The following is a 142,313-nucleotide window of genomic DNA, read 5'->3' as shown; positions in this document are numbered from 1 at the left end:
TTTTCTCGTAAATCTCATTCTCTGCAGTAAGGTGTGATTTTTGGATGATAAGTAAACAAAGTAAATCCATTTTGGCTGTAAAGTTCGGTGCTAAAAATAACAGAAATCGAAGAGAAAGAACTGGAAGAGGTTTTGATCAATAAGGATAAGAACTATTTCCACTTAATCCGATGAAAGCTTTACAAGGATTGGTAATATTTTTCGTATCTATTTGAAAACATCTCGAAACAGAAATAATAGATGCTGCTAATGCTTAAAAACATTACTCAGATCGGCAAGTTTAACTTAACCCAAGTTACATGTTATAAAACGGAGACATGTCGATCAAGAGTGAAACTTTTGTCGATGATTAATTGAGCTTTGACTTTTTTTTATAAATGCCAATTTAGATACCATTTCAAATGATAAACTTGATAAAATTTTAAAGAAAATGATTTAACGTAAATAGATATATTAATTCAAGCAAGATCTTTCATTCAAAATAGCTTTTTTTAAGATATACTCTACAGATGATACTTTTTAACTTTATAGGAGTTTTAATCTCGAGATATCAAAATGTTAAATTCATTTTGGTAACCACTAAAGAGGGATTTATAGACGAATAAACAAATTTTTATGTCCTTCTAATCAGACGTTCACCAGTAGAAGGAAATAACGAATTCGTTTATTCGTCTATAAACCCCTTTTTTAGTGGTTACCAAAGTAAGTGATTATATTGCTAATTTTAGCTTTATATTAAATGCTAAATTCAATTTTTTTTAAATGAATTACGAGGGTTTATACTACTTTTGAATTCTTAGAAAAGAAATGTAATTTATTTGGTGGGGCAGGTTAAAATTTTCTACCATCCTCAAACACGATTTGGGTGACAAACATATTCTTAAGTCGAAGAAAACGAGATTATCAAAGATTTGGATCGGATAAAAGAGACACACAGATGGCTGATTCAGAATTATACGCATTCGTCCTCTAAAATGTATCGGAGCAGAAGGATAGTGTGGTGTTCCAAATATTCGAGCCACGCTTGATTTCCGCCCTGATGCACTCCCTTTCGCCTGTAGTGTGTTTCTGAAAAATGCTCGCTTTTCCCAACCCACTTCACTGACTTTCTCTATATTTTCTTGCAAACTGCGGTCATAACTCCCGCAAAAGAATTGAACTCCTCCTGGAGAATACGAGCGTGTTTAAATTGTATTAGAATTCTTCGTAGGAAACAGTCGAGGATTGAAGCTTCATTGTATCTAGAGTTTTGAATATCCCGAGTGAACGAATATTGAAAAGTATTTCCGGTGAAGAAACTTTAAGATGTTTTTACTGTAGAAAAGAAATTGAAACACCACGGGATGAGATTTAACTTTATTTTATTTTATTATTATTATTATTTTTTAAACAAAAACTTTATTTGTTTATAAAATAGAAAGAAATCTTTAAAATATTTAATTTATTTTTATTCGATTGTCAATATTTGATTTGGAAGATAAACATAACAAAGTTTTTAAAGTCTGAAAAAAAGGGACTGGCTAATAAAATAAAGCCACAGTCAAACAACTAAAATGATTTATACAAGTGGACAAAAGTTTTAATAGTATTTCGGATAGGCGATTTTATTTTTGTGGTTAAAAAAAAAATTATATAGTGGATTAAACTCGTAAGTTCCTGAATAGGATACGACCGATGCAAAAAATCTCAACACCTGTAAGTTATTAGATTATTGAATTGTGTGTACTTAAGTAAAATTCTGAAGTATCTCGTAATGCAACATACATCTTGAAATCAAAAGAAGAAACAAAATTAAAAGGTAAAAACATTTACTGGAGCTTATTTTTAATACAAAATTAAGCATGTATAATGGAGTTCTTTTAAAAAAGAATTTGAAGATCTTTCTTGAAACATATGAAATTAATAATCTACATAAAATAATGAATACAATTTATTCTTTTTTCTTAATTTCATTAATTTACATTCGACTTATATTCTGCAAGATGTTGAAGAATCACCAAGAGAGAATCATTTCTTCATCGTTCTCACTCAATCTGTATTACAAGTATTGCTTAATTTTGCAAGCTTATGATCATCTAAATTAGTTTTAGGTAATTCTCATGCAGTTATCGTAGAAAGTGTATCAGACGTGTTTTGACTGAGGACAAGATATATGACACAGGCACCATAAAAAGAAAGAATAAAAATATATAAAAAAACAAAGAAATCGTTACATCGTTAGGTCTGAACAGCCATAATTTAGAGAAGATGCATAATTATAAGCAAGGAATCGACTGTTAGAAATAAATTTACAATAATAAATAAGTTTAGAGTCGAAGAAAATCGTATTCTAAACGGATCTGACACATGATGAGCACTTATTTAGCTACAGGTGCGAAGGAAAGGTAGCAAAAAAACGATGTCCTCCCCTCTAATCAAAGTGATAGAATTGTGACTAACTGGTTGCAGTATCATCTATCTTCTTCGGAATCTTTCTTCTTCATTCGACGATGGGTTCTTGACAGTCAGACCGGCATTCAGTTCACGCTGTTACAGTGCAACAGTAGAATGAGAGTGCCATTACTTGCTAAGGTAGAAAGCGACAGCTGGTAGAAGCGCTACAATCTCCACGTCGAAAATCATCTGACCAGCTGGTGCAGTCTGACTGCCACATGTTAACAACGTGAGGTGCATGAGAGTTTTCAGTAATTTCGTAAGGTGCAAGTGATGGAAAAGGGTGAGTTAAGTGGTTGCAGAGTAAGAATGACAATAGCTAGATAGAAAAGAGTAAACAGTTATTACTAGTTTTGTGGTGCGTATAAGATGGCGATGTATAGAGCATCAAAAAAGTTTTTTTTTTTTTTTTGAGGCGAAGTTTATTTTTTTCGGGTAAAGAATATTCACTTAGAAAGTTTTCGATTTTTCTCGTTTTATTTTCAGTTCCTTCAAAGAGCAAAGTTTATTTTTAGTATTTTTTTATTTTATTTTTTCGCTTTTATAGGCGAGAGCACTTCGGTAATATTGGCATTGCATTGAGATGAAAAATTCATTTTACTATCTACTTAAAATTATCTATTATTTTTAAAATATAATAAAGTAAATTGAGTTTAAAATACATATATTTCAATCATAAAATTCTATAAATTATAGAATAATTGAACCGTTTTATATGATGAAAATGAAAATTTTAATTTGCATTTGTTATAATTTATAGCATCTTTACAACAAGAGAATCAATAAACGAATTTGATTAAAACTTTGTCATACGAATTAAATAGCTCACGAATCAATATGAATTTAGATCAGTTTAATTATCTGTATTAATAATGATAATAAAACTAAATAAGGCAAACTTATGCAAAATCTCTTACCAATTTGAACTAAATCCATTTGAAATTAAACATGATTGATTACTCTTTAATACAATTAATAAATCTACTTAGATTAAAATTATTAAGAATGAAATATAATTAAATTACTGTAAACAATTCAACAGGTATTACTTGTAATTCGAACTGTTGGATTATATCTTTTCATTTACCTTTTAATGAAAGTAAACTTCAACTCGACCAATTCATCTTCAAAGGAAAACTTTACTTCTGTTTTTTTTCTAAATTTACTAAAAAAAACCCACTAAAAATACAAAATAAATTTGATTTAAATAAATTATATAAAAGATTTTCAAACTTTAATAAAAGTGTCTTATATCTATATTTCTTATTTAATAAGAAAGGCATTTTACAGAAGCGATACGCCTTCAAATTTAATTTAAAACTATCCAAGCAAAGAAATATTGGTTTACTTAAGATTTTTACCATGTCGCTTACATTTACAGAAGTAAAGTGGTGGAAGGAATTGAAGCAAAGATTATTAGAAGTTATGGTAGCAGAAATCTCGTACTAAACATTGTACTCGTATATATATCGAACATGGTATGTCATGTGTACGTCGTTGACCCGATTGCGATGGTGTCACGTACTAAAGTTGTGTCGTGACAACGTTAGAAAGGTAAAGAGCTTGATGACGTCATAACTTAGTGACGGAATCAGATTGTGAGAGTATTGGAGTAGAAGACTTAATCTAGAACCTGCTTTGACCAGCTCGGCCGTTGTTATAATTGGGCTGTGACAGAACCAGACAGGAAATTAGGTACTGCGCTTTCGGAAGGTAATCTCCGTTTTAACTCGTACTACGTGAAATGCAAGGATAAGATTTTGTCTAAAACTTCCGTTAATGACGAAGGATCATATTATATTTTTCTTATCTGACGCTTCTTTAGATAGACCAAAGTAAACATTCGCTATCTCCAGTACAGGATTTTCAATTGACAATAATAATGCACTGACGAACTTAATGAGTGACATTATACATTTCGTTTATCGATTAAACCTCGATAAATTGTTCTTAATTTTAACAATACATGCGCTTAATTCTGTTATATCCGTGTTAATTTGTAAATGTGTTTTAACAACACAATTTATTTTTAATTATAACATTTATTATTATTATAATTATTTAATTTTTTAGCCTAAATTAATTGAAATTAGGTAATACATTTTGTAAAAAAGAAAATTTAAACGCTTTTGAATAAACTTGTACTAATTTTTCAAAACAATTCGCACGCTCTTTCATATACAAAATTTCACTCATCCTAATTAAATGTACAAGTGTTTACATGTAATTTCTGCAAAATATTGCTTAAATATTCAGAAATTTTACCTCCATATTCACATAATAAAAAACATACTTAAAATTTCTCATGTATAGCCACCTTTTAAACTTTGACAATAAAGCATTAAGCAAAGGTTCTATGACGAACATAAAATTTCTTTATCGGATCTAGACCGCAGAATAATTCCCGAGCACGTACTAGATAATTGGAAAAGGGAAGAACCCCGGATTCGTGATGATTCATCTAATTATGTGATTATATAATCAATTTTTGCAAAAGTAAGGAGCGAGCAAAAAACCGAAGAGAGCATTAATTATGCAAAAACAATTGATACTTGTGGAAAAAAAACAATTATATTAATCTAATTAATCTTTATTCTCAAATATATATTACAAAATTCCGAGCGTACAACAAATTGTTTAAATTGAATTACCGCTAATGATACCTCATCATTACGAAAAGATAAATATGGAGAAAAAGTTTCTTGCTCTTCAGATGTTTGCTTTAATAGCATTATAATTTTTTTTTATAAAAATAAAATATAAATTAATAAGAATTTAAAAAAATACAATAAACCAAATATTAATTTATTTTTAAACATACTTTTTACGAATATTAATTTTTATTAAAGATAGTTTTTGTCGAAATTTCTTCAATTCTTTGACTTCGCATTATCCTCCAGTATCCAAATAAGTACAATTGCCAATTTTTAACTCCTAGTAGTAGTTTAGATTTGACAAATTCTAGTTGTAGAGTTTGAAAAGTTTTTAGGATTGATGCTGCTTTTCTAAATTCGCGTGTGATCTAGTGGAAAGAGGGAAAAGAGAAATCCATTTCCTCAATTTGAACAGCTTCCGATCAACCGTTAGAAGTTTGAAGCCAGATAGAAGAGTGTAAAGAGATTGACTCGCATGGAAAATACATTGTGAGACACGCATACCACTTTACAACCAAAGATAAAATACGTGGAAAAATTCTAAATAAAATAAACACTATAAATTAATCCAAAATATTGCTTATTATTTAAGGAAAATTAGTCCATTTTCTCATAAACCATAACCCAAATGGAATTTTACACGATTAAATTAGTTTTGCACGTTTATTTACATATTTCTTTTTAATTGAAGCTTGGAATATAGTTTAACTTGTTACTTACGTAATATATAATTTCGGTTTTAACTGTAGCATTAACCGTAATGAACGATTTTGTGTTCAATTAAGCTTCGATTTAGCCGAACACTGAGTCAGAGAATCAAATTAAAATATGGCTAATTAATGCCACATTTTGGCTTAACCACTTTAAAGATTTCAAGAAATTATAGTTAAAGTTGATTCCTAAAAATCTCTATACGTATACATACAGTATACAGTTTTAAAAATTGCATTCTTGAAGATATAACTTCAAGATTTAAACACTCATTTTAAAATTTAATCACGATTATACTTGTACATAATTTATGTATTTGAATTCCTCCACGCCCGAGACTCTCTCTCTCTCTCTCTTTCTTTCTCTTTTTTTTAAATAACATAAATAATTTAACGGAAGGGATTAATTATTAACAAGGAATAACCTAAAAATAGTACTCTATTTCTTGCTTCCTGGAGAAAAAATTCTTTAACTAAAGAACTTAACATTTACACCGAACTGTTTGCAAGATGAATGCACTTGTAGAAGAAGAGTTAGGAACCAAATTTCGGTGATAGTGAAACCAAGTATCTGCAACTACTCTATTAAAGTATTACAGTAGCAGAAACGATATAAAATACGAAACTTGGGGTTGGCATTAGCCAAAGGCACTTTTTCTCGGTTACTCGACCGTTTGTAATTCTAACGTTTGAGATAATGTTTCTCTTCTAAATGTAAATGTACTCGAAAGTTAGAATCATTTCTTTCTCAGAGTATGTCAAGAGTATATCTAGGAACGATTCCGTCTAGAATTCCATTTCATTGAAGCGTTGAACTGAATGAAAGTCACCGAGGTTTGTGCTAAATCTTACTGACAGGCAATTTTTTTGATCTTGATGATATCGCTTTCCTAAAAGTTCTTCGATTGAAGATAAGCTCAGTAATAGACTCACAGTCTAACTATTCAAAATGGCTGATAGATTATATTATGATAGGAAATTTAAAAAAAAGAACTTTTAAAACCAAAAAATTTCGAATATTAATAGTTGTAGTTTGAAACTATTTACATCAGATAAGTCTAGAAAGTGAAGATTTGTATAACTTAATTCGGATTACGTGACAGTGATAAATCAGTTTAATCTATATTAAGTTGATTATTTAGTTGGATTTATAAGTAGTTGGCTTAATTACAATTAATTGGAGAATTGTATTAAATATTTACGTAGTAAGCAGGGATTGCTTCCTTTATCAGAAATCAATGCTTCGTATGACAATTCCAAGGATCTCATTCATTTTATTATTGTAATCATATAAAAAAAATTTAGACAAATCTTTGCAGTAGAATGCAAATTATGTAGTTTATAAAGGAAAAAAATAATTAATTAAGCAATTTTTCAGTCTATTGATTTTCTAAAAAGTCAAAATGATTGGTTCTGTTACTGGATTTCCATCCGTCCTCTATTTTGGAGGACAGTCCTCCATTGAGCTACATTATCCTGCATTTATCAGCAATTTTTTTTAGATAATTTATCAGGCAAAGTAAACTATTCAATTTATACAAATAAGCCTGAAATATTCATATCCATCATCAAAATATCTCACATTTATAAGTTATTTTGATTATTTTTCCTAAAACATTTTATCATTATTAAAGCTATTTTTTATGAAAAAATAATATATTAGCATCAATAGTTAATGTGCTAAAGCATCAAAAATTTTTATAAAAATTTATCTTTTAATAAAAATATTACACTTAATCGCTTAGAGAATGATGTTTTAAATATAGTAATAAATAATTCTATTTTGTTTCACGTAGAAAATTATACGACTCGACGAAATAATCATCAAATGAAAAGAGACTGGAAGAAAAAATATATATATATTTCAGAAGAATTTCAAAATATTACAAATTTTTAAAATTTGCTAAAATTCTTTAATCTTTAAAATTCTGTGAAATCTTTAAAAAGCCAAATTCTTTACACTTTTAAAAAATGTTTTTAAAATTCTTAAAGTACGTTGAATTAAAAGAATATTTTTAAATCTCTAAAAATCCTAATATTCTAGAAAGAATCTACTTTAAAAATTTTTTATGAGAATTTCTAGAAATATTTAGAATCTTCTCAGAATCCTTCTCAAAGGTTTGAGAGATGAAACTTTGCTTGAGGATTTCGATTGTTTTTTAACGCATTAAAAATTAAGTAATAAATAATTTTGTTTTTAAATTATTAAAAGATATTTTATACAAGTAAATTAGTTGTGTATATATATATATATATATATATATATATATATATATATATATAATATTTAGGTTTTTCTAACCCAAACAAAAGCCAATGACATATTTTTTAAAGGTATGATTGATCTAAACTCATTGATTATATCATTAGACATTTCTTCTCTCTTCTTTACTCAAATAATTTGGTATATAGAAAGTTAAATGATTACAAAAAACTTCTAACAACTTTATTCAAATGGGAATAAACAGATAATTACCATCGAGTTTCGTGCTTATTACTTTAATTAACAGGCCAAAAATTATTTTAAAAAATGTCAAAAATAGCCTTAAAACTTTCGTTAAAAATTAAGTTCACAAGTGAATTTTCCGTATACTTTTCAATTTAAAACATTATTTAAATAATAGAAAACTGTAACAACCATTAAAATATTTAAAGATTTACATTTAGGAGAAACATTTTCGTACGAAACAAAAAAAAAACAAGAATTATGATAAACATTTATTTATTTTATTTTTATTCCTTTCCCCTCTTTTCCTGAATACATCTTTTACAAAATGAAATTATTAAAAGTTGTATAGATATGTTTCATTTGAATAATTTCCCTAGAGGATGAATAATTGTAAAGAGGAATGAAAAATTTCGTAGAATAATAAACGATATATACATATATATATATAATAGAAAAAGAATATTAATTTGTTTTGTCTTATTTTTATTATCGAATGTCAAGTTTTTACATTTACCCAAAAGATTAAAACTTTATTAAACAACGAAACTACACCGCAATAATATATTATATCAATATATTAAGCGGTTAAACTATTGGAAAAAGGTAAAGGAATTTATTTAAATATATTTTTTAAACTTAAAAAAAAATTTAATTTTTTTAAACAAAAAAAAAATAAATAGTTTATATAATTTATAAAATGAAGAAGAAGAAGAGGAGGAGGAGGAGGAGGAAGAAGAAGAACAAGAAGAGGAAAAAATACTCTACAGAAATTAGCATTTCTAAAATTTTACTTCTTGATTAATAAGACAATCTAATGGGATAATCAGATAAAATTTCAAACAAATTTTGACGTAAATTCCTTGGGTAAACCCCCTTTTTTTATTCAAGAAAATTGATTGAAGTATGGAGAGTGTTTTTTTTTCTTTTGTTTTTTAATCCTGCGTATGATGAAATATGGCCATTCACCTTAGAGAGTGAGAGATAAAAGAACAAGAAGGAGAAGATTTTAAGAATGATCGCTGGCAGATTTGTCATAAATGGGTAGAAGATAATTAAAACAACATTAAAACATTAAAATAGTGGTAATGTTCCTCATAAAAGCCGTATAAGCATTAAAAACGAATTAAGCCACGTTATTGATCTCTGTCATATATATCTATATATATATAAAAAAAATCACTTTTAAAATCGTCTTAAAAGAAAAATAATCATCAAAATTTTATGATATCGAAAGCAATTATCGGTTTTCCAAATAACGTTTCGAAAGCAATGTGATTATTTAATGTTTTTAAATCCGAAAAATTTTCTTTTAATATTTTATTCATTTTATAATTATTATATTATTCAATAACTTAAAGTAACGATATGAATAAATGTTTATTGATAAAATTAGCCGAAAATAGTAAGAATATTATTATAATTTTATTTAAAAAAAAAAAAAGAAAATGTGTGTAGAATTTTTATTCTTAATTCTTATGCTGTTTTTAAAAATAATAATAATAAAAATAAATTATGAATTTTTTTTATATAAAAAAGAATAAAACACTAGAAAATACAAATAAAAATTTTTTTTAAAAATATTTATTTATTTTTTATTTTATAATAATTGCTTCACAGAGAGTCTTATCCTCTGGTAAGAGTTATAGATCGAGACAAAAATAGAAATAAAATATACAAATAATTAATTTCAAGTATTTAAAATAAAAATAAAAATCTAGTTATAAGATAATATTATTTTTTAAAATAATTTTTAATCTTAAAAATAAAAATTTTAATATTAAAATTATATTAAATATAATTAAAATTTGATATATATATAAAATTATAAAATTTCTTTATATTTAAATATTTAGAAAGTTTATAAATTTTAATATAGACTATTAAAAAAAAACATAAAATTTAAGCATAACAACATTTAATTTTTAAAATATTTTCGCTAAAAAAAAAGACTTTTAAACAGGAGAGTATTTAAATAATTTATTAAAGTGTCATGGAAAATTTTTTAATTATATACATTTTTAAATTAAAAAAAATTTAATTATATTATAATCGTGACTTATTCATAAATATAAATAATGAATGTTCACGAAAAAGTAATTCTTATCGAGTTAAGAGATAAATGAAAAAATTTGATGAACATAATATATAAACATGGGTCTACGGTTGTAAAAGTCTTTGGTATTTACCATTAATCTCTTCATATCTTTTTCGTACTACATTGCATGATTAATGTACTTTTGCGATTAGTATCTCCCATCTTCGCTTGTTTTTTCTTTACCTTTTACTGTTTAATAAACTGTCAAAATTTGATAATTATTGTACATTCACCCATTCTTCCGCCATTGATCTTCCTCCCCCTTAACTAACTCTATACATTTTCGATGTTTATGCCTTTTATTACACTTCCTTTCTTATCTGGACTTCTTCAACTTTAACCTCATTTTATTATCCTGTATTTTCTTTTTTTTTTAATAGTTGCCAGAGTAAATCAAAGTATCTACGAAGTAAAATAAAAGAAAAATGTGTTAAGAAGGAAGCGATTTTGTATAAGGGAGTTGAATTTAAATTAATTATCTTACAGAAAAAAAAATTATGCCCCTTTTTTCATATTAATAAATATCGATTATATTCTTAATTAAGATCGAATTTATGAGAAGATTATTTTAATAAATTTATGATTGTTTCACTAAGATGTACTGTACGAGAGATTAGAAACTGAAGCTGAAATGATGTAGAATAATTCATAATTTTCACGAATTATTTCTTAAAATTTACATGTTAATTATTTGTTTCTTATATTTACTTTCTTTTCTCATCGCTAAGTGAAATTTATTTGGTAAAGAAAGGCAAAAGAAAAGTTATGTTTAGTTAGTTGATATGAGAAGAAATATTGAATATTTTTGTGGAATGATAGAGAATCATCAATAAATTACTCACGAAAGCTTTGTTCAATTAATGATTAGATCATTTATGATTTAGGTTGATGATCATAACACATATTTCTCATTTCATACATTAGTTATGGATAATATCAAAAGATAATGTTCCTCTATGCACATATACTTCCATTATATATCTTATGCAGTTACATAACAAGAAACTTAACTGTAAATAAACTGTAAAATTTGGAAGCTTCTTAGTATATTAGATTTTTAACAATAATAACAATAAAAGATTTTTTCAATTAAACACTTAAGAAAAAAAAATTATAAGCTTTTATGTAAGCGACCAACGTTGATTAAATGTTTAAAAAAAAATTTAAAATTGAAATAAATTTTATCTAATTTTATGTTAAGAGTAAATATAAATGTTTATAATTTTAAAAAATATATAAAAATTAAGTTAAAAAGTCTTATTTTTAATGAATAAAAGACTAAACAAATGGTCGAATTTCTTGATTAAATGGCGAATTTTATTTCGTTAATTTTTTATGTAGTTTAAAATTTATAAATAAATTATATATATATATTATATATATTTTACACTGTTTATAGATTGGAAAAAATGCAAATTTTTATTTATTTATTTATTTTTTTAATCATTTTTATTAGAGGGAAAAATACATTTAAAAACGTTTATTATTTCTGAAAATAAGAAAGCTATTATCTTAAAGGAAAATAAGAAAAAATTGAGAATTTTTTTTAAAAAACAAGTAATTTTTTTAAAATAAATTTTTATGCAGTCATTTAGAAAGAATATTAAATTAAATTTATCAATCTTTTTAGATTTACAACGTTCATTAAACGCATAAAAAATAGAATAAAAACGATTTATTTCAAAAAATATATTACGTAAAATTTATAAAAAGATATATATTATATTCTTTAAAAATTCACAAAAAAAAAAAAAATAAATAAAATGTAGAATAAATATTTTAATTCAGTCAAACGTTTAACCAAATCAATAGTTCTTATACAGTTTTATAACAGTTATAAACATGGAAAAAGTACTAAAAATTGAATGTAATAAAATATACAATACGTGAGCTACTAATGCTTATATATATGCAGTTTCTGGATAAAATATCGCTATTTTAAAAATATATATATATTTATTGCAACGAAAACAAATAATTATATATATATAAGGCAAAAGGAAGAGTAAGTATCGTCATTATTTGCTATTGATATACTCTCTCAGTCTTGTTATAGAAGCATAAATATATATAATATGGAGATTACAAAAGCTTTACTTTCCTTTATCTATCGTATAAAATCAGCGAAAGATATATATATATTTGGACAAAAGCTGCTTTAAATAAGAGTTAATCTTATTTTCTAAAGAATAAGACCTACCTGTAGATTTTATAAAGTATAAAAGTACATTATATTTATAGTATTCTTTCCAACAACCATCATTCGTTGCTGCTGCCAAAGACAAATGTCCAGTTCTTTTTATTTCGATTTTCCTCCAACCTTTTTACTGTTGTCATCATTTCTTTGCCCCCTTTTTTTTGTTCCTAGTGCAGCCTTAAGCTGGAATTTTGATGCAATCTCCGCATGCGTTGAGATGTTCCCCCATTCTCTCTCTTGGTCTTCTCTATCAAATCAATAAATATTGTATTATTTTTGCTTCTTTACTCAATTTTTCTCATAAAATGTATATTAAGGAAGATAAATAAGTCACGGTTTATTTGATAATTCAACTTTTAAAACATTTCGGGATTTCGTTTAACCTTCAGAAATTTAATATAGAACAGTTTAAAACAAGACGATTTTACACTGCAGATGAAATTTTAATCAGGTAAAATTCTATTTTGTAATTTAAACAGACTCCACAACTTAATTTTATTGCATAAACAATTTGAAATTTGCACGGAATTCCAAACTGGATAATGGAGTTTTCTTACGATATTTAAACGCGGATATTTTCCCTTTTCTTTAAGGAAAAATATTGACAATCCCCGTAAAGAATTCGAATTTTCCACGAATTTATAGGGTAAAATTCAATATTTTTTTTAAAGCATTTTTTATATTACTTAACCCTGTTTACACTATACTTGGATTAAAAGAGTGAAATCATCGAGTGCTATTGAATGACTCGGGATAATTTTAATTTCTTTAATCTAAAAAGATCCAATATCAAGTTTGAGTAAATAATAAACAAGTTTTGCTTTACAAATTGTGTTTCCTTCTTAAAAATTCTGAATTATCGGCATATTTACTTCATAAAGACAAGAAATTCCTAAATATATCCAGTAAAAAATAAAAGCATTGTTACTTAAAGTGTCATATTTAAGTTAATTTAGTTTATGGCTGACTTACTGCATCAACCTCTTATATATTCACATATATCAAGATATATATACATATATTTTTTATTTCTCTTTGAAATCCGAACTCCTTTTTAACTGCCATCTGGAAAATCACAATTTCAACTAAAAATGTTCAGAACCGATTTGATATCGAATCTTCCAAGAAAACATTTAAACTTTCGGATAAGATATGTATTTTTATATCGATTTTGATATAAAACGTTAAAAATGGAAGATTAAAACTAGCGGTTTGTAACGTGATTACTATTATTCACCGAGAAGTAGTGCATTAGCCATAAAATAACACTATAATTTATATATTTATATCTATCTGATATATATAAAAAGAGGAACATAAATCTTTAATTATTAATTTCTATTTTTATTTTTTAATCAAGCAAATTATCTGATTACAATCGTCAGTTCTCGGTTATCAGATCTTTGATAAACTGCGTACGAAAAATTAACTCACGACTATAAATTTATTTCGAATTTTATAACAATTTTCTTCTTAATATTTTGTAGATAGTTAAAAATTCTAAGATAATTAATTTTACTTTTATCTGTATCATCTGCCTGATTTGAATTGCTTACAGTAAAGAAAAAACGAATCATTTGTTTTATTCAAAGAATTTTTACTTAATAAAATACTTTACTAAAGGAAATATGGCTAAAGCTTTTATTTCCTCCCGGCATTTTTAGGTTTATTTTTTTCCTTCTTCTGCATTACAAAAACAAAATTCAGAGTTCATTTGTTATTTTGTACGTTTTATCTATCGATTGAATTTTTAAAAAAAATTCAATAAATTTTTTTTCTCATATTTTTAAATTAATAATGAGAGAGAGAGAGAGAGATAAGATTTTTATGTGTTCTACTCTAATTAATTCATATAATCCTACTTAATTTGTTGTTTTACTTAATAATAAATATCTTAAATAAATATATTTTTCTTATTTTTGCACAGCAATTTGAAAAAAAACTGTAAACCTATAAATTTCAACTGGCTGTCTGTCTTTTCTTAATCTATAGAATGGTGTTAGATAGATGAAAATTGAGACTAGAAATGAAAAGGGTGGGGATAGTAAACCCTGATTAACTATATTTCGGTCTAAACTAGAAGTTACGTTAAAGTTTTAATTCAAAATTTTCCCCTGAAAAGAGTTAGATACATGGCCGGCACGACTCTATTGCTAGCAGGAAAGTATGATGCACAGGGGCAAAACACTACTAATTTGAGATGCAGAGCATATATTTTAAATTAAATAAATTAAAAATATAATTAAACATTGCAGCCCGGCATTGTGACGATATCACAATAAATAATTGCTCGTTCTTATTAACTTTACATGAAACGTGTGTTTTAAATGTTAAATTATTAATTTAGACATTTAAAAGGATCTAAAGAGAACGATTTTATAAGTTAAATTATATCAAAAATAGGATAAATCTTTTTTTAAAAAAACACAATTATTTTCTATATAATAAAATGTAGGCTAGTTTAGTGGACAAAAATGTATGTCCAGTTCAATATATAGTGAAGTGAAGGAATAAAGAAATGGAATCATATTGAAAGACGAACTTTTTCCTATTTGTTGGACATAACTCGCACAATATCTTTTTGGACCAGTTCAAAAATTTCATTCTGTGCATGTTATTTCTGATATACGTAGATATTACTGTTTATTCATCCTCTCTGTATTTTCCATATATATATATATATATATATATATATTCTATAGGGAGTCTTCTGGATATGTAAATGCATATAGGAGAAGTTCGGGTTATAACGGGATTTTCGAACATACGCTCTAGAAAGAATTCTATTTTCTGAAGCGAGTAATATCCCTTTATCTGGAATGTTTATAGTCAAAAGTTTTATTACAAAAGGATATATATATATATTTTAAAAAGGATTTCTATTCAGTCTTGTCTTAATTAAAAATTTTAATATTTTTAAATCGAATTAATTAAGATATTTTTAAAAATATTTATTATATAAATTATATATATGCCTCGTATAATATAAAGTTTGATACATTAAAGTTTATATTTGTCATTACGGCTCTCGAACTAAAGATACAATCGATGTTACAGATTTGAGCATAAAATTCGTAAAGTATAAACATAAAGATAATATTCAGAGGATTGTAGCAACGTATAGACAATACGATTTCTGGTTTTAATGTTATACGATTACATATAACTCGAAACCATCCTGTTCTGATTCTCTGCATTGTGCTGATATGCCCGAGAGGAACAATCCATCTCTCGGATAATTGTTTAATATTTGCATATTCGTAACGATTGTTAATCCAGTAGATAGTCCTATCCGGTGAGGAAATTAGATATATAATTTCTATACATTCAGAAAGAAATAATTGTTTATTTATTGCTTCAATTGTAATGAATTAATATGTAACTTTCAGTGATTAGTTTTCATGCAAGAGCAATTTTTATCTTCGAGTTTTAATTTCTTTCTCAAGTTATATAACTTTTTAATATGATCGAAATATAAAAGAATTATTTTAAAATATTTAAATCGAATTTATTTATCTAAAAGTAGTATTTTTAAGCTATTCTTTAATATTTTGATGAAAAAAAAATCTAAGTTTTGCTTCAATTTTTTATAACGTTAATAGATACTTCCTTCGATACTAATAATTATAATAAGAATTATAATTATTATATATAATTTACATAATTATATATGATAAAAAATTTAGTTATTTTAAAATCAAGAAAAACCATTTTACAAGACAAAGCGGCTCTAAGAAACTATCCAAATTCCAAAATACATTGTAAAGAATGAAAGAACGTACTATACATTCAATGGAAGAAACAGAACAAAACTACTTTATTATGAAAAAGTAATGAATAAAATGTAATTATAATTTTTAATGGAGAAAGAATTATATTTAAGATAATTTATTTTAAAAACATTTTATATCTAAATATCAGTACTTCGAATGGAAAAAAAAATAAATATATTTAGTCAGGCAACTAGAACAAAACAAAAATTCCATTAGAGAACCACTAATTGTTTCACCGTAGAAGAAGATTAAAATTTTGATTACTTCTAAGTTTCTCGATATTAAATAAACTTAAGAGAAAATTATTCTTAAAAGTAATTTATCAACAGATATCAGCGAACGGAGTAGAGAACCTTAATGCAAAGTTATTTTAAAACTATTCAACATCGTCGAAAGTATTTTATTGAATTTGATCATTCGATAAATAATTCAAACGAAATAAATTTCGTAAATAAGAAGAGTACAAATTCTTGTTTGGAACTAAGTTGCGTCTAAAACAAAATGATTCTTTGCCGGACGGAAAAGTAATTGACTGAGAAGTCACATAGCCCACGTCTTCTCTAGACTCGGTTCTATGAACTTTGTGATTGGTTTACACGGGTAAATATTTTAGTGCAAAGAGCATCGATCCAACCTAGTACAAGAATTTGAGAGAGAAAGCTTATGTCTTTTGAGAGCTAAGTTGATACGGACATTGTAAAGGCTTGTTTGTACTCAGTTTGTTTTCATTTAGTAATCTAATATTTATTCTCTGTTAAGTTTAATTTTTATCTAAATTCTTTTTCAAACACAATTCGTTTTTTTTATACTTTCCAACACCGCACTAAAAGAAAAAACGAGAGAGAGAGAGAATATAATAGAATAACTTATTAAGAATATTTTCCTCCTCTTGTTCCTCTCGATTTTCTACAGAAATCACTAATTCCTCTTGGCAACCGAGACACGAGAGAGCGACATAAAGTTTTTCAAAAATGTAAATAATAAATGAGTTAACACCAATCGAAAGTATTTATTTAAAAACACAATTAAATATTAATTTTTTTCGTAGAAGTGATTACATATTTACGATTTAATCACGGTGAATAAAAATGAAGCTAATTCGAGAACGTGTGAATGGAAGAAAAATTAAAAAAAGAAGAGAAGAAAAAAATTGTTGAGAAAAATCTATAAAGTAGTCGTAGCGTGAACGGAACACAATATAGATAGATGTTTAGATATATTATGCAGGAAAAATAATTTGCATATGTTAACATTTTCAAAAATATATTCTTCGCCTGTTCGAGAACGATCTTACGTGTACATATTGTATTCCAACAATATTAGATACTTATATTTTTCCTATTTTACAAAACTCAAGAATAAAAATTCCAAAAGAAACAATTATATTTATTCAGTAAAGTTGTAAATCTTACCAAGCGGAAAATAGAATATAAAATGAAGGCAATTGTATGCAAAACATTTAACTCTTCATATTTAAATTCTTCATTTTATTTATTTATTTTTTTTCGTAAAAATATCTCTTTCCTAAATGAATTCTTACCTACGATCAAAAACTGATTCTTTATAAATTAAAAAAAAAATGTATAAAACAGACAAAACCTTAAATAAATATTAAATAAATTCGTGTAAATATTCTTATTTTTCATTTTGAATTCATCTCACGCCACACATTTATATCTTAGATATTTTTCTGTTTTTTGATGTTTACACTTCTTCATAAAGAAGTTTCTTAGCTATTTCTTTACGCAACGTTAATCACCATTAAAAATTTCCTTTGCTAAGCTCTTGAAAGTAAGTAGAGCCGATTCAAAATCAATAAGTGAACACGTGTTACTTATCTACAATTTTCGGTGAGTTTCGCTATTTCTTCTCAGTTACTTATTCAGCAGATGATGATCAAACAAGTTCCACAATTACTCTTTCTATCACAAAAATAAATAATTAAAAAATAAATATATAAAATAAAAATATAGAAAATTGGAATGTGATACAGACCAAAAATTAATGGCAATCAATTAAGTCTGTAATTAACTTTACACGGCGTAAGTTGTAAACACGTAATAAATTATTTTGCGTGGAATAAAATTATGAAATATTTACTAAGTTACTACTTTACTATTAAATCATTAATGAGTATTTTTAATGTTTTAATATTTTTAAAAATGATAAATAAGAGAAAAATACCACGTTTCTGATTCTAGAATTATTCAGTTAATTACGTTTAAACTTATCGAATGAATTTTGTACGAAAATATTGATTAAAACTAAGCACTTAATAATATATTAGTCACAACGTTAGAAATTGGCTATTTTATACGAATTTTATATCAAACTTTTAATTATTAAACAAAAGAAATCAACTAAATTTGATTAAAGTTAAGTGTAATGATCAAATTTATCAATAAAATTTGAACAGTTATTTGATTTAGAAACTAGAAAACATCATTAAATTGTTACATTTTTATTAATTGCCAGAAACACTTAGAAAAGAAAAAAGAAAGAAAGGAAAGGGGCAATAAAAGAAAAGTATAGAGATAAAGAAACAACAGATTTTTCTCTCTTCTCGAGAGAATGTCTCACTTCTTAAATTTTAGAAGTGGATTCTCGAGAGATTCACCTCTTCTTTAGAAAAGCCTTTTTTTTGGATACTTATGTATATGATACAGAGAAAAGTCCGAGGGTCACAAAGAGTAGTAATGCTTTATTCCCCACCCGGTAACACTATTTCTAGCGAGCCTGGATAATTCATATTTTAACGCCCGAAAAAGTAGACAAAATAAAAGAATGCCTACTTAAATGTTCTAGAATAAAATTCTTTCACACTTGGATATCTGAAAAAGAAAAAAAAAAAGAAGCCATGCTGCATGAATAATTTACAAATTGTAACCGCAAATGCGAATTGCAAGAAGTTGCCAAGATAAGAATAGCGCATACTTTCTTATATCAGAGTAACAATAGAAAAATTTAATTTTCTAACAAGTGCTAGTTGATTCCCGAATGCAAACTCCACTAATTCTAATTAAGAAATTAGAATCGTAATGAGGTGCTTAGAATTGTCATCGATGACGTCGTTCTTGCACTCGCTTGTAATTTTAAAAATTAATTTCGAATTTTAAGTTTTAATAACACAGAAAGATTTTTGTAATTAATTAAGTTTTTTAAAAAATTAATAAATATAATTAAAAATACACAGAAAGGGAGGAGTAAAAAACTAGAGTAAATCGGACTAGACGAAATTAATAAACGAAAACATTCGTTCATCTTCATAAAAGCTTTCTATACGCAATTTTATAATTTTGATTCGATAGAATCAAGAATGAAAAAATATATTGAAAAAAAAAGTTGTATTAATTAAGAAGACGTGGCATAAATATTCATACGTGCCAAAGAAGAATTTTTTTAATTCAAAAACAGTCAGAAAACTTTGAAAGACTTTATCCAATTAATTCTTAATTTAGAAGATTAAAAAATATATATCATAAAATCAAGAAGCGAATATTTATTAAATTTATGAATATTATAGTTTATAAATTTAACATTTCACAAGTTAACATCTTAAAAAGTAATTTTTATATTAATTTAATTATTTATATTAAGCAAGTATTTTAATAGTCGAAGGTGATAGAATTATAGTAAAAGAAATTCCAGATTGTCTGTTATTGGAAATAAGCTACAAGTTATTATAGGATCGGAACTATTGTTGACGTAAGCGGGTAATAACCGATGCCGAAAGATATAGACAATAACAAATCCTCGGTGATAGACTTAAACAACAATTATGACATGTTAATATACGTTATATTAGAGAAGGGTTGACAAAAAGGACATTTGCCTCCTTCCTTAAAGCGACCATATCCATAAATTCTTATACTCCAGAGCTATTAACGGAGATTAATAGAGTTGTAAGTAACAGATAGCTAAGGTGTATTTTAGCAACAATTATTTGTTATTAGCGTTTAAATCAACCTCTAATTGGATCGATTTTTTTAAAGCTAATTCGACGATTCTCTGCTATTAAATTAATTCCTAAAGAGTTCAATTAATTCTTTAATTATTATCATCGTTTCCAAATGTCAAAATTCGATTTTTTAAAACAATTAGACACGTAAAAGATGTAATTTTAGAAGATTATCGTCTTTTAGTTCGAAAAGAATGGAAAAAATGAGAGTTTATATCTCTTTGCATTTGCATATTTTAAAACGCTTTTAAACGATAGAGAGTTTATGTTAAAAGGATTTAAATCTACGATTTCTTTCAGTAAAAGCGCATATTCGACATCCTATACGAAGGATTTTCTTCTATAAAGGTGAACAAGTATAATACTTTTCGGAAAAGTTGCACAAAGCAAAAGTTACCTTTCGAATCGATCTAATGCTCACGCGAAACTTCCTTTCCCACCTCCAACGAAGTGGAGCGACTCGATTGCCTAGGCTGATTCAAAACGGCTGAATTCAGAAGGTGCCACAGATCCGGTACCAGTCAGACTGTCGGAACCAAGAGAAGAGCAGACGTCTGACGAGCTGATCGTATTAATCAGAGTCCAAAGGATCGGCTTGTTGCACGTGGAGGACATGTCACGTTGTCAGCTACCATTCATGGCTGTGCCCAAGTGGTTTCCTTTGATGATAGGATCGTTTCTACACATTGTCGGTAAGGCAATCCGCTTATTTTTCTTCGATAATCGTAAACGCGCCAAAGATAACGTAACGATATCTTCGTTTCTTATCCTATTCATCTTTTAATCAATGGAGTTTTCTAGAGAGAGCATTCGAATGAAAACACAAAGATTCAAAGTAAATTAATCAATGTTCTTTAAAAATTAAAAATATATATTAAAATGGTCATTCTCAAATGTACAAAAGTTTAATTGAATGAGAGCAATTTGAAATTTGAATAGGAGAAAAATCAATTTGTATTAATAATTTTGTTTTAACGTTTAAGTAAAGAGGAAAAACCATTAAAATAAATGTAAATTCTTCTTAATGGATTGCTTCTGTTTAGTGATCTTGTGCTACCCGATTTTAACGTTTAGCGATTGTATTTCTGCCAAACGAAGTCATTCAAAGTTCTTCCTTAATATTGTTAACGATTTGGGCATTAAATCAGATTTATTAATCTTCTTAATCGATTAAGATATGGTCGACCATTAAAAAACGATTAGAAAGTAGCAAATTCGGTCCGGTAAATTACTTAATGCGATAAAGTCGGAGTAACATTCGGTGGTTATGTTATTACCAGATTAATAACTATAAAATGTAAGCCAAGCGGAGGGATGCGACGTTTTAATTTGAACAATTCTAAAATTTCGCCACCAATACAGGTTAATTATAATTGAAATCTTTAGTTTTAACAAAATTTCGCTTAATCATAAATTATAAATAGTTTGAGGAATCGTTTTTGAAAGATTTTATGTGAGATTCCGCGTATAATGCGCACTCAATACGCATAATCTACGATATCAAAAGATACGCAAATTCTGATCTATATCCTTTTGAATTTAATCTAACGACTCAAAAGCTATTTATAAAATGTATTTATATGCAAAAATCGTGCGAGTAAGAAAAATTTCATCGATCGAAAATCGAAAGTTGAACAATTAAAATACCAAGAAATGTAGAAAGTTGAAAGAAGTATATATTTATATGTATAACAATTACCGAATGAAAATTGAATGTTTCCAAGAAAAGTTTTATCGCAACCGGACCACAGGTGTTCGTAAATGCTTTCCAATCTCTGCTCTTACCTATTCTTGTTCTTTAATATTTGAAATGAGATTATTTTCTTGTACTGATTGGCATGTCATAAACAGAATGATGGCTGTCAATACCATTCGCCTTTTCTTACTTTTGGCCACATATCTTACATTTCTGGATCGTTTCAATGAACGAACGAAATGAGATATGTGCAGGGCGTAAGAAAAGACCTTAAATGAATTCGTACAGAATAAGTTACCTTCTCGAGATACTTTACATTTTACTTTAATTCAAAAAAATCTATAAAATTTCCTCAATAGCTCTTATGTTAAAAAGTATGATTTGTGGTAAGAAAATCGCATTAATCTAAGACGATTTGGAATTTTTTTCCTTATTAAAATACATCGAATTTTTTCAAATTTTATCTTTATATTTTTGTTTAAAATTTAGTCAAACGTAGATGAGAAACTATTAAAAAAAACAATGTATAAATATATATAAGAAATATATTTTCTCGTCTATCCTACTCTCATTTTGCTAAGGAAACTATTGTGGTAGATCGTTATCTGCTATTTTGTTATAAAGGAATGATTCTACTGCAGAAAAATAACAAAATAAGCAACATTAGAGCGACAGAACGGACAATCAATTGCCAATCAGTTTCTTGCTGATCAGCCTATCCAACTTCTAGTTATATGTTTATGTTGCAGGTGTAACACTAATATTGCACCGAAAGTAAATAAGAAGTTTCTCAGGAACCATAAACTATATTCTAATCAAAATTTAGTATACAAGTTTATAAATTTTTGAAGCAATTTTTAAATATTTTGTCGTAACAAATTATAACAGAATTTATTGAAGTTTAAACAGAATTTTAATGAAATAAAGATTTTTTTAAAATTGTTTATTGGGCACGAAATTTAAAATACGAAACTATTATTCTTATTTATTTATTTGTTTATTTTTTAATTTTGAATAAACTTGGTTTACTATTATTTATTAGCATTTCTACCAAGCAAACGACGTATAGAATTTGGATAAATTTATCACGATGACGGCTTGTCTCTGGTGGTGATGCCCTGAATAAAATGTTAGCAGTAAACGAAAGGCATAAAAAATACACAAGAAAGATAAACAAATGATTGAATATCTTTATTAGAAACAGAACAAAATTCAAAATTCAAACGAATATACTTTATATACCTATATACATCTTGAAACACGTAAAAACGAGAAAGAAAAATTTCAAAATGAAATATAAAAAAAGTTGCAGGAAAAAAACTGTTAAATTACGTTTCCAATTCAATATTAAAATAAGAGACAAAAATTCACGAATAATTAATAATTTTAGAAAGTAAAGATTGATTTTTTCGAACGTGAACATTTCACCTTCAACATAAAATTTCAATAAAAAGATTAAACATGGGTGGTTCTAATAGGAAAATTAATTATATAGAACAGTTAAGTATGTTTATTTTAAAATATTTTCGTGATATATATATATATAATATATATATATAAGATTTTTTTCATAGAAAGTTGTATGTGTTGCACGCATCACGCTTGCATCGTGAATACGTGAGAAATAAAGTAAAGGTGAATATGTAATAGTACTTTGCAATAAAAACTGTCATGCCAATATAATAATTGGCATGACATTGAATTAATAATATTTATTTATTTATTTATTCGTTCTTTTCAAATATTGAGCTCACGAACGAAGAGGAACACGAAGATTAACTCACTGATTTCAATAAGAAATGTTCAATGTTTATTTTTTAATTAAATGATATATTAAATTAATTCTGGTTATCAAAAATATATCTAGAACAAAAAGCAGAAATTGTGGAAATAAAAAAAAAAATTGAAATTCAAGTACATTAAATAAATATAATTGTTATGTTTTATAATTATACTCGACAGATAATAAATTATCGATGTAATTTAGAAATGTTCCAAATTTTACTGGATATTTTTTCCTTGCAAAAATAAAAAAAAACTCATTGCTCTTTGATCTTTTTAAAGCTTTCAACCAAAGAAAAGAAGCAAAAAAGAGGGTTTTTACTGTGTACAGTCACAGACACGTCTATTAAATAAACTTTCTTTTATTTTTATTCTCCGTAGGATTTATTTGATAAAAATACAACTCATCATTTTTTTTTCTTTCTGAGCGAGAGAAAACTATAATTTTTGTTGTGTTTTTATGGATTAATTATATGATATGATTTATAGTAAGTCAAAGTAATAGTAGCTGTTTAACATTAGTAAAACACTTAACGTAGTTTAATTTTTTTTTTAATGAAAAACAAAGAACGGATTTTTAATGTTAAAATCTTCAGTTTTCCAATATTGCAATTCAGAAACTATAATGAATAAGAAAGAAAAAAAAAAATATATTCCAAAAGCTGTTAGTAGAAAGGAAAAGAAGAAGAAAAAAGATTATTCAATATTTTTTCTAGGTTACGTGACTAGGTATTGGACAATGTCACGACAGCTTAAAGTTAAAAGGATTGGATCGAATTTTGACCATTTCTCCAAGGCAGACTTTGTATCAAAACGTTGTTAAACACTCAATTCATTTCTGTTTGAGTTGATTAATATAGCTTTAATACTGTTATAAATTTCGAGTTAAAAATAGAGGCAAAAATTCCAGAGTTCACTTTGATTTTTGAGGATATATATATATATCATCTAGGAGCGATGCTTGAAATTTAAATTATTTATCTTAGTCAGAGATGGAAATTAGGAATAGAGCATAGTTAGGTGAAAGGATGTAAATACGTTTAAAGAAAGAAAAAAACATTGACTCTGGTGTGTTTTTGTTGATGTAAATGACTAAAAAGAAATAAAACATTTTTTGTCCTGTCAAAATAATTTAAGAACTCGATCCGACTCGATAAGTCGGAAAATAAACCGATTAGATCGAGAATAAGAAGAAGAAGAATTCCCTAACTGGCGAATGGAACAGGCCCTGAGCAGATTGAAAGTTAAAACTTACAGAAGGAAATATACTTTGTCACAAGAATGTCTCCTGTCAAACTTATCTCTTGTAAAGCCGCAGAGGTTCAGATCCAAACGTTGTTGTCACCAAAAAAGATGAAAACAAAGCGGTGTTGTCACAAGCCGTTTGCTAAAAATCTCATCTGATGTAAAAAGTGAAAAACAGCTCGAATCTTTCGGAATTTTCCAGAAATAGTTGGCTACTTTTGTCTTATGTATACATACAATAGTAACCTTTTAGAATAGACGACTATTCCCTTTCTAACAATCGATAAGAGAGACGTATAAGATCTCGTTGCACAATCTAGAGGTTGTTTACTAAACCCTGGCACGACTATGTTCTCTTATTTCCTCTGTAGGACCAAGTGGTTGAGGTTTGAACCGAAGAAGCCGTCGTATCGATTTATACCAACCTCATTCTACCTAATCCTTTAAACGACCCCGTTTCGTTTCACTGGGCGGTAAAGCTATGAAAATGAAAGCATCTCTGTCGACTAGTCTCCTTCTTCTCTTATACCTTCTGTGATCCTAACACGCTGTTCTTTTCTCCAATATCTTCTTTTGTATTATTATATTTTTCAATCTTTAAAAGTTGTCAAAGAAACCTATAAATGCATTTGTGTAATTCGTGGTTTTTTTCAAACCTTTCATCTCTTTCCATTCTTTCGATATATGTGTATACGTATAGACAATTTAAATAGGAAATTACTTCTTTTCTAAAGGAAAATATTCTGATATTTTTGAAGAAAATACAAATACCTTTATTCGTGTTTAGTAATAACGTTTACTGCTATACTTCGAAAAGTTTTTGACAGTAATAAGCAGTGGAAAGTTTGATAAATTATCACTTTTCTTACTCGAGAGATTTCAAACTTGTATACATACCAAGGGACATAAATATTTATATAACTGTTATGAATAGCTAAAACGAAACTAGAAGAATATAAAATCATTTTAACTATTAAAATTATATACATTTTTATAAAAGACAATTACCGTAAAAATTACTTAAACGATACAATCTATAATCAGATATATAATTAAATCATTAATTAGGCGAAGACCCTTATCTTATTATACTTATAACTCCCACTTGATCATGAATTTCTTAAAAATTCAAAGATAAAAATAATTTAATTAATTAAATTCTTAAATATAAATTTTAAAATAGCCTCTTTAAATTATTATAAATAACATTTTAATATTAAAACAGCTAGACGAAAACAGTTAAGGTAAGTATTATTCATATGATAAACAAAATATTTAATAATTTTAAAACATTACGGCATTGTAAAGAGTAAGATGAGGATGAGAACGGATGCTGCATCCAAAAGGAAGAGATTTATACAAAAGGAACAAAGTAAACACGCATGGATATAAAATATGTACAAAGCAATCTAATTTTATTATATAATCGAAACATGTACTTGTTATAGGATAGAAAATCTCGTTTATAAATGTATAACGAATATTTTTTTTCCCTCCCGTATCAACATTTGTTTTAGCATTTGATCTCGTAATGTGTACCCAAGCACAGTTCTGTTATTAATTGTGCACAGAAAATTGTTGATACAATGAAATATTTCAAGAAAAATTGTGTAAATAAATAAATTATTTGTAGTGTTTTTCCCTTTTATATATTTGGAATAAAGTTCTAAAATAAAAGGTAAAACTTTCCTTTTATTCTCTTAGGAATTATTGGATTATGAGGATGGATCGAATCAAATTGTTTAGAAAAAAAGCCGAAAAGTTTAAAGTTTTTTATAAAATAAATGAAGAATGAAGCATAAATTATATTAAATCCATCAAGATTCTAGAAAAATAAAAAAAATCTGCTTATTTTAATTATAGATTATGAAAGAAATATAGGACTTAATACTTAATTAAGATGAAATGAGATCACTAAACGACTCTATAATGATTATAATCGTGTTTCGTAATTTTGTAACGAGCCAAAAAAACGAAAATTATTTAAAATTTTTATTATTCTTGTAGTCATAAGTATTTAATATAAGAGAGATGATAATATCTGTTGATTATTTTATTATTTATGAGGAGGGGAAAAAAATGAAAATTTTCCGCATAATAAAATTAAATAAAATCGATTATAAAATATTTTTTAAAGGAGAATAATTAAATATTTTAAATAATAAATTAATTTTAGGAACAATCATATAAGCTTGAATTTTTTCTTACTGAAAAATAAATTAAAAATTTTATTCTTCGAGTGGAGCGATGTTATCTTTTTTCTCTTTTCTTAAATTATCCAATATAAGTTATGAGGAATAAATATATTTTTTCTCTTGATATACAAGTACTAACGAAATTTAAGTTGTTATAAACAATAGCGAACTTTGTAACAATCTTATAATCTCATTTCACACGAAGAAACAGTTGAAAATTTAAGTATAGAACGAAAAAAAGGGAACATTTTTTGGGGGGAAGTACGCGTAACACCGTTTCTGACACGAAGCATCTTTCCCACTACGACCAGTAGAAGATGCTCCTCATTCCCAGCATCAAATGTAATGTCACCTTTTGAGTTTCAAATGTATTTTCTGAAGTATTCCTTTCGTCTTCTTTCATACAGTCAAGATAGTTTTCTTTCCTATTGACTTTTCTTTGAATTCATGAATATATAGTGAAAATATCTACCATATTCGAGTGCGTAACGTACTCTATTCAACTAAAGAACGTATTACGTTTACGGATCAATGGTTTTCTTCTAAGAAAAGACTTGTATCGCTTCTAGCAATATTCCCTCGCTAACTATTTCGTACGCAGTTTCGACACCGTGACAAAGCTTTGATAGCTCTATCTGATAGTAATTGTTTCCTATAGTTAAATTCTAAAAATCCTGGATCTATCCTCCAGATATTGCCGAAATTATCTACATATTTTAGTAAACACATACGTGATATTTGTTATTTATTCTTTATAACGTGTAATAAAAAGGAAAGGGATGAAAATAATCAAATTTCTACATCTTCAAAATGTATTTTTTCCCTTTCTTTTATATTAATTTTTTTTGGAAATGTTTGGTCCAGCTATAAATATGATTTAAGAAAATATTTCAATATTTCGTGAAGAAATGTTAAAAATATCCAATCTGAGAAATATTGCAATAGATGGCTTGATGGAACCATACATATATTTCATAGTGTCAAAAATGGATACTTTATACCATTTTTACTGCCTATATAGACATATAATCATCTGTATAGAATCACGTAAAGATATTTAGAATCAAGATCTACCATTTGGATGGAAGATATTTTTACTTTTTACTTATTTTTTCTTCTAGGAAACATATTGATTTTGTTATTTTAAATCCGAAATATATCTATATGATTTATTTAAAAGTAAAATAAAGCCATAAAATTCATCCTCATCAAAATTAAACGTTGAAGATTTTCGAAATTGGATGGGAATATTTTTTATTATGTTAAAGTTTTAAATAATATTAAGTTTCGAATTAAATATTTAGAATTTATTAATTAGATTATTGCCAATCGTAATTATTTATAGTTAAATTCATTACTTGTTTAAGCTTTAGTATGATGTAGGAAGTTATATTTATTTTCAATAATTAAAAATATATGTTAGTGAAGAAAGTAATTAAAGATAATTTTGTTTTAATTGCCTATTCAAGATTTCTATAAATTATATTTTTTAGAAATTTAGATGAGAAAGAAGAGAGAGGAGCATTTTATTTATTTACTTATTTGGCTCTCAAGAGAATTATGAAAAAACTTTTCATATCAATTTTTGGTGCACGTATTAAAATTCATGAATTTATACTAAAGAAATTCAAATAAGTCAACTTATATATATATATATTTATATAATCATTTCTCGTGAAAAATTACAGTATATAAGCATGTTTTTTTTAATATAGGCTACAACTTTAATGTTTCTCTAAAAAAAATAAAATAAAGAATTACTTATTTCCGAAAAAACGTATGTTAAAACATAATTTATATCAATTTACTTAAATTTAATTAAATAATAACACCAAAAAATTCTATTGTAAATATCTAAAACGTAATCATTAATATACTTTTATAATTCACTAAGCACACAACTTTACTGCAAATTAAAGATGTACTTAATAATTTAGTAAGCAGAAAACAATTATAAACATAATTATCTAGAAAATAACAATCTATGGAGAATAAACTAATAATTTTCTCCTCTTTAATTAAGCTTAATTAAATAGAATTTAAAAAAAGAAAACAAAAATTTACTCATTTTCTAAATTTTGACTAATTACATAAAAGTAAAGTAATAGGTAATAATAAAAGATTAGTCAAAATAAAAGAGTTATAAATAATGATAACAACGTAAATAAAGCTATAAACGGAGAATTATTTTCAGTTAAATATTCTCTTATTCTCTTTCAAATCATTCATCTACTGTAATTCCCTCTCGCAAAGGGAAAACTAACTTTTATTCGTTTCTGTCATTAAAGAAGGATTATCAAACAAACTGTTGCTGGAATATAAAAATGTTCCTTAATTATGCTCAAAGTACAACAGTTTAAATACTGTCTTCAATACAGACGATAACAAAACTGTAATGTTATTACATAATTATTAGTCTCTAGTATGACAGAAAACAAGGAGCAATTCAATCTGTTTAACCACTAACCTAAAGGAGATATTAAGTATGTAGGGAAAAAATTCTTTTTATCCCTGTAAAAAAAAGAAAAAATTAAATAAAAAAATTAAAAGAAAGACAAGATACGCTGAGAAAGAAGAGAAAATGAAAGTAAGAATAAATGAATAATTCATAATGCGAGTATGTTTGCCTCAAGCTTTAAGATATGAAGAGGATAATATTGAAATTGGTGTCGCAGTAACTTTTTGATGATAAATTAAACGCTCGATTTCTTTCTCATTGTGAACAAAATAAAGAATAATCTATCTGAATATAAGCATTGAAAAAATCGCAAATCAAAATAAAACTCCATGTTTATTACATATATTAAAATAACAAATTAGATGAGATTTTAATGCAATAGTCTTTTCCATTTTCCCCCCTTTCTTTAAAATATTAATAATAATAATAATTTAATTTATTTCCGTTAACACCCTGGAGTATCTTACTTGATTTTTTATTCACCTAATAAATTTTAAATCAAAATTTTAAACGAAAAAAAAAAATAAATAAATAACACTTATATATATATATCCTGTTTAGAAAAGCTAATATTAAAATCTACAGGGGAAATTGAGAGAGCTTATTTATGTATTATTTATTCGTTTTACAAGTTGAAAGTGTATATCTTTAAATCTTTCAAGTAATTTAGTGGTGATTATTCTGTAAATTTTTACTATAAAAGCACTTAAAAGCTTATATATATATTTTTTTTCTCTTTTTTAAGTGCTAAATTTATTTTTATCTACATTTATAAAATTATTTGTGCATATTATTAAATATTAGTTTTTATATGTAAACGTATCCAGTTTATTTATTTATTATTATTTTTTTAAAGAAGGAAATCTTATATTGAAAGTAACTTTTGTTGTAATAAAACAATGTACTCGTTTCGAATTTTTAAAAGTTATTCTCATTGCAAAATAGCCTACAAACATATAGCAAATAAATAAATAAAAAGTTTCTATATAAAGAAAAAAAAAATATTCTGAAAAGATACAAGAGGATAAGGGAAAGGAGAAGAAGAAAAGAAATTAAAATACGAAAAAAGAAGCATCTAGTACGATGTTACATAAAGAAATAGAACCAATATCGATTCAGAAAAGATAATGAAAATAACAATAAAGTGAACAAAATAAAATTCACCAAGAAAATTCTGTGAAATATTCAGATTCCTTTGAACGATGCTGTTAAATCTCCAAAGAGAGAAAAAGCAACTTGAATAATTTTAACAGCATATAATAATGTTGTACTTGTAAAAATAAACGTTTTCGCTCTTCAAATGTATTCTTGGTATTCGTGAATTTTTTAATTTTTTTTTATTTATTTATATTTTTATCCTTCATCTCGTGAAATTTTGTTCATTCCTCCTGACATCTACGACAAAACGATAAACCAAAAATAAAATTAAATTAAAAAGAAACAATTTATGTAAGAAAAAAAATGAGAATAAGAAATATTCTAACCAGGATTTTTCAAAAATGAAATTACATTTGCGTGACAAAAATAAATGTTTGAATCGAAAGATTATCGTGTCTCAATAATACTGAAAAATTATCAAATGTGGATAAAGATGTAATTTAATAAATATATTCGACTTGATAACATTAAAAAAAATTGAATTGGATTTAAGTCGTATAATAAATATTTGTTATTCAGCTTAAACTTATTTATTATTCTGGCTTTAAGAAGTTAATGCTATCAGGGATATCTTCTAACGTATCTAACGTCGTTACAGATAATTTTGCATGCAAACGTATGTTAAATAAATTATTTTACAGAAATCAGAAATAATAAAATGTAAGATTAAGCATTAGTAATAAAGAAAAGGGGCCAAAAATTTACTAAAAATGCTGATATAAATGTTTCTGGTAGATTCTACATCTTAATTAAAGTTTATCACTCAGCAGGAGAAGCAAAATGAGTAGTTATATATGATATATGATCAGTTTTTCATCCAAGTATGATCCAGCTAAATCCTCAAAAATATCACCTCGTTTGGTTTAATTATAAATGCTACATTTCTACGACAAAAGGGAAAAAAATCTCATTGAAAATTTAAGAATTTTAGTATTATTCATCTTGAAACATTCATAATATATATTTAAAGAAAAAAAAAAAACTAAAAATCGTATGAAATTAGTAACAATTTATTGAAATCATTCAAAAAATTCCCATTTGTCTTCATTTTCTTTTCAATAAACTTCATATCTATTCTATAAAACAGCAAAAAAATTAATTTATAGAAGATAAAATAAGATTTAACAGAAGAAAATTTGAAAAAAATATTAATTCTGATTAGTTTATCACACGGATATTTGAATATATTCGGATTGTGTAATAAAAATTCTTATCTTCATTTATTTAATTATAATTAAATAACGGTAAAATCAGTAAAATATTGTCTAAAATATAATAAACAAAAGTTTAATATAACGCCTTCCTAAATAACACTACCCACGTAAAGCGCCAATGAATACTTGTTAATGGATCTTTCCCATAAACATTTCATAGAAATTCTTTCAGTATCTTCGAATTAATAAATGTACGATTTTGTATTATATTGCACTAAATCACATTTCTAAACTCTAAATTTGTGTAGTATTCGTTATAATATATAAATTTTATTGTTTTGAGATGCTTCAGTTTAGCTCCATATTCGCTTCAATAGTAATTTCAAAAAACAAATGGTGGCACTAAATCAAATCTTGAATGCATTTCATTTTATTATATTATTTAAATTTCTGTAATTTAGTTACAAAAAAATTTGAATATCTTATCATAACTTTGAGTTATTTAGAAATCTCTAGAATTGGATTGGATTGATAAGATAAGGCAATGCAGCACAGAGACAATTTGCAAAGGAGTGCCTCCCGAGAGAACTTTCTATGAGAAATTTTCCCATATTTAGGTAATAGAAACGTGAATAGAACCTCAAAAAGTCCACGTGGCCAGCCCATTGGTGAGGCGTGAACCCACGACTTCAGTGGTTTTATACGCTCGGCTCTAAAATTGTTTTACATAAATAATGTTACATGAATTTTAAAGATTTTTAAACTTAAGAAACGTTTACGTAGTTTATATTTACTAATTAATTTATAATAATTTTTAATTAGCTAAATGATAAGGTATGAATTCAATCGTTCAATGTAAAATAATGGAAAAAATAAAGGAACAAAATTATAAATGCATTGAAGTAAATCCATAAGTATAAGTAGAGGAAATATAGGTCAAAACTTCAATTTTCCTTCATTTGATTAACTGATAAAATATCGAGTAAGCCATTAATCAGGATTAATTAAAACAATTAATCACGATATCATTATTCTACTTCATAACAGCGGTTCGTTATAGCTTCATGGGCGCATAGGAAAATTTGAATTAGGGGGCCTCATTTGCGGTATTAACTTCAGATATTTTTCTTCGGGGGAATTTTTGGAGGAAAATATTTTCTTATAAAAAAATTGGTTTAAAGTACCCTATTCGTGGGACCCCAAGAATTTTCCTTTTTTGCCCATAGTGCCACTGCTTCATAATAAAATTTTTTAAAGAATTATTGCTTTATTACGATTAAAAAATATTTAAATGATAAAGTTCAGTAGGGAATTCTTACTAAAACATTTCTAAACGAATTTTTTAAACGTTAACTAAATAAAGGAGTATTTTTATAAATTATATTTACTGAGGAATTAAATAAAAGAAAACAAAATAAATACATTTAAAATTCAAAATAAAATTTTAAGAAATTAATTTCATGGCGGTGAGTTTCAATTTTCTATCCATTATCGTCAAAGTGATTGAAAGAACATTTTTACTTAAAAATAAAAAAAGGAAAAATAAATTCTGATTAGACCACTTGCAAGTTCGCACGATGCTCTTGGGAATAACGTGTAGATCCATCATTGAGCATCTAAAAGTGGAACATTTCAAAAGCAGAGAAAAACAAAACATTCCTAGACTAATTTATCAAAAATTTCTAGTTTATTTTCTTACGCTATGGCACCTACAATAATAGGAATAAAACCTTTTCTACCCTTTACCAATACGAATAAAACAAAGATTTTATTCGCGAAATGAATTTTTATAAATGGAAAATAAATCGACAGTAGATACTGTAACGATCAAACATACATTATTATGCAACGAAGTGAAATAACTTCAAAATGAAATGCTCTACTGCCCGCATCAATAAACCCGTATCATACAGGATAACGCGAATTTATAAAGGATATATAAACTAGAAAAATAAACATAGAACGTAAAATGAACTCTTAAGTGAAAACTCCTGTTCGCAAACATAATGCTTCCATCATAGAAAAAAGAAAAAGAAAAAAAATTGATAATGTAATACAAAACTCCGAATTGAAATTCAGAGCAATGGAAGTATATATATATATATAAGTTATATATATCTGTATACAACTCTATATGTGAAAATACGTGAGAGTTAGCACTTTACTGATAATATATAGCTTGTATCAGTCGACGTGGACTATCAGCCTGGATCTGTTCTACCCCAGGGTACACGACTGGCATCCGGGATGGAAAGCTCACTGTGAGCCAAAACTCTGAAATTCTAGTCAGATAGGAAATACAGAGAGAATAGTAAAGTAGAATTGAGTGAAGAATGATACAAGAAGCGTGAATAAAGGATTAAAGGAGCCCTTTAGGATTTCAACTTTGGACCACATACTGACGACAAAATTGTATCTACCATATTTTTTAATCAGAGATATATATATTTTTTAATATTCTCTTTGATGTAAGGTTAAAATAAATTCTGATATTAAAGTATAATAGCAATGGGAAATAAAATTCGATACTGGCCATACATGACTCCATTACGTCCAGTCACGGAGATTAACGAATTTTTCTAGAAAGATAATAAATCATCTTTTGTCACGTATCTTGCGTGTGACTTTTTTTTCCCCTGTTCGTAAAGTAAAAAGAAAAAAATAAGTTTGTTTGGTTTCAACTTCCAAACTTTTCCAAATAAGTTTTGAATTTTTTAACTTATTTTTCTAAGTCGAACAATCTTGACAAAAATCGAAGAAACATTTTTTAAAGTAAATATTGAATGAAATTATAAAAAGTAAGTTTCTTGTATTTGTTCTATTTTTGAATGTGATTTTTTTAGAAAAAATAAACAAATAAAAATTGTATTATTAAATATAAATAAGAAATTATATAAGAATTTTAATAAGAATTCATCAGAATTTTGACAATTAAAGAAGAATTCTCTTTCTTTTTTTCAGTTTTTCAGTAGTAATTTAAAGAAAGTTTTCGAAATAACTTAGTGGAGGAATTAGTTAAATAATATCATAAATAACAACGTAATTAAATAGCGTTCGATTCTGTGGTAATTGGAAAGGCTGTGAATACGATACTGAGAAGGAACTGTGAAAGGAAATAGGGAACAATGACGAAACGGTAGAGATAAACAACCTGTCCATCAGAAAAGAGCAGAAAGAGATAGTGCAGCGGCACCTGTCAATTTAACCTCTAAATCAAGACACTACTTAATCCTAGCTGCGGTTACTTCTTGATAAATCTCGGTCAGATTACATTGGTTTGTGGTTCTTGGTTTAACAATTCCTGATACAGAAAGTTTGCTATTATCTTCAGTAAGTGTATCAAGATAGTCGTATGCCAAAGACAGGTGCAGCAGTGCAAACTTAATCGTGTTATCATATGCATCGCGATAATGTCCATCAGATTGCCGAACTTCTTTCCATAAATATTTTAATAGATTATTTGCTTTTCGTAAAGTGAAAACAAATGAATTCGTTAAAATTATTCGAGCGTTTTCTTTGTTTCAATTTACAAATTATGCTGGAAGCGATATAAATTTTAATTAATTCAAGAAATTTCGTATCCAATAAATTATTTTATTGATTATGATATCATTTCTAATACAGATATTTGTTAAACTATACCCTAATATTGCATGTAATGCATTTTATTAATGTAAAATGTGTATTTTACACATAGAATTTCTAACAAAACGTAGAATTTCTAACATAAAACAATTATTTTCATTGATATACTGTGAATTGCATGCTTTTAATTCGTCATTATTATAGTTTAAATGGTTAGTAATTTGAAATATTCTTTAAATTATTACTTTTAAAAACTATTACTATACATTTAATAAGCTTTTTCATGCAAAGAACTATAAAGAAATCAAGAAAACTGTGTAAAAAGTATCATTTTTGAAAATTTTTTACGTAAAAGATACTTAATTTTTCTTAAGATTTAGTATTTTAACATAAAATCTATGAAATAATTCTTTTACAAACATAAAGTCTTAATATTTAAATTATTATATATTGTGCTTTTAAAAATCACAAATTTAATATTTGTCCTTTCTTTGATTTTTAATTTAAAAAAATAAGCTAAAAATTAATTTTTACATCTTCAAATATCCAAAATATATTTACTGTATACGTTTCATTAACTTAATAAAATGCAATTAAATTTTTTAATTAAAACAATACAAGTTAAAAAAGTTGCTAATTAGCAGAATACAATTACTTGAATATAATTAGGTACAATTTAAGTTTTTATCATTTCCTCTTTGATTATCACAAACATTAAATTTCTAAATAGTAATAAATAAAATAAAGGAAAAAGAAGCATTTTTTAAAATTAATATTAAATTCCATTTAAACATTATTTAATTATAATTAACAGTGTGTTTATTTACAGATAGAAAGTATTATTTATCACATGATGTTACGAAGAAATGTATTTTTGTAGCTTCAAAAACAAGATCGTTTTTTTTTACAATTTTCTTTCAAATTTGAATTAAATTTGTAAAATATTTTTTCTATTATTATCATCTTTTAGCATTTGTTTTATTCTCTTTTTATTATACAAAGGAAAGAAATGATAGCTGTACAGCAGTGTAGAAGACAACGATAAATAAGCTTACAGAATTCGGGTGCATAATTAATTTGACATATAACAAATCCCTAAAAACAAATTTTAAATATGTTTACAGTAAACAGATCTTACTATTCTAACAATATTAATTATTTATTTTTATTTTATCAAACTTTACAAACGTTTACACACACAAAAATATATTTATAACTTAATTTCGTTAATTTTTTAAATTATGTTTAGAATCAATACAAATAACAATTTAACGATAAAATTCTCAGATAATAAATTACATGTTATATACTTTTAATTTTGTTTTAATGGTAGAAGTATTTTTATTAATGATAAATGATTAACTTATTAATGGAATGCAGCAGACAGTAAATATTACAGTGGATTGTTTGAAAGGTAAAAAGGAAAACAAATACAAGAAGCATAAAAGTTACTCTGTTTCCTCCCATAAAAGCAGCAGTTAAATTGAGTTAAAAATAAATCCGAAAGAGAAAAAAAAAACTACAAAGAAATCTCTTTGGCGAACATTTCAAAACACTTACTGCCCCACATTCTCCATCAAACTGTATAGAGGCTGGTGCTCCACCAACCTTACCACATACCGCTGATCTTACAGCAATAATATTGATTTTTCGTGAGAGAAATATAGAGTTTCTGGTCACAACTGTCTCTCGACGTTCGATTGTAAAGTAGGTCAGCCAGAAGTCATATTAAGTTCAGCTCAATCATGTCAACGCTTATGACAATAGAAGAGTTTGATGGATAAAAAACGTCACCCCAAAATAGTCTGGTATGTAAATTTATTCAGGGGAAAAATATATATAAATTCTGTTTTCAATTTTTAGATTATAAACATATAAATATGTATGTTGAATCGCGTGACAATATCTAGAAAATGGGAAGCTTAAGTGTGTGTGCATTGTATCTTATCCAACCAATTTAGGATGAGAATAAGTGTTGGCCTGCAGGTACAGCTTCACTTTTCTTGTTGACTCTAGTTTCATCAAGTGGCCACTTTTACCTTCTTGTACGTTCATTCGTGCTATATTTCCGGGTCGTGACGGTCATTTCATTCCTTTCACTATTGCTCGGATGAAGTCTGAAGTTCGGTTATAAAAGTTGTAACAACACTCACATATCTATCAAAGTTCTGCCAAAGTATTATATTTATTAAATTTATTTTATCCTTCTAGGTATAATTTAATAAATTTTATTACTAATCATTTTTTAAAAAAATTTCAAATGATTACTTTATTACGATGTAACATTTTCTAAAATTCTTGGAATAAATTATAATTATTCTAAAGGGAATATAAATTTTTAATAAATATAGGCCTATGGTGTATTATATTATAAATTCTAATCGCTTCGAATTAATTAAAATTTATAAATTACGCTAAAAACGTAGTTTAAACACTAATTTTTTAATGCCTGTAACAAATTCTTAATAAAGATTAATATACTCAATTATACATAATTGTATACTTATATCACGTAATGTATATACTATATAGAACATTTTTAAGTTGTAATTATCACGATTAATATACCTAATCATTTTTTTAATTGGTATTATTGTAAATCCGAAGTTAATCTCCTGGATAGATCTTTGTGTACGAAAGAATATACGAAAGAAGAAAGTTAATTTAAGAATTCTCAGATTATATATAATAGGACATTAGATTTTCTGGAACAAAGAAAGATGTTTAAAAAGAAACGTTAAGCTTATCAAGATTCTTCATAATGCGCAATGGTTTGGAAATAATTTTCTTCGTTCACTGTTCAGTTTTATATAATGGCATTTACAGACTACTTCAATTGTAGCAACCGAGTGAATGAAATATTAACTGTTTAACAAATATTTGATAATATTAAAATTTACAAGAAAAATTCCTTTATGTTATAATTGTAAAACGTGAATTTATTACATATAATATATGTTGTGAGTAATATTTAATTTAGAATAATTACTTATATAAAATAATATAAAATTTATAGTAGAATATACAGCGAGTATATCTCGTATAAAGCATCGTTGTCCATAGGGAAGAGCAAGAGTTAAATGATATTAAATCGGTTATAAATTAAAAATTAATATAATAAATAAATAATTATTGTATTTTTGAAATTTATTTTGTACTATTTTTTATTTTTTATTTTAATATTTATTACAAAAGAAATACAAGATGGAGAGTACGAAGTTTCTTAGCTCCGATTAAAATGATTTCTTATACTTGCGTTTATATTTAATATTTAAATTAATAATATGTAAAATTATTAATACTGTGGTAATTCCTATTCTACCAATTTGCAGTGATTAGTCTGTTGTTAATTATATTAATATGATAGTAATTATAATTGTAATTATGTCTAATTATACTTATTTCTAAAAGAAAGAACATAATTTAAAATTTATGAATAGATTTAATAAATATTTACTTAAATAATAGATGATAATAGTTTTTATAAACATTATTCATTATAAAAATTCAATGTCTATGTATAAGATAAAGGAAGTTGATAAAGATAATACTTTATATAGAATTTTAAAAAATTGTAAGAATAAATACTGTATAGAGTATTTTTACTTAACAATGATTAGTTATTTGTTAATGTCATTTACTTAGTTTTATTAAAAATTTATAAATAGAAGACAAAACAAACTCTGAAGTCTTGATAATTCGTCCTTTTTACACTACACGAACAAAAGATCATACAGTGAGTCGATTCTCCTTTATAGGCTCTTCCTCCCTCCCTAAATATGTAAAATTGCTTAAAGCTTCTTTGGTGCAAGTAAAATGCAAAAGAAATTACAACTTGTATAACAACAACAAAAAAAAAAAAAAAAAAAATACCAGGACCAAAAAGAAAGATATGGAAAGAACGAATTACGAAAGCTCCAAAACTGTGTTTTTGTTTTCTATTTACGAATTTTTAACGTAAATTTCGGCGCTGGTATTTTATTCTTACATAATTTATTTTTTAGCCAACGTTCTTTACATCCCAAATTTTACAGAAATTGCATATATTGTTTCGGATAATTTTCTTGAAAAATATTTATAATAGTTACTCAATTATATATGATATAGGCCTATGTTTAAGAATAACATATTCATTATTTTATTCCAAGCACGTCGAATACGAGCACTCTAATAGAAGCACTCCAAGCACAAAAGTATGAACCATTTCCACACTAAAACTAAACACACAAATGTTGACAAGGTTTACTGTTACTTAATTATTCCATAACACAATATAAATATATTAATTTAAAATTAACAAAATACGATTTTTCGAGAATAACCTGTAAAAATTAAAATTAAAATTCTTTTATTTTCTCTCTAGCACATTTTTTAAGTGTTGTTTAAAGCAGAAATATTACATAAAATATCTACAGATGCATTTGTTTTCTATTAAATATGAAATTTTATAATTTCAAATTTAAAAAATTTTTCTATGGTGTCATTCTCTTATATAAAGATTTTCTTTAAGATATAAGAGACCACTTGCAATATTAACAGGGAAAGTTATTGCATAAGATGATAGTGAAAGAATGAAATCCATATCTCATAAACCAAACTTGCTGTCTTAAAAATGGAATATTCTACATGATAGTAGTTCTAATATAAAATATTGGTTATCTTACAAAACAATTTATCCTGCAGGAAAAACAGGTTATCCTGTAGATAGACAGTAAAATAGATTTTTCCTCTTCCAAGATAACAGGGAAAAAAAATCAGTAAAATAGACTTCCATGATGGAAAAAGTCTACTTTACTGATTATTATATTTTTTTTTTAAAGAAATGACATGAATTTCATTCTATTATTCTACTTTTCTTAAAATTTTAATGCATTTTTTTACATTTTATACAACAAAAATATTCCTATTATCTTTTAAACAATTTAAGTTATTTTTTTAAATGTTACAATTTCGAATTTAAATTAAATAAATAAGATATTCTTCAATTATATTTTACAAAATTAAATAATTAAAGTAACAAATATCGCTTCATTAATATATATATATATATATATATATACTCGTATATATCTTGTATATTATATAATACTCTTGAATGGGGAACAAGAAAAATAATTCTATTTCGAAATTACCTTAAAAAGTTGAATAAGTTACATAAAAAAACAAGTTAAAATTTACTTCACTTATATTTAGAAAAATAAACAAAGTTAAGCTGCATCTCATTCGTAGGAATATTGATTTTGGAATACTTATGTAAATATTTATTTGATTATTCTACATTTTACTATATTCTAGTATAAAGATAAAAACACATTGAATTGAAAATCTTTATTATTATTATTATTATTAATCTCTAAACTATTTTCCAATTGTACAGGATTTTAATTCAGTGTAAAATTTTTTCAAATCGGTAAAATTAATTTTCAAATTTAATTATGAATAGAAATGAATACAATATCAGATATTGAATTTTTGAATATAAAATAGCGATTAATTTAAATAAAAAACTTATTATAATACCGTAACCGTGTTTACAACTTTTTAAATTATTTATAAATATTATTAAGATTTTCTCCAAAAAAAACAGCATTTAAACAAATCAATAAGTTAATTTCTAAAAATTTAAATGATGATTATCTGAAAAAAATTATGCAAATATCCGCAGAAAAATTCTGTTTCCAAATCAAGTATTTCGTTATGTATCGGGTCAGAATTTGAATTGCATGCAACAGAATTGTATTTTAGTTTATTGCACAGATACTTATTTATTACCAAAAGAAATTCTACGTGTATATATATATATATATAAATTTTTTTTTTCGTCATTTTATCTCATATTAGGAAATAGTAATAAATTTTATGTTTCTACTTAAGTCATTTTTTTCTGTAATATAATCTACTAGAAAGAACGACGTAATATTATAATATAGAATAACAATTTTCATATTGAGATGAATGATAATCTGCTTCGTAACGTCTGTAGTTCTAGATGTAATTTAGAAACGAAGTTAATTTCTTTTTTTTTCCTCCCTTTTATTCCGAATATAAAAACGAAACGACGAGCTCATAACTGTAAGGAATTTCTATATGAGTTCAGATTGAGGATCTCTTAATTATATTCAGATATTTTTGGGAAATAAATTAGAGACAAATATAAATTTCTGAATATCTTTCTCTCGTTTAGTTTTCTAATTAAAGTTATATTATTTCTTTAATTTAAAATTTTCTTTAAAGAAGGAGCTCAAATTATTGAGAATCTTTAATCAACGAACCGGTTGTTAGGTTACATTATTATTAGAAATCTTGATGATTTTCTGAAAAATGAATGGTTATAATATTTCTTTTTATATCTTAAATAATGAAATTCTCAAAAAATAAATACATTTTTTGAGTTTCATTATTTTATACACAGTACTTTCAATACACGTACAAGACTTATCTCTGTTGAACTTAATTCCGTTAATTTTCTGAAGTAAAATATTTAATATTTTTATTTTAAATTAAAAGCAACTGTTATGTTTATTAATTATAAATGATTAAAAATGGCTTTGTATTATCTTAATGATAAGTTTTACAATTTTTATAGAAAAGAAAAAAACTTTGGAAAAATTTAATAGGAAGAAACTCTATTAAATCAGAACTTCTAAATTCTACTTCTAGTTTTTTTTTCTATTCACGTTGAACTTATTCAACTATTTACACGGATAATTTCTGCAAAAAATTCTTATTTTTATTTTATTTTAATGGAATGACCTGAAGATATTATTCTTTTGCACATATTTGCTTAAGAAATTCATAATAGTTTTTCCAAACAGAAATATCTTTCTTTTATTAGCATCAACGTATGACAACTTATCTTGTTACGAGTACGTATTGTATTACACTATATTCATACTAGAAATGTTTCTCAATACAATGGTTGAATTATGCAGTGTAACTTTATATAATTATTATAAATGAGACAAAAGTAAAGTTCTGTTAATGATATTTTAGAGCTTCATAAGTTTACTCTTAAGATTCGAATAATATATATATATATATATATTTTTATATAAACGTCTTAAGTTCGAATTTTATTAAGTCTTTTACAGTATTTTTGACGAGTTTTAACTAATAAATTATTAAATTTTTATATATTTAGCTTTTTTATTATGTAGTTAACTTGTGTACATAATTATTAAAATTATCGTATTAATATGGAATTTTATATTTTAAAAAATAGTTTAAATTCTATAATATAACGTTGTCAGAGATATATTTCGAACAGTTTTGAATAGTTGCTTGCTGTTATTTACAATTTATTTACTTCATTGATAAAGACTGAGACAAGAACAATAATATATAATAACTGACTTTTGGACTATTCTGTATATTTAACGAGAAAAACAGAATCTTATGTGAGATCGTTCATTACTACATTATAACTTATTTACTAGGATAACAATTAATTCCAATGGGAATTGCATTATTATGCCTTTTTTATAGCCTAAATAATGGAGATCGTTCCGATGGTTTATCTCATAAATGATTTTCCATCTGTTTTTTTCCACTAACTTTTATTATTAATTTTATATTGCAGAATTGCAGTATATTTTTAATTTTAGGTTAAATTGTTATAAAATTTCTACTATTCTGTTATGAAATTTTTATAGTAAGAAGATATTTAACTTCTATTACATGGAATTGCTATTTAATTATTTTTTAAATATAGAAAGCGGACATCTTTAATGTTTTAAGAAAATAGATTTAATGTACTTTGTTTCTTTGAAAATAAAATCTAAAATTTATTAACTAATTTTCTGCTGAATTCTTAACCATGCAAGTTGCAAAAATCAAATGTGCCATTCAAATTACAGAAAAATTATGTCAATGCATAAATAAATTATATTTATACTACTAACATTATGCTTTAGAATCATTAATTGAATATATTATATCATCGTTTTAATCTTTCGTATTCACAATTTACTACATTTCATGAGTTGTGATTAAGAATTTTACAAAGAGTTTATGTATTAAAAGTCTTACCATATTTTAAGCGTTTCTAAAATGTACGCAATTCTAATTCAAGTAAAATTCTAAATACATTCGATTACATTTCCATATATAAATATCTCGTAGTTATCTGATTATAAAATAATCCTATTTATATTCTAAACAAGTAGACTTTAAATTGCATGATCCAAAACAAGTTTTGAAAATGAACGTAATTTAATCTATTTACATTTTAATTTGATTAAAAATCAATTCTTTACCTTTATGTCTTTACTATCTAAGAATTTACAGACTATTTACAATCAAACAAGATCATCAAAGACCACTTTCCACATGATTTAGATAGGATTTGCATCAAATACAACCCTTTTCCTAACCCTTTCATGCATTACGACTCATCTGAAAATCAATTTCGTATATCGATTTTACATTTAAGATAAATCTTACTAAATAGTTTCATATATTTAAATTTTATAGCATTTTAGGAAGCGATATAAACCGCATTTCATATATCAAACACACTGCGGTAATTTCGAATATCCACCCATACAAGTACATGTCATATATAAATGTCAACTTTAATCAGATTAGTATCGAAAACAATGTTGTCACGATCTTTCATGGCACGCAAAGTACACATAGAAATATTAATCCCTCTATCCTCTTTACAAGAAGAATTGGAACATATGCGATGCAACTCGTTAAAAGCCATGTTGCACCATGTTAAATATATTCTAGATTACTTTCTGGATGACATGAATGATGAAATTTTCCTGTCTTTCTCGAGTATAACAATCTTTCATGCAAAATTTAATTCTTCGTTCTGTACATGTGTAATAATTTAACTTTTCTTGGATTTACAAGTTTGGTGCTGGCCGTTTGATCTTTATAACAAAGAATCGAGTAGTAAAAAAATTTTGGCTTGTTTTTTTTTCGTGTAGAATAATATTGAAAGTTAATTAACATCTGGCAACGATGAAAATTGTTATAAATAACGTGTGACACTTGGAAAAATGTACAGTAGTTATTACTTTCTTAGGGTCGATTGTCTTGTCCATTTTTTATTCATATTGTCTTACTCGACAAAAAAAATGGAAAACCGAAAAATAAAACTGTAAAATTTAAATTACTTATTTTATGACCATCAATTCCTTTTTAAATTGTATATAATAAACAAGAAAAAAAATCTTTTGTCTTTAGAACTTTTTAAGAAAAGTAAATCTTTTAGAACTGTTTATATATATATGAAAGAAAAGATAAAATATATTTTTACAGTTTTAGAAAATTTAAATCTTTGATTTCTTTAATTTTTGTAATTGAATTTAATTAAATATTTACACAAATGTTAATAAAACTCACAAAGACCTCGAAACTTCATTATGGGCGTAAAAAGATTTCTTTTTTTTTTGTTTTAACCTTTCTAAGTATATAAATATCCCAAGAGAAAGCAGAGAACAATAAAAGTTGTGTTACTTAAAGAAAAATAAACCAAAATTAGATTAAATTCTACCAATAAATAAATATATATATATATATATATTTTAGAAATTAAACTTCTTAAAGAAAAAGAAAAAAAAAAAAAAAATGGTAAAGAAAATTCTTAGAAACTTCCAAACAAATTGAATGTTCCGTTGTTTTTGTTGTAATTATTTCGAAATGGGAATTTAAATTACAGTAAAATATTACAGTTGACATACTAAGCATGAATAAATGTCAAAGAATTGCAAAGATATCTGGACAACATTCTCTACAACAATAATGAATATACAATGCTCAACACTTAATTTTATTCTTTCTTAAGAAATAATAAGATAAATTCTTTACAACTAAAACCACATTTTAATTTTTGTTTTTTAATATATCATTTAACAAACAGCATTAAAAGATTTAATTTATATTTTTTTAAAACTTCTTTTATATCAAACAATAACATAAATTTTTAAAATTAATTAAATTATTATATAAGCATTCTTTGAAAACAATCACTTTTTTATTTAATATTTATTTAATTAATTAACTTAAAACTTTTAACGTTTTAAAATTTTTATATTTACTCACATTTTTACGTTTAGGTTTCATAATTGATAGACGTTAAATTTTTAAATTTAATAACAATGTTTTAAAACTAAAAATTAAAAAAAAAATAGATATAATTTAACTTAATATGAATTTTAAAAGTACTTCCATTAAATTTTACTGTTTATTAAAAATTTTTATTAAAACTTGATGAATATTTTATACGTTTAAGAATGTTCACACATTATTAATATTAATAATTAAAGAAATATTTTACATGGAGTAATTTTATGATGTTTTCTTTTACTCTTATTAAATTTTTATTTTAATAACTTTACGTATTAAATTATAATTTTACATTCCTTTTATTACGTAAATGCCATTTTATTAATTAAAAATTATTTACTTATTTTATAAAATATAATTCTTTGTATACAGTTCAGATGTTGAATTACATTGTCGTCGTTCAAATATAGCAAGTTATAGTTACAAATGATACATTATCGAATGTATAACATTGGAAAGAGTAAGTTAAATTTACAACATTGGAACTGATAATCTTACATAATCTACAAATAAATAATTCATGTTTGAAGTATGAGCCGAGTTCATGAGGAACAACGTCTTATTCTGTAACTTTTGAACTTAGTAGGTATTGCAGGAAGCAACAGTCCATTTAGGAACACGTTTGTAGCATGACATTAGTTGTATTAATGCATGTAAGAGTCATTAAAATAAAATTTAATTATAGGCCGTCACAGATGTGAATAATGAGTCTATTCTAGCGTTAATCATGCTAAATGTATCTGAACGCGAGGTTTCATAGTAATATCGAATCGAAATCAGACAACCCTTTGTACCGAAATTTCCTAAGTGGCTAGTGTTTCGTAAATGCCTTTGTACAAGAGATGATGAAGCAAATGTTACAATGACAGCTTAACTAAGCAGCAAATTAGATACCAAATGTTTGCGATTGAAATGAATAATGAACTTCAAACAATATACTAAAATTATTAAAATCATTTTGTTAAATAAATAATACCTTCAGAGTTTGATATAAGCTTGTTTGATATTTACAATTAAATTATTTCCGATATTTATATATTTATTTTGTACAATTGCTATTTTGATATATTGTTATTTGAAACGTAATCCTATTAAAATGTTATATATCTTAAAGGAACTCATTGGGTAACCAATGAGGTCGCCAATTATAGCTCATTTAAGGTAAACTGTAAATAAATATAATGACCTACGAAAATATTAAACGAGATAATATTAAGTTTTTATTGAACATAAGCAGTCATCTGAGATTTATGTAAGATGCGAAACGTAAATATTTTATAAACGATGATTGGTTGGCGAAATAAAAAAAGGCGGAGACAAATTTATTTTTCTATTTCCTTATCAAATCATTGTTACGAAAATTATACTAAAATATTTGTTATTGTATCTTATATATAATATAAAAAACTGCCTATGCTCAAGAAATATACTTAAATTCATCTCCTTTACCATCGTATCGTGAAATTATTATATTTGTCATATCTAAATATTTAAATTAATAAAACTACAAATTAAAAACATGTAGCGATGTTTACATTTAAAAAAATATTTATAGATAAAAATTAATACGTGAATATGGTATTTGGATATTTTAAATGATTGTATGTAACACAGAGAAGATTATTCAGTCTATTATGGTTTCTAGTTTAAATCTGTTGTGATGTCTAATGACACGTGTAACGGATTTTAGTTAAGCGATCTAATTTGAGGTTCTCTCCATAACGAATATGAAACTTATACCTTAACAACAATTGTAAGTGCAAAGGGATGAATGAGCTTAAAGCCTGAAACAGAAACTAACCTGTAGGACTGAACAGACGGATATAGTCCCATCCTCTATAACTCTGTACATAATATAATTCAACTTCACCTTTAGAGATGTCTGTACAGTTTAAGTAATCATTAACGACAACGAACACTTGAAATATAGAGATCAATGAGCTATGCCATTTGTCATATCTTTTCGCCATGTTTTAATATGTAAAAGATTAGATCGAATGTGGGCAATAAATTATTTAAGTCGCGAGGGATGCACATAATGAAATTATGGACGTAAAAAATTGTTTCCATGAATATTGCAAGCGCATAACTCGACTTACGATGTTTTTTACCCCTAATTAATATGATAGCTAATATTTAAAGCAAGAAAATTTACAATTTACGCTATTTTTACCTTGAATATAATTAAGTAATCATAATTAAAAATCATATTTTAACGAAATGACACGAAACTGAAAGAAACCGAGAAAATAATGGAGGAAGATTAAGGTATGAAAGAACACTTTTATGGTTATAGTTGCAGCTAATTCAGCACTGTGCCTTAATTACTTAAGGCAACATATACAATTAGGCTTAGGGAACCATTAGCTCGTACCAAAGGCTATTAATCATCGGTATGAAGGACAACGCATTAGCATCTAAGCAATATTAATTCTTACGTGAAATGTTTTGACTTATGCAATTATAAAAGGTTATTTACTGGTGTTTAACTTTCGAAAAATTAATAAAAAAACGAAGAATTTTAGAATTTTACATATATAATTTCGTGTACTCTCTAATTAAATGAATTTTTTAAAGTTTCGCTTATATTAAATGCCAATTGAATTGGTAAATTTATAATTCCAGCAAGACTATAGACAACTATAGGTAAATTATTTAACAAATTCACGTCCCGAACTTTAAAGGAAATATTAAATTATATGTTTGTACGACTAATTATGCATCGTCAGAATGCCTTATCGGGATTCTAACCTTATAACATCGTTTCCGAATGACAGATTATTAAGTTTGAAAGCGTTCAGTACTTATTGCGTTGAAAATTTCAAATATTGGCCGTGACTAATTATTTCGTTATTAAATTATAAACTTTTACAACACGTTAACAAAATATCATAATTATTTAAATATAGCTTAATAATTTTATTAAAAATTTAGTAAATTCTTCTTCTTCTTCTTCTTCCGTACATCAGCAATGGACAAGAATAAGAAAGAGAAATAATTAAGTAGGGAAAAAATAGTTTTGAGAATCCATCGATATCGATAACTGATGTCGCAATGAGTACTCGAAACTGCTCAATAAATCTTAGAAGATGGGCGCAATTTGGTCTGTCGAAAGACTCGACGATGGTGGATATTTTTAAGGATTCTATCATTCGGAAATAAATGATGTATGCACGGTTAGATTCCAGAGAAATAAGCTTTGCAACGATGGATAAATTAGTCGAAAACATAAAAATGTAACGTCTCTTTATCTTAAGTTGGGTCATTTTTCATTCGACCACTAATCTTGCTTGCCCTGTTGCATATTCCATCTTCATAATCGCTGTAACTGGCGTAATATTCAAAAGTCGACAGTTAAATCAAGAGAATATGAAGAGAACAGGATAGAATTTTGAAAAGTTTAAAGTTAAATTTAGCTATTTTTCTAAGTTTCACTCGATTTATCTTCAATATTAACTTCGTTCTGTCGAACGATATTCAGATCAATGTTACCTTTGGTTAAATCTTCGGATTTTCAAATATTTCGTTTAAAAAAAGAGGGAGGGAGACTTTGCTATATAAGATATTTTTCGATTTTAAAAAATTACATAGTAAAAAAATCTCAAGGTTTCTTGCAAATATTATATAAATAAGTTTATAGCTTTTTGCTACCGAGATAAAATGGCATTTTTACATATTTTTCTTAACTTAAGCTACCCCTTTATGCATTACCCAATAATGTAATAACCTTTATTAACATGAAAATAATTTTTCAAGTAAGAAAAAATCAAGCTGTAGAGATCAAATTTGCGATTAAAAAAATAAAGCATTTTCACGAATTGATAATGTGTAACGTGCTTAGTTTAGATTCTACATCAACATGGTTCAATGCTCTAATATAATTTTATCAAGAAACATGCTATAATAGTTACTCGACTCATTTATCAGTCCAGTATGCATTATCAGACCTAAATAAGTCTACGTTAGAGATCCGACATAATTTATATGCGATAAATTTACTAAGAGAATACAAGAGATAACACGATAAGAATTCTAAGACTTTCCTTTAAATTATAATCAGAAAATTGGGATTAATTTTATTTTTAAAAAAGAGCAAATTTTATCGATTTTATATCAGTATTTTTCGTATAATTTAAAATATTGTAATACATATTTAGGGGATGGAAAATAGATCTTTCACTAAAACATCATTAGTTATTTTCTCTGAATGTCTTATTTCTTCTTGTTTACGCTTATTTACAGAAAATAATTAACAGATTTTGCTTAATTTAGTGGAAAACAATGTTTAGAACTTATTTTCTTTGCTTCTATCATTTAAAATTAACATTTAATTAGATAAAAAGAAGAAAAAAAATAGATGTTTTAGAGTAAGTAATAAATGATTCTTCACGATAACTATTTTGCATTTTTAAATTGTCGCTAAAATTAATTTGTTAAAGTTATTATAGAATTTTTACGATATCTTTAGCGAAGATTAAAAATTTTAATTAACAATATTATGCCATTAAACGATTTTTAAATAGATTTTTCAACAATATTATACGTTTTTTTATCACATTGCCTCCTGAAAAGTAAATTGCTATTGTCAGAATTTCGAAAATATTTTAAATATCAAAATATTTGATTCGAGGTTTTTTTTTGAGTGAATATTTCAAGAAAATTCGAATATATTTTTAGATATTTACGAATAATTAAAATTCTAATGTTATTAGCAATTGTTAAGTAATTTCTGATCAAGTTTAAAGGACCATATTGCTTAAAATATCAAAATATGTTCGACATAACAGGAACTTAAACTTTGTTATAACCTTAAGCTATAACATATAACAGGCCCGTCCTTTTTCAGTGGCGCATGTACGGTATCTACTTCAGATATTTTTCTTCGGGGAAAAATACTGTACTTTCATATAAAAGATTGGTTTGAGGCTCCTGCCGGTGGGTGCCCAGGCAAATGCATTGTTTTGCCCATAGGATAACACGCCACTGTCCTCTCCTCCAAATAATGGTATATGTAAAAATGTGAGGCCCTAAGCTGGGACTTGTTTAGCTTATATGCATATTCGGCTTTTATATTAGATAATATTGAAAATTTTTATATATTATTATTATATTTTTACAAGTTTTTCCGTATTGAAATGATATATCGGGTGTTAAATTTAGTGATTACAACTTTGACATTTGGAATATTATTATTGATTATATACAATTTTCCGAAAGAATTTTACGCGAATTTGTTACAAACATGACTAGAATAAAACAAGAGGCAATTTTAAAAGGGGGAAGTGGGGAAAAAACGCAAAAATAATGCATAAAGACCACGCGAAAGAGGATTGAAAGTTTTGGTAAACGCATAAACTATCCAACACGCCACATTTGAATTCGTAAAAAGTACCAATTTTCTCAAAGCGTGGAAAAGATCGCACGAATGATTTATGACATTTGCATTTTCAACGTTTAAATTTTTAATCTGTTCTATTTTAAAATCGTTCCATTCGACTTTAAATAAAGTGGCAACACTTCGAATTAGCTAGGAGAGAAAACTGCGTGTTTCAAAATAGAGATTTGAAACACGCTCTAATCACGTAACCTCGTTTTATCGACGATATCACGCTAAACCATTTGGTTACGTGTTAAAATTGCCAACCGTGACTTAAAGCTACACTTCGAAACTAATATGCAAAGTGGACTTGGTACAGCAATTACGTTTAATAATCTATCGAACGATAAGTTTAAATATCCGAATAAACCTCAAATTTTTAAATAAAATAATAACTTAACATTAAATTTAATCATTTGTCTTAAATTTTTAAAGATTACTTAAGAAATTTTTATAAAATATTAATATTTAAATAAATAATATACAAGTTATTTAAGAGATATTTATTAAAATGGTTAACATAAAAATTAAAATTACTTTTTATTTTATTATAAATTAAGCTTTATTTTTTTGTGAATAATTAAGTAAAATAAACATTCTCAAGTTAATTAATTATATATTTATGTAATAAGCGTATAGAAATGTATATAATTTTATCTAAAAATGAGATTTTTTTCGATGATTTTTCACACCAAATTTTGGACGTTTCTGTTATCTTTATTGACTGTAACAATTTCTGACAACTCATAATTCTTTTTTTCTATAATTTTTGTTTATTTTTTCTTCTATTATTTGATAGGAAACTAAGCTGAAATCGCATCACAAAAATTAAAAAAGGAAAAAAAAATATATAATAATAAAAGAATCGATAGAAAGGGGGGGTGGAAAATTACGAAAAATGATACACATTTGGCGAAATAAAAAATTATAATGTAACAAATAAAGATGGAGTATCAAAATAAAGCGAGGATTTAATGCAGTCGTTCACCGTTTTTTTTTATTTATTTTTTCCTTCTTCCACCCCTCTCACTTTATGCAGTTTCGACAAAAATACTTCAAGTAATATGATAACAGCATAATAATGCAACTACGTGGGAAAAACTGATTGAAGAAATCCACCGAGTGCACTCAGTCGCTTCTTACTCTGAAATAATTTACGACTTTTGGTGTCAGAATCTGTCGTTTTGTGGTATTATCTTTTTCTTCCCCTTCTCCTGATGGACGTGATGTCGTGTTCGTCCTCTAGAATGAGATTGACGGTTGTAGATGCGCCGCTTTACATTTAAAAACTTGTATCGACTGCGACCATTTGTTTTCTGTCAGCACTCCAGGAGTATCCGTCAATTCATGATTTTATTTAATAAAAAATAATATATATATATACATGGATAAATATTGTCATATATTGGTCAATTTGATTCGTATATTTATAGCTTTACGCGAACTTCAAACGTTGAGATTTCTATCAGGATGTATAGAGAAGTTTGAGATCAATTAAATATGGTAATAGCCTTAAAGAAATATGAAATGATAAATTTATAACCAGGGAAATAAATTATTAATTTTTATTTTTATAAAAAGATTTTTTCAGTTAATCTTTTATATATTTGATAGAATGAAGGAAGGAAATTGTTTTATTGCACCGTATGAAAGTTTCAGGACAATAAAACAATTATAAAAATTTCTCCTGATTTATCTTTATTCGATTTTCCTTAAGGTTTGTTATTTGTTAAATGAATATAGAAATTTTTCTTTCTTTGAATAAATTTTAAACATAATTTATTATTAAATTTTTAATTTCGAAAAATTATTCGTAGTTCGCGATCGTTTCTTTACTGTAAGTTTATTAATATTACACTTTAATTAACTTTATTAAAACATAAATAATTAAACAATTAATTAATGTATTATTTTAATTATAGAATTTATAATAATTAAATTTACTTTTTTTTTTTAAAAAAGTATAATTAAAATTCAATAGTTCAAGTAATTAATATAAGTTTATTTAATAAATAATAAATGCTTAAATGCTTGACAGAAAATTTATTTATTATTTATCTACAGTTAACAAACTTTTAATTTATTAAAAATAAATTATAAAGATTTAAAAATTAATAAATTATACATTGATTTTTATAGTAAAAAGTACTAAAGGTTGATATATTGAATATTAAATATGCCTTTACTTAAAGGCTGCATAATTGAACAAACGAGAAGTTAAACAAGATTATAAATGTTTGTCAAGAAATTCTTATGATGATAATAGATTTTGTCATAGTATTTACCTAACATATAAAGGTCCTAAAATATTTTTGAATGCTTTTTTCCTTCTTCGCTAATCCATTTTTGATAAGAATGTCGATAAGGTTCTATTGCTCTTAACTCTTTAATTTATTATTACTTACGTGAAAAATTGACTTTTAATAATTTATTTTTAACATTATCATTCATCAGTCTGAGTAAATTTATTAATTTCGAGCTGTAAATTATTCTTAAAAAGTAAAAGGAAGGGAAAAAAAGGGTGGATGAAAAGCTTCAATTATCTTTATTTAAAATTCGCTTATTAAATTAACTAAATTCTCTTTTAAATGAATAATTTTTAAAAGCAAAAATTTGAATTCATTTATTGGAAATTTTTTCCTTTAATATTTCGGAAAATAGCAATACATTTATTAATAATTTTATTCATTCATTACTTTAAAAAAATTCAATTTAAATAATTATTCAATTAAATATTGTTTAATTTTATAATTAAATTTTAAATTATTTCTTTTTATAAAATTTATTTTATATTAATTATGTATATTTTATTGATTAGAAATATTTAATAAGTTAAAATTTAATTAGAAATAAATATATAAGTGAAAAAAACAAAGAAATTTGCAGGAAAATTTAAGGAAATTAAAAAGAAAAGAAATCTTTAATTTTATAAATTTAATCACAACATTAATTTGCCTTTCGTATATAATAATCAAAGACAGAATCTGATTTATGATTAGTATATATAATAGTATTGGCTCTCAGCACATTCCTAAAGGGATTTAGGATGCTGCCTGATTATAATTAATAGCTAACATTAAAGGAAACATCGAAACACCTTATTATAATTAATTTATCGTGACCTAAACAATCGACAAGCAATTAACAAGCAATTAAATAACACAGTTTCTGTTTGCAACATATACAATAGTTATCTTCCTATCGGTATAATTATAATTCTGTATATATATATAACTAGATGCGCATTATACAATAGTACATTTTAAGAATCGATACTAAATTATAATTATCTGTAAGCTCAAATTTATCTATATATATATATAAATTCTCTATAATAAAATTACAGAGTGATTAGTATAAATAACTGCTATATTTATAGTTTTATTATGTAAATAATTCATTATAAAGATGGGCTACAATTTTAAACTTACAAGATCGCTTTTCTCTGCAATTATTACGAAGAAATAAGCATAAAATATTGAAAATTTTAAACTTAAATTTAATTTTGTTCAATTTACCAATACAGAATTATAAATCGATAAGAGAAAAATGATTGAAAAATTTAACTTTTGAAGAATTTAACTGTTTCGAGGGGGAAAAAACAAAATGTATTAAAGGAAAATGGACTATTTACGACTTGTTATTAAAATAAAATTGTCTTCAAATCCGAGATGTTCTGTAGGAAAAAAAAGTCTCGTATTTTTCGAATTGTTTTCTGTGAACTGCACTGATATTCCCCTTAGTAACGTATCAAATCTAAAATGAATCATAAAACGATTTATGTGTTCGTATTGTTATAAAAAGAATTGGCATAAAAGTAAGAAGAATATATTGCTTATATAAAATTACATAACAGAAAATATGTATATATATATATATATATATATTCTTATTTTTTATTATATTTTTCAATAATAAAATAATTTTTATTTTTAAATATTATTCTTTTCCATCCATTCATCCTCTTTATTGAATTCCCATCCTTTTCGGGTATGATTACAAATTAAAAATCTGTTAAAATGATGCTAATCATTTACTTAAAACGTAAATAATAATAAGTAGAAAATTTCCAAAACTTCAATCATTTGATACTTTACAATCTTTTGCAAAAAATAAATGATTATTTTTATATATTCAAATATTATTTATACTTAGATTGGAATAAACAAAATCGCGCACTCTTAATTAGAATCTTAATTGGCTTTTTGAAAACCATCTTCCGTCTCGCGATAATAATCAATGTTTATATTTATTTTTTCTTGTGGAATATTCGCTAGTTACCTTAGTTATTCTCGATCTTTTAGCTCCATTTACGTTGGAACAACATCGATTTATCTGCTTTTATCAATGGCCAGAAGTACGTAATTGAATAAGATTTCCATTTGATGACGTTCGTCACAGTTCTGTTCGCCAGTTAACAAATTCTCGTTTTCTTAAAGCGTTTAAAAAAATAAAGTAAGGGAATAATGCAGATTTTACTATTTTAATAAAGATTTTTAAAAGTAAATTGTATGAAGATATCAATTTTTAAAGAGAATAGAATGAAAATTAAGTTGTAGAAATCGAGAAAAATCTCATCCTGTACCTTTCGTTTTTCGGATATACGGAACATCAACATTATATACAAAGTCGAAAAGAGTCATTTCTCACGGACCCGAGAATACAACTTCATCCTCGAACGTCGAACGTTAAAGACGACATCATTTATCTCGGGCGACAAAGCTGAAGATAGCCAGCCAGACATTTAGTCTCAGACACAAGATTACTTCTCAATCGTCTGTAGGCAACCAGAGACAGGGTGTATTAGATTTGGCAAAGAGTAGAAAACGACGACAGTTCTTGCCTGCGGGAAAAGTAGATTATCTACTGTCTTCCGAGAATTCTGCCGGTTTGAATAATAACATTGTTTTGATATGTGGTCTTACTGATTCTCACGAGAAATCCACCGCTGGAAAACGTACCAGAAACAGAATATCCAATATTTTGGTTGCTCCTACTTTTCTCCCTGGCGATCCTATCAGGAGATAAGATTGGAATAAAGTTTAAAATGCAAATTTTATCCGGTATAATTTCTGTTTTCTCGATTCCCTCTGGCAATTTGTACAGACAGATCACGTTTGTACACATTCTACCATTCTTTGATAAACTGCAGATCTTATAAAGCAATTCAGTTTTATCGAAAAATACTACAGATTTATATATATATATATACATATACATACAAATGGATTTTTACTTTAATACAAAGGAGAATTCTCCCCCCCTTTTTTAATCGTTATCGTTCTAGAGTACACAACCCGTAACAGCTCAGCAAAACATAGTTTATTTTATTTTTTTCACGCAACATTGATAATTATCAGATTTTTAAATAGCATAAACAAATATGTATGTATATTATGCAAAAAATAATTTGAAGCGGATCGAACAATTCTGCTTATTTATCTTATCACAACACGGCGTTCATTAGTCGCTAGACCAAACTTGATCAACCACCCGTATATTCGATAATGAACATGAAAAACTTGGTATAGTTTGATTACCCGACCACAATAAATTTGTCTATTCTGTCAACAGATGCTTGCCATAGATTGATCCTGCCTCCGTCACTTCCTTCATATTCCAGAGGGGGAAAGATGTATGGCCCACTGCGTTCAATAATATCAGCTGTCTCTTTAGCTTAGAGCGCCTCTGCCTACTAGAAGTGTATATATATATATATATATATATATATATATTTTTTTTTTTTCTTTTCCCCCTTTTCTTTTCTTCCGAGATGCAGTTATAGAAAACAGTTTAGGTGTAGATAGGTTACCGGCCTAGAAGTGCTTCCAAAAAATAAAATCGAAAATGCTCCTAGACCGGACTCTTTCGATTGTTAGAGAATTGTATTTTTTTATGTTCAGTTTTCGCTTGATTGACGTAATCTGTCAATGGTTCGTGTGTATGTCGATGAAAGTACTGCACGTCACTCTTGATTGACGTTTTTTTATACCTCGATTTTATATATATATAAATTCAATCTCCGATCAATAAAATAAAATAAATATTCTAATTTTTGTGTATATTTTTTCATCACATGAATCATAATTTTAAAAAACTTTTTGATAATATTCAAATATCTACATTTGTTTTCTACCGGAGAGTTATTCGAGTAGTGCGGGTTATACACGGAATTTTGCATAATTTTATTCGAGTTGGGTAATTTCGCTTGACTTTTCCCACATTGTATATCGAATATCGAGTAAATTACGTAAAGTCGAGCGTTTTCGATAATAATAATAAAAAGGAATTTGGAAGGAAGAATTTATTGGTTTCGCAAACTACATCGTAAAAAGAAAATGTGATATCCTGTTCTAATGAGCGTTACGTCTAGTGGGTGATATATAGTTGCGTCTTAACCGCACATAGGAATAAGCCATTGGGGAAAGTCAGCGGGATTCCTCTTTTTATTTTGTTTTTTTAAAAAAAAATATTCCAAAAATGTATGTTATGCGGTTTGAAAAACGGATCGATACCACCGCTCGAATCCGGTCTCGATAATAATACTATTTAACATAAGCGTAGCGGTTAAGGCGGTCGAGTTGGCGTGTTACATTTGGCCCGCCTAACGGATGATAACATTTTTTGATACACCACTTACTACATAATACATAATTTCGCGCGTGACACTCCATTTATCACTCACGCTTAAAAACGCGCGGAAAACAGCGTGTACCAAATACATTAAAATTCTACTACAGCAATTTACTTTACAGCTCTTTCCTGCTACTTTTCTAATCCTTAAAGCTGTTAATTATACGTATATATATATATATATATATAAGATTAGCTTATAATTATGCTAATTATCTTTGTTTAAGTATAGTACACATAGATATTCTACAAACCCATTTTCTATTCTTCTTCTTATTACTATTATTTTATTTTATTTTATTTTTTTATAAGAGGATATCTTACTTTTAAAATATGTCTGGAAGATTTCTAAAATGTGATAATATGATTATCGTTTTCAGAAGTGATATTTTGGCACCATTTTATGGCCAGAAATAAAGTCGAGAAGTATAAGGTAGTTTGAAAATTCTAATAACTTCTCTTAACGATAATAATAATCCATCCATTTATTCATGAATTCTACTTATGGAATTTTTGCGAATTATAATAACAAAAATAAATATAAAAATGATAATCTAGCAATAATTTAAAATGAAATATAGAGAAAATGTAGATTATGAAGTACTGTCGTTTCATTGAAATATCATCTTCTAGAAGACATTTTTCAAATCAACTATCTTTGCACTTATTTGAAACGAAGAAAAATTTTTTGGTTTTAAAAATCAATATGTTGGCAAAAATATCAATCTTGACAAAAATCTGTCTTATTTTTTTCTCCCCGAGGGAAAACGCACAGAAATTTACAGTTTACCAAAGTGATTTGAAATTTGCATCTCTAGAAAATTTGCAGCTCTCTAGCTTAAGTTAGATGAATGATTGTTTTTTTCTCTTCCTCTTCCTCTTCTTCTTCTTTTTTTCTCTTCTCTGCGGCATCTTTTAATTCTTTTTACTTAAATATAGTTGAAACGAAGACGGATTTGCACGATCACTAAGTTTTTACTTTTATTCTTTTAAAGTCGAATAAAATTTGATGTAGAATAAAAGCAGTATATATAACTTTCTATATCGTTACTAGAAGGAAAAATATATATATATGTAACGTATATAAACTTTTAAAATACTTTGAAATATTTTATATAAACTGAAATTTAATAAATTCTGTATAGTCTGTGATATAAAAAAAAGTAAAAAATTTTGATTTAGAAGTGGATATTTTACTTTAACTTATCGTAAAATTGCATTTTTAACACCTTCTGGAAGTAAAAAATATTAATTAATAGCTATTTTTGGGGTAGAACTTTCATATTTTTGTACGATTACATAAGCAAAAATTATCCAAAAGTAAGAAAAATTATAAAACATATAAATAATTTTTCATTTTTAATCAAATAGAAACATTCGCTATTACTTAAATAGAATTTAATCAATTGTTAAAATAATTTTTTTTTAATAGAAACTATTTCTTTTATATTGGGTGAGGCATCTTTTCATCAAGCACTAAAACGGGATCCTTCACTAATTTATCGTCTAACAAAGAGGTCATAAATTTTCTACCAAGAACATTATGTCAGTGAATTTTCGCCAATAATAATGAGAATGCGAGTATGAAACCATATGTAATAATGAACAGTTTCATACTGCTTAAAACGTGTACAAACGTGTACATTCATTATAACTATTCGTTATAATGAATGATCATAAAAAGTATATGTACTGTACAATATAATTTCACAACTTACATGAATCATTTCAGGAAACAAGATTACCAGATGACCGCTTTATCTAAACAGATTGGACTTCTGGTAATCAAATTTCTAAGAGGAAAGATGTTGGAGATGACATTTTGTCTAGAAGAAAGTTAGAAAAAAATTCCATTTATCTCAGAAAATAACATTGATGGGGGAAAAACCTCTTCTTCTACTAAGATTTTTAACTTATTTTCAACTTAAATTTAGAATAAACTTTATTATAAACCACTAAACTTAATCCCCACACTGCATAATAACCGAGAAGTGGAGTGAAAGCACTTAAAGGCTGATAAAAGAAACTAAACTTGATACGTGATTATTCTATAATTGCTACATATACAATTGGGAGTACTCCTTACTGAATCTATAATTCTGATGTACTCGATTCACTTTAATAATTTAAATCTATAGAGTTAGCGTGAGAAGTTAATCGATTTTATTAAATTTTATTAATGAATGCATTATCGTTTCTCGATACTGGCTAAGTACAGTACAGTACATCTGTACAGGTATTAAGATTTACAGCTAAGTAACACGGTAATGATAAGAATAAATTTATTTTATGTTTAACAGCTTGACCATGAATGAAATTTGGTTACATACATTCCATAGATTCCATGATTAAAGACAATTGAATTTGTTATCTGCGGTTGCTAATTGATCACAGTTTTGTAAGAAATTTTCTTCTTGTCTGACATTCTGCTGTACTTTATCCAGAAGAAGAGGAAGAAAAAATTGTAAAAAAAATAATATATATATATATATAATTTTTCTACTAATATTAAAAATGTTTATTTGATATTTACGCTAATCAATGTCATTAAATAATGAAGACCTTTATCACTACTTCTTTGGCAATTATTCTCTTTTTTATGGAGCAGCATTCTTATCGCATTAACGAAGTGATAACAATTAATGAGCAATAAAAATAGTGAAAGAAAAAAAAATTCTACAAAGTTAATGTATTATTTTTAACGTGTTAATGATTTGTTTGCGGTTTTAGTCGAGAATATTTATGATTTTTACATCGTTCCAATGTCCAGAAAACGATATAGCCATAGTTTTTTTCTATACTTAAAACTCTCCTCCTCCAAAAAAAAAAAAAAATAATAATAAAACTAAAACTTACAACACACGTTATATAGAATAAACTTGTCAAAGTTTCATTCGAGGGGGGAAAAATAAATTTAATATTCAATTACTGAGCATGAAAAATCCAGTAGAAAAGTGGGTATTTTATCGAGTAAAGATCAAGATACAGTGCATATGCTGCAGTTTTCCCGTCTACAACGTAAATGTTACGATCGTTCAGTAGAAGTCAATATATAGCAACGTTTACTATTCGAAAATGCGGTCGGTTCTTCGTGACTCGACTTCATTTTGCTGATTCTACCAAGCATGACTTCTAAAGAAAAGATGCGGAGGATAAAGAAAAGAAAATTAAATAGAAAGACTCAAAAAAAGAAAAAAAAATCTTTTCAATGTTTTTCGGTTAGAAAAATACCTCTAAAAATATATAAATATATATATTATTTATACAGTTTTTTATAATATATATAAATGATTAAAAATGAATATATTTTCTTATTTATAAAAAAAATATACGAAGAAAGTTCTTTAATTAATTTTTTAATGGAAAAAAATGGAAATATTCTGTATAAATACTTATTTTTTAATTAAAATATTTTTAAAATATATAATAATTTTTATAATATAATCATTTAAGAATAACATTTTTCATTATAAATAATTATATATAATGTAGAATTTATTCATTTATTTATTTTTTAATATTTTTAAAGAAAGAAGTAAACGTAGAAAAGTCACGGAAAGCACTTAATATATATATATATATATATATATATTATTCTTATTTTATTTATTTTTTTATACTTTAAAGCATGTAATAAAAACAAACGAAAAATATTACAAAGTTTCTTTGATAAAAAGTAAAAAAATAAACACAAAATAAGTAGTATAAATGTATTGTATCTAGGAAAAAAAATAATATAAACTTTGTTATAAATCACCATTTTAGAATATATTTTTGAATACATTTCTTTATTACAAAACAAAAATTCTTCATAAAAATAAATGTTAAAAAATGTTTTTAATGTAATAAAATAATATAGAAAAATGACTTGTTTTCCATATACAAAGCCTTTTAAAATTATGTCGCTATTTATATAAATATATAAAAATATATATAAAATCGATAGAATTATACTAATTAAACGTATATAATAAATATAATTTTATAATAAGTAATATATCAAGTTAATTTCTTTAATAAAAGTAAAAATTCTTCATAAAAATAGATTAAAAAATTACTTTAATGTAGATGGTAGTGTTTGATTAAAATTTTACTTTAATAAAATTCTATATATATATATATATATATATATATATATATTTTTTATTCGATATATATAATTATTTTATTCGATATATATATATATATATATATATATATCGAATAAAAATAATTAAACAGATATATCAAGCGAATTTGCATCAGATTGCATTCGATCAAGTTCCCACTTTCCAAGTCATTTCTGAATTTTTTAATATATATAAAAAGTTTATTTTTTATTAATTTAGAGTAAAGTTTTTAACGTTTCGTTCCATTTTTATAAATTGATCAAAAGCATTAGCAAATTTAAAAATATTGAATGCATTAGTGAGAGTTAGCAAGAATAAAATGTTGTTAAAACCGAAAATAACGTGGCGTGGGATAATATATCTTAGTAAATAAGCCACGTAGGAATATTATATTAAAATTTAATTGTAGTAGAAACGTTATTATAAATTTTATCACCATTGACAAATTTACAGTTTGTTTTCTAAGTCGTGTTTTCGGTTATTTTATTTTAAATTTTTTAATCAACACGTTGCAAATTCATTCTTATCAAGTAACACGTTTCGGTTTTATTTGGCATTTGGGAATGTGCGTTATTTTAAAGTTTTAAGAATCGAAAAAAAAAGACTTTTGATATAAAAAAGAAAAGGAGAAAAATGCAGTGAAGATGAAGAAAATTTAATCAAAATCCAATCGAATGCTTTTCTTCCAAAAAAAAAAAAAAATTTGCTCTTTCTGTTCATCTGATACCTTTAAAAACTCATTCGATAACTGGATACTGGGCTATAAGATGATGCTGACTGGCAAAAATGTATTGTAATCCGTTTATTTCACCTTAAATAAATTAATTTCCTCTCACTCTATCATTCTAATATACAATAAGATATAATTTAAACATTAAACATCGAAAGTTTTCTTAATAAATATTAATGCTCATCAACATACTTCTTGATCTATAGAGTAAAATGACGTAGAGATCAATAATTTTGCATTACAAATCCCTATTCTATTCGATTTAATTAATAACTGAAGTAGAATGATTTGAATGAGTTCAAATTTTATTTATGACTATTGTATTCTGAAATTCGTAACATCATTCTGAAAGGAAAGGGAAAGAAATTATGAAGAATTTCATAAATATGGATTAAAATTATCTCTTTAATCTAGTCATTATCGTTTCGACTGACTGTTGTTTTAATTAATACAACAATTGTTACCGTAAGTAATTTATTATTCGATTATAGACGAGTTTAAAAGAGATTAAAAGTTATGTAGATGATCTGATGTCACGTATTTTATTCTGATATAGTGATTACTTCTCATCATTTAATGTAATTAAGACTAAATATCAAGTGTTAAACTATAAATTTAACAATTGATTCTGAACTTCGATGTATCGAATTGCTTCATTTTACAGTAATTATTTTAAATAAGAATAAATATTGTATATCTGTATACAGATATAATCGTTATCTTCAAGAGTAATAACGTTTCCATTTATACATTTTTCTTGTTAAATATTGCTTGAATTTTCGACTTTTTAAGGCGTAAAAAACTAGAAAAGTATATTAAATGACAAATATTAACTCGGCGCAAACTTTTATTATAATTAATTTTTTAAAAAAAGAGAGAAACGTAATTAACTCATTGTAAAAATCGTAATGTTTTAAATATTTTACAAGTAAGTTTGTAATATAATTATTGCAATTATAAATTTTTAAAAATATATACATATATATATATATATATATGTGGTAAAAATTGATGAATTTGACGAAAATATGTAAAGAATTTATAAAATAATTCAAAAGTAAATCACGTGTAGATTTTAAATACTTAAAACAAAATTTCTTTTGGTTATACGGATACATTGTAATTAAAGTCTTCTAATTAAAGTTTAAAGAGAGTCTTGAGGAAAAACATTCAGTAATTAGAATTTAAGAGAAAAGACGAACTTGTTAATTTGTATTTGGTATTCCAAGCATTTTAACTTGATTATTACATCGAAACAAAACGCAATTGTTAAAACAATGAGAATTTTTCTTTTGATATTTCTGTTTGTCGACGGATATTATCCCAACGACTTTCGTTCAAGTAGCATATACTTTGTATAACGCGCGATGATTATTAATGAAATTAAAGAGAGGAATTATTAAAGAACACTTTAATAATCTTACTTTTGTAATTGCTTTACCTTTCATCATCTTAATTTCAATAATTAATCATAATTAAACATAATTCTATTCGGTCTAAGAGTGTTATCGGATGATCGCTAGAGAACCCAAAATTTATTACTATTTTTTTAAAAATATATTTATATAAATGAATATACAGTAATTTATTGAATTTTTCGCACTTTATTAATTTACTTGGGAAAATAATTATTAAATTAAATTTTTAATGTTTTATCGTCATCCCTTCATATCATCTCTTCTTATCCAAAGGATACAATTTATGTAAAGAATTACTTTCCCATTAAATTAAATTTATGTTAACATATAACTTAATTTATCATATAAATATTGAAGATGAAAATAATTTTCTCATCTCCTCCGAATTCTTCAATTTTAAATGTCTTTTTAAATGCCAAATTGAAGTGGTTAGTTGAAGAGGTTGTAACTAAATGTTGACAGGGTATAAAGAAAAATAAATTAAAGACAAGTACAGAGGAAAATCTTTAAAGATTGGTAAAAAATAATTCATATTTTTAAAAAGGACGACAATTTCAACAGGAAAATATCATCAAGTTGCTCTTTAGGCAAAATAAAAAAAATGTATAAAAAATGGTGTAAAAAGCTATTGAATGCTGTATACAATGAGACAACACTAATGGTGAGTTCCTGTGTTTGAAGTTTTCTACTCGGAAAGGAACAATCGTTTGACAAGGAGGAGGCGAAGAAGCTTTGAACTTAATAGGAAAGTGGTTTTCTTCGTCCTGAGTGGAAGAACCGCGCCCCAGAAACTTGTCACTTTGCAGAACTGTGGTCTGTACAGTAAAGAAGAGTAGATGGGTATTGATTATTCCGTGAAACAACGGCAGTTGTTCAGTCGTCTTTCCTCCACTCGCTTGATTTATTACAGTCGGCAAACGTTCCAACAGACGGCCTCCGCCCCAGTTTTTTTAACTGTTCCTTCCATCTCTGTGTGAGAAGATTAGTAAGTAAAAGCCGACAAAATCAGCGCACCTACGGGGAAACAAATCGTTGCATCGCTTCCTAGGATACCGAATTTCTTTCACCATGGTCATCAGATAATATCCATGTCCCTCATTTTATCAATGATACCGTAGGAAATGTTTAAATTTGCATAATGTGTCACCACATGATAGATAGAACTTTGTTTTTTTCTTTATTCTTTCACAATTCTCAGAACTTTTTCCCTAGAATGTATCAATTTTAAACTTGTACGTGCTAGAGTATCGATTTCTGATTGACAATTCTATAATTTTGTGTTATTTTTATTTAATTTTAACTTTGCTACATGTTAACTTCAATGAGTTTATAACTTGAAGGCAAGGGAAAACATTTTAATTATATAATACTGAAAAGTAAGAATTTGCAAAAAATAGCAATTAATTAAACGCATGTAATGATAAATTGAAGGGAAAGATAAGAGATTTTTCTATTGAACATCGATATTAAACCACAGAACTATTCTTCCCATAAATCTATAAGTAATAATGTAAGACATAAAAAAAATTGATGACAATATCCAAAAAGACAATGTCAGGAATTCCCATAGAAGATTGCTATTTCTTCCTTACATTTCTATTACAACATAAAATTACAGGATGACGACACAGAGCTATGCTTTCTCTTCCTCGTTTCAATTGTCTTTGGATTATAAGTTTTACTCTTTTTTTTGCTACCCCCACGCAATGATAAGATTCCTATCCTTTATTGTCTTGAATTCGTCGTCGAAGATAATAAACTGCTCCATTTTATCGTTGTAATTACTCAGTTCCACCTTCATCCTTGAGATCTATAACGTTTCCAATTAGTTTACTTTGTAAATTATAAATTTAAATTTCCTTAAATTATTTGGTAATAATTCAATAATATCTGAACGAGAAGGTTTATTGTAAAAGTTAGTTTATTGTTAAAGGAATAACAGAAATAAATGTTGATATTACCATTAATTAATTAGTTTGTTTGACTCTTAGAAACTTAGCACATAAAAGTTTGAATCTTCAGATATTCTAGAAAAGATTATTTATTTATATTTTTCAAGTAAAGTAATGGTGCTTTTCCATACCTTAATTTGTGTAAAAATATCTTTCATTATCTTTTATGTATGACTTACAAATATTTGCAAGTTCTAAACAGTGCTTAGGGGATTTAAAAGTTATAAAATTGTGGTAAATGAATCATGAACTTCCGAATATTTTTTCACGTAAAACTTTAGTATATTATAATATATTATATACATATACAAATATCCTTTTTCCTATCAAAATTACACCATCTCAAATGAATATTGCAAAAACTTTTGCAATATTTACTTTAATAAAATATCTCGAATTATTATTATTATTATTAGAAACATTAAATAATATTTTTTTAAAGATGAAAACTTTCTTAAAATATTTTAAAATAAATATAACATTTATGAAAATATTTAAATTATTTTAAAAATGGAAAAAATGTAAACATTTTCAAGCATTATTTCTGAATTTTATTCTTCGATATTCATTTTAAAAATAAAGAATTATTAAAATATTTTAAAAAATAACAATAATATAAGTGGAAAAAATAAGAAATTTTTATAAATTATATTTTCATTATCATTACAAAATTACGAGCAAAAGTTATACGTGATATCGTTATAATGCCGGTCTGTAATTTTTAATCATACTTTTAATTTATTTAATTTAAAATATATGCTCTCGATTTTAAATTAGTAGTGTCTTGCCCCTTACATCAAGCTTTTCCTGATAACAACAGAGTCATGCTAGTCATCTATACAAATTTGTTTAGGGGGAAACCTTTGAATTAAAATCCCGTGACTGCCGGTTTAGACAGAAATATAATTAATTAGGGCCTCAAATCCCTAAACTTCCCATATCTGTTCTCAATTTCTATCTATCTAACATCATTATTGATATTAAGGAAGGACAGACAAATAGTGGGAATTTATAAGTCTACAGTTTTTCAAATTGTAGCCCAATAATATATATGAAATTTTATATATTAACATACTCGAAATTAAATTAATACTATATAATTAAATACAGTACATAATATTTATTTTATTTTATTTTATTTTTAAACTAATTAAATTCTACTTATTAATATTTAGAATTATTAAAAAAAAATAGATATAGCATAAAACCTGTTTAAAACAGACCTGAACAAAACGAAAACCTGTCTAAGACGGAAAAACTTCGTTATCGTGCGAGTCCAGTTTACACAAGTTTTATTGAATTATATTTATTTACGTTGCATTAAAAAATAAAATTTTATTTTAAAAATATTAAAAATAAAATAATTTGAATTTTTATAACGTAAGTTATTATAAATATACGTAAGAAAAATATGTAAATATTTAAAATTTTTATAAATTATTATTTTTTTATTTTTAAATAAATGTTTTTTTCTTCATTTTTATATTTTAAACATATTTAATAAAAAAATAATATTTAAAAATAACTTTTCTCTATAATAATACTTTTTCTTTATAAAATAATTATAAATTATAAATAAAAAATTGTTTAAAATATTGAATATTTTTAAAATAAATTTATGTAATTTATTTAAATTAAAAAATGTATAGTGCTTTAGGAAAAAACAACTCATAAAACATTTATATTGAATCTCTTTTTAGAGAAATAAATGGCAGAAAATAAACATAAATATTTTAAAAAATAAAATAAAAAATTTTTTGTTATTTTTTTATTGGAGAAATAATGAGAGATTGCATAAATTTCATCATAAAATTGTAACAGCTTTGACTTAATATTAAGGAAAAGTACTGTACAGTACAAGACAATAGCATATAAACTTAAATTGGAGCGCAACAAGTTTATCAAACCAAGAACAAATAAGCTAATATTTTATATTCTTGGTAAAGAACTTTTTTTCGGCGAATAAAAGAAAACAAAGAGAAGAAAAGGAGTAAAGGAAAATCAAATAGTGAACTGACGACAAATTGCCATAGCGGACATCTGCATAATGTCGTTTTGCTTGGATTTACTGCATGAAAGATGTACGCCGTTAACAAGGCAATGTATAACAGCCGGAAAAACAGGCAATTCCTTTCAAAAATTGATTACCAAATCACAAAAAGTATACAGAAAGAATGAAATTTTGTGTCCGGGTGGTGACGAGACGAACAAGAAAAATAATAATTCTTTCAACCTACCAAGTACGTTTTCTCCCTACTCTTTTTTTATAATTCTTCTCTTATTTTTTTCGTAACGTTTCTAATCGATAAGTTTAAAATGGAAGATAATTTTTGAGTAGAATAATGAATGTAAATTCCTCTCGGATATATATTTTTGTTATTTTTTATTATTATTATTTTAGTTTTTTTTTGGTCGGTTGAAATGACTTTCTTGCTTTTTTACGAGTGCACGGTATGACGCCAGTTACCTTCATTTTAGATTTATAGAAGTTGATAGGACATTTTTCAAGTATTATCTTCCATTTTAAAATTAGCGTGCTTTCTAGGTTGGAAATTTATGTTTTTTCATATTTGTAAGTTCCGAATTTATTATTTTATTCTGCCTTTGTATTTTTCTATTTTAATATCGAGATGATTTTACTTTGAAACCGAGCAGAACTTTTAATATTCATCTTCTTGTACCCTTATCAATTTATGCAGGAACTACAAGAACAATTGATTATTTTTTAATAAATTTTACAAAATATTAGATTTTATAAAAATTTTTCTAAAGATTTTTTATATTAACTCCAACTTTACAACTGCTAGGAAGTAGTAGATATAGAAATGCTATATTTATTATTTGTTACTTTGCAAAATTGAATTGAGAACGAGCCAAAATTTTTAATTATATTTTTTAAATGTATTTAAATTAAAATATATGCTTTCGATCTCAAATTAGTAATGTCTTGCCCCTGTACATCACACTTTTCCTGATAACAATAGAGTCTTGCCGGACATCTATGCAACTTCGTTTAGGGGAAAATTTTTGAATTGAAATCACTTGACTTTCGGTTAGACCGGAATATAATTAATTAGGGTCTCCTATCCCTAAGCTTCCATATCTGGTCTTGACTTTTATCTATCTAACTCCTTTCTCAAAAGTCGGAAGGACAGTCGGAATTTATAAATTCACAATTTTTTCAAATTGCAGCCCAATAAGTAAATTTTTCGAATGAATAATCGTTATAAAAATATGTTTACGTATACACAATTAATAAAATTAGATAATATTGCTAAAATTTTATTTAATTTTTAATGTATTTTACTGTCATTCAGAATAAATCTGAAGAAGGAAGAAAAATTGATTTTGAATTTTGTATATATATTATATACAAAATTATTTTATTTAAGAATTTTAAGAGAGACGAAACTGCATAATATATATTTATTTATCTATTTATTGACAAAAAGTGTACTATTTTGCATTTAGATCATTAGAATCACTCTCGTAAGTTAGATTCAGTGTCCATTAGATGTACAGTATTTTCATCTTAGCCGGAGGATTTCCATAAGACATATCCAACGTTGGCATTCATTTGAAAGACTTCCTTATTCGCCTTTAAAATACTTGAAGTTAGAAATAAATATCGATCAGTAGATAGCAAGAGCCTAGCAATTTTTCTTTGTACATCAAAGTTTGCATCTTTCACTTTGCAAGCTTAAGAATTCATGTCTACTCCTTTTGCAAGTAGTTTCGACAGCTCGTCTTGGATACTTTGATGGCGGGTTAAAGTTAGCTTTTACAGAGAGGAAAAGTTTTTGTTTGCCATTTACCTGATGGAAACGAACGAAATTCTTTAAGTGTCGATGCTAGTCTTTTTCCTGTTATATGCAAATATGGTAAAAATCCATTCGCCTTCAGAATATATCAGTCTGGATAGAAAGACGAAACAGCTCTTAAATATAAATATATATATATAATGTTAAGTTTAAAGAAACCTTGTAAAAGGATTTATATGAATTAAAATTTACTAATAAAAATGTAAAATATTTTAAAAACGAAATTGTTTATATATATTTTTAAAGAATTACTTGTAAAGTCACCTCTGTATTTAATATTTTAAATGTACTTGGTCATGTATAAAACAGACATCAGATGCATAGTGACACTTTATTGGATCTTACTGTACAACATGGACTTGGGATGCAATTCGGGATTTTTATTCCCTCCTCATCCAACCATACATACTATCCCTGTATCAACTTACAAATTTATATTTAAATACCAATAAATCTAACATTTCTCTTTACAATTCCGGACTAGTTACATAACTCAAGTTATATGAATGGCAAACAGCACTTATACCTGAAATGCATCAGTCTAAGACAAACTTTAAAAAGACTATTATGCTTTTTAAGCTAGATGCTGCAACCTGTGAAAATAGAAATTTCCTTGTCATCAATATACAATTTTGGAATGAAAAAAAACGAGAAAACTGAAATAAAAATATTGGATATTGTTGATACTGAAGGAAGGCACAACTCTTTTTATGTGAAAAATCAAATTAAAGAAACTTTAAACAAATTTGAAATTGATGAAAAACAAGTACTGAGTATTTGTGTAGGTAATGCAGCGAACATGACGTGTTGTAAATAAACTTTGTGATCATGAACATATTTCACGGGATAAAAACGATGAAAAAACTGAAGGCATTGAAGAAATGAATGTAGACATTTTACAACAGTGGGTTAAAGATCCTTCCCTAATATTGCCAGTGTGGAATAATGATAATACGAAAATTCAAGTAATGAGGTGTAGGATTCACACTCTTCAACTGGCCATTTTTTTTTTTAACTCTTTCCGCCCTGTGGGCACTAAGAGGGCGAACTGGCCATTTGGGATAGATTAAAGAATGAACGAATAATAGAAATATTAGGGAAAATTCGATAGGTTGTGGTAAAATAACGAACGCCAACAATTCGTTATGTTTTGCTGAAAATGTATGGTAAAACTCGATTCCTAGATACAGTAACAAGATGGGGTTCTACATATGCCATGCTTGATCGTCGTCTTTTTTTCAAAGACTACTGCGACCAAGTAGCTGCTGCCGGGACAAAAGACCTAGAACTTAGCAAAGCAGAATGGGATGAAGTAAAAGATATCAGAGCTGTTTTAGAAAAATCAAATATTTCGACAATTGCCCTTCAAGCTGCTGATCTTACTCTGGAGATGTTTATGTAAACTAGAAAAATGTATGGTAGAATTTTGGAGAATATGTTGCATTAGGAATTCTGTCCTCCATGAAAAGCGGAAAAAAAAGCTCTTTCAAAACACATATTTTCTTGCTGGAGTGTATGTTGATTTTAGGTATAGAATTTTATTATTAAGTGCAGCAGAAAAACTAAAAGCGAGAAAAGGGCTTTCAGACACCCAACGACGAATCAAAAGGCAAATACTAATTGATTTGGCTGAAGAGCCAACAATTGTTGAGCTATCTCAGCCAGCCTGTAATGTAATAAATATAGATTCGGAAGACGATGATTTTGAAAAAGAATTGGCTAGAAGAGAAAACAGTCGTCGAATTTACAGTATTCATAATAAAGATGACAATGAAATAGACAAACATATTGAGAAAGACTGCAATGCAATAGAGGATGTGGGGAGATTAAAGGTGAATGTATTCGAAGCCATTGACCATTATCCGGAGCGCATCAGAAAAGCATGCAGAGTCGCTTCAAGCATGCCAACTTCTCAAGCAAGTGTTGAGCATCTATTTTCCGGAATAAGATTAATTTTAAGTGATAATAGACAGTCAATGAAGAACGATTTGCTGTCTGCCATTTTATTTATTAAAATCAACAAATAAATTTTAAGTTGTATGTTAATTTTTTTATAATAAATAATTTAGTTGTAAATAAACAAGTTTTTATATATATGTACTTATATATCAAATAAAAAATTAGTGTAATTCCTATAAGAATATTTTAACCGGAGCACGGGACGGAGCGGAACTGGAGCAAATACTTTGATGCCGAAGCGGAGCTGGAGCGGAGCAACTCAAAAAAATGGTCGCTCCAAAGCCCTGCCTGTAAGCCTAGAAGTTTGACAATGGTGTTTGGAAAGTCAGTGGAATCATGCTCGACATTCCAAACGCCATTGTCAAACTTCTAGGCTTACAGGAAAGCGGCGCTGAACGTCCGACGTACACGTTTTCGCGTTTAAAACTTCGACCTCAATCTCGCTAATTTCTTTTATCATATTTCAGTAATAAATATGCATTATTCCTTAATTATAATTAAACTTAATTAATTTAATTCTAGAAATTGAATACGTTCGGAATTTAAAATTGTTTATACTTTAACTAAAATGATAATTTTATTATTAATAAATAAAATTATTTTAAGAAAAATATTAATTTACAAATTTAATTATAAATATTTTAAAGAAATCGTATATTTTTAGAAATTGTTTATTATTTTGAATAAATAAATTTTAAAAAAAATATAGAAAAATATATTTGTTTAAATGAATAAAATAAAAATATAAGAAAATCAAATTAAATTATAAAAATACAGTCAACATATTATTGCAAGCTTATAATAAAATCTCTAAAGAAATGTTTACTTTATCTTGTTTCAACAAACAAAATTATTTTTTTTAAAATGTGTGTTATCTCTTAGCAAATTTGACATTTATTTATAAGTATATAAATTATAAATAGACTAAATAAAAATGATTCCTGTTGTAAGATTCCATTAATAATAATAGTAATGGTAATAATAATAACAATAATAAAATCCTGCATTACATAAGATAAATAATATAAAGAAAAATATAAATTAATAAGTATTTTCTTTACATCATTGTCAATTTTAATTAAATTATATTTTATAAAATACAGATTTATTATTATTATTATATATTTTTTCAATCAAATATTCTTTAATCGTAATAGGCATAACCTGTTACAAAGGGGGTATTATATTTTAATATTTTATTTATTTTTATATTTTACAAATATGTTTATTAAATGATGCATTTTAAAGCTTGTTATTAAACTAGTAAGATGACATTAAATTGAATGTTCTAAATTTATCAGTGAAGAAATGAAGCACTTCAAATAATCACTTCTGTCCTTTTGAAAAATTATAATTTGATGACATGAAATTGCATTTTTTTTAGCTAAAAATTAAATATTTAAGACTTGTTTATTTTAAAATGCTATAAGAGATATTTTCCTTAACTTTGTATATATACATTTATCTGAAAGACATATCATATGCATGTATAAAATTATGAACATATGAAGATGTAAAGAAGTTTTTCATCTGTATACATATATATACATTAACAAATTATACAGATGAAAATTTTATTCACATCTTCCAAAATTAGAATTTCAAATTAAATAACTCTTTTTATCTTTCACATTACCCGAAATGTTGGAGAGGATCACAAAGCCTGCTTTTTCGTTTATATTATTTATGAAAAATTCACAGAAATTTAATACACAGAAAGAAAGGAATGATATATATATGTAAAACGATATAAATTATAAAGAAATTAAACTACAGAAAAATGAGAAAATTAAAAATTAATGCTACATAATTGTTAAAATGTTTACTTTTATTAATTATATAATGTAATTATTTTCATAAAAAATAAAATATTAATTAATTTTTAGAAGTTATACAATAATATAGTTTTCTTCTGGGAAGTAATAAGTAGAAATAAGAAAAAGATAATTCTCTTTTATTGTTAGATATAATGTAATAAAAACCTGTTGTTTGATGAACTTTCGACTTAGATAACAACTTTCTTTACTTCTCTAATAAACCCTAACAAGTACAGAATTTCAAGACACTCGATACGTTTGTAAAAGTGTAGAAGAAATTAATCCTGGAGAGAAAAGAATTTATCAATTAATAGAAAATCATTAGTGCTATTTTTATATAAATTGTATTACTTTAACAATCATTATTATATCATTCTTCATTCATAATAAATACACTAAAATGCAGTTAAAATGAACATGCAGTTTTTCTGTTATTATCTGTTAAATTTTCTGTTTGCTTAGTTTATAAATACAAAAATTTGTATTTGTTAAAATTATAAATCAATTAATTAAATTGCATATTTTTATAAAGAAAAAATATAGAGAAAATATAATATTTAAATAATGTTAATTTACGTTGTTAAAAAAAGAGATAAAATGTTATTATTTTTGTTTTAGTTTTGGCTGTCGAGATAAGAAGATTTTCGGTGCCAAGGTACGTGGAAAACGGAACGGAGGATTCTGTGATTTTAGATTGTGAATACGTCTACAACGAGAACGACATCAGACTGGTGGTAAAATGGTTCTTCAATGAAAACTTGGAGCCCGTATATCAATGGATACCAGAACTGAAAATACGGCATACATCTGGGATACTTCAGGATCGTTTAGATCTGAATTTCAGCGTGAACACGGTCGACGCTTATTCTCGTTATAGGGCCCTGAAGGTCTTGGATCCAACAACGGAGCTGAGTGGCAAATACACTTGTCTCGTGACATCACTAGCGGGGCAAGACTCCCGGGAACAGAACATGACAGTTTACGGTGAGTCCCATGACACCATGCAAGTATTTGATAGAAGCAACCGATTAGAGGTGAAAGGATGATGCTTGCAGTTTACATAGCGAATTTTCAGACGTGAAAGACTAACAACGGTTCGTATCAAACAAAGAATTGAATTTCCACGAGTTTTCTCATCTCCAGTTGGGAGAAACGAAACCGGATTCTGCTTAGTTTGGCCTGGAACTTCTATTCTTAGATTTCTTTTCAGTTAAAGTACATTTCAAACGTGAGCTAGAATCGTCTTTCTGTGTACTTTTCGCATCTCTTATTCGCATTTTCAACTGTTTCGAAAAAAATCAACAGCGCGTTATACAAATAACCACGTTGTAATTTCCGTTTGTTTTCGATGCATATATCAATTCTAATATTTTTTTTACATTTGTCTTTTTATCCAGAAAGGCACCTCACTCTTTATAATTATCTTTTAGTTTATTGAGTAACTCTATAACATGAAATATATTAACAAAAAGCATTTACATACGTAACTATATATATATATATGTGTGTGTGTGTGTGTGTGTGTGTGTGGTGTACATTTTGCCAGATAAACACGTATGTATAACGATAAGATCATTAAAGTTTGCTCTCCATATTAAAAAATAGGAAGGAAAAAAAATGTAAAAATATTGAATTTAAGTATTTTCAGACAGGTAGATTTTCTTGGTAATACTTAAGCCAAATTTAATAACTTGCTCTTCTTTAATGATCTTAAAGTTTTAAAGTATTTTAAATATTTTTTATATTATTATGATAAATGACTTGTTATATCTTTGAATTATTTTTATTATGATTAAAGTAGCAATTAATAATAAAAATTTTCTTAATTAAAATAAACAAAACTCCTTTCTTTTGTTGTTTTATTTTGAAATTACTTATACAGTAAAACGAGAAAACATTGTAAATTAATTATAATTATTTTTATTTAAAAAATTATTGTATATATAAATTAATAACTGTTTATTTTAGTTCCAGCTAAACATATGGAATTAACATATAGCAGAACTGTAAAAAGTATTAATGTAAGTTGTCAAGCTTCAGGGATGTTTCCGAAGCCCAAGTTGCTTTTGTATAAGATGCCTCCATATTTAAGTAGTCCTGCTGTGGTTCAAGACGTCAGGACGGCAGTCAGCATGGACAATGTCACATATGATGTGCAACTTCATCGAAGTTTCGGTTATACAGAATTATCGATAGACGATGCAACCACATTCGAATGTGTGGTCGAGATACCGGGAACGAATTACAACAAAAGAAAGTCTATTGTATATTACACCAGTAAGTAATTAAGATATAATGATACTTTTAAGTTTATTTGAGCGTAACTTATTCGTAAATTTGATTAAAAAACTGATGAATTTAATATAAATATATATATATCGTACTATAAAAATGTAATAATTTCAACTGAAATATCTTCTTTATATATTGAAGCAGTTTCTTGTGTAAGTTGATGGTTAGAACACAAAAATCAATAAGATAATCTTGATAAAAGCGAATCCTAAATTAAAATTAAAATTAAACAAGGATGGTTGTTTTCTCCTTATGATCGCGTTTTATTGCAGGGAAGATTGCTTTACAGGAGAATAAAGAAAATTAACTATTATCTATATCTCGTCTATAAAATAATTTAAGCATTTAATTTTTTATTATTGTTTCAGTATTAATTAAATATTTAAAATGTTTTAATTTAATAATATAAATAATTTAATGAAAATTTTCAAGAATTATGCAATTATTTTCTCTGTAACGTTTACGTTCAAAATAATTAATTTTATTGTTTTCAAAATGTAAAAAAACAAAGAGAAAGAAGGAGGCTTATTAAAATTAGGAGAAAGAAAATAGAAATAAATCCAAAAATCTATTATATAAATAACCTTCATTATTGTTTTTTAAATAAAAAAAGTATTAAATTCCTTAAGAAGTATTTCGATTTATATTATTTTCTGAAAAAATAACCCAAAGAAACTGTAAATTTAAGTGTCTATCCAAGTTTAAAGCAAAATAAAGTTAATAATAATTTACATATCGAAAGAATAATATTTTTTCAGAACTCAGTTAAGATTAGACAAAGTAATAAATCAAACTTCAGTCATTCTTTCATATATATATATAAAGGACATTGACATTCATATCTTCAAGAATAATGTTTTGGAAACGAACATGTCATTACAGTTATTAATTATGAAGATATTAAATAAGGAAATATAATATTTCCGTTGTGATTTTTGTGTGTCGAAAATCGCTTTCATTTATTTCTCTTCGAGTGTGTCAGATTTGAAAGATTTTTAAAATATTCCTCAAATAACAGGATTTTATCGGTTTAGTTTCTTTTAAAATTTCAATTAAATGTAATTAGCGTAGATTAAAATCGGCAGTAAAGCGGAAAAGATAAAAGCTGTAAGAAAACAAACAAACAAACAGATATTCTTTCTTTAAATAAAAAAAAAGAAGGAAGCAAAAGATTTTTCAAAATAAGATTATTGGGAAATTTGTTTACCGTCAGACAACCGTAATTAAGTAGTTGTAAAATCCGTGTTTGTTGGTAAGAGCCCATCAATTGAAGTTGTCTACGAGTTTAGCAAGACCCAGTCACACTGATACATTATCTAATCAAAGAAAAACAAGTACAGATGCCAAAGTAATTAAAACAAATTGGCCTTCTGTCTCATCATTATTTATGTGTTTCGTAAAGATAGCGCTAATTGTCTAAGCAAAGAGCGCATCTCTTATGTTGCCCTTTTTTTTCTGTTAAACCTAAAAGAAAAGATCTAATTAGAAAGTGCATGACTATGATCTAAACGTAGATTAAAACTGGCGACTAGTCAAATCGCAAATGGTGATGAGAAAAGGAGAGAGATATATTGCTCATTTTCCAGAGTACTTTACTCTGCATCTTACACTTTTCGCTACAGTTGTTAACATTGGAAAGACTTATGCTCTTCTTTATCGTATCTCCATCCTATCTTAAGAAAAGCTCTTTTCTTTGCCTTATTGACACCTCCCTATCAAAAATGAAAAGTTTGTCTAACTGGTTTGAAAGCTTTCCGATTAAAAGAGATTAAAGTTCAACTAATTTGTTTGCCATAACGCACCTGACACATCTTATACAACAGGAAGCGATTGTTTAGAGAATCTTACGTTATTCTACTCTCAGGCAGTATTAATTCGTGGGCACTCTTTCTAGATTACACTTTCGGACTACACGGTCTTAAAGGATTTACTGATCGTAAATTTTAATCTAGCCATCCCAGATGTATTGAGAGGAGATAAATTGTTGAACTCTTCCTAATTTGTTATTTTGTAATATATTGTTGTAATTTTCTTTATTTATCTCCTCTAACCAAAGTCACTAATTTTTTTAAAATTGTAAAGAATTTGGTTGATAGCATCTTAACTCTATCTATGCTCCATGTAAATAGCTGTCATGTAAATTCAATGTAAATAATTAGTTGATTCTCTAAATTAGTTGTCAGCAAATGTTAATATTTTTCTTAACAAATTCTTAAATTTTCTAAAATTTTGTTTAATTAGTTTCTATAGATTAAACAAATTAGAAAAATAAATAATAATAATAATAATTCCAAACATCTAATTAGTAAACACTATAATTAGTTTGATTTTAAAATAACTTTTTAAAAAAATTAATTTTAAAAAATGTAAAACAAACTTTCTTTCTTCCTAACAAGAAATTTTTTCTTAAAAATGTATACATATAAATTAAATAAAACATGTTCCTATAAACAGTATATTAAAATCTTCACAAGAGATTATAATTAAGAACATGTAATAAATTTTAAAAAACTCTAGAATGCCCCCATAAAATCTAATTATTTATTTTTGAATTCCGAAAATATACTCTCTTTTTTTTCTAGTATAGAAAGTTTTCTTAATTCCTTTAATTAGAGTATCTTTGATCCTTAAAAACGGAGAAATGAATAAATTACAGACATCAATTGATGAAAGTTTTGACATAATTTGATTTTTGCAAATTAGATTCTTTCATCAAAACATTTTAATTTATCAATTTAATTATATAAAATGATGATTTTTATTACCTTTTAAGCTAACCTTTGAGAGATAACATCAATAAGTTTTTATAATCTTTATACTTTTACCTTTATCATTCATTATTCATTAATTCTTAAAATAATTTAAAGAAACAAAAGTTATAATTTGTCTTTCTAATTCTTTTGAATATCATTACATATTGCAATTAAACATATTTAATTATCAATTTAAAATTTCATCGTTTTAAATTAATTAAAATTATATCAAATAGAGACATTTTATATAATAACATAAATAGTCTCAGTTAAAATTACAGAGCCCTTTTAATACATTTAAATTTAGATCATTTATGATTAATTATTCCCTTAATTGTTTATATAATTAATTATATTTAAGTAAGGAAAAATTAAATTAATATCCATTATATCTATGTAATATTTAACAAGACAATAACTTGAAATTTATGTATTAGTAGTAGATACGTAAGCTAAAGTTTGAATATGTTTTTGCTAGTTTCAAGGGAAGAATATGAACAAACATATTATAATCAGATACAAAGAGGTAGAATAAATAAGTAGAGCATTAACTGAATTCATTTAAAGTCTCTTTTGTTTATTCCTTTGCTTATTAAGTCCAATTTTATTCTAACCTTTGGTGTTATCTCGTTAATTATCTAAAATTCAAAATTCGCCTCGTTGCCCTTTGCTAGATCTAATGAATGCATTTACATAGAAAATTCTTCATGAAAATACATTTATACTTCTTGACTTTTTATTATAAATAATTCCTTATTTTAAATTTTTTCATCACTTAAAAAAAATATAGTTTTATCTAATAAATTATTTAAATTTATTTTTAAACGTTAAACATTTCGACTTAAAAAAACTGGTTCATTTCTATTGGCTTTTAATTTTTAAAAAATATATTCTCCATTTTAATTGGTTAATTAACTAAAATTAATTATTTATTTTTTAAACATTAAAAAATCAATTTTTTAATATAAAAAACACGGCATTAAATATATTTCTTCTGCTTTAAAACATTAAAATATTCGCATTTACTATTGATATTAAAAAATAATGCTAAATGATTTATAAGCAAATTTTTTATATGTATAAATATAATAAAATTTTCTATTGTATTATTCCAAATTTGAATTTTATTTTTCTGCATTCTATCAATATATATTTTTTCTTTTTTTAGCAATATATTAAATTCTTTCGAGCAAGAAAGTTCCATTATGCATTAAAGAACTTTCATATATATATATATATTTTTTTAAATTTTCATATATGTTTTTTATGTTTTTATAATAATAAATCATAAATAAAACAATTTTTTACATGTAAAAAAATTTATTATTTCTTTACTTAAAAAAATAATCATCTAAATTCCAAGTTGATAACACTCACAGAAAAAATAATTAAAGGAAAATAATTAGAGACAAATTCCTCTCATAAAGATAAACGTATAAATAAATAAATATCTTTATTATTATTATTTTTTAATGAAAATTTTTATATCTGTGTAGCTTCTAGTAATTGGTATCGTCTTCGGAGTTAGTTTTAATAATCTAAACAAGATAAAATTAAGAGAAAGAGGGGAAGAGGAAGAGAAAGATGAAGAGAGAGAGAGTGAGAGAGAGAGAGAGAAGTATAACAAGTTAAACAATTTTAAATATGTTACAGACTATAAAAGCTTGAAAAAAATGTCTTTAATGTTCCTCTCAGTAATTATTATTAACTTAAATCTATTCAGTAATTTATACGCCTGAAGCCATATATCATTAAGAAAGTTGATAAATTTTTCTCATAAATTCCTTTAGAGAATATTTTAATTTTATGGATATAAAGAAAGGAGGAAGACAGAAAAAAACGTGCTTAGATTTTTTAATATTTAATCAAAATTAATATACACTTTAAGATAAGTATATATAACTCAAGTCTTTTTAAAATAATTTTTAAACATTGATACTAATTGAAAAACTCGAAAAAATAATAATAATTTTAAAAATTAACAGTTTAAATAAAACTTAATGGAGTAGGGAAGAAAACATTATTTTTTTTAAAACTTTATTTTTAAAAACAAACAAACATAAAAATATGTAAAATTTTAATTAAAAAAATGTTATCCGGAAGAATAAAAAGTGTATAAAAGACAATTTAACATGTTTTATTCAAGAAAAGAAGAAGAGGAGGAGGAAGAAGAATATGTGAACGACTGCAATAATTTATAAAAATTGAATAGAAAAAGTCGAGACGAATATGTAATTTTATTTTTAATAGACTGATTTTATTCATATTCGCACAAAATTGAACAAGGAATAATATTAAAAAATTTACGATAAAAAATAAAAAACGAAAAAAAAATAGATTCGATTCCTTCAAAATCTAAAAAACAAAACTTGGTTTCTTTCCCGTAATGCAAACAGAAATAGTAAATTGAATTGAATTTTTTTAAAAATAAAATTATAAAAAAATTGGTAAATTTTCTTTTTATATATTTATACAAAAGTTTGATAGTTATAAAAAGAAATAAATAAAGGAATAATGATACTTTAGTAATTCATTTTTTTTTATATGTTAATGATTATGACATCTTATTATTATTATTATTATTATTATTATTATGGAATTTATTTTTCTAGTTTGTTTAAGAAATTTTTAAATATTTATTATTGAAAATTTACTTATGTCAGAAAGAAAAATTTTTATTTTTATTTAAAGAAATATGAATTTATTTTTATTTTATTATTATTTCGAAACATTATTTACACAATATTTACTTTGTTATTAAGATATTTCTAAGATTTTTCTTAAGAATGTCTGATAAATAGAGAAAATTTTCTTTAATTATCAATTAAATATCTCTAAATTATTACTTAAGGAAACAAACTCACTTTTAACACTTGAAATATCCTTAAATTATCACTGAAGTAAAGGAAATTTTTCTTTTTAACACGTAAAAAATCCCTAAATTATCGCTCGAGGGAACAAAATTTTCTCTGAAAACTTCCAAGAAGTGAAGAAAAATTCCCTTAATACTTGAAATATCCCTAAATCAAATTTTCCCTATAAGTGGAAAGAACAAAATTTTCCCTAAAAGTATCCCGAGAATAAAGAAAATTTTCCTTTTTAGCGCTGAAATATCCCTAAATTATCCCTCGAGAAAACAAAATTTTCCCTAAAATTTAAAGTTCTAAATGTATCTGCTTTTATTTTTATATTATTATTTATTTACTTAATAGAATTATTTTCTAACTTTATATTGAAAGATGTAAACGCTATTTATGAAAATTTAATCATAATAATTTAAAAGTAAAACATTTTATTTTTCAAAACAAACTTCATCAGCTAACCCGATATACATTAAAGCAATACACCAACCAAAGCCGAATTATCGGCTAGAAACGGTTATATACTTATAGCCGTTTCTAGCCCGATAATTCGGCATAATAATAGTAATAATAATAATTATTATTATTATTTTATTTTTAAGTAAGTAACTTTATCAAGCGCAATTACCCAACCAGTGAGTCGCGATGCCCAAATGTTACCTGGTTTATTAAACTCAAGTGAATTGGTAGACTATAAAAATGTAGAAAAATGCTTTAATATTTTGAATATTTTATTAATTTTTGAGAAAAATTTCAATGATAAAATATTAAAACAGTAAAAATTTTTTATTATTACTTTTTTTAAAAAATAATTTTTATTTTCTTTTGTTGAAGTTATAAAAAAGTTTTTTTTTTAAAAAATAAAATTTTATCTTTAGAACGTATATTTTTTAAGATGTAGGACATATTTCTAAAGATATATTACCTTTCTCATTTAAGATAGAAAGTATAAACACCAAATTTAATATATATAACAAATTATTATTATTATTTGTAAAGAAAGATTGAGTTATTTAAACTAATAGGTTAATCTCTTAATTAACACTTAAAATATCCCTGAAACATCCCACAAAATAACAAAATTTTCTATAAAAATGTCTACCAAGTAAATAAAATTTTCCTTAATTATCACCAATTAACGTTTAAAAATATTCCTGAATCATCACTCAAAAGAACGAAATTTTCCTTTAAAATGTGTATCAAATGCAGATGATGTTCTTTAGTTATTAATTAACACTCAAAAAACCTCAAATCGTCGTTCCTTCTATATAGGGGGAATTTCATTAGAGTCAATTCAAAGTTCACACCTTATTACATTAAAGAACAGAAAAATACAATCATGCCTTAATAAATGTCACTAAAATATACTATTAAGTTTAGGTGTTTAAAATGTCACATGTATATTTATACGATTGCTTATAAAAAAAAAAGTAATTCTGATTGGACTACAGTTTAATATTTAAATATAACATCGAAAATATCTCAAAAGCAGTCTACAGCAAACTATATTAACGTATTAAATTATATATTTAATTACATTATTTATATTTTAAGCATTTAAAGGGTTATTTTTTTCTCAACATATTTATGTAAATTGTAAATTAATATCTATATTTACAAGTTATTATTATTATTTACTTATTTTTCTCTTTCTTATTCATTCTATCTTTCCTATTGGGGCTTTATCTCTTCTTTCTTATCCTTTTCTCATCCCCTCACTTTCTTCCTTTGTTCAGCCTACATATTTGAGTGGACTCGATCTCCTCCTCCTTCCTCTTCCCCTTCCCCTTCCCCTTCTTTTCCTCCTCCTCTTCTTCCTCTTCCTTCTCCTCCTCATAATAATAATATTTATGTTTATAATATTAAAATCTTCAATTTTTTATCTTAATTTCCTTGTTGGAAAATATATAATTTATTAATTTCGATTAAATTTTTCATTAAAAAAATACATAAAATTTTATTAGTGCATTTTTAAAATGTCGAAAAGTAAAAGAAAAAAAAACGTTATAATTATAATTATTATTTTATTTTAAAAAAATTTTTAAATTAAACATTAAAAAAAATTAAACCTAAGATAAAATTTTCAGGAATAATAACATTATTTTATAAATTATCTAATTAATGTATAATAATTGGTTAATATGAATTTTAAAATTAATTTTTTTAAATTATTTTTTTATATAAAATATTTAAATTTTATCATTTTTTATGCTTTAATTTATTTAAAACATTTTAAATATTTTATATTTTTTGGTCTAACATATGTTAGACAATATATATATTTTTTTATTTTTAAAGATTTAAAATTTTTTTAATATAATTTTTTTAGAGTTTAAAATATGAAAGAATATTTATAAGTAAAATTAAAAATGTACTTTAAAAACATGTTAATTTTATTATTTAAAAACGTGATAAAAAATTAATTAAAATTAAGAATAAAAATTTGTTTACGTCAATAGACACTTAATTCGATTTTTATACAATTTTATTTTATTTTTGTTTTAAAGAAAAAGTTAAATTTTATTCATTCAACTTTAAAAAATTTGCATAAAATTATTTAAATACGTACAAAATATATTTTTTATTTATTTCTAAATTTTTATACTAAACAATTTCTTTATTTACATAAATTATAAATAATTATAATTTATTCTCTTATTTTATTTCTAATTTCTCTTGATGTAAAATAATAAAATAAAAATGAATTTAATGCGTTTATTAATGCACTAAAAAGAAATAAATAAATGATTATTATTATTTTTTTAAATTTTAATTCAGAATTTTTATATATTTTTATAATTATTTTTGTATCGCAGTAGATAGAAGTTGCGCTCTTCATTTAGGGAATAAACATTTGGAATAAACGCTTAATGTATATTTAATCTATATTTTTTTTCCTTTTTACCGTTACTTAGAATGTCTGTAATGATTATTTTTACTCTTTATTCACGTATACATAAATACACAGAATTAAATTATCAAGAATTAAAATATTTCCATTTTTCATTTTTTATTTAATTTATCTCATATTAATACGGTTATAATTAATCTTCCTGTATTTATATATTTAATTACGTTATTAAAAGTAAATTAAAAAAAATACAAACGAAAATTAAAATAAATATCTCTAATGTCGTACGTGCTACCATCTGTTGATAAATTTTATAAGTACCAACTCGACTTATTTATCTAATTAAAGCGTTATAAATATTTATTTAATTAAAGAAAATTCATTTAAAGTATTAAATTAACATTTACATTTTATTATATTTTTAAGAAAACTTTAAAAAACGCGTTTGTTTTACCGTAAAAATGCGAAATTTATATTTATATAAGCAAATTTTCGTACCTTTAATAACAAATGCTGCATAAAAAAAAACCTTTAAATATTTAAAACCTATCATATACAATTCTATTTTGTATGCGATCATAAAATGCAATTTGGTATCTTTTTTTCCGCCGCATCTGCCATTCTCAACCAAGAATAAAATATTGCTGCTATAGTAACAATGTTTGAATGTCAAAAAGATCGAATGGAAGTATTTTGTTTAGGCAAAAATATTATTCATAAAAGAGTAAATGATACTTTGATACAAAGTTATTTTGCCATATCTTTTTTTCCTTTTATATAAAAGTATACCTCAACATTCAGTAGCCTGCTTCTGTAGGCTACCGTAAAACAGTTAAAGTCACTTCATAGAAACTAAATTTCTAAACTGAGAGCTGTAACAAGTGAGTAAATAATAATTAATTAGTGTTAAGTTAAGAGAATATTTATATATTATATATAAACTGCAAAAAATCTAAGGTAGAAGGGATCCTTTGACATAGGGATGATGAGACTTTGACACGGAGAAAACATCAATAATTCATTAATTTAAGAGAAAATGTGCTATTATAAATGGACATTTTTATTCGTTTTATTAATTTTATTATATATTTTTCAGCTTTTAGTTAATTGGGGGTGGTAATTGCCATTAATCTGGGCCTCATCTAATCTCATCTGTATCTGTCTATGGGTTTAAAATTTCCCGAAAAATTCTAAATAATATTTCGTTATTTGATTTAATTAAATTAAATTATTATTATTATTAATTTCGTATAAAGGTTTAAAACTAATTTATTTAATTTAAAAACAAAATTATAAAGTACAAAACTAGAAAATTCAATAATAATGCATAGGGAATGAAGGAGATAACATGACTCCTGACTAAATAAAAAGGATAGTAAATAAACATTTTAACGTATAAAATTAAAAGATAATCTACAAGATTTACAAGATAAAACTTTAAAAATAAATTTTCTTTTATAATTTTATCAATTATTAAAATTATTATGTAAAAATATATTTAAATTTGTAAATTCTTTCAATACTTTATACAGTGCCACGTAGAAGAGACGAGTAATTTGGCTCGGGCCCTGTATACAGGGTACTAAAATTTAGTCCTTCGTATATAAAATATTAACGTAAATATTATATAGATTATAGTTCTATTTTTTATTTGTTTTATTAATTTTTTTATGGCTTCGAAGAGGAGTGAGACCACCCTCTCTCTCTCTGTTCCTGGTTTAATTTATCTACTATTTACATATTATTGTTATGATATAAACAAAATCGATAAATATTTAAATATTAATTAGTATTTTAAATATATGGAATTAAAATTTGAATAACTCTACTAAGAATTCGAAGTATAATCAGTTAAAAGAATAATTATACTCCACTTTCTATCACACATATTCATTTTATTCGTTCTCGTAGAGAATAAATGAATATACATTTAAGTATAACATAATTTATAACATATATTTAATTATGAAGCTTCTATATACAGAACCACTCCTTCTAGCAATACACAGGAATTTACAAATGCAAAATATACAAATAAAAATTAATTTATTTACAAATTATCTTCATTTAAATGACAGATGGTAAAGTTATTAAAGTAACACAATAAATTATGCTTAATTCATGTTGAAACGGCATCAATTATACAAGAGAGTCATTAAGGAATATATCTGGAAAGTAATTTTAATCTTGTTTATGCAGTTAAGTTTGGAATTGTTATTATTATTATTATAAAATATACATTGTTATAGATGTACACTACTCTATACAAGTCTCTAATTATACTAAACTTGGGGTTATATATCTATTATAAGCTACAAAATCAATACACGTCTATATATCAAGTAGAAAAGATAAATTTCTTGTCATTCGATTAACTCTAGGACCATATAATTAGGAAATATATAATACAATCAATGGCCTTTGTATACATATATATTTTCCTATTTGGTAGCATTATCTAGAACATAACAATTAGGAAATCTATTATAGACTCAATTCGGCTAGTGCATTTGCTGGATTGTCTCTAGGAAGTTAACAATTACGATATATATAATAATCTGGACAATCCTAAAGGTACATTTTCCTACTCTCAACTTGTCTCTAGGCTATAGTAATTAGGAAATATATTAGTGTATAGTCTAGCAATCCGGTCAGTACATTTGCTAGGTTCTCTCTAGACGTAACAATTAGGAATTAAATTATAGACTTAATAATACATCCTCCTACTTACTAAGAATGAAGTAAAGTATAGTATAGTGATGCTATAGATTCATTATTAAGGTTTCTATCAAAGGAATATCGAATTTTAGTAAAGGAATCTTCGTTACGACGTCACAATACTTCATTGTTTTTTTACGTTGTTACGTTAGAATCCAATGGCTCCCAATGCTGAAAATTATCGAATAAATGTATATCAACGTCGTTTCTAATGGTTTAAAGTTCCATTAAGTAATTTTTTAACATTAAATTAAACGTCTGGGAGGGACGACATAGTTACGCTTTAATGCATTCCTGTATCATATATTATTTAAATGAGCGAAAGAGGCATTATTCACGGTAACTTTAAAAAATTTCATTTATTATCCACAAATCCATTCTCGAATTGAATTAAATTGATTTTTTACTCGAATCCATAAAATTCAATTTATACATACCACTTTAATTCATTTCTTCGTCTCCAGATGGAACCACCAGCGCTGTCCACTATTTAAATTTTCTTTTAGCGTAATTAAACGTAATTAACTTAATGAATGTGTTTAAGAGTAGTGATTTAATTAATTTATTCAATTAATTTGTTTGTTTTTTTTCTTCCAATTAATCGATTTAAGAGTCGTTTAACGGTTTAAATCTCTAAGTTGAAAATTTGAAGATTTTTAAACGGTTTAACAAGTACTTAGCGTTATAAATTATTCCGTAGTTAAAATTAAGGCAATTAAAATTATTCTTATTTAAGATAACGAGAAAAGTAAATTACGTAACGAATGGTGAACTATTATTCCTGTGTAATACTTAGAATTAAGAAGATAGGATAAGTTAATTCCCTAAAGGGAGAGAAGTTTTTACCTCCTTTGGTAGATAAAGGATTCTCATGAGAGATGAGATTTTGCTCTGGGAAAAATTATCTAATACAGAAAAACTATCCCTTTGTTATTAAAGATTAAGCCTCTTCTGATATTAATTCGGAGCTTATTTCTTCTCAGGAATCTTCTTTTTAGAAATCAAAGAGATGCCCAAACGTAATAACTTAATTACACTTTAATCGTAATAAAATAAATATATCTTGAAAATATTAACAAATTTCAATTACAGATGGCGCCACGTAGTTGAAACTGGTTATTTCCTATAATTTATAATAAATTAAATTTATATTTTAAAAGATTTTTTTTAGATTTTATAATTTAGTGTAAAATATTTAATTATCATCTAATATAAATTTTATTTGTAATAATTCATTTAATTAATTAATAAAAATCGGAATGAGTTAAAAATTCGTTAACAGATGGCGGCACATGTATTAACCCGTTTTATTTTTAATTTTAGTTAAGTTATTTTAGATTTAAGATAAAAGAAATTGTAATATATATATATTTATTTATTTTTAAATAAAAATAAATTTTTAAAATTATTTTTTAAACTGGAGAAACATTTAATATAAAGAAAGCTGGAAAAATTCAAATTTCTGATGGGATAAAATCAATTTTATGGGAGAAAGAAGAAAGAGGGATGGAATTATTGATAGCAAAAGTCGATGGCAGCAACTAGAATATTTCTTTCGTGCCGCCTTTTTTGACAGGAATGGTCAGTTAGCCACCAATGTCCAGCTGTTGCTAACTAAGGACCAAATCAATTCGACTTATAGCGAATGCCCCTATAAATCTAGAGGCATGTGACGAAAGCATGACTTCTATAGGGTACTATTATCGTTACAACAAACGGCCTGTGTTCTCCATTCTCTCCTTTCGGCTATTTTGCACCGTTATAGGACCTACACACGTCCTAACTTAGTGATTTGTAACAATGTTCCCTTTTCGACGTCACCCCGAAAATTCGTTGTACGTCAGCGATTGAAACTTGTAATTACTGATACTTTTTCCTCGACTAAATTGTACAAGTGTACGTCATTAGGAATTACGTCGACTCTATTTTTGCTTCGATCTGTGACAGTACATTTGTTCTTTAAGATAAATGCTTCCTCCGGTGTTTGCTGTTCTCTAGAGGATAGTCCAGTCGAGTCCATTTACCGGTCACTGTTAGACTTTTCTCAAAAGTTTAATGGTCATCGCTGTAAAGAAAAAAATAAGGAAAGTTCAAGGAAAAAAAAATAATAAAAACTTCTTTATAAAATAACAGAGTAATTCCTCTTTCGTTTCTCTTCCTCCCTTCATCTTTCTTACTTAAAAAAAATAATAATTTAAATTGTATAAGTATTAACTTTATAAATAAATCAATGAAATAATTAAATTTAAACAGTACTTTTGAATTTTCTAATTGTTAATTATACTTTAAAAAAAGTCTTCTTACGAAATAGAATTCTTTAACAAACTTCTCTTTACTTGTACAGTGTACAACACGCATTAAAAACTTAAACCATTACATAAATAAATGCTTAATTAAGTAATTAAATCTCAAATTTCTAAAAATTAATTTGCACTTAATTGATTTTGAGTATTATTATTATAAAAAAATAATTGGATAGTTTTTTTTTCCTTTGAAGCTAAGGAGAGGAAAATTCGAGTTGAAAAGGTTGAAAGATTTTCGGAAAGAAATCGTCGTTCTCTGAGAAATTTGAGCGTATAAAATTACCAGTTTCCAAATGATTTATAATCCAAGAGATAAAAACACGTTGAAAGTAAGAAAAAAATTGCATTAAACCTTCTTCACCGCATATAGCATCCTCTATATTAACTTGTAAGGATGAAGGAAGCATCCCGGTAAAATTTGCTTGGTTAAATGCATTAACAATAACTTGTTGAAGATTTATCTGAATCATTTCCGCCTAATCCATTCGAAAAGATAATCCTTCAGAGTAAGAACCTTCATCAAATGTTTCACTTAAGTCTTCAGGCGATTACTTTGGTTTCCGTTTCGCATCAATACTCCCAAACACTAAACTAAGCTCTGTATATAGTGCCCACTTATATATATATATATTAGAGACGGAAAGAAAATTATTATTATAGTAGAACGGATATAATCATTCTGGGTCTCTTATTATCGTAACCGGGAAAGAGATAAAAAAAAAATAAAATAAATAAATAAAATTTTTTGGAGTTGGGGTGAATGTGCGTTATCTTCCGGATCGACTTCACATAATCTCAGTTTTACTTACTATATTGTTGATCTCTTGGACAAACTCCTTTTCTATTGTGTTTTTACTTTTGTTTGTTGAAGTATACTTTTTTCTTTGGGATTTATTCTTTCAATCAGGTTCCGATTTGAAGTCTTACAACGGATAACAGATTGTCACGTAAGCTGCATTGGTAAATTATTGGTGTACCTTTTATGTTTCCATGTTATTCACACACGAGTTGAAGAAACTAAACTATGGCTTTATATATATATATATTCGATTTTATAAAGTTTAGAAAAGAAAAAAATATATATTATAAACTATTATAATATTTTGTATGGCTTTAAAAACTTTTTTAATAAGAAAATTAGAGAAGAAAGTTGTGTTTTTGAATCTATAAATGCAAGGTTTCTTTTTGTTTTCTATGGTGTTATTTACTTAATTTTTATAGAATTATATTTTAGATGGTAAAAAAATTCAAATATTTATAAAATATTTTATGTTATTCTATAGAAGGAATGATATATTTAGCTTAAAATTAATCAAAATGAATGTATTTATGCAAGTAGCGTAACAAGAAGAGGTATTCGGGAGTCCGAATTAGATAGAACGTGCAAAACTACTGTGGATGTAGCTCTGTAGATGAAGAATACGCTCTTAAATATTGTACGTTTGTCACATCCAAATCCTTTTATTGTACTTACTTATTTACAAAATTAAGCCTGGCCCTGCCTGGTTACGCTACTGGTCTATATGCGGTTCTAGAGTAAATTTGCCATAGATATAGTGATACAAAGAAAGAGTACGGTTATAATTATAATAATATAGAGTTGACGTAACCAATTTTGAAAATGGATTCTAGAAAATTGTATTTTATTATATTTTTTTCTGTTTTATAAAAGATCTAGTGCTGTGTTTTATAACTAAAGTAAATTAGAATAAATTACAGTGAATCTTTTCAAAAATCGATATCGGAGTGGGGTGCTTTTTTAAGACAAAAATCGACTCGATTCCTACTTAAATCAAAAATTTAAAATATAATAATAATAATATTTTAAAAATGAGAATAATTCCAAAGATAACTTTATTATTTTATTGTATTTTCTAGTTAAATTAAGCGAGTAGAAAGCTCGTTTCTCGCATATATACGCTTCCATTAAGTTTAAAAAACATTAGTAGATCCAAAATTAGCTTTTGTATAATTAAAACTATTGTAAATGATGGGGTTTAAGTTGAAAAATAGCGAGTTTTCAACTTTAGAAACGGATCCAGAATATAATTTTTGCATTTTCCGGCCTAACTCAATCTCATTATTTTCGACACGCTAGCGGGAATATTAATATGACAATTATACCTTTACTCATTATTTTAATGGTTAAGAGACATATTCGAATGATGCTATACATTATTATTGATTAAATACCGTACTAAACACAATAGTAAGAGATAGGAAGAGGAAGATGAAGAGCAGGAGAGCGCGACTGTACAAAACGATAAGAGAAAGGTAATCGACCTTCTGGTCACGAAATACAGCTAACGAAAGGTTTATTACGGTTTTATACTCGGGTATAAAAGTCAGCGAGACTTTCTTCGATCGTTTCTGCCACATACGAAAGAAAGATTCTTATTCTCGACGTGTCTTCTATACAATTCATTCGACCAGCACTACTGTTTCTATCATTGACATAGTCCGAGTTGAGGTGAGAGAATTTCGATTTGCCGCTACAATCAATCATTTTTGTGGAAGATAGTCACACAATCTCAGAATCCTTAGTCAGGGGGATCAGTTAACCGAGTTCTTACTAACCTCCTACTCATTCTTACCTCCTCCCTCCCTGCTCGTTCCTCGGGCTGTGGATCCATTAGTCTTTCCTCAACTACCTCTTCTCTGTACAGTACATTCTTATTTTTTTCCTCTTGTCTCCCGCGAGATAACGTTAGAATTACGAGACTTTTTTTCCTCTCTTCTCTTTCACCGTTTTATTTAAAAATGAATTCACCGCACTCCAGGACCATCTGCATGTCCTATCTGTCTTCTCAATGATTCTCTCTCTAGAGGGATGGACCATCTAGACTAATGTCTTTAACATTTTTGTCTCGACAGTTTTGTGCCAAGGTACATAAAATATTTACATAAATATTTTTATTTGCCGACGACTTCGTTATAACATAAATTTTAGTACGTTTCCCGTTTATACGATAACTCTCCGCCAGCGGCCGACTTATTACAGTGAGAAATGGCTTCAACTTATAAAATTTAAAGAGTGTACTTTTCTTAATTTCAATTAAGTAGAATAATGAGTAATTACCACTACAAAGTAGAATCGATAAAACTCCCACGAACTACAGAAATTACATTAACGGGGTGGAATCTCACATTACTAAGGTGATCGTGAGTAAAAAGGACACGTACAATGTAGACGTGGCTGTTTTATATCGCGTGTTTGTAGCACGTCGTATAGATTGCCTTTTACAGCAACCACCAAAACTCAATTTACAAAGTCTCCACAGGAACGTAACGCCCCATAAACCTCTCTACCCACATGGCTACTTTTAAACACTAGATGTAAAGATCCTCTATTCTCTTTCAATCGTTGTTTCGACTCAAACTAAAGCTTCTTACCAACTTTCCAACATTTACTGTTTCCCTAGAGGCTCAACATTTCAAAATTTACGGCCAGCTACTGACGAGTTTCGATCAAACTTTATACTTTTCAGCTTTGTTTTTTTTCTGTTTTCACAACTTTACAAGGATAATTTAAAAATAAACGCAACACCAAACGAAAATATATATATATATATATATATATATATACTCAACAAACAGGTGCTATTCTGTAATGCAACACTCATAGAACCGAATTTAATAAAGTAACAGTGGTTACTCCTGATCTGAAGCACTCTTTCTGCAGATATATGGTGATTATGAGCAGCTTAGCCCAACAGAATACTAATGAATTCTATTCTCTGGCCATTTCACTTGAAAAACTGTCCTTTGCTTCATAAATAATTGAAATTGTCGACAGATAAATACAATTTCGAATAAATCATATAATAAGAATAATGCTCTTAGGAGGATACTTTTTTCCCCTTGTTGCAAATCTACACAAAATTAATAAATCTTTCTAAAGTATATTTATCCTACAAGAAGTGACATTAAATATTTTAAATCAAGTTTTAAATTTGAAATTTTATGTGTGTAAAAAAAGGGGAAAACAAGAGAAAAAGTAAACAATGTAGCCTTTGTAAATAAAACAAAGCGAACGTGATATTAAAATTTTTAAAGTATAATGGACTTTAAAATAACGAAAAGCGAGAAAGACTTTAGTTATTTTTTTATTTTACTTTTCCAATTTTAAAAGAAAACTCCATAAAAAGGTAGAAAAATGCATTGCTAGAGATTGTTTAGCGTAGACAATTTCTCATACTCGACGATATTTGACTTTTGACTGTCACCCATTGATAGGAGCATTTTAATCTTTACCAAGTGATTTGTTTTTCTTGTGATTTCTTTTTAATTCCTTCGTTCTCAACACCAGTCGTTATTCTCCATTGTTTTTCTTACTCTACTACTTCTAATTTCCTGTTCAAAATAGACTTTATAAGAAAAATCTTATCCTCAGAATGTACATAAAACTTTTGCGCGATGAAACGAAGTTGAAAGAAGATGAAAAACGGAACTTGAAGTTTATTAAATTCCTGTAATAGCTTTGGTGTTTTCAATCATCTTTGTGTATTCTATTAGACTTTCTAAAAGAGGGGGGAGAGAACGTAAAACAAAATGAAAATAGGATTTTTCTCAAACCTACGTTACTTGTTATATCAAAATATCGTAACTATGGAAATTTTTCCCATGCTCATATTTACCGTTTCATCAAAATGCTAATATACTCCTTTATTAATATCATTTGCATATTTTATATTTAGAGAAATTGAAAATTTTTATCCGATATTTAAAGATGCTTTTTAAATTTTTATTCTTTACTTATCAATTAAATTATTCCATATATATATTTTAAAGATAAATTTTAACTGGTGGAAATGATTTTTCGACTAGGAGTAAAGTAGTAATGATGTTAATTTAATTAAATTTTCCATAAGTGATAAGAAAGATAAAAAAGAAAATAGCATTTTGAATTACTTATATCATTCGTAAATGCATAAAAAATTGAATTAATCCGCTTTTATAAACTTCAAATTTATAAGATTTTCAACGTGATTAGAGACGTCAGAAAAGTTGGATTTTTTTTTTTTTTTTTCATTGTTTTCCAGTCGGAAACACGATACTATATTTTGGTAATTGTAAAAAAAATTCTCAATTTAAAAGATATTTTTAACACGAAAATGAGAAAATAATGTAAAAGCAAGCGAAGAAAAGAGAAAGCTATCGACATTTCACTTCGAAAAGAATTTAAAGTGGTAAAAAATACGAAAGAATCACAAGTGTTTAATCAACTATAGATCCCCATTTTTGAAAGTCTGAGTTTAAAAAAAATCCTATATATATATATATATATATATATATATATATATATATAAAGACTGAAGTATAGCATTGGTGAGAAGCTTTCAACCGCTCGTAAGAATCGTATTCTACTCCGACTGAACCAAAACCAATCGATCTTCAACATCACAAGCACTAGCAAATGAATGGAAAGCATCAACTCGTGAGTCAGCAAATGCTCCACGCTCTCAGTCGTCGATAGCATTAATGGAGGTTGAGGTAAAAATTCCATTTAAGGAACCCACTGCTAACAACTACTACATGAAAATTGAAAGTAAAAATTGAAAAAAAAAAGACAGTAAAAATTGAATTCGAAACGAATGAAAAGACAAGATTTTTCCTTACAAATATATATATATATATATATATATGTTCTTCTTCATAAGAATCAATAAGAATCTAGTGTAAATCATATTAAATGAGATGGAAATGCGTATTTAGGAGTCTCGCTTCTGTTATAAAATTCCAACAGAAAAATTCTTTAAGGCCATAATTTGTGATAAAAACGTGTATATGAGTTCTAAATTCGCGAAGATACCGATAAGAATCTCTGATAGAATGCTCATAATCACTTTTTTTAAAAGATAAACTATGAATTTTTCTTAAAAAATTGAAACTAAAGTAGCTCATACCATGTTAAAAACGTATAAATAAAAATGGAATCGATAAAAGCATTTTTAATTCTTAATTAATATTTTAAGTTATGTTTTTAAACTGTAATTTTTCTCATAGAAAAGTACATAAACAATGTATAAATATTTTAACTAAAAAGGGTAATTTTGAAGAAAAATATATTTAAAAATACTTTAGTAGAGAGGGTTTTTTTAAAATATATTATATAATTAATGGTGCGTTAATGGAAGTTTTAACATAAAAATCACCATAAAGATTACTTGAAAATTTTATTTATTTATTAAGCAATTTATAAAGTTTTTAAAGCTTTAATAAGAATTTTAAAAGTGTGAAGTAACGTTAATAAATGGTAAATTTATAATGCGCTTAAATAATTTAAAACCATTAATTTATGTAACTTTTTGATGCAAATCATTAGTGTTTTTTAATATTAATTTTAATTATCCTACATAGAAAATTTAGTTAAAATTAAAAAAAAATATCTTATTAATTTTTAACTATATTCTTCTAAATTACTTTAACACAGATATTTTAATTTCGCTAATGGTTTTAAAATATGACTATTATACGCATAAATCACTCGTTATATTATTAACAAACCTTTATAAATTTATTATAGGTCGAGCCGTTGATGATTTAATTATAATTTTGCTTAATTTTCATTAAAATAAATGTAATTAAAATTAATAATTTGTTAATAACATTTAAGAAGAAAAAAGTCACGTACTGTACGGTACTTTTGAGTGCTTACACGACATTTTGCTATACTTTAGGAACCAGTAACTGAGATGAAGCACGCTTTACCAGAATTACGCAAATTATGTTAAGAATTTCGAAAATGGAATTCAACACACCGAATGAATTCAATATAATTATGATAACGTGTTTCAACAGCGCATATAAATCTCTACATTTATTAGGATGACTGTGTTCAGTTTTCTCTCCCCCTTATTCTCCAGGTTTGGTTTGCCTTAATTAAAACAAAATTGAGAAATAGTTGTGGTATTTAGTTCATTTTATATTATATAATCTTTCATTTTATTTAATTTTCTATCGTAAACATTAACAATTTTATCAATTAAATTATAATTAAACATTTAGAAAAAAGAATGGAGAAGAAGATGAGTTTGGCAGAAATGGCTGAAGAATTTGAATTAGTTGATAATAATATTGGGAATAGCTCGGATGTAATTTATATACATATATTCGTTCTTCTTTCGTAATAATAATCATGTTTCCTATTCTCCGAAGAGAAAAGTAGCATGGTTATTATTGTTAATGAACACCCATGTGAATATATTAAGATTCACTAAGTATATCTGTGACTCTATTAGTATGATTAAATATTGGTTTCCCATCTCACCATTGGAATTTACCTTATTTTCGGATTTAATATCTTGTTACTGTTTAAACATGTTAAGCGAAAACTTTTTTCGTTTTTAATGGATATAAACTTAATAAATTAAAATGTAAACGTAATGCAATCGTTTAAATAAACAAATAATTGCATATATTCGTATATAACCCGCACCTTTATCTAATGGAACATAGCAAAATGTAGCAGAGAAAAAAACACATTTTTTTCGCGTTGGAATTGAAGTTTACTCTTTTATTTAACAAAAAAACTGAATAAATTAATTAATTAAATGATATTTTGGAAATTTTTTTAATAGTTTAAATATAGCCTATATATAAAAATAAATACATAACATTTACATTAAGTTATTATTTGGTTAATAATCATTTTTATTCGTTTTAATCTTATAATACGATATTTTTCAAAAGTATTTATTATTTATTATCAATAGAAACTTTAAAATCAATTCTTTCAGTTTAACGAGTTAAAATATAAAACAACAAAAAAAAAAGAAGTTAAAATAGTCAATACAAACTTATAAATATTTTATGATAAAAATAAATAACTGATGAAAATAGTAAGGAAAAACAGCTTTTATCTAAGGGAGTGTATTTCTTTTCATATAAAAAAGTTGGAAATTACAAAATGTAAAATGGATAAACAACAGTAAATTTTTCATTATTTACTTTTTCTTTTTGTGCTTTATTTTTTCAATATTCCGAAATTTTCTATAAATTCCAGCATCTATACGAGAGAGAGAGTATACTTGGGAATTTTTCACAGCATCCTCTGGGTATCCTCCTTTATCAACTATTTCGTTCCGTCGAGAAATCATCAACATTGTCTTACTCCCCACGACTTTCTTGGGAAAAATGCAAACCGTTGACATTTTTACGCTAATGCTCTTCTAGATTATAAACGATCGCATCTCATTCTCAAGTGTGAAATTGTTATTTGACAATATAAACCCAAAAGAACATTTTGGAGATATAAATATATTTTAACTTATTGAATTGCAAAAGTATCAAATATAACTCGAGCATTATCTATACAACAATTGGGAATTGAAAAATAAAATACAAAATATAATATTGTACAAGGAGGAGTAATAAAGCAAATCTGTTACATTTTACATAAAAATATTGCTAGAAAGTCGAGTTGTAAATATTATATTTATCGACGATTGTCATACGTATTGATTTATATTTTTAGATATTATTTATTTATTTATTTGTAGAATTTTAACTTTATGAAGTACGATAGAAAAGTTTCCTGAAGATAAAGAGGAAATCTTTTCTTTTTAACCAACAGCAAAGGAAACATAAATAAATATATATGTTTGTTATTTATTTTCTTCTTTTATAGAAACGGTAGATTATTTCTTTCTTCGATTTAGGAAAAAAATCCTCTTTTTTTGCTCCGAGAAATAAAGAAAAATAAACTGAATAAAAGCAAAAACTAACCACCTCTTTAACAGTAGCCATTTAATTATATTTTTAAAAAATCAGCGAAATTAAGTAACAAAACTGAGGAAAAAAAAATAAGAATTTCCCTCTTAAAATAATTTTTAAAAATTCACTTATAAATGTTTAAATATAAACGAAAATAATTTTAAAAATTTGTTTATTTATATTTCATGTTTTGAAGATTTAAGTAACAAGTCATATAGGAACGAAGCTTGGTATATTAGACATATTTCCCTAATGACGTTATTAACTGCAGGAGCTCTCAGCAATAAGGTAAGTACACTTATTTATATGCTAGAAATTTTAACTGTTACATCAAATTTTTAGAAAATTTTCCCAAAAGGATTAAAGACTCTACTTAGTTAGTTATTAGAGATAGAAGAGGATTTTGTAAACTGGGCATTTAGTAGCAATTATTCATGATACCGGCAGGTGGGAATGTCTGTAGATTGTCTTTGTACTCGGAACGAATACAATGGAATTTTTCTAATCTAGCGCGATTTCTGCCACTCGTACATTAATCCCATAAGCCGTGATTAGATTCCATAATTGGCAGGGAATTAGCAAGGTGAAGCTGGCAATGTTTTTGTTGTCGGTGGTTCTGTAATTGGGCTCTTTGACTAACTAACTAAGTTCGACCACTCCCTATCCTTCTCGCTACGATGTCATTAATTCTAAATCATTCATCGAATTTAATTTTAATTTATAGACAAGTCTATTTTAGAGGTGGGTGTTGCATCTGGTAAGATTAACAAGGAATTGCAAAGAGTTATTACCTCTAATACTGCAGATATTATGTAAATGGGGATTAAATTCCTACTCCAGACTGCATCTTTCTATCTACAATTCTAGATTTTTTTAACAGTTCCAGAAAACATTAAATGTATAATAATAATTATTGTTATTAAAGGAATTTTTTGTTTAATTGTAATTGTAATTTTTGCTTTTTTTTCTCTGTTTGCTTCATTAACTCGGCTAATTGATTAACTCGAGTAAAATTTTTTTTTATTGTTGAACTAGAATTATTTTTTTTTCTTTGGTAGCAGCAATTACATCAGGATCAAATACTTTATCTCGACTTTCTTTTCTATTAGGAGATAAGCTATAAATCACAAAATTTGATCAATTTATTTCATGCTTAAATTAAAAATGTATATATTTATTCTGTTCAATGTTTCATTTTCTATATTTAAATAGAATAAAAGTTTTCTATTTCTACAAAATTAAATTTCCGCATTAAAAATTAAATTAAGCAATAATTCAAACGTACGTAAAAGCATAATATTAGAAAAAAAGTTTTTATTAGGAATTATTTTTAGAGTTAAAAGTTATTTAATTTTTTTTTCTTCTTTTTTAAAAATAGTTATAATTGTTTTATATTTAGTTTTAAGTAATATTATACACTCTTTTTATTAAATTAAAATTTTAATGTTATGCTTAGGGCCTCGGGTGTCAGACACACACAAAGATAAACTCTTACTGCTATTCAATCTAGATACATTATTTCTTTATTTAGGGCCTTATTTATGCGTAAACTGAACAAGTCGTAGCTTAGTGTCTCAAAATTTTAAATTTATTATTATGTGGAAGGATTCCTTTCTGTATGTGATAGCTTAGGCTATAACAAGTCTAAAATCCGTCCTTGCTTGTATATATTAAACCTTGTACAATAGATACAGTATGTGTTTGGATTTTACATTATATAAACTTATAAATCTAAGCTAAAGCCTCCTATAATTTAAAATCGCCAGCTATATTAAGAAATTAATAATATAAATTCATTAAATTCTTTTTCTTGGAGTTTATTCTGTAATAAATATTTATTATATTATATAATATATTTTACTTCGTCCATAGGTTCGTTTTCTTGGAAGAAAATCTTCCATTATCTATTGAAAAATCCTATACAAACCTATTAAAAAATAAATAAGGTTTTCTTCTATTATTTCTAAATAATATAATTATAGTTTAATAATAATAAATAATAATAATAAATTAAAAATAAACAGAAAAATATATTAATAAAGCTGTAGAACTTCATAGAATTCGTATATCTTTCTACATCTCTGACAAAGTTTGTTGAAATCAGTCCAAAGGTTGAAAAGTTATTGAGGACGAGCGGGCATGATCTTATAAAGTCTCACCATGTCAGAAAGATTTTATTAATTCTGATGTTCCTCTTTAGATCTTTCCATTTCGTTTAAGAGTAGCAAAATAAATTTTATAACTATACATGATTACTGAATAGACCTTTCATTCTTGATCTACTTTTTTTTTCTTTTATTTTTATCTAATTTATCATCCAGTAATTAATTTAAATTATCTCATATTATTGTCATTAATTTATAGAATTTTTTTTAAACAGAATATTAAAAAAATATAAATAAATCGAGTCTCATTTTATTTTTTACCATTTCTTTTACAGATACTCTGACTTTGTGTAAAAAACGATGAAGATTTTTCTTCTTAGGATATGGATTCTATGACAGATTTGGTCAGAATATCGTGAAGAAAAAAAAAATAAAAAATAAAAACACATATCTTGTTCTAATCCTGCCAAGTCTATGGGGTATGATTCAATTCCGTATTTCAAAAGCAAGAAAAGAGCGAACTGAAGAAAGAAGAAGCCATCTTATTTATTTCGTCAATACTTTTGAAAACTAATGAAATTTAAAATTTCACGCGATCGAACGTGTAAAATAATTATTAAAAAAAACAAAAATTATATCAAGAATTGTCATTTTTTATTAATAATTTACAAGAATATCATACACCGTTATAGGTGTAGACAGTATTAACAATGTACTTCGCTTCTAAAGTTCAAATTATAGTTAACAATACTCGAATGTTGGATTAATGAAAATAATCCGAAACATGTTCATGCAGCCTGTTTTTAATTATAATTTTTAATTACTGAACAACTTTTGCTTGAATTATGGAAGAGACTCGAACGAAGAAAGAAAAAAATAATAATAAATGAAAGAAAAATGTTGTCTGTTATTTGTTGTGTGAGCAATTTAGTATGCTCATGTTCTGGTATGTTGAATATCCCACAAGAAAATTCTTTCTCTTCCTAAAGTTTAGATGTAACTTGATTGTTGTTCGAAATAACAGAGAAAATAATTTCAGTTAGTGACAACGTAAACATTTTCATTGTACATAATTATTAAAGGAAAGAAAAGAAAGCAATGAATTTGTTTAATTCCAGATTCTTGTAATTGGGGCTGTTTTTATAATTTATACGAACAAAAAGGGAAAAAAAAATGTTGTACAGATATGTAAAATAATATTGTTGATGTAAATTCATTTTATTGTTTAGTGTAAATATAAAAATTATTAAATCTTTAGGCACTCTTATTTTATTATTAAATCTTTATTATATTTACTGATAATCAATTTTTTTCCACAAAAAACAGTCTTAATTATCTGTTAGAAACTAAATAAATAAATTAAAATAAAATAAACTTTAGTTGTAATTTTAAGAAAATTATTTTTAATTTTTATTTGTTAATTTATAACATAAATTTTCGTTTATTTAAAGAGTAAACAAACTTTGTTTTTTTTTGTATTAGATTAGTTTTCACTGTCGATGCTAAGTTCACGAAAATTTTTGCTGTTAGATTGATTTTCTTATAAACGAACTTCACTAAAAAACAAAAGCTAGAAAAATATAGGAGAATAAACATTTTTTTTTAACTAAGTGGACTATAAAAAAAAATTGTGATGAATTATTAAGCAAGTAAGAATGAAAAACGAAAACTAAGGGGGTGTTAAATAAGATTAAAAGAATAGAAAAGACAAAGAGAGAGATGAGAAATTATCTGAAGTATCGGCGCACTTATAAGAAAAGTAATCGTTACAACTCGTTTAATAATTCAAGAGTATCTTCTAAATCCAATTATTTCTTTTGGAATGAATTTATCCGTCTGAATCGACTTTGAGGTGCAAACGTCAATTTGACCCGTGTCCATGAGAAGTTGATTCGCTCATCCATCATAGGACCTTGACGTCAAACAAAGGTTTTCAGGTGAGTCAATGTAGCCAGCATCAATCAAACAGACACACACGACAAATAAGAAAGGATTGAGAAAGTATTGTTCACAAAAAAAATCTTCAGTTCTAATGACTACATTAATACTTGGAGATTCCTTTGATCTCTTGTCTGAAGAACTTACTACAAACTTTTGAGACAAGCAAAGACAGGGATGATGGATAATCTCTCAGTTTGTCTAATCGCCTCCCTTTCCTCATATAAATACCTTTAATAGCATAGTATTAATAATACTTATAGAGAAGATATTTTTTTTTAATATTCGAGATGGAAGCTCCCTTTAAGATAATTAGCTTTGTAAAGAAAGATAGTTTACATCTTTCAAGTTAATCCTCTTACAGTAGAAGATGGTACGATAAGTATAATATACATTTCTAAAAATAATTCAATGTAATAAATACTTGAAAATAAACTAATGGACATATTTTTTCTTCATTATACATAAAACTCGTATAATTTTTTTTTACCATTATAAACCGTAAACTCGGCACAAAAATCGCTCAATATATAATCTTAAAAAATTAATAAAATATTTTTATCTTTAAAACTTAATCACTTTTAATACATTTTAGTAATTTAATTTAATCAAACTGTAATTTGAATAAAATTTAAATTGTTCCACTAATTTTTTAAGAAAAGAATTATCTTATAAAACGTGAAAAAATAAGAATAAATTACTTTTTAATTATTTAAAAATCAATTTAATTCGTTATTAGAATTTAATGAACTAATTGGAAATTTGATAAAAATTACAATTAATAAGAAATACTGTTTTAAAAAAACATTTAAAAATATAATAAATACAAGTTATTTTAATGATAAATATTGTCTAAGAGAAACGATACAAAATAATTAGTCTATAATTATCTTTTAACATATTACTCCAATGAGTTATTAACGAAGTTTTTGTTTGTAATTTTTCCTAAATGATGTTTGACAAACCGTTTTAATGAGTGTAGAAAATATAATTTTTTTTTCTATATTTATTTTAACTAATTATTTCACTTAAATCCTAAATTTAATCTAGAAAGTTTATAAGTTTAATTACAAGAGTTACATTTCATAAGCACCAGTAAGAAAATTAATTTTTTTTCTTAACTTTCATTAAGGAACAGTTATAATTAAGAAAAAACAAGCAATAGACAATAATTAATTTATAAAGTAAAGTTTTTAATTGAAGAAAAGTTTACAAATACATTTATATATGTGTATATATATAAAAAATTAAGATAAATTTATCAGTATGTACAATGTAGGGTGAAGTTTATTGTATGTATCACAGCAGTGGATTGATGTTGGGCAATTATACTGTTCTTTTCTTATGCTCTTTCCCATATTTATGATTGTTTTTTTTTATTTTTTTGAAATTAATAGCTCTTAGTATTGCGTGACTGTAACAAAAGAATAGTATCTAAGTAGCTATTTATTGTTAGCTACGGTTATTTTGTTAAAATTTGTTACTTACTTTTTGTTATTCTGAATAAAAATTTGTTAAAATTTTTAAAAGAAATTCTAACACGTTCGCACAAAGAATAATAAGAATTTTAATAATAAAATGCGTTAAAAAATAAAATTTTGGGATATTTTTTGGTATTAAATTTATATTTTTTAAATAATATTTTCTTGATTTTTGTAACTCGTGTCTTCTATTTATTTATATTAAAACTTTAAATTTTTATTTAATTAATTATTAATTTTTTTGTTTATCTATATTAAAAATCGGTAGATAAAATAGTTGTAACTAGAAGATAAAAAAATTGTATAAGTATGTAATTTATTTATAAAACAACTTTTTATCTTACTAGAGGAAAAAATGCGCATTTTATATTGTATTCTAAATCAATTAAATCCTTCTTAGCGATAAATAATGGAGTTAAAACGTATCTCTTCTTGCAGATAGCCCTCTTATCGATCACAAAACTATCCAAAAGTATGGTTACCCGATTATATGAACCTTAGGGATTTCTCTCATGCAGTGTATAATACTGCTTTACGTGCCTGACATTACGTAAGATAAATCCTCTGATTCTGGTCGCTCATTTTCCTCTTTTTCTCAACATCATTGGCGATTATCCTGCTTTTGTTACTCGTCACAGAAAGTCGCTCACCCATCAATAGGCACATGGGAATAGTCTGGCAATTCCCGAGTCTTTGCTTATCTCTTACGCTTCACCAAACATCTACTGGTCAATAAAGGTCTGTTTTCCGAGTGCACCTCCTATTCTGCTTATGTCTGCAGTAAATAACATCTGTGCACAGTTAATCGGCTGCTTAGAAATTACTTCGGAAAGCAGAATTTACGTAAGCCATCTAGAACTTAAGAATAAATGAAACCTGATTAAAATAAAAATTAAAAAAAATAAAAAAAGGAGTAGAACATTACAGTTATTATCTGTTAGGAAAATAGCCTCTATTGATAAAGATGTTATTCATAAGCAATTCTCGAAGGAAATTATGCATAATTACAATAAATAGTTAAAGAATTTAAGTATCTATCATTAACTTTAAAGTTTGCTGATTAAAAAAAAAAACCTGTATATAATTACAATAAATAATAGAGAACGTTGTTGAATATAAGTACTAAATATTTACAATTTAATGAGAGTAAACGCAATTATTAATTATAATAGTAAAAAAAATTCAATTAAGTTTTAAAAAACATTTTAACATTCTAACTTGACACTGAAGAAAAAAAAACTTAAGAATTTACAACTTATAACACTTTAATAGTCTTTATTATATTTATTAAAAATGTAATAAAAAACGTAAAAAATAAGTCATTAATATTAATTGATAAATGCATTTTTAACGAGAATTTAATGTAACATCATTTTTATACATAGGAAAAAAAATCATTTAAAATTCAAATAAGTAAACACGTTCATATATTTTCCTTGATTACATTAGTAAATACTGTATATTATTTTATAAATTACAAATAAGGAAAAAGGTATAAGAAATAAGTGAGATAGAACAAAAAACAATCGCAAAACATAAATATTATCTCGAGCTTAAGCATCATAAAGCTATAAATATTATCTAAAGAAGGTAGATGCCTATTGATTTTTGTATCTTTAAATCATCACTCGACATTGCTATATCTAATAATGACAGAAAAAGAACAATATTATTTTTCTCTATATACTCACTTCATAAAGCAAAGGTATCAAATAAACATTACAACTTTCTACTTTATCTTTCTGGATAAACTCTACTTAAAACTTCCTATTTTTTTTTTCCTTTTTTTTTCTGTAAGTTAAATTTATGTTCAATAAGGCAAAAGCATTTCTATTTTCTCCTATTATTTATTGTATTTTTGGAAATATTGCTTCAATTTATCTTACAGAAATTTAATTTGTGTAAAAAAAAATCAATAATTTTAAAATAATTCAAATCTTATAATAAATACTCAATAAATTTAAGGTTAAGATTTAGTTTTAATAAATTGTAATAGAAATATATAAATATTTTAAATTTATTTTAAGTCAAAAATTCCTTATTTTCAATTCAGAATTTTTCTTTAAAGCATTTAATAAAATTTTAAATTCCTATTAAAATAGTATTTAAATTTATAAAACGAAAAATTCCGTATTTTGAATGTATAATTTTTAATATAAAAATTCAAATAATAATAATTAAAAAAATTAATTATATTTACTTTTTTAATTATTTAAATTACTTATTTACTTATTAAAATTAATTAAAACTATTTCATTAAATGTTTTTACTGAAGTTTTAAAAATTCTGGTTAATATTAGTCGAAAATAATTTTTTTTTTTAATTTTAAATTATTATAAAATAATACAAAACTTAATATATAACTTGATTATTCAGATTGAAGTATAAATATTAATAAATTTTTATAGCGTGTTTTAATATAATTTTCTAAATTTAAAACTCTAACTACACATTTTTATGATAAATAAACAAAACTTTCATTATTTTTTACTGTATCATTATTAAATTTTAAGCTTATTTTTTTTTTTTATTTTAGCAAGGAAAATAAGAAAAATAAAACTTTGTTATTAATCATAACCTTTTTAGTTGCAAGTCCAATTATTTTATTTAATTCCAAACTTTATATTTGTAAATTTTAATTAATTTTTTTTTAGTTGCAACAATCTTGACTGTCAAGTAAAAAAAACCAGGAATCTAATTAAAGATTAAAAAACTTAAGATGTAAAAAATAATAATGCGCTTTTGTTTTATTACGTAATAAATTATAGAATTTATTCCAGAAAATGAACATTTTAAGATGCAAAGATATAAAGTTTGTTAGACAATAATTGCATATTAATATATTGGGATACATAGGATGGAAAATTTTATAAAGATATAAATCTTTATTAAAGATAGGGAGTATGAAGTGATAGAGTAAGATTTAATCGACGATAATTACATATTATATGTATATATAAAATATTTGTTGATGCAGAAAAGTCTCATGTAATTTTTTGGAAGTTATTCAATATTATGATTTTTACCTGGACTAATTTATTATCACTAAAAGTTACAGTGGATTGAAATATTATCTTTATTGTCAACTTTACGCGAAAAAAGCAACATACGCTTCTGAAAGGAAACACCTGTAAATCAATTCCCTTCATTAGCCACAGCTGGTATCTCTTAGTGGTTTTCTAAGTTTACTAAGGCAAACTTAATGCACGTATTTAATGCGATATAAACGATCGAACAAAAATGCAATTTTCAATCTACTACACTTTTCGCATTGTGCGGTCATGGCATCCGTTTCACCTGTTTCCTGTCTGATGTAACGGGATTTGCTGTAAAAATAAAGGAGTCATGTTAACAATCTGTTGCAGACTATTCTCTTAGAAACATGGAACCCAGTTGTACAACATCGTAAGATAAAGGATGCTAATGGTTTCGGTAATACAAGTTGACTGCCGTCTTGTAATTTGTTAAAACAGAAAATAATGAAAGTTCTTCCTTTTTTGGTTAAGAACTTAAGGTAAAATTAAGAAACTAAAAAGATAATCCTAATATTTCTATGTCAACTGCACGTAAAATGATTACACTGTATATACATAAGTTATTTATTTTTGTTGTAGTTATACAAAGGAAACGAGTTAATGTTACCGTAAACAAATTTCTTGATAGAAAAATCTGAAGTTCAAAAATTGGATTATGAAAGGATTACTTTTATAACATTGATGAAATGGGATTTATAAAAGATTTATTGCTTGATTTTTCTTCTAGATTAATATTATTTATGGGACATCATGATAGAAAAGGTTGCAGATTTATATAGAAGGAGCTTCAATTTGTAGTTTATGGTCTGAGATTGAAAGAAATGAAAGATATATGAAGTTTCACACCCCATGTTCTATCTGATGTTAGACATTGATCCCGTAAATCCTTGTTAAACTATGATATCAATCAGAAGTTTGGCCAATCATCTTTATACATATCGTAGATTGATAAAGAAATAATTTATTAAGTCCTCATAAGTTACAATTTCTTCTGTAGATAACTATAATAAAATTGTTTATTTATTAATAAAACATTTACCACAAAAAAAATTCATTTCATTTTTCAGGAATTATATTAATTTTGTAAAATTAAATAGAAAATTATTTAAATTTTATATTAATAACATTTAAATCTCTTATTTTTAAAATTTACAAAGAGCGCAATATTCTGAATTCGGGATAAAAGAAAATGACGATGATCAAAGTTGAAATGATTTAAAAATAAATAAACATAAGAGTTTTGTAATACTAATTAATGTCAAATTAAAAATTACCTTTATTATAATTACTTTCGGTGAAAAGACATGATAAATGTATCGTGTTTGATCTGGCATCAAACCTTATTGGAAAAGATGAAATGAAGTCTCTCGAGAGTTGACTTTAGATACACTAAAGAGAATAAGTATATTGTATAAATCAAATGGGAAATGAAGACGTTAGCTGATGATTCAGCACTTTTCTTCTACTTTTCCAAAAAGAATAAAATAGCAGGGTATCATCTACAACCATGTAGATGAGGCTTGGCTTCCCCCAGGAACAATCTAACAAATCTGTTTTTTTCCCTCTTATTCTGTTTCATTCCTCTTCCGACTGGAAAGACTTCCTTTTATGTAAAAATGATTTTGCCACAGCCTCTGGTCTTTTTATCAAACAGAAAAAGAATTTGATGCGAAATTGATGCTTTGGTAAAATAACTTTAGAAAATGAAATAAGTTTTTTTATTCTTTAAAAAAACAGTATTAAAAAGCAGAAGTTATGTTCAGAAATTGCAGTCCCTAAAATCAAAACAAATCTAGTAAAAAATTGCCTTTCTTACTATTAAGTTGCCCTTTCAATATATTTTTATTGTTGTAATACATGTAATAAATTCGATATCAAGTTTAATACGTCGTAATATAGATATTATGATTAGTCATTATTTAATATTCTCTAAATATATTTTATTTAAAGATTTAAAAAAAAAACGAAGTATTCTGTATAAAAATTTCACAAATTTGCAGAAAAATGTATGCTTTAATTGCAGAATTTATCTAAGTTTTTCAATTAACAACTTTATAATTTTAGAGTTCGAAGCGTTACTTTAAAAATAAGAATAAAGTTTAATAGTTCTTAATTAGCGAAGTTTTAACATAAAAAAGTATAATATTGTTAACTTAACCTAAATAGCAATATTCAATAGAAGGCTGAAAACCTGATTATCATAATTTTTCGCTTATAAGTGAAGATTAGAGTAAAATTAATGAAGAAATTTTTTAAAGAGTAGAAAATTTCTGATTCATTTAATAGATTAAAAGTTACTCATTTATAAATATTTAATATTTAAAGTTTTTTCTTATAAAAAAAAATAAATTTTAAATTTTCTTAAAAGGATAAAGTTACAAACCATTTTCTACATCAGAATTTTTTCTTTTTTTTTTAAAGTTAAATCCATAACTAAAATTATTACTAAGTTATTCAAGATAATATGCCTTAATATAAGTTAATTTTGTCAAAAGATAGAGATATTTTCTTATTTTGTGAGCTTTTTTTTAAGTTTCTAGTTGCAGAAATTGTCTATAAATTATATTAAATCAGTAAAACGCGCAACTAATATGGCGATAGAGCAATTTATCATTTGCAGGAAGGGATTTTTATTTTGAAATTCGATAAGGAATTACAAAAATAAATTTTCTTTATTGGCAAAAATATATCCAACGAAAGCGATATGAATATCTAAAAGATGCGCTCTTATACGCGCGTATATAAAATATATAAAGATATAATCTTCATGCAAAATTCACTTTGGTAGAGATGAACGAGAGTTAAAGGAGAAAAGGAAAAAAATATATATATTATTTATTTTTTTTTTACTTGAAGATTCACTAGTGCGTTACGAAAAGTTAAAAGTTGTCATATTCCTTCTAACTTCTTTGCATTCAGAAATCGGGACCGAAAGGATCGTTGACGTTATCTTTTCTTCAAGCCACAATCCGTTCGATGGTGCAATGTGGATCACGGTCGTAGTTGAACCATAAACGATCATAAAACTACCTAAAGCCATCTTGAAATTAGAAGCACGTAGAAGTTACATTCGTGTCCATCTCTCAAAGTGGCAGTCCTAAATATTGAGGAGGAATGGCAGAGTCTAAGGAAATAGCAGAAGATCGCACAGTTGCGGAAAGATAATGGATCTTGGTCTTCGATCCAGGGAGAGAGAGAGAGAGACAGAGAGAAAGAGAGACAGAGAATAAAGAAAAAAAAAAGAAAATAAGAAGACAGATAAAAACATAAAGAAAAAATAACTAAGGAAGGCGGAGAAAGACGAGGATAAATCACTAGACTTAAGTAGTCCAAAGAAAGCAAAAGATTTATTTTAACCCGATCATAAATTAGGAAATTTGGTTATGTCATCCGAAAAATCGACGAGCGTCGTATGGAAAAGAAAGAGATTTATATTCTTTATCCTTTCTTATAATTTAACTTAAATTTAAACTCCTTTGCATGAAAATTTTGTCTTAAGTTAATATCATCCGCGCTATACTTGTCTAGCATCCAATAATAATTTGCATGTTATAAATGTCTGGGGAGGTCAAAAAACGGTTTTTGAAAAATTCGAATCGACCCGTACGACATTAATTAAATTTTTAGTCATTAATTTATATTAATTAAAAGAAAAAAATTAAGGTTAATTATGAAAAGTCTCCTCTTCTTTTCCCCCCTTCTTCCTACTAGAAAATAAGCGAGCCTGTTCGTTTCGTTAATGCAGATGCAGCAAGTAATATTTTACTTTCCGATTCCAATTTTATCTACTTCTAACTCCATTTTAATGTAAATCTTCGAACGAAGTGTTTTTTGTACAGTAATTGCGATGTTGGTTTAGACATTTTAGTGCTTCTTAACAGCCCTTTCCACTTTTAATCGATGCAAAGATGTAGTGAGGTTTATAGGTATCCTTGATGGCTGCTCATTTTATAGAAATATTGTCAACTTTGCACTCTCGACAATTAATTGCTGACATTGATTGCTAAGGTGATGACTTTAGCTAAATTTTTGACTGGTTTAGCTAAAATAAATCGTTAGTGTCGTTAAGAGCACCGAGAGATAAGTTAGAAAAGGATATATAAAAAGTTTTTGAAGTTAATTTTGTTATTTTTATTCTACAAAAATTAATCGTAATGTAATTATTTTAATTAAATATTTAATAAACTTAATATAAGACAAGAATTCGAATAAAATAAGTAAAAAGAAATCAGTAATTTAAATAATTCTTTACTGATATTGTTTCGTATGATTTTTACTTTGATTTTTTTTTTTTTGGTGTGTCTTTTAGAATTCACTATTAAATATTTATGTTTTATAATAATTTAATTTTTCTATTTATATACATAAAAAATATTAAATTTTTCCATTTACTGGATCTTTTTTTTCTTTTTTAATTTTCTTCTTTCCTTTTTTTTTAAATAATATAAAATTAAGTTTGTTCAAAAATGTAAAAATAGCTCATAAACATTATCAACTTTTTACAAAAGTTAATTAAAGTAAGTTTTGGCGTATATTATTTGAGTAAAAATTTAAATTCATTTACTGCTCTAAAATTTATTGTTTAATCAGAAAAAAAGAAGAATAAAAAAAGTAAAAAAAAAGGTTTCGGCAATATAAAAGAGTTAGGAAACATAATAGAAGAAAAGAAACATTTCTCTTCTTGTAATTCGTTTCACTAAAGGTGCAACGTTATACATTGCCATTATGGAGCGGATTTTCTTTACTTTTCAGAGTGTTTTTGACATTTTTCAGTTTTGTAGAAATAGCTTTGGAAAAAAAAATATCAAATAGAATTCCAAAAATTGAGAATAAGTAATATTTTTTTTTCTTTGAAATTTTTTATGAGAATGTACTTAAGATGATCGTTTTGTATATTTTTCGTTTTAAAAAATTTAAAAAAAAACTCTTACTTTTTAGTTTTAAAATTAATGTAAAGTGTTCTTTTATTTTAATTCTTCAATTATTTTCTTGTTTTTTTTATATGAATAAAAAGCTAAAAAGATTTTTTATTAAAATTTTTTATAAACGTATTCTACATTTAGACTTTTATAAAATAGAAACTCGAAAAAAGAACGTAGATAACTACAGTGTAAATTTAATTAATTTCTATAATAGCCATAAAAAATTTATTAGTACGAATTTTATATTAGATAATTATAATCGTTTTAGTATAAAGCATATAAGTTAACATATAATTAAATATTAATAAACTAAAATATTAAACGATATAAGAGAAAGTATATGATTGTAGGAAAAAAAAAAAATAGTTACGGTTTGATTTATAAACATTCTCACGAACTGGAAAGCCTTTCCAGAGTTTCTATTTACCTTCTATCTTTTGGGCTTTAAGCGTACACACCAATGGGATGTGGAAAATACGATGCGACTCTCCATAGCTGTTAGATAGGAGACTTTGGCAAACAGTACAACTTGACAACATCAAGTAGTTTCTCACTTTGTAGAAATGCCGCGGGACACGATAGATCCCCAAGTCTATAACTGTAGAATTTATGTACTTCTCTAGCCTAAAGGAGGATGTGATGAGAAATTTTCAAACTCCCATTGTTACCGCATGGGATAACTTGCAGATGCAACAAGCTATTTTGTTTGTCTTTCATACTATTAACTTTTCAAACGATAGTTTGATGATCAATTTGACTTACGTAGAGAAAGTTTAATTAATTAAAGATTAATAAGTATATATCCACTTAATTAATTCCTTTCGTTGTCGGTAAAAGTTATCTTTCACATTTTCCTTTATCGATTTGATATTTTTCATCTGTGTATCGTTTTCCTGGTGTATTTTATATAAAATTTTTCTTCGTTGTTTTATAATTATTATTATTATTTTTTTATCTTTAATCAATATTTTAAAAAAGAACTAAAGTTTAATGTACTTAGAAGTAAAAATAATATAAAATTTTCGAGTTAGAATTTTATTTTTATATAAATTTTCTTCATCTTTTTTTAATGTCATCTAAAAATATAATTGAAGGATGTTTTTAATTTTCGCTTCGTTGAAAAAAATTAAAGCTTCATTAATCAGTGAAAGAGTAAAAGAAAAAGTAATCAATACATATATATTTTTTCATAATAAGTTATTAATGTTTTTAAAAGTGTAGAGCATTGAGCTATTCAACCTACTCGGCTATTCAAACTAATATGAGTAAGTCATAAGGGGTGGTAAAATTTTCTAGATGTATTATCATCATTAGATGGAAATGTAACTAAATCGCTTACCTAATGCGGATCGAGAGAGGGAACTTGCGTAATTTTCTCTGAAATATCATTATCTTCAGTGCACTTTGTCATCATTTCCTTGGTATAGAATGTTTGGACAAGTGCTTGTTACTGAACGTTCGTTGTGACTGACATGTCTCGAGGCACACTGTCACGTTCGCTCTGCAACGTTTGGGAAACAGGCTTGTTTGTATGTGTTCTGACAGAAGCAATTGCTGTGGATATGATTACTGAAAATCTTTGTATGTAACTGATAAAAGTTACACCAGCAATAGTCTAACTAAGATAAATAGATACTTAACTGTGACCGATCGGGTGAATAACCTGGATTTAATTAGATAAAAACTTAACTGGCTCCGGGCGCCAAAGGTGTTGACTGGACAGATTAATTCTAAGAGATCCGAAACACTCGTTACATCCATCTCCAATGATTTATCGGAACATGACATATTTATCGGATTTTCTTAAAGATATATTTATATATAAAGCGTACCTGCAAAATTACTACGGTAAATAATTATTTCAGCTTTTAATTAACATTAAAACATTTTAATTTAACCTATAAAAATGTTTTAGTAGGTTATTTTACTTGAGAGAATTTAATATTTCGGTATATTCATTTACTAATATTTTGATTTTATAGAAAAAATATAATTGGAAAATAAAAGATCTAATGTTTCTTCAGTTGTAAAACTTTTCAACGACACTTATTGATTGAAACGCCGTAAATCTAATTTGTTGTCTTTCAGTTCTATCTCAACCAGGCTGGCTTATAGCGTATACACTATGCCATATATCATGGTGTAATCTCACCTGTCTTCCTAAGTGTATTCTAGGTCTTATCCCAAACACGTGTCCCTCGTCAACTGTCCGTCAGACTTAGTGCTTCGCTACTTTTCTATTTACACTTCGTTCCAGTGTGATAAACTACCTTCACTCCGACGCATTATTTACATTCATCCTTTTAGTTTTATGAATTATCTTCGCTTTTAAACACAAAAAAAAAGAGAGAAAGAAATCGTTCTCCGGTTAAAAATTATCGGAAAAATACTTTACGAAAAAATAATAATAATAAATATCAGAATCGATAAAAAGAGTAAGGAATTATTGAAAATTTTCGAAAGTTTAGAACACGCTTTAAGGAAGATAAATGAAGTTTATGTATACGTTACGGCATATAAATAATTAGTAAAAGTAGTAATTTTGATTCGAATTTATTTCGAAATATATATTCTACAATATCTGTATTAAATTTTTAAAATTTATGTTGTAAATTTCCGATGGAGAAGAAATAAAGAAAAATGAAGAGATTTGAAGTGAAAAATTAAAAATGAGCATATAAACTTTCGGAAAAGAGATTCTCGATCGTAAAATCTTTAACCAAAGAGGTTTACCGTGTTCAAAAAAAAAGATATTAAATACTAGAAGAATAAAAGTAGAATCGGTCATTACAATACACTAGGCGGAATTGAGAGTGTGCCACTATTTCCAGGTGCATTCATCGCGCGTGTTCAGAAACCGTGACAAAAGCCGTTATTTTACTCACTGCTTCCCTTGATAGAGTCATCATTCTCCGACAGCTTTCAGATTTGTGGAACGAGAGGCGTGTCTCCACTTCTCTGTTGTCTCTCATACTTTCCCATTTCGATCCAATTGCACTTTTCCCCGAACTTTCCACCTTGTTTCGAAAAACCAATGCTTTATAGTTCATAATTCCCAAACTACCTTTAACCTTAAATCGATTGCTACGTAGGCTGGCGATAAAGGATTTATTCTGTACAATTTTTAACATTCTTCTATCGCGGAGAATACATTCATTACATTCTACCGTTTTCGATACTTCGTGTTCTTTTATTATTTTATCAAAATGCTCAAAAATTTAATATTAATTTTTCGCTTTTCTTTTAATGAAAAGCGAGTAATAATTAATTTAAACATGATAATTGCACTTCTATATTCTCTAAAAAAATAACATTTGCGAATATATGACATTCAAGTAATTACATATTTTTATTTTCCTGCTGTTATGGCGATTGGTCAAACATATATCCCTAAGATTTTTCATATTTTTGAATTCAAAAACCTTGAAACGTCGAGAAATGCAAAAAAAGTTGGAGGGTTTTTTCGTGTATATGTGTGGGGTACGATTTTTTTTTACACAATTTGAAGCTTAATAACTCACGTTTCTTTTGTCTAAATTTTCTGAAAATTTTCAAGAAGATTTATGTATCAGGTGGAAAATGTTTGTAGAAATTTCAGGAAAATCGGACCATTGGTTCGGGAGATATAGCTTCCACCTCCTTAATATCTCCCGAACCAATATAAAAATTTAAAGGTCTAGCAATTATTAGTGATAAAAACAAATGAGGAATACTTGTAAAGTTTAGCAACAACGTTACCAGCTATTTTTATATTATTTAGGGAATGTTAAAAGTAACTTAGGTACTTTGTAATATGAACAAATAGAATTTTAAATACGCTTTCAAATTTTCTATCTCTCTCCACGTGCATTAATATTACGAGATGAGTATCGAATGATCAAAAATAGAATTTCATTTTGTTTACTGACTTTAAAGGAATAACGTTTCGCATTTGAATATTTGAAGATTAAAAAAAAGGCTATTTGAAGCGAAGATAATTGTATTTCAATAAATTATTATCAGCATCTCGAGATGAAGGAAAATAAGTATTTAAATATTTCATAAAATTATTCAAATATTTTAAAATGTATCCCGTTTTCTAATCATATAGACCCGATTTAAAAGCAACAAACTATTTAAATAATTCGTCGAATCATTTTTATTTTAAGATATTTGTTATATATATTTGAATTTAAATATACTCAAGTTATATATTATTGAAATCCATAGAGTAGCTCGATATATTACTTGTTATTTAATTCAAAGAAAATATTTTTAAGTTTATTTTTAAACAAATTTTATAAGAAGGGAGGAATTCAACTTAATAAATTTATTATCATTTATTCTTTTAAAAATTAATCTACGAAGATATCTAAGTACGTATATTAATATTTTATGTAAAAACACTTAATATGCTTATTTTTTAATTTATTAAAAGTTAAATGAACTTTTTTAATGAATAATACTATACTGTATATATATGGAAGCTCGGGGTAACAAGTATAACAGGGTACACATTGGCACACACAGGATTTTTGAACATTTTTCTTGAGATTAAACTAATTCATTATATTGTACGTCGATACAAAGAGAGGAAATTTGAAATTAAATCGATGAAACCTATTTTAGAATTTGTTTGAAGACTTCATATAAATTAATATGATTTTTCAATTTCCTAACTTACCGAATATCGATACATCACTTGTTATAAAAATGCCCTAACATCATTCAAATATTTGCTGTTACAAAATTAAATCACAATGAATGCGTGTAACATTTAATATTGAAGAATACAGAATAAGTATTATGGATAGAGTTTCTTAAGAATAATGGCCCTCTGACAAATCTCGATTCCATACGGACCTACACTACGAGTCCTGTGAAATTACGAACCCTCTGACACTTGTTCTTGTGTCGCCTGTGAGTGACCATGATTTTGTTATTCTGGTTAATATCAAATAAAATATAAAAATGTGTAAAAACATTGTAATTTTTTATAATTTTATACACAAAAATATGTAAAAAATATGCTGTTTAATACCAATACTGCTTTTTTATACATGATTTTAAATAAATTAGTGTTTAAAATCATTAAAATTGCTGTTTTATTATTATTATTATTATTATTATTATTATTAAGTTTAAATTATTTTTTACTGTAATTTAAATTTACTTTTATATAACTTGCAGTAAAAGAAGATTACAAAATCAGAAAACAATTAAACACTCATTGCTTTTCCTTATAAATATAGGCTATGTACTACAGGAGACATTCTTTAAGTCAATTGATTCCTAAATTAAAGTTCTTAAGTGTCATCTTTAATTTAAAGAGATTCCGAATTTAGAGTAATATTTGATGGTTTCCATATACTTTAATATTATTTGTTTTCCAATTTGAAATATCAACGAATAAACTTTCATATATGTTATATAAAAGCATTACATAAAATCCACCCTAATATATATATATATATATATATATCTAACCAATATATATAAATGTTGGCTGTATTAGATACTTTATGCTATAGAATATGATATACTCTGTAATATTATCTATATTACTTATAGGAAAACGAAGGAAAAGCTTCTAGAAAACTTTAGTAAATTATCATACGTTACACATGAGGCAAAATATGCTTTTCCAATAGACAAAAAATGAAAATATAAAGTGGCATAATGATAAACAGTTTATTGTAGAGAATATTCACCCATTTATGAAGTTTTGATGTAAATGCAAAGAACAAATTCGCCATAAGAAAAATTAATTTACATTTAAAAATAAAATTTAATTTATTACTAATGTTTATATTTTGTTAATTTTGTTATATTTATAATGTTTATAATTATTAATTTATTACTAATGTTTGCTTTTAAAACACTGTATCTGTATTAAAGCTATTAAAAAGTATATTTCTGCATTGTTTTTTATTTCGGATTACATAAATAAATACGTTTTATTTTACATTATAATATACTCTATTAAATTAAAAAAATATATTTTCGAAGTTCTATTCATAAAATAATCACTAACGGCATGAAATATTCAAATAAAATTGAGTCATCTGGATATTTCTGTATTAAAATAATATTAATTGTACGTAGTAAACATTAGCTACATTAACCTAAGAGATCTTACATGACATAATCCCAATTAAATTCACGAATATGATTATGTAATCTAAATAAAGGTAATTAGATTTTAAATGTTTCATCAGATAAAATTATAAATAATTTAAAATAATATTCATCGCTTAAAATATTTATAATAATATATTTTCTTAGCCCAATTTCATTTAAAAATTCTGATATTTCCATCATCTTTATTATATTCAATCAATATAAAAAATCCTTTCCGGATAAGATATTCAGCAGTCATTTTAAATTTATTCTTAAAAGTAGAATTTAAATTTTAAGATATATTTAGCTGTTTAGAAACTAAGTAGAAATATATTAAGTCGTATTTTATTGTTTGAAAGACTATTAAATAAATAATGATTTTAAAAATTTATCTGGAGTGCAGATTAAATATTTAGTTGATGATTTTGATGATTTAACGTTTTAATTATTGAAATAATTTAAAAGATATATTTACATGAAGTGATTCAATGCAATCTCTTTTAATAATCTCTTAGAAAATTTAAAAATAAATATTTGATAGAGATGTATTATTTATATAACTACTAACTATTAATATATATATATATTTTCTTCACTTCATAGATGTAAAAGTTAATTAAATATATAGTTAAATAAAAATAAACAAACTATTGTAAATAATAATTAATTAAATTACCTTGAAGAAAGATTTCTAAAATAACTTATTTATTTTAAATGTAATTTAGAATAAAATTTAACAATGAAAGAATTAATCTAAGACAATTATTTTAGCTGAAGTAAAGCGTAAGAAAATCTTTCAGTAAGATAGTAATTTTATTTTAAAAGTTTAAAATATTTAAATAATTAAATCAACGTATTTATTTCCTCATACTTTGCGCTGTCTCTGTCATAAGATTGAAGAAATTGTTGAGAATTTAATCTATTAATTTAATAAAATTGTTATTAAGATATGAGAGAAAGAAAGAAATTTTTCATTTGTCAGAAAATTATTCAAAATTCCTATACTAATCCCTTCATTATCACATTTTCTTTTTCCATTGTGGATACGTCCCATTTTAATTTGGATTATGTCGAGATTGGTATTACGCGTTTACATTCGGCAATTTATTACATAAAATTTGTTATAATCCTCCTATAAAGGCATCGAATAATTTTTGTGGAACAGTTGTCAGATCACATATAATTAATTTTTGCATTTTAAGAAGTTTAATTGTTTGTTCTAAAAGTACGAAAATTTAAATAATGATAAAAGAGTTATAAATAATAAAATGCATTAATTTACAATAAAAAAATATATGATAAAATTTAATTTAAATTTTTTAAATTAGCATAAAAATAACGTAATTACTTTAAAAAATAATTACATTTAAATTTATAATTTTATTTTATTGTTAATAAATACATTTACGTCATAAAACTATTACAGTTTAACCTCTGAACTAAGACCACTGACTGGAACATTAAAAAATAGCCGTTGTTGAGAGGTTATTTAATTTTAATTTTTGTACAAAAGGTCCCTGAAAAAAAAAATGGCCGCTGTTTACAGGTGGCCGTCGTTGGGAGATGGATATTCGACTATATTTAAATTTTCAAGTTTTTTTCCCATAAATACAAAAAATTATCACAATGAATTCACTATAAAAATTATTTTCTTTATAATCTGAACTTTTAATTAGATTTTCTTTTTTTATCATCATTTTATCAGCTTCATAGAAAAAAATTCTGATATTTAATATAAATTAAATATCAGAATTACATTAAATTTTTTAATTGAAATCTAATACTTTACATCATAATAAATCTCATTTTTTAAACAAAAGAAAACAAATATTTGCAAATTATGTTTTTAAATAATATTACTAAAATAATCTCTTTAATCACTAAAAAATCTTTAAAATAAATATAATATATTTATATATTATATTTATTTTAAAGATTTTTTATGATTTATGATATAATAAATATGTATATATATATATACATATTTATTTATTTATAACTAAGATTTTACTGTACGAAAATAAGAAATATAAATCATAACTTGGAAACGACTTTCATAAGTTTTACTTAAAAGAAATAAAAAATAATAATAAAAAATAAAATTAGTAACGAGATAAGAAAATTATAATTTAACTAATGAGAGAAATATGATAGTAGTAAAGAAAAATATCGAAATTTTATTTAAAAAAGAAAGAAAGGAGGAAGAAAAAACACAAAATTAATGAAAGAAAAATGAAAGCGGAAAAAAGTATATATATAAAAATAAAACGAAATTAGTTAAAAGGAAATTTCGATGATAAGAACAAATCCAGAATTAATTAAGTAATAATATAAAAATGATAAGCAGTATAAATCACGATTTCTAAGCGTTAAATTTAATATTTTTAATGCAAAAATGTATCGAAATAATAATAATAGTAGTAGTAGTAATAATAAAAACTAAACAGTATTATTTTAAATAATATAAATTCTAAATTTGCATTCCTCATTTTTAAAAAAAATCTTATTATACTCTTTAAAGAAGAAAATGACGTCAATACAGCGAGTCAATTCTGTTCATTGTTAGAGAAATAAAAGAGCGTGATGGCATTTTAATGACTCGATTGTATTAAACAAAACGTATCAAGCAATATTTAGTTTACATAGAGGAAATTCTGGAAAATTATGTTTGAAATGGATAGACATAAAATCCAAGCTCTGTCATTGCAAAAGTCATTTTCTCTTCCAACATTTTTTTTCTTTTATTATTTAATTTTCCAAATAACACGATTTATATTGAAAGTTATTCTCGCAAAAGTTAAAAATTGCATATCTTTTTGTTTTTTTTTTAAATTTTTTAATAATAAGATATTAACACTTTTATCATAAATAAATTTTTCAATCGTGTAGAATTTAATTACGTTTAGATATTAATTTTATATTTAATTATAAGATTTCATTTTGTAAAAAATAAATAATTAATTTCTTCATTCATTTATGGACAAATCAATTAGTCGAAATTAATCTAATTCAACAAAATTGATTAATTTTAATATTTTAAATGAAATCTATTACATTAATTCTAATCAATTATTTATTTGTAATTAAAGTTTAATAATTGACACGAATCGAATGTAAATTGACAAATTAATTTAATGGTATTGAAAGAGATGGATCAGTTTATTTTTGTGTAATGTGATAAGATTTAAAAGGAAGTTTTAAAATATGAAAGAGAATTAAGATAAATTGTGAAATTAAAACAAAGTTTTGTAAAAGATAAACAGATTTTTATATAAAGATGATATGAGAAATATAAAAGAAGAAAAACAAGAGAAAACAGGGGATGCGTTGCGTGACGTCCGAGTGAATTAGTTCTGTGATAGGCGATGCAGAAAATTAATCTTTAACGACTTTATATTGATGTAAACAATTTTGTTATAGAAGATAAAATATAATGTCAAGAGACGGAATTTATTTCTGTAGTAATAAGATAATGTTGTATGATGAGAACAGTTTGTGAAATACACATTTGGGGATGAAATTTTCGAAATATGTTGTCAATAATAAGCCGTTATGCTCTAGGATGTTGAAACAATCTAATTAATTCTTGTTTAATTTTCAGAAATATATTATGAGATGCTCATCTACCAGAAGAGAAATTTGAAATTTTACTTAGAAAATAGAATATTATATATAGAATATTCACGGTCTAGTTAATACAAAATCACTAGTCTAATTAAGAAGAATATTATCAAATATTTAAAGTTTCCTGTAATGAGTTTGAAGATTATTTAATCAACAGCTGAAATTTTATCCATCGATGCATATAACTGTATTAAATAATAAATATCAAATGATTTAAGTTACCAAGTTTCATTTTTCGATAAATATTTTTTTCTTATATATTTCTTTAAATAATTGCAGAATTTATATAACGAAAGATAATTTTAAGAAGTTGTTAAAAATATACAATTTTAAGTATTAGAAAATCAAAAAATCAAAATAAAAAAACCGAGAAATAAATCAAGGAAGCGATTAAGTAGGATAAAATGCATTAAATTCTTATGGACGTAATCAACTTCTGTAGTGGTTAGAAGTAATTTAGAAAATTTCCGAATTTATCCTTTTCGAAAGGAGGAGGAGGAGGAGGAGGAGAAAAAAAATGAAGAAGTAAAGACGCAAATGTCTCTAAAAGACATCTTCTGTAAGCTGTGTAAATATTTGGCAAGTTGTCCGTTCGGAAACGGTGTAAAGAAGCGACTAAAAGAAGTACACAATGTGGAAAGCAGATTTCATTTCTGTGAAAAAGAAGCTAAGGAGACCGACGGGCAACTTCACATTCTGAAGAACTAATCCTTTGTGGACGGAGTTAAAGTGATGCCCAGATGTTCTTGACGTCTTTCGAAACCTAAAAGATTCGATGGGAGATGTAGGATAATTCACTCTTCTTGTTTTAGTCAAGAGATACGCGAGTAGTTTCTTCTGCTCGCATTAGTATTTATTCTTGCAGAAGACCCGAGATATCAATATTTTTTAAATCCCATTGTCATACTTGTTTTTCTTTTCTTTACATTTGAATCAAGAGAGTAGTGTAACACAGAGAAAGTTCTTTCGTGTAATGTTGGTTTTTTGCCTGGAAAGAATTCCCAGAATACCAAATTTTTGTTATTATTCTTTTAAAACGAATAATATTTTATATAAATGATATTTTTCATCGTTCATTTCCTGACTTAAAATTGTAATTATTATTATTATTATATTCAATTGAAAACAATAGAAGTTGGCAACCTCACCCTTAATAATAATAATAATAATAATAATGAAACGTTAACAATAACCACCATCTAGTGGATAAATTCAGTACTATTTTATCCAACATATTGCAATTTTTGGGTATTTTTACTGAATAAAATACATTAAAATTTGCTTCAAATAATTATATTCCTTCGAATTCTTCATTTTTAATTAACGTGAATCACAAAATAACTAATAACGCTTTGGATAATGTTTTAATGTTAAAATAACAAAATTTAAAAAATGACGTATTGAACTTCTCTGCGGGCATTTACTTAATTTTAAATAATAAAATATAAACATATTTTATTATTTAAAATTTTATTTTATTTATTTATTTTTATTTTATTTATTTATTATTTAATTTCATTCATTTTTTTCGCCATTTTATAAGAAAAATTTAATAAAAATGAATATTTTATTAGAATGTTGATTTATTAAAAAGTCAGTATAGAAATTTTTATTTAAGTTTTCTTTTTAATCTATAATTTTTTTTTTAAATTAAAATTTTATACAAAATATATTTAATTTTTAATTTATTTATCATATAATTAAATGAATAAAAATACAATATCTTATTTATTTTTACATTAATTATTTTTTATAATGGTTGAAATGCTTTGTAACTTGCAGAATTTTTAAAATTTCCATTTAAAAATACAGTCAAACCTCTAAAAAACGGCCACTGATGGAAACATAAAAATTGCCGTTGTTCGGAGGTGGACGTTGTTTGGAAAATATTTTGTATGCATTTCCAAGAGGTGTTCCTGAAAAATTCAATTTTTCAGGAATTTTTCCCGAAAAAAATTGCACCTGAAAAAAAAATGGTTTAGAGGTGGTCGTTATTGGAGGTTCGACTGTATAAAAGTATTAATTAAAAATATTCTATTATTGTTTTAAAAATAAGAAAATTTTAAAAACTTTCAGACAAAATTTCAGGATTATTTCTCATAAAATTAGGAAATTTTATTGACAATTTCTAAAATAATTAAATAGCTAATTTATAAGTGATAAGTAAACGTACTTTCTTCCTTAACTGTTAGCTCGAGTTATAAATAAAGTACCCGTACAAAGCGAGGAAATTTAACTGTCACCGTTCTATTTTCTACTAAAGAACTCTTCGTGATAAGAAAAGACAAATCATTTTAGCCGAAAAGAAAATCAAGGGAAGTTATGGATTAGTCATAATCTGTAAAAGCCTTAAGTTTTATAAAAATAGACCAGAAGGATAAAGAAAGTTTACTAGGAGTTTGAAATTTAGTAATGTTTGGTGGGATAGAGGAAAATAGATTTTGAGAAACAAGACGTTTGAAAGTTCAATCCTCGAAACGAGACGAAAGGCAGAAGAGAACAGATAAGCTTCTTTCTTGTGCTGGAATATTGAAGGAGAATGCCTTCCCGCTCTCATTTCTCGAGAATTGAAGATCATTGACCGTTTTATTTGGTTTGGGCAACTTTGACAGCGTGAAAGGTAGATAAAAGATTTGAGAATACATCTTGAACGTATGGTTGCAGCCCGCATCCGGTTGATGACGTCTCTGGTGGGAAAAGAAAGCAACTATAGACATTCAAACGTCTAAGAAGTAAAAATAAGTAGCGTGCCAGATATACACGAGTATATCCGACTTTCTCTACTCGTTATAGGAGTCTCTTACACGCTCTTCTCAACGATTTATGATAACACCGACTCGAGTCTAAGCACCTTAAAACTGAACAAGATACAAATTAAATGTATGCTTTACTCTTACTTTAAATGCCTCGGACAACGTTCTATTTTGTAAATTCACAAAAGAAAATGTGTTTCGATCATATATTTTTTATAAATATTTACTTTTGCATTTTTATGAATATATGAATAACGCATAAGAAAGCCATTCTTTCCTTTATAACATGCTTGGCGATTAATCTTATTATATGGATCCTTATAGTAGCATTGTAAATTTGTGAGAGTCGGGATAGAGTTTATAGTTGAAATCTCGAAGAAGAAAGTTGTTTTTATTTCTTTACTTTTTTTATTTTTTATTGGATGGTCTGTATGTTATTGCAAATATGGAATAAGTCATAAATCCATTGGTTATAAAGCTGTGTGACCTGTTTGCCAAACGCATTACAAAGAAGATGTATAACTCGAACTCGAGCAATCTGTCTCAGATAAAATTTACTACTCTCAAATAAAAGCATTATTGCATATAATATATTGCATCAATATCATGCTGTATTTTTATCAAGTATCGAATATTTACTAATAATAATAAAAGTTGTATTCACTTATGTCTTTGCCATTATTCTGAAGGAAGAAAATCAATTCGGAAATTCAAAGGTTACAATACGTAAATGATGAAATATTTTATTATTATTTCTCAGATTACGATTATCATTTTATTATTTTGTTTAAATTTTTCTATTTTATAAAGTAAATTTTACGATAATTATGATAAGCAACGTTGATCTTTTGTCAATAAATGAAAGCTCTAATCGGCTATTCAATAAGATAGATTTTTAACAAATATTTAAAATTCCTTCTTTACATTTAGCATATTTTATTATTCATTAAATTTTATATTTATAATAAAATTCTTTTATCGCAGATTATATTTAAATTAGTGATTAAATGATAATTAGTTCATAATTAATGCACTTAATTACTAACACATACGTTTATAAATAAAGAAATGTTTTATTAATTATTTGTATTAATTAAATATTTATTTTTAGAGTAAAAATAATAATAATAATATTTTATAGTTTAGTATTGGATTTATCATTTAAAATAAATATAGAGTTATCGATTAGTAGGAGGATCTAAAATGAAAAAAAATTTGTATAAATGCGAATTTAACGCAATAAAGAAAACTCTCACGGTTCCAGGAGAAACGAATGAGAGAGTTGGTAATGGTAGTTTTGCTCATTTTGCTCTCTTAAGCCGCTTAGTCCTTATTGCAGGAGCAAGAGGCCAGGGACGAGAATACCAAATCAGCATCTGGAAAACTAAGCGAGTTACTTGTCTTGGGAAAGCAGAGATTGGGGTTAACTGGTTTCCTGTCCTTCCCAGGAGTGTTTTGTTTATTTTCTTTTTTAATTCTTTGCTTCGTCCTTTACTGTAAATACGTTAGTAGGACCTTGATTTATATCCCAATGGGAATTCTAGTAGGGTGTGATTGAATTAAGTGGGCTGTAATTTCGCGGTTGAATAACGTTGAAAACGAAGTAGAGTCGCAGTTACAAGAAACGCATTAGTTTACCATTTCGATCTTTTAATGCCTTCTTTTACAAACTTTACTCTGAAATATGGAATATACATCTTTTTCTTCATTGTCCTCCCCCTCATTATTAGACTATTTACATTTTGATGGATTTTTCTCACCCGCCGAATTGAAAGACTTCAAGAAAATTCTGGTAGTAAAACTTTAAATACCGGATTGTTACAGTTTTATTGACTTCTACACTTGTTTTTTTTCCCTTATCCTTAATAATTTCACAAATGAAATTTATTTCTTCATTTAATTAAAATTTTTACATTTGTTTTTCATGAAGATGGTACCTATAAATCGTTTAATCTTACGAGAAGTACGCACGAATTATATTTAAAAAAAATCGATCTTTTTCTCAACGTATATCACTAACTAAAAAAATGATTTAATTAAATGCAATTCATTCATTTTTAATTAATAGGAAACTATGTTAAATTTCAATTTTTCCTAAGTATATTTTTCTTTCTTGTTTTTTTTGACGAATTAATAAGTTATAATAATTTGAAAATGCAAATTTTTATTACGGTAACAATGGAATAATTTTCAATTTTAAAAATTTAAATTTTAATAGAAAATAAAGTATCCAATTATCTACATTTTTCATTCTTTTAGAAATGCTTAATTAATAATACTTTGTTTAAAGATTAAAAGAAGATATTTTTAAAGAATGGCAACTAAAAGACGTTGATGTTTAATTAAAATATAATAAAATCTACATTTTATTCGTCTACTTAAGTAATAGAGGAGAATTAATCCTTTATGTAGAAGAGATAATCATTTTAACCGAGTGAAAGACAGAAACTTTCGTGCGCTTGTGAAATGTGTCGAGCAATCTTCGATTGGATTTGACGGCAACTTTATGTTCCCATAGGTACTGTTACACAAAATTCCTGTGTCGTCATCAATTTCCAGCTTTACACATGTCGAGCAATTGTATCATTTCACACGGGTTAACTTACCATATCCTTTTTTTATACTAAAGCTTTCTCACCTTATTTCATACTACACACTATTCAAAGATGTATATATAAATCTATACACCAATAAACACTAGTTTATCCTAAACATTTTTACATAAATTTAAATTACAAGATTAAAAAACCACCATAAATTATCATTTAACTTGTGTTAAATCTAATCCATCACTATAGTTCCCGTACATACAGTTAGACGGAGTATCGAAATATTAGAATTATTGGATTTTACAATAAAGAAGAGAAAAAAAACGATAAACTTTAGTTATTAAAAGTATAAGCTGCATTTGAAAGAAAACTTATTTTAATTTTTTTTAAAAAAATGAAAGTATAAGAAGCTTTTTTTTTAAAAAAAAATCCAGTTTGGTCGATGATCCTTTAAAGCAAATAAATTAATCTCTGTATTGTAATTGAAAATTCGTCTAAAAACTTCTTTTCGGAGATAGCCAAATAAAAGATTAACCGGGCGTAAAAGTTTAACCTATTAATTCGAGGAATGCAATCTTAAAAAAGAAAATAATCTCTGACGTACTTAGCCATGATCCTATTTTAAGTTAAGGTACCATTTCCCGTGTTTCTTACGTTCTACTTTTACGATCTTGTTTTTATAAGGCACTCTATTCGACCACATTCTTTTATTGCCATCCAAAGTAGTCGGAAACAATCCAGACGGTAAGAATCAAAGTGAATTGAAGTCTTTAAACAAGCGACACATTATCTGAATAACAGAAAAGTCAAGTATTTTAACCCTTCGCTAGTTAGAGAAGGACATTATCCTTTGACAAGACATTTACTGAATTATTCAGTTGGCGGTGTTAAAACTTATTTCGATAGCACACTATTATCGATCTTTAGCGTGTTTAAGTAAAATTGCTACCGTGGAAACGGCAAAATTTTAATGAAGAGAACGTTAAAATCCGAACAATGCAACTGGGTTAGAATTATCCTTGTATTCAACTCAAACTTTGATGCCTTTCATTATTTCGAATGAAGATTCTTTCACTATATATTCAGTTTATGTCGTTTATTTCTGGTTAATGTTAGGGAGAAGTTAGAATAATACAATTTGAAAGAATTACATTAAATTTGTGTTTAATATTATAATGCCTATCTTGCTTATAGACTCAAAACCATAAATAGTATGCGATTAAACTGAATTTATAAGGCTTTAAGCTTACTAAACAATATGAGTGATTTTAATAAATAAAACTTAATGACTACCATCCTTTTTTATGAAGAAAAAAAATCTGATTTTTTGAATATTTACTGCATGTAAATGTGTTTAAAATAAGAATTTAATTTTTAAAAAAGTAAAAATATTGTAAAAAAAATGTCTCTGAAAGGATCATTGTTGTGATGTAAGTAACATTCTCTATTGGCGAATAAAATCGACCGTGAGAGAAAACATAGTAGTTAGGATATACGAGGATAAAATAATAAAAGTTTCTTTGTGAGATTGGTTAAATCCTTAAAGAAGGAAGAATGTCTAATAGATGGGTGGATCTCGCATGGCCAACTGTAACTAAATAATTAGTGAACGTTTAATGTTACCGAATCAAGAAAGCATGATGTAATCACGAACAGGATCACGAGTACTGCTCCTTCTGGGCAATGGACCGAACACAAAGTGGTAATTGGTGGAGGGGTTCAACTTCTACTGGCAAGATTGTTGGCTGGCAGACAATAGAGGAAATCTACTGAACGAATTCGACTTAAATTTATCTGATTTATTTTAATATGATGATTTACGACCGAGCATTACGTAATAATCCGGTTAAATTTGATAATTGCTTAATAATTCGAGATCTGGAATTATTAGTACTTTACTAGAGGAAAATTTGATTAAGATACATGACGAACTTAGCAATTTTAAACGCGTCTTTCTTATTTATTACTATAACAGTTTAAATCTAAGTAAATTGTCGAATTTAACTAAGAATTGTCGACAACTACCACTTTATATAAAAGAGTATTTAATTATTAACAGATTTCCTTTATATTTAAACTTTTATTTTACTAAAAATATAAGTTAATAGCTGTATAATAAATAAAATCCATAAAGAATATAAATTTTTAAGAGAAAATTTCTTTTATTTATATCTCATTTATTTGCTATATGTTATATGCATTATAATGAATAGAATTTATTTAAAAAATATATAATTTTTTAAATAAAAATTTTCATTTATTTATATATTTACCACATAATCTAATATAATTTAATTTAAAGAAATATAATCTTAAAAAGACAATTATAAACTAATTAAAATAGAATTTTAGATTTGTAATTTTTTAGCAATAATTTAAATTATGCAAGGGATAAAATTATTAAACGATAAGTGTGACGAACAAATTTTACTTGTAAAACACGTTCTAGCTATTTTATCAAACTTATCATTATAAATGAAAGTCATTAGCTATTAAAGGAAAGGAATCTGTCTGAGAAAAATATCATTTATCTTTGGAAAAGTTTTAAGATAAGTTGTTATCCGAATTTCACAAATTATTATTTCCGCCATGATTAAGTACAATTATTTTAAATTTACTTTCAACACAGACTAAAGTAATTACGGTTTGAAAGATAAAAAAAATTTTTTTCTATAAAGCTGATATATCGTGAAATTAATCTGCAATGGTTAAATATGATTAAATTTCTTTCTTTTTTTTATTTTTTAAAAAATTGATCACCTATAGAAAATTATATTTCAATTTATCTCTTTCGAAATTTCACTTTAAGTATTTTTCTATTCAATTTTCTCCTTTATTCTCTTATAAAATTGTAAAATTTTAAATGTATTCACGTTTAGAAAATAAGTAATTTCGTGTTAAAAATAATAATAAAAAAATGTATAAAACAAGCATCTGTAATTTTTAGTCCGTAGATAAAAGAATAAAAATTGATTTCTATATACTTCTATACAAAAGAAAATGAAAAATGTGAATAAGAGTAGGATCGATATATTCAAAAATAAAGTAAAAGGCAATTGGTATATGAAAAAATGTACCTAGGAAAATGATAAAAAAAAACCTGTTATAAAATCTTCTTCGAATTGAAATATATTAAACGGAGAAAGGTACAAAACAGAAGAGAGACTGCATAACAGAAGTTGCATTAGTGAATAACACAATTCCGAGAAGAGATTAACGAAACAAGAGCAGCAGATTGCTTCTTTTCATCACTTATTTCATAAAAGTGTAAGGCACTTTCCGGTCTCTGCTGACTTATAGAAGTTGATTACCACGGTTAACAGTTTCTTCTTTCGGGATAAGTTGGTCCATTTAGGAAGTAAGGCAGCCGTGCTAAATGTACGCCCAAGGAGCTTATTTTCAGACTCACCTTTCCCTGTTTGGAAGAGAAACGATTGACGAAATCCAATCGAAGTGGGAATGATAAAACGGAGTGAATTGGCTAACGTCTGTAAGAAATGTTTATTGTCCTTTATACTGCACGACTGAGAAGGTTCGAGTTTTATTCTCAGTTTTAATGAGAAAAATATTCTCCCGTAAGTTGATTCCCAAAGTGAACCAAGATGGGCATTCATTATTCGCAGTTCTTTAATCAGAATTGATTATATTCATTTGTCTCGTAAGCGCAAACATTCCTGAGTGATTATCTATCATAAACAATATTTCATGTAAATGCTCGTTACGAAATTTGATATACATTTTATTCTTGTATCGTTGGCTTGAATTATTAGACATTGACACTTGGATGCATCCGGTCATTCTTCCTTGATAACTCATCTTTCTGTAATCCTGACAACCGTAGATCATTTGCGTGTAATTGGATGGTTTTCATTCCCCATTTCTGACAGCGATGAAACAAAACGATGATTTAAGATCGATACCAGTTTAGTTCGCATCTGCCATATTCTAATGAATGACTGGTATTAAAAGAGAACGGAATATGTATTCTGCACTTTGTCTGCAAATTTACCGCTTTTCAGATTCTTGTTTCTTTCCATATTCTCCTTCTTTCGATTTAATAAATTACTTTTATCCTAGGTCAATAAGCATTTGAGAGAATTCCCCTAATTTGTTTCATTTATTAGAGCCTGTTTGCCTGACAAAACTTAAATAAAACAACAAAATAATAATCTTATTATAAAGAGAATTGAATTTGTAATAATATTAATTTATTATTTCACCTTAAAAAGTTTTTTTCCTTTCCTTATAACTTAAACAGATATAAATTCCATACGTATACGTTTCTAGATATTAGTTTCAGCAATTGTTTACTGTAGAATATCTCCTTAGAGGCACTCTGTTTAATGAAGAAAAATTTTGTTAGAATATTTACTTCCATTCTTATAATAAACGTTTAGATAGCAGAACATAAAAGAAAATAAGCGCGTACGTAATAAATTTACAGGAAAATTGCTGTCATATCTATAAAGATTAGTATTGTAGATGGAATAGAACTGAAGCAAAGGAAGTAAAAATAATTAACACAAACCTAAAAGATAATAAAAAGCTCCTTAAAATCTTCAATTACAACTTACCTGTAGAATCTCAACAAATAAAACAACTTATTAGCTTACTGATCACGATGGTGAAAGAAAGGAATAGCGTTTAAGGCTTACAAACACTCGTGTCATAATTCTAGAGTGGTCACGAAGATCTATGAATAGTGGTAAATTTCAAAATTGTGGTTATTTTGGTCAGAATCACTTAGAAACCCAATGTAATTCGTAACGCTATTCTTCAATTTATTATCTATCTTATGCTAGGCAGGCATTCAACGACTGTCATAAACAGTCGCTTTTTTCCACGACATGTAGGAGTCTTTTGATGGAATGATTCGAGATTTTATACGCGATTGTAGGCATTATACGCAATATAGGAATTACTATAATGAATGTTTCTCTCTTATCTTAGTAGTAAATTAAATTTCGACAAAATATTAAAAATTGAATTGTACTCGAAATAATATTTTAGTTTATAAATAATACGTTTTTCTTTACACGTAAGGTTATAATTTTAATTAATTAATTTTAATATATATATATAAAATAATTTAATTTAATTAACTCAAGGGAATAATAAATATTTAATGACATTAAAACAGTTTTTCTTACTTTTATATAATTTTTTATTTCGTTGTAAAATCTGGAATGAAAATTTTTTGTTAATTATCATAAAACGTAAGAGTATTAAGACAGAATAAATATAATATCTGGTTTATAATTAGCAAAGTTGAAAGTAATGCAGTGAATTAGAAAGAAAAGAAAACGTCGATAATCAGGTGTACCGCTTTCATTACTCAATAGGGTTTAGGAAAACATTCGTTTCTAGTCTAGCAAACAAGTGCATGGCAAATAAAAGGCGAGTGCAGGAATTTAGAAAGAAAAATAATAAAACTGCTGTCGGCAGTTGCGGATTTATCACATTTGGGACAGCGGCTGGAAAACAAATGACTAACGTGATATGCAAATTCGACATGTAAATAAAATGCTCTCATGCAAAAGCACATATACTTCTCTCTTCTGGTTTACTCGCAATTCTTCTCAATTCAGTTGTTCTTCTAATCACGATGGTTGGTATCCGGTTATTTTTTTCGTTTTTCTACTCTTCTCTGCCTCTTATAGTATTAGTCGTCGCATGAAAAGACACTATAGGGAATGGGGAAGAACTTACATCAGATTACGATTCAAACATCTGCATGTTCCCTCGGGTAAATTGACTGTAGTTCAAGTTTGTTATTCCGTTAAAACTTTTTTTTTCTTTTATTTTTACTTTTTGTGGTTTGAATATTTACTTTATCTTTTATTTTTTTAACCGGTATAAGAATAAGTTGGATAATGTTGACTTTTAATTCAATATTGAGAGAATCGCTTGGAGCAATACAAGAAACAGTTTCTTATTCTCTACCTATTATATGATCCATTTGTCGTTTCTTTTAAAATGCTAAACGATATAGTTATATTGTTTTTTTTCTTTTTATACTCCGTAGAATTTTTTTCAGTTAAAAATCAAAATGACATTTTTCTATGTTATCCAACATTTGCCCGGTCGAAAGAAATGCGGATGATCGCAAAATAATTGTGATCTTTATGAGGTCTTTGCTTTCTAAGTCTGAAATAATTGGCCTGAGATACATAATTCTTTTCGCCCCAGGATGTTTAAAAAAAGATCAAACTCCGGTTTAAAGCTGTTTAGAATTTTTATTGCAATATAACTTCGCTAAATCATAGGTTATTGAAAAGTATCATTAAAAAACACGATTGAAGAGAAAAACCCATGACAAGCTTGCAAATAATTAGAGAAAAGTTCGAGTTTTTTTTAAATTCTGTTATTTTCTGGCTTTAAATTTAAATATTTTAATTGTTTATATTTATTTTTATTATACGCTTCATTAAATCGTTTCTAAATTAATAAATAAATAAATTATAGCTTAAAATTTAGGGGTATGAATTATATCTAAATTACTGGAATATGTTTAAAAATTTTTAACTCAATTCTTTAATTGTTGTTATCATTATTAATTCCACATTAAAGTAATCTTTAATCGTTTCCATATTTTATAATTTTAGATATTTCTTAGTTTCTTTTTTCATCCTCTCTTCCGAATCTCAACGTTAATGTACTGTATTATAACATTTCTTTTTATCCTGAAGGCTGTGAACAGAATAAAGTTTTTTGTCTTGTCGCTTCTCATAAAAAATTGTTCTTATTTTTTTCGAAAAACTTAATGAATATTCAATAAACATTATCATAAAAAGAACAAGTATTAAAAAAAACTTTCATATATATTCAGAAACAAAAGTTTCATTTAAATATCTTAATTAATATTTTAAATTTTATTACAGAAAAAAAACAACCCTGTAATTATTAATTTAACGAAAATATAATTAAAGAAATAATGAGATATAATTTCTAAGTAAATAAATTAAAATTTATTAGTTAGAAAAACATTTATATATAGATATATATGGGATGTTATTTGAAGAGAGATAAATGAAAATGTGTTGCTTCCATTTAGATGCTGTCTTATTGAATAATTAATTTATATTATTGGATGTTTAAAAGGAATTTCATCTTTCATCCGATACACCTTCAGGCTTTCACAGATTCCTTTTAGAGCAACTTTATCCGTGTCTATTTGATCAGATTTGTGCAATCATTCCTGCACTTCTATACTTCTACCTCAGGCACAAATGACAATGGAAGAGCGAGGGGGAGACAATTCGTGACCTAAGAGAATAACATCTGTCCAGCCTCGTAACACTTTCTCTATATAAATTTATTGATATCTTATATACCATTCCATCATGATAATTAAATTTAGCTATCGATAATATATTTACATTAAATGTAGATTAATAAATTGTTTAATTATATATATATGGCAAATATTAAAGAAAAATCAAACTATTTTAATATTTATCTTGATTTTGAAAGTAAACAGTGATAAATAAATACATAATTTTGAAACATCTTCTATTTTTGTAGGCGTAAAAATCACTAAAACTAAATTATAATTAAACTAGAAAGATTCAAGTATGACTAGAGGTAACTCTGTAATTTATAATTGGAAAGGGAATCATGAAGATAATAGTAACAAGTAATTATTCAATAATTAGAAATAAGGTTGAAAAATTACAGAATTAATTCAGATTATTAAAAGTTTCCAAACTTCATCAACGTTTATAATTAGGTTATTAGTGCCTCATAATAATAATATTATTACTTTTAAAATTTCCTTTAGCATATGTAAATGAAGGCAAAATTTATTCTTATTTTGAAATTCTTGGTATATATTCATTTTTAATAATGTTATCTCTTATATTAAGTTTAAATTTGGATAAGAAAGTAATAATTAAAGGATAGAGGGTGTAAGATAATAAAAGTAAGATAAAAGTTTTAATGAAAAACAAAAAAAATTCATTAAAACCGAGAGGTAAAACTCAACATTGACAGAAGCATTAGAATAACTGTAAGGGAAATTCTGGAAAAAAAAGGAAGAAAGAAAAAGAAATAACACACTTTCTTTAATGCCTCTGGCTTTTGTAGAAGATGCCAAACAGACATCAAATATTTTTGCAGAACTTCCGCCAAAAACTAAAATCCTTTATATGTACCCAAGCTGTATAGACAGAGCATTTATTGTCATCTTCCAGTTTCCCAAATTGCAATAAGAAAGATTATATGGATTGGTTGATCGAATCATTCCTTCCATTGATCATTAGTCATTTTGTGTGTGGCTTGCTAAGGTGTAAGGATCATTTTTACATTTCATTGGAATTTTGCCAACTTGCAATCTTTTTGTAAGAGATTAGTTTCCTCTTTTCAATTTTGTATTATTACAAGAGAAAAGAATAATGGACATACGCATTGTTGAAAACTGAGGTATACTATTAACTAATATCTTAAGTTTATTTTCTTCATGTATTTTTTATATAATTCTAACGAGAAAAAAATGATATTTTATCAATTTACTTATGTCGAGAATATAAATAGATTTTTTTTAAAATTCGCAATTTTGGCAATAAAAACAATTTTAAAAAATAAATTATGAAAATTAGATACATCATTAAATTCTAATTGAAAAATTTTTCGGATATAGTGTAACTTATAAATTAATTAAACACTTTCTAATTCCTTAACATTGTTACAATTAATGATTTTACAGAATTTTTCGATTTAAAAGAAGCGAAAAATAATTATAATTAAGCTTTATAACAGTTCTTACACAGCCATTAAACGTATTTATATAATTTAAATTAGTATTTCATGTTTGAGGTAACGACATAAAGGATAGAATAATATTGAAAAAGCAGAACGCAACAAGTCAATTAGGAAAAATTGAAAAGAATTGTTATAATTATTAAAGTTAGTTGCATTTGTTAGCCCATTAATAAAGATTAATGTAAAAAATTAATTAATATGATGGAATATGACTTTCATACGTCCTTTGACGCCAGTGAAAGTCGCATGTTTAATAAAATAGACCACATGCTGAGGAAATTTATGATTAATTGCCTCTAGAAGTAATTGTCTCATTTTGATGTTTCATGTCGCTCCTACTGACCGCTAATTATTAAATGTAGTCACGTTTAATGAGCATCCTTTCCATGAGGAAACAAAGGAAAGGGAGTTAACTTCAACTCCGAAGTTTAGATGGAATAATTGAAAGTTATTGCTATTTTTGGAATATATTGTACATTGATTTTAATGGACACATTGAAGACGTTTCGTATAGTTAACTATAACAGTAAAACGTCGTAGTGTAAAGATAATTAAAATCTTAATTTCCACCTAAAATACTCTGAATAGATACTTTTAATATATACAAAACTTCAGCATAGCCTACCGAATATAAACAATACTCTTTATAAAAAATATATAAGCAATATCAAGCTTTTGTTTCTTTTAGAAATTTCATAAAAAAAAATATTTTTCAAACGAAATTTTTTAAAATTCAGACATATTTGTTTAAAATTTTTATCTATTTTCCTCCAACTCCATGAATAATTTTTATTAAAGAATTTTCTAATTTAATACCAAATAAAATAAATTTAATTATCTTTGATTCATCTCTTAATTTATAAGATAAACATTTATTTAAATTAATTTATTTCGATATAATCTTTTATAAAAGTTTATTTATTTTAAATTAAGTTAGTTAAAACAATATCATCAATTAAATTATTTTAAATTCGTTAAGATTTTTATCATAACAATATTATTATTGATAAAACGGTATATTATTTTATGTAAACGAATTTATCTTAAAGAACCTAAGCATTTAATTACTTAAAAATAAAATTTAACAATAATTTTTTATTAGTTAAAGTCAAGATAAGAGTTAAAGTCGTGTTAAATATTAGAGAAAGCATTAATTCTAATTAAATATTAAATTAAATATATATTTTTTTTATACATTAATATAAATTAAAATTTTCATACATTTTCATACGTATAGATATAGATTTATTTGATAATATTTTATAGAATTTGGATAGTAATTCATTTTTCTATGTTGGAAGAGACGACAGATAAATAACAAATCTTGCTTAAAGATTACCTTAAGCAATTCTTCTCGTCCTTAACATTTTGATTATATGTAAACAGCCAACCTGTAATTAAACTTCCTTCAACAGCTTGTTGATATCAAAAATGAACACTTTTTTTGGTCTTTCACACACTGATTTCAGCGAACGATGATGGTTGACATAATGAAAATTTCAAGCTTAAAAGGAATTTTTTAGTATATATATATATATAAACTTATAAACTTTTCCATTATTTTTCTTACTTTTTGTAAAAGAAATAATAATGAAAGATAACAAAATTGATAATGCTTGTATTTGGAAGATAAAACTCTAAGAATTATATGGATTTGCAACGTAATGTATCACATAACAAAAATGAAATTTTAAATATTTCTTTGATGTTTAACATAATATATTTAAACAAGAACAAATATATATATATATATATATATATATATATATATATATTGTTCTTGTTTAAATATATTATGTTAAACATAATATATATTATATATATATATATATATATATAATTAAAATTTTTATTTTAATTTACAAATGACTATATATATATATATTCTATATGTTGAAAGTTAGAATTTAAATTAAAACAATAAAAGTTGATGTAAAGAACTGTTTTCTCTTTTGAAAATGCCAAGGAATAAAATTTTTAAACAAGTATGTGTATGATTAAAAGAGATGTTTTAGTCGTTAGTACGTGCAGAATCAAATAATAAAAATATATAAGAAGAATATAGACACGTGGAACAATTTCCTTAGAGCTGAAATTGTTTGCTTTATGTTGGATTAACTTCATAGCAGACGTTGAGTTCTGTTTTTGAAGTAAAAATTTTATATATAAATTTCCATTGTAAACAGATTAAAATTACAGAAGATTATCGTTACATGTTTAAAGAAATTTTTGCTATAGTCTCAATTTTAAATATTATTTGCATAATTTTATTTTAATAATATATAATCATTAAATCATGTAAAAGAATAATATACTGTATAAAAATATATGATATGGAAATAAATCTATTTTTTAAGTTAGTTAAAATGTATAATTAGCAATTTTAGTTGTAAAATCTTCTAAAATACATTTTATTCTTGTAATTTGTAATCCTAAAGTTAAAACAATATACTGTATATATATTGATAAAATTATAAAATTAAACAGTTATTAAACAGAATCATTTTGTATTATTTTCCTTTTGTAAACGCATTATTATAAAATAATTTAAATAAATTGCTTAATTAATCGTGCAATTTTAAAAGCTGAAAAAATCTAAAGGAGCCAATCATTGATATTAATATTCGTCCTTTAACCAAAAATTTAAAATAAAATACGTAATAGATACTTAACGAACAAAATTTATTTTGACATCGTCACAATGCCGGTCTGCAATTTTTAATCATATTTTTTAATTTGTCTAATTTAAAATATCTGCTTTCGATCACAAATTACTAATGTTCCCCCCTGTACACCATAGCTTTCCATAGCTAGTATCAACTTTCATCTATCTAATACCGTTCTCAAGATTAAGGAAGGACAGACAACAGTGGGAATTTATAGGTCTACAATTTTTTCAAATTGCAGCTCAATGATTATTTATTACGGCGATTTTCTAATATTTAAATAAAGATAAACAAATCAAACATTCTTCATATCAATCTTATTAGATTTATCTACAAAAATAATTTTATGTAAAAATATATTCTTTATGCAATCTTCTGGATACGCCGGAAAATATATATAATTTTTTTTTAAATTATAATATTCAATTGTTTCAATTTTGTTTGAAGCTTTTATATAACTTCTATTAGTTATATTGTTACTGTACTTGACACAAGTAAAACTTATCACTTGGGTTCTTACTTATTTCACATCCTGTATATAAATTGGATGTTTAAAACTATTCTCAGAATTTTCATTTCAGACACATTTTGGGATATTTTTTAAGCATAACTTAAAAAGATAAATTGATAAACAATATAATAAATTATACTAGATTCCAGGCTCGTGTACATGATTTTTAAAAGGTGGGGATAAAAATACTTATAATTTTTTCATAGTATACTTTATTAATTTTTGCAATATAGGACTATAAAATAGTGAAATACAGAAGAAACTGACAGGGTACAAACTAAACATAAGTTACACAATACGACGTTTAATTTAAATTTTATTTCATTTTTAATTTTTATAAAATGGAAAGTGTCAAACCTGCAAAACTACTATGTGCACGACCTTACTATATTCTCAATTTTTAAAAATTATTATTTTATAATGCTTTACAATCAAATAAAATATAAAATACGACGGAAAAAAAACATTTTGAAGCATTTATTTTATTATAAACATAATTTAAATAGCATTATTTATTTATTTTTAATAATGTATTTTATACATTAATATATAATTTTTCATATTATATTTCATAAAGCATATCTACATTTCTTGTATCTCTTAGATAAAATATAAAATATTTTATTTAAATTAAAATTTTATTTTTAATATAAATGTAACTTAATTTTAATTAACAATAATAATAAAATACTTTTTTTTTATTATAAAAGATTAATTTAAAAAATAATTAGGAATAAAAATTAATGAAACTCAACAAATTTTTATACTTTATAATTTTCACGCATTAATAAATAGTTTATTTTTTACTAGTGTTTTGATATTTGTACAACACCTGAACTTAGAAAAATAGGATTATTTACTATTCTTAAATAAATAATAAATTAAGTAAGAATTTATATAGAAAGAATACATGTTATTTTACAATCAACACGTGCACTTACTCTATAAATATAGAATTATTTAGTATTTTTATAAATAATTTTTACAGTATTATATAAATATACTCTTATTGAAATATATAAAATTTAGAAATAAATTATATAGAATAAAAAGAAAAATTTATAAACCTTTAAAAAAAAATTTTTTTCTCTTTATATTAAATAAAAAGTAGGATTTTATTTTCTCACTTTCTTACGTAATATAGTTAGAAAGAAATATTAAATACAAGCTGAGAAAACTCGCACTTTAATGCAACTCAATCCTCTAAATTTTTCCAGAAAGTGGATTTGACCATCACTTCTGCTACTATCTCTAATAAAAAGCGCAGTTGCAGTCGATATTTTTTACTTCGCTATACTTTGTCTTCCATGATCACATTTCGGCTATTGGGTGAGCTGGATCTAAAAATTGGGATTTATTCTTCGTTATATTGGTCTACTTTACTTTTCTACGCTAGATTTTTTTCGACCCTATAAATAACAAATCCTTTTTATGAATACTACTCTTAAATCTACTCTTAAAGCTCTCGGTGGAATATTCAAAATTGATTAAGTTAGAATACCGAATAATCAACCTTATATATATATATTTTTTTCTTTATATAAAAAAGGATATTAAACGAAACAATCCACTTAGTTTTTTCTTGAACTTTTCTTATATGTATCTTGTTTATTTATTATATCCTTTGGGTGGTGTAGATTAGATTCTTTGAAAAAATATTTTCTTTCAAGAATTTTTATTGGACAGGTTCTAGCATTCGATAAAGAAATAAACTTTGCTTATTAGGTTTTTTTTTGGAAACATTTAAAAGATGTCAGAACTAATTTATCTATTTAATTCACTTAACTTCATTAACATAACAGAGCTAATACTTTTGTATGCTTTTATTTAAAAAAAATCCCACTTCTGTTTAAAAAAATTAAATAAATTCTAGATATTTTTAATACAGTTGATTATTTCCTTACCTGTTTATTAATATATTTTATAAATAAATCTAAAAAGCACAAGAAGTATTGTGACAAAACAAGTTAAATATTCAAATTACGCTTTAAAAAATCGACTTTAAAATTTTATCTAAATTTAAAGTATTCAATTTAATTTAAATAACAATTATATTTTAATAAAATATTTGTAATTTTTAATTATATAAATATTTTAATCATTTTCAAATGTTAATTAAAATTAGATTAATGCTTATAAATGAATAATAAATGAGATAGAAAAATTTCCATTTTTACTTCTTGAAATGTTAGTAAATATCATTACTTAAATGGTGTTTTTCTTTTAATAATTAAATTACAAAAGATGAACTAACACTTTAATCCATTTAATAATTAATTTTTAAAGATGATATCAACCATATAAAGATCATTCTTTCTTATTTTCTCTTTGATTACAGTTTGCTTCGTCCCTTTTTTCTCCCTTCTCTTTTCTTTTTTTCCCCTCGTTAAATGTTAAACCAGTAACAGAGAAAATAAATTTTTTTAGTAAGGAAATTTTACTGCTATTTTCCTGATTTTTTCCTTCTTAAACAAGCTAGTTTTAAGTTATTAAAGTAAATGTAGTAGTGAGATTATTGTTCAATTGAGCCGATATTTTGTTAATTAAGAGTTATAAAGAATTAATTAAATCCATTTTTTATTTCAATAAATAAATAGTGTAAAAATAGAAATTGTTTACCTTTATTGTATTACTTGTAAAATTATAAATTAAAATTTTAATTTCGATAGATATAAATTGGTAAATTATAAACAACTCCTTAAGGATCCCATCGTTAAATACAATTATTGTAATAAGGAAAAGGAGAGAAATAGTAAAATTGAAAAATCGTTAATTTTGAGATGCATTATTGGTATTGGTGCATCAAAACTACGACATATTGTAACACTGTGTTGACATTAATGTCCGAAAGTGACACGACACAAGTGTGGTGACAGACTAGCCTCATATCTAGTAGGAGTGGTGCCATATAGAATGGTGTAGGCGCTGATATAGAGCGCAGCAAACGGTTTCCGTTGTCGATAAAGGAACTTTAATATTTGAAATCTATACTTCAAGATTCATGTCAAACACAAGCTGTTAGAAACACTGATGGATGACTATCGATCTTTTCTGATCCTTTTTTCACTGCCTTGCCAATCTGTAAGTTTTAATTAATGGAACTTACAGATAACGTCTTTCCATTTATTTTAGGTTTTAAGGTGTTCGATTGATTGATCTTAAGCTGCGTTAAAAACAAAATGCGGTATTGTATTTTGATTATATATAGATTAGTTTTTATAAAGTATTCGATATTCAATTATGGATGAAAGTCGATGCTGTCGTCTAATGTTATTAACGGTAGAGAAGAGTCCATCTCGACTAAGATATACAAAAATTTGCAAACATGGAGTGCTCTAGAATTCGTACAGTTTTTACTTTTTATTATGTAAACGTGACTGTATTTTTAGTTAGAGAAGAAAAATTTATGATTCTAAAAATAGCCATATTTTTTGTAACCAGAAATCGAAAAAAATAAGTTTTTTTCTTCAGGAGAAAAACAAATCAAATTTGAAAATTTCATTAAATAATTCAGCTTAAAAACTCATTAGATTTGTTTAAAATATTAAGAATTTACATATTCTAATTATATTTGAAATTACAAAATTCATTATTCATTATATTAATATTAAGTTTGCATGACTTAAATAGTTAAATGCGATCTCTTCATCAGTAGAATTGTCATCTTGTGCATAAACTGATTCTCCAAATATATGAGCCACAAATTGCCTGTTTGCTGACCTAAGCTTAGTCTTCTATTGTACATATTGTAGGGGTTATCAATTGAATGCTGAAATTCTCTTATCAATAATGAACATTACTCGCTTCATGTCAGTTAAGTACTGAATTGTTCGATCATGATGACATCTAGCTGCTTCAGCACAATTGGATGCTATGTATAATAGAACTGTGTTCACTAATATAAAAAGTAAATAGGCTAACATATCAGAATGGGATGAAATT

General features: G+C 25.6%; 1 protein-coding gene across 1 annotated transcript; it reads left to right on the top strand.

Annotated features, from left to right (window-relative positions):
- The first annotated feature begins 20,781 nt into the window (after nt 1-20,781).
- On the top strand, nt 20,782-101,294 carry LOC136984740 (uncharacterized). Its single transcript, XM_067281840.1, has 5 exons — nt 20,782-20,961; nt 74,054-74,419; nt 75,404-75,712; nt 98,125-98,216; nt 100,369-101,294. Exons 1-5 carry the CDS (start codon nt 20,883-20,885, stop codon nt 100,375-100,377), a joined length of 855 nt encoding a protein of 284 aa, XP_067137941.1. The 5' UTR covers nt 20,782-20,882; the 3' UTR covers nt 100,378-101,294.
- The last annotated feature ends 41,019 nt before the right edge of the window (nt 101,295-142,313 follow it).

Source organism: Centruroides vittatus, unplaced genomic scaffold (genome assembly GCF_030686945.1).
Source record: "Centruroides vittatus isolate TY-2023 unplaced genomic scaffold, ASM3068694v2 contig_927, whole genome shotgun sequence".
In the NCBI taxonomy this organism is placed as follows: Eukaryota; Metazoa; Arthropoda; class Arachnida; order Scorpiones; family Buthidae; genus Centruroides; species Centruroides vittatus.
Note: the sequence above shows the minus strand (reverse complement) of the source record. Positions and strands in the feature narration are given on the sequence as shown.

Excerpts from the sequence above, each read along its gene's own strand:
- LOC136984740 (XM_067281840.1), top strand. The coding sequence starts at position 20,883 with ATGTCACGTTGTCAGCTACCATTCATGGCTGTGCCCAAGTGGTTTCCT. Across the intron at positions 20,962-74,053 it reads ATCGTTTCTACACATTGTCG|TTTTGGCTGTCGAGATAAGA; the intron begins GTAAGGCAATCC and ends TTTTTGTTTTAG. Across the intron at positions 74,420-75,403 it reads ACAGAACATGACAGTTTACG|TTCCAGCTAAACATATGGAA; the intron begins GTGAGTCCCATG and ends TGTTTATTTTAG.